Source organism: Phycodurus eques, chromosome 5 (genome assembly GCF_024500275.1).
Source record: "Phycodurus eques isolate BA_2022a chromosome 5, UOR_Pequ_1.1, whole genome shotgun sequence".
Classification (NCBI taxonomy): domain Eukaryota; kingdom Metazoa; phylum Chordata; class Actinopteri; order Syngnathiformes; family Syngnathidae; genus Phycodurus; species Phycodurus eques.
In genome coordinates this window covers 10,477,763-10,604,664 of record NC_084529.1, presented here as the reverse complement: position 1 = coordinate 10,604,664, position 126,902 = coordinate 10,477,763, and the positions used below count along the sequence as shown (strand labels likewise).

Genomic DNA, 126,902 nt, shown 5'->3' with positions numbered 1-126,902 from the left:
TTTTCATCAAACGTTTTAGCCAGGTGAATCTTGACTTTCTCGAACAAACTCTCAGCTCAATGTGATGAGAACCAGGGGAGCCAGAATAAGGAGTGAAAGCTTTTGCAGCTCAGATGACAGCTTATGGGGGTTAAATTAATTTGACTCTGGAAAGTTTTTGGGCAGTTTCTGCAGAAAGATAGTTAGAACATTACTTAATAAACTGAGATGGTATATTATAGACCACATCTACTGCACAAGCCTTACACACTCCAATAGCCTTTCATACTGTGATGTACAATATATAGTAATAGTCATAAAGGTGGCTAAATCTAGCCAATTATTTTGAGTATTTTACTAATAATGACATTCAGACAGAGCAAGGGCTTCGGTTGAAAATTACTATTCGTATTCAAACACTTGAATGGACATAAAAGTCTTGAAATGTTTATTTGTTTATAACCATTTGTTTTTGGTCAATCAAGGCTCTCTGGTAAGATCCATTATGTACTGTACTCTCTAAAAAGGTAGTTCTCACTTACTTCACCAGATCCATAATTTGTTTTAACTTCAGATATTTCTACACATTGCTATCATTATAAATCATTAAATTATTCTGTTTACTAAGAAGGTGCTTCACAAAACATGCTTTACTGTCTACTGTCTTCACTCATTGACAGGTTGGCAGCTGGGGAGCTTTGCAAAGCTGTCCTCACAAGGCCTCCGTCTCGAACAGAGAAACATAGACTGTATGGCCTGCCTTCTTGTTTGGAAACCAATTGTAGCCAATTTTAAATCTAATGGCCCAATCATATTTCATAGAATGCACTTATACAGGATGCTAATATGAAAACTACCAGTAACTGTGCTGTCAACGTATTCATGTCACCATAAAACAAGTTGTGTTTGCATTGGCAGTCAGAAAGAATGAAAGGTGTATATTCCACAGCTTAGTGTTTCCTGCTGGTGAAAATAAAAAATATTACATTCAATTAAATAAAAATAGCTTCATACACTGAGTTTCGTATAACCAGGGTTTTCCATTGACATTTAACTGATTTTTAACGTCTTAGATTAAGCAAAACATTTGGTGTCATTTTTTTTAGATGAAAAAGGAGCACAAATCACATACAGACAACATACCAGGAAAACAACAAAAGTACTTATTGGCTATTTGTTCTTTTGCTTTTTATTTCAAGTCTCTTCCAATGTCACTGTTAAAAATAGCACAGACAATGCAAATCAAATTGTGATTCAATAAAAAATGCAAAATCTTCTGACTACTAATCGCCAATTGCTCAGATTCTATTTCTTGGTCAACGTTCTTAGGTTCTCTGTTAACGCCAGTATGTCACGACACAACGTGCAGGCTGTTGGGCAAACAGTTTAGAAATTCTTTCCCACATCATACCGAAATTAACTGAAATACATTTCAGTAGGGTGGCACGGTGGCTGACTGGCTAGAGCGTCAGCCTCACAGTTCTGAGGAGCGCGGCTCAATCCCCGGCCCCACCTGTGTCGAGTTTGCATGTTCTCCCGTGCCTGCGTGGCTTTTCTCCGGGCACTCCGGTTTCCTCCCTCATCCCAAAAACATGCACGTTAATTGAAAACTCTAAATTGCCCGTAGATGTGAATGTGAGTGCAAATAGTTGTTTGTTTGTATGTGCCCTGCGATTGGCTGGCAACCAGTTCAGGGTGTACCCCGCCACCTGCCCGATGATAGCTGGGATAGGCTCCAGCACGCCCGCGACCCTAGTGTGGAGAAGCGGCTCAGAAAATGGATGGATGGATGGATGGACATTTCAGTAGTGCGTATGAGCGATTTTCAATCGTTTATGTAAGAGCATTTCACTAGCGTCTATAAGAGCATTTTACTGGTGTGTGTAAGTTCTGTCCCTGACAGCTCCTCATACTTGTCTAAGAATCTCAACTGAAGTAACAAACCATTAGCAGCTTTGTAAAAGCTGGCTCTTTGCACCACTCTTAGAATTTGAATACACTAAGTGCATGTAAATTGGGACTTCACAAAGTGTGGAACGACTACAGGGAACGAACTTAGTGACTCAATTAATCTTTGCATTTAAACTATTAACACTGGTGGCATTTTTGTGTGTTTTCAATTGTGTATTTGAGTTTCTGTCAATCAAACTGGAAAAACCTGCTATACATTGATGGGTGGTGAATTAATTTCTTCCCCTCTCACAGCAGAAAGTGTTTAAGAGCCATTGAAGACTTTTACCATGTAAAGTCACGGTCCTCCAGGAATAAACTTGCAACATAAGCAGGACGACCTGTTTCCAGTAAGTTGAGCCAGACTGTGTGACATGTTTGACTGTCCTCCCTAAAAGGAAGCCAGCAAATGCTCTGATGCAGGGACAAATCAGTGGTCCAATCAGAGAAGAGGATAGGTCAGGAGGCAGGCCAACAGAAGGTCAGAGCAGAGTATCGGCCCTCTGACTTAGTTAGATTTTGTAAACCCTGCTTAAAACAGCCATTGCTGTTACAGTGTGTTCTGGAAATAATTTTTTAATTTACTTGGATTTTGAACCTGTAACTCAGACTTGGACGTAAAACGCAGTTGCAGTACTGGTGTAATGGGTTGTCTGTTGGGTTAGTGATTAAAATGCAAACAGTACTATTTAACTTCCAAAAAAACCTCAGTTTCAACTATGGCTATGTATTACTGTTGCATATCTAGTCTCTTCCTGTGTTTTCTGTCCATCTGTGCTAAATCATGGCCTCTAAAATTAAATGAATTCAACACCTGTTCACAAGAAAACTAACTTTCTCCATGAATAGCTAAAAACATTTTTTTTTAAAACCCTCAGACATAGGCGAAAATCACTGGTCTGATTGTTTCCGACTTAAATTGATGACCTACTGGAGAGCATGCCTAGTTTAAAGTGAACATATAGTGCATTTTTTATCTGCTTTGCATGGTGAGGAGCTGTTATTTTTCTTCCGGCTTCAGTTCACCACAAGATTTACACATTGCAACTCACACTGTTGTCTGCACAGCATACTGTGAAAAGACGCGTAAGGGCAATTGAGTACGGTATATACTATTTTAAGAAGTTACTACTACTATGTTAAGAAGCGTGATGGGCTTTTAAGGTCAATAAAGTTAATGGTGTTAAGCTGTTAGGAATGTATGCTTGTTGTCATACTATGCATGGTTGTCATAGTAGAATCTAATATGTCCACACTGGACCTCTGTTTCCATGTGTCTCATTTGACCATTTATTGTCTGATCTTATTTCCCTGCACTCTGCAAATAAGCACAAAAAAGGCTTATTTCCATTGGAATTATTTTGTAACAGCAATGTGCAGAATTTTTCAGCTCTTGCTGACCAGAAAGGTTTCTAATGATACCATAAATAAGAAAATCCTAACTCGCATTATCTGAACAAACAGTCTCTGTGCACAACAGGTCACCAATCATTATTTAATAGAACACAAGGACATCAAGGAATGAAATGATACATGATAAGATGACATTTTCTGTGTAGTGTTAATTAGTACTTGAAATAGTGTTGGACAGCTGTTCACTTTGGTAATTATATTCTGCAGTTGCTAAGATTGCTTAATACTTCAGGAATTCACTTTCCTACACATGGCGCATAACTGCTACTACTACTATACTGCACAGTTATGGACACATTGTGTAGCAGTATATCTTTAACTAACACTATGAGTGCTGAGGGCTAAGATAGTTTTGTGTGCAGCAGTAACTCAAAATGGAAGGACAGGAGGGTCAAATGCTTGGACCTTCGAGCAACAAACATTCTATTGCATATTTATTCATATTTGAGGAGGGTCAAAAGATGAGATTAGCATTTTCAAGGTACAGACACTGATATTGCCTCTTACATTGTTGAACAAGATAATATAAATATAAGGTTGGATAACATTTTTAGGACTTGACTAATTACCGCAATTTCACGTGTATTAATGCGCACCCATGTATAATACGCACCCCCAAAGTTGACATCAAAATTCTGGAAAACCCTTCTCCATTTTTTTTTTTTCATTTTTTCAATGCATGATTTTACTTCTACCCATATGATCAAAACGTTAAGTATTATCTGTATTTTTTTTTTTTTTTAATTATTATTCTGAAGTTAAGCACTTTATTTGCACACTTTTTTTTATTTACTTGCCTTTATTTTGAAATTCACAGCCCTACTTTTATTTAGTAAATTAGAAAACACACAGTTGTGCTAATATGTTTGATTACCCAGGCAGAATTTGTAAGATGGGTTAAATTCTTTAAAGACTACATGAAGGACCAGGCAAAATTTTTATTTCAAATGGGATTCAAATTAAACGGTCAAGCATTTCAGAAAAGCATCATTAAGCAAAACATAACCATTAAGAAATGAGGGTTGTTCAATCAGTCATATTTAAAAAAACATTTCACAAATTCTGCCAGGTTATGTAAACTTATGAGCACAACTGCACATTTTTGCAGTTATATATACCTCTGTCATATTGGAATGAAAGTGTACAGCTTTTTCATAACCACTAGATGGCAGCATACATTTATAAAATGTGAAAGTTTTTTCCATTTGTTCCTATATCCATGTATAATGCGCACTATTGACTTGACAATTTTTTTTGTGCATTATACACGAGAAATTACGGTAACAAAGGTATTGGGGAATAAGTTTAGACATTTGTTGCCACTGCATTTGTGCAAAATCTGTGTGCGTGAGCTAACCCAAGACAAACCACTTAACTGTCAGGTTAGGCGATTAGCCATAAGAATCCGAAGCAACCTCAGGACACCATAATAGAAATGTAATTAAACAAGGGAGCACCCTAGAACATGAGTTAAATACAAATAAGGTAACAAAAAACTACAGACAGAAGGAATAAAAGAACATTACAAGCAAAGCACCAGGGTCTTCACAGGGACATTCAGGTGGACGGCCATGATGCCGAACCCAATCGCAATGCAGGGGACAGGCCGCTGGATGAGCGCCGCCGGAGCAAGGACGGGTGGCAGCCGCTCGACGAACGCCTGGTGCAGCTGCCGGGGAGCTGGAACGGGAGCCTGCAGTCGCTTCCTCAACCTACCACCATTGAGATTTGGGAGCAGAGGAAACTAGAAGGTGAAGGTAATATAGAGTTTCATGGTGCAACTGGTTTGGAGGGTAGACAAGGATGTTTATTGCAGTATAGCATAATGTAAATCAGATAAGGGTGTGGGTGTGTGATGCAAAGTCACTGATGGTGTAGTGGTGCACTCGCCTGACTTTGGTGCGGGCAGTGTGGGATCAGTTCCCACTCAGTGACGGTGTGAATGTGAGTGCGAATGGTTGTCTGTGTCTATATGTGCCCTGCGACTGACTGGCGACCAGTTCAGGGTGTAGTCCGCCTTTCGCCCGAAGTCAGCTGGGATAGGCTCCAGCGCCCCGCGACCCTAACCAGGATAAGCGGTGTTGACAATGGATGGATGGATGGGTGTGATGCATGAAAGCTCCCAGCAGGGTGGATACTGATCCAGCAGAGACCACATGTCAAGGAAGACAATGACTGCGGGGAACCACTATAAACATTAGACGCAAGACTGTGGGACGGCGTCTGGAGACGGCATCTGGAGCCAGCGGCAAATGGTCATCATTCTGCAGAGCAACGATGACGTCAGATGGGACCATGGACCAATCAGACGACAGCGATTCCATACTTCCTCTTTGAAACGTATTAGTCGTGGGCAAGAATAGAGAGCTTTGTTCAGTCTGCGCTGTCTTTGCTGAGGCAAGGATAAGCGTAGCTGCTGACCCAGAGCTCTGTAAAATGTATTGACTCCTCTGGCAGGAATAAATTGGTTGACTTTTAATACGTTGTTATAATTGTAGTTCTTCCACGAAAACGAACACGCATGGAACCTCGAGAGTAATAGGTGATTATAAAATACAAGGTTCCTTCAAAGGGTAGAGTGCACAGGAACTCGGGAAGGTGAACTTGGAAAAACGGGAGTAGTGAAGTTACGAGATGTGCCGAGTCTTCGAGGCTTGTCGAGTAATGGAGGGGGTGTTTCCGCAAAGCACGCATCGAGGCTTGCTTCATTCAAATTATGACATCTGAAGCCTCGCTGTATCACGTGACCGATTCGGGAAGTGCTTCAGGGTTTGCCGCGAGGTTTGACAGCACTCTAAACCCCTCATGCAGGCTCCATTCAAAATATGTGTGTGTGTGTGTGTGTTATATAGACTTGCGGTCAGTTCAGTTTGGATAAAGACTAGTTTTTATAGGCTGTAGACAGCAGTTTGGACATGGCTTGGACAGCACTCTTCACTCCTTGAAATCCTTGGAAAGAGGCTGCTGCCCGATAAACCAACACCCTGGTCTAATAAGCCCACCGGTTGGTGCACTCTACTCTCAACCTGGGGTATGGTGGTCGCCTGAGCTCAAACCCCATGCAGGACCGCACTGCATAAGGAAATATTGAGTCTTATCAATTATCTTTGTTTATCAAAAACTGCATTTTCCACCGATTCTTGATTCATGGGGAAAGTATATATTGTGTTCACATAAAGCAAGGTAAAATAAAACCTCACCATCTAGTGAGGATAAGCGGTGAAGAAAATGGATGGGAGAGGAGAAATTACTGTAACCCAATTTAAAAATCTTGCTCTTGAATGAGTCACTTAACACTAATATGATAAACCTTTCTAAATAAGCACTTTCAAAATTCTCTGCCCTCTTAAGCCCATGCCATTTTCCCAAAAGTGACAAAAAACAAAAAAAACAAAAAAACCTGCCATACCAGTGATGAACATTTTAAGAACACGGAATACGTTCAAAAATAATATATTTTACACTTTATGTTTGGAAATTACTTGGTCAAACATTTTGTAATACATAGTCACAAGAGCCAAAAAGACAAAAATGCAACGCAGCACATATTGTATGTGGTAAAGATACAGCTGCCTGTGATTATGCACATGGCCAGCAGGTGGTTTCGTGTGCAATGAAGCATCAAGAAATGAACCATTACTCGACCCAATGGCTGAAGTGTTACAATGCTTCATGAAGCTTCATCTCGCCATCACTAGGAACAAGGTGACTTGGGGGCAGGTTTAGATGGATGTGACTTAATTGGAGACGTGGAACAAGGTGTGGGAACTGGTGAAAAATTAAGTGACTTAGGAACAGGGGGGAAAAAACAGGAGGATAAAATGTGACTTTTACTTTGGCGCCTCAGTTGGCCACCACGCGGCGGTCCTGGATAGATGGCCAAACGGGTGCCCAAGTAAATGTCAGTGGGAAAGGACTTGGGCTTGGACTCACAGGGGTTGGAAAAGTCTCCAAAAATGATATTTAATTTAAAATAAAAAGGCAAACAATGTACATGGAAAAAGCAAACTAAACAAAGTCCCACAACAGATAGCCAAAGTAACAAAGAAACACTTGAATAAACCTAAAACTGGAAACAAACCATGATTGGGAACTAAGACGTGGCACAGACAGAGACAATGACACCTGACAATGACAATGAACCAACAATAACTGAACGAAACCAGGGAACTAAATACCAACAGATTGACAAGGCAATGAGGAACACCTGGACTAGACACAAGTGGCTGGAGGGAACTGATTGGTTGACATAAGGTAGAAGGTTGATGAGAACAGGTGGACAATAACTAAATGAACACACAAGACATGAAAAACATGGAACACAGGAAAACATGAAACAAAACCAAACACAACCCAAACCAAAACATAGACCATGATAGTAATATTTGTTCTACAATGCTTCTTCACCACAGTGTGCATTTACTGGACCACTTCTGCATCTAGTGAGGTCATATGTCAGATTTTGAAGAAGGCTTGCAATTGGTGTTTCTTTCGAGGACCACAGGCAGCCTGATTGAGCAGATGGCCCCCTGTCAGAAAAACGGTCCTGTTTGTATTACCGGTAAGAGAATTAAATTAACCCTGAAAAAGTACACTTGATATAGTCAGATTTATCCAAAATTGACATCACTCTGGTGCATAAAGAATACGACATGCAAATTAGGTATCATTTCCACATTTATTATGAAAACATTCATACTGTAGTAATTTCAAGGGAAACGTGTGATATTTTCTAATCTTGGTCTTGGGCAAGAATCATCTGACAAAAACTTATCTGGAGTATAGAAACTGACTGATATAATTCAAGAGATGGCAATACTGTTGTATACCAGCTCATGTTCCATATACAGTATTTATACATCATAAAACAATACTCTTATCTTTATCTCATTATAGTGGCAAAAAAAATTTGCTCTGATTTGTAACTAAGGCTGACTGTGGAATTTCTAAATTCCTTAATTGTTCGTTACAGTAAATAAAGCATTGTTATGCTAGAAATATGCTATGTAAAGAAATTTGAATTTCTTTAAAAGTGGCTTGCAATGTGCAGGACTGAAACCAGTGTATCTTTTTTAGACCTTGCCACTGTTTACTGCGACAGTAACATTGGTATGGGTTTATTTATGAGGCCATGGATTTGTTCACACAGAGCCACAGTTTGCCATACCAACATGTCAGCAGCTACTCACTGCGGATGACTAGGAACTGATCCAAGATTTTCTCCCTGTGCTGTGAATCTGTATCATCCTCACAACCTTGCATTTCGCCAAGCTGTAATGAAATCCTGAGGTCAGAATAGAGGTATTCAATATCAAATTATTTATTTTCTCAACACACTTACACATCCTGTTGACATATTATAAATGTCTCACTGAAATCAAATTTCCATTTGGCAGTTTTCCAGTGACACTCATCTCCTTTCTCAGCCTATCATATGTTAAGGCTCCAAAAATGCATTTTGTAAAGCTTTATCAGAGGATCTAGCTGCATGGTTTGTTAAATGTGTGTGTCTTTCAAGCTTAAAAAGTGTTGTTATTATGGAGAAGAATGCTGATAGTATAGCTCATCAGACATGAAAGAGGGGAAAGGGGGATTTGAGAGATTCAGTCATTTGAACACCGTTCATTAATATGGCTGTTGGATTTATCTTACCCAACATTATAAAAAATAGACACAAAAGGAATGAAGACGCTGGTTTATTTTTCTCATGAGGAGGGCGTATTGGAGATTGTTCAGGTTACAGCCTCTCAACACGCTCTAAACAATCTCCCCCGTCGCTCCTACATTTATTTGAAAATAGGAGGGTTTTACAAGACATAATGTTCTAAGCACTAAGACACAACATAAATCATGGGAAACTTACGGTCGAGGGTCCAAATGGCTCACTCGTTATTGGTTCGCCGATTATCACGTTGTTTTGTTAGCCCCTTTCGCAACAGTATCGTTGGGATTTATCATCTTGTGCCTTTCACACGGACACAACACAAAACATGGGACCAGACCAACACCTGTCACGTCCCCGACCACATCCGATCACGTCCTTGGTCAAGGGGCCATTCCATCGGATGATGCTGAGTCATCTTCTTGAAGGCGAGACATCTTTCTTTCTAAAAATTGTCCATAATACTAAAGCAAGCTTAACAAATAAATGATAACTTCAAAAATATATTTAACAATGGCTTAAGTGACTAAATGGAACAATCCTTAAATGGTTCAGGTCCTACCTGGAGGAAAGAAATTATTTCATAACCAATGGAAGTTTTCAATCTCATCGAATGGCAATAGGGTCCCTCGAGGGTCAGTTCTCCGAACCCTTCTGTTTAGCCTTTATATGCTACCCTTAGGTCAAACTCTTCAGAACCTCAATATTGACAAGCATAGCAATGCAGACGACACACAGTTATATCAAGCAGTGTCTCCAGATGATCTGTCTAAAACAGATAAATACTGGATGAACCAAAACTTCCTTCAATTAAACCACAACAAAATTGAGATAGTTGTTTTGGACAGTATAGAAAAGAGGTTTGCTGTTAATAAATACCTGGAGTCACTAGTTTTTAAAACCACAGACCAAGTCCACAACCTTTGTGTGCTGATAGATTCCGACCTGACTTTGAGCAGTCATACTGTATCAAATCAATCGCGAAAACAGCCTTCTACCTGCTGAAGAACATATCCAGAGTGAAGGCTCCGATTGCCTCCCACAACCCCAAAACATGCATGGTAGGTTAATTGAGGATTCTAAATTGCCCGCAGGTGTGAATGTGCATGTGAATGGTTATTTGTTTATATGTGCCCTGCGATTGGCTGGCGACCAGTTCAGGGTGTAACCAGCCTCTCGCCCAAAGATAGCTGGGATAGGCTCCAGCACTGCCGCGACCCTAGTGAGGATAAGTGGTACAGTAAATGAATGAATGAATGGTCTTTTTTGCACTGTACGTTTTTCAGAGTCCAAAGCAAACATGGTGAAGCAGTTTTTAGCTGCTATGCTTCACGCAAATGGAATAAATTGCCAATAGAATTGAAGTCAGTCCAAAGTGTCAATCTCTGTAAATCCAGCTTAACTTTTTGTCATGCTTTTTACAGCATTTCCACTTTTAAATGATCTTTCTTGCACTGTACAGTTTTTATTGTAATTTGTATTTTTGTCTCTTTGTTTTTAATTTTTTAAGATGTCTTTCTCTCTTTTTTAAATGCTTTCAATGCTTTCAATTATGTAAAGCACATTGAGTTACCTTGTGCATGAAATGCGCTATAAAATTAATTTGCTTTGCTTTGCTTTGCTTTGCTTTTGACTTTAGCCCACCTTCCACTGCACTTCTAAGATGCAAGACTACTGATTCACCACCAGGAAGTGCTCTTTACTGCACTTTTTTTCCTGCTTGTGGTATAGTTGGTTTGCAGTATGTTACAGTATTTACTGTGTAATCCTTAGTGGCACAGCGGGACGTGGTTCTACTGTGGAATGTAGATGCAGTACAATAACTCATTAATGAATAGTTCACGTAACAGTCATGATATTGTTGCCTCATAAAAAGCCCAAGCCATTTTGTCTTGAATGCTACGTTAGCTGGCCGCAATAAATATGTCGCCTGCTATGGAACTCAATATTATCTCAGCAGAGAGGATTTACATATGCGAGACAGAGTGTTTCATATTGAAACAAATATAATTTGTCTCACAACCCTCATTCGGAGTGTTGTGTCACTGCACACATTTAGCCTCGTTCAACATTTGTGCTCTGATACTGCCTCTTGCTGAGATCCTTGTTCATGTTGTTCTGATGACTTGTTTGTACTTCCTGCTTAACTGCTGCAACAAATAACGCAGTGGCATGGGCTTCCCACCACCCAAAGTGCAACAATGTTTTTGAGGAGCCTTGTCATATTATGCTGAACTGCTGTTCTTATGCAACAGCAATAATTCTGACCTCAAAGTGGAACTGGACAGTCACTCTTGGTGTGATGGGCTTTGCCTTTAATTTAATGTTGTGTTTTATTTTATACATGATATTCTTCATCTATATGCTCAATTCCCATATTAAGGGAAACAAACTACATACGCTGATTTGACATCAGCATTTGTTATAATACTAACAATGTTTAAAGTGTTTATGAAGTTCAGAGGTCTGCCCCCAGCAACTCTCCTGAAGTGATCTTTCTATGGGCCCAGGACTGAAAGGGGTATTGTATTATTAAAATTATAAGTGGATGGCCCAAGAATAAAATTTTTTAATGTTCAAATTTGTTTGAGATGCACGGATGCCATCCAACAATAGTTATGTTGTTTATTGTGGAAAGTTTGATGAAAGATATATATATATATATATATATATATATATATATATATATATATATATATATATATCTTATATATATATATATATATATATATATATATATATATATATATATATATATATCTTATATATATATATATATATATATATATATCTTATCTATATCTATATATATATATCTATATCTATATATATATATATATATATATATATATATATATATCTATATATATATATATATATATAGACGGCACGGTGGACGACTCGATAGCACATCTGCCTCACAGTTCTGAGGACCGGGGTTCAAATCCCAGCCCTGCCTGTGTGGAGTTTGCATGTTCTCCCCGTGCCTGCGTGGGTTTTCTCCGGGCACTCTGGTTTCCTCCCACATGCCAAAAACATGCATGGTAGGTTAATTGAAGACTCTAAATTGCTCGTAGGTGTGAATGTGAGTGTTTGTTTGTTTGTATGTGCCCTGCGATTGGCTGGTGACCAGTTCAGGGTGTACCCCGCCTCCCGCCCGAAAATAGCTGGGATAGGCTCCAGCACGCCTGCGACTAGTGAGAAGAAGCGGCAAAGAAAATGGATGGATATATATATTTTATTTGTATTAAATACTATTGCCACCTCATTTTGGTTAGGGGGTTTTGTGTTTCAGTGACCCTAACAGCTATACCAGCAGAAGCTTTGTCTTCAGGCTGGACAGGTCTTAGAGTAGAGGCCTGATGAAGTGCAATCCATTCATTTGGGGTTTGACACTGGTAAAAACCTAATCCGATGAAGAAAAAAGTTATGGTGCTATAAAAAAAGTATTTGCCCCTTTCTTTTTTTTTTGCCCCTTTCTTTCTATTTTGCATAAGTTCTCCACTTTAATCTTTAAGATCATCAAACAAATGTAAATATCAGACAAAGATAGCTCAAATAAAAATAAAATACAGTTTTTAAGTGGTGATTTTATTTATTAAGGGGGGGGGGGGACTATTTAAATGTACCTGGACCTTTGTGAAAAAGTAATTCAGTCATTCATTCATTCATCTTCCATTCCGCTTATCCTCACTAAGGTCGCGGGCGTGCTGGAGCCTATCCCAGCAATCTTCGGGTGAGAGGCAGGGTACATCCTGAATTGGTCGCCAGCCAATCATAGGGCACATAGAAACAAACGACCATTCGCACTTAAGGGCAATTTAGAGTCCTCAATCAACCTACCACGCATGTTTTTGGGATGTGGGAGGAAACCGGAGTGCCCGGAGAAAACCCTCGCATGCACGGGGAGAACATGCAAACTCCACACAGCCGGGGCCAGGATTTGAACTGAACTGTGAGGCAGATGTCTAACCAGTTGCTCTCCGTGCCGCCTGAAAAATTAATTGCCCCCTAAATCTATCAACTGGTTGGGCTACCCACAGCAGCAACAACTGAAATCAAGCGTTTTCTATAACTGGCAATGAGTCTTTTACATCTCTGTGGAGCTATTTTGTGCCACTCTTCGAGCGGAATTCTTTTAATCCAGCACCACAGGAGTGTTTTTGTATATGAACAGCCTTTTTAATGTCATGTCACAGCATTTTAATCGGCTTTACCTCCAGATTTGCTGGTGTGTTTTGTATCGTTGTCCTGCCGCAGGACCTATAAGTGCACTTCATCTTGAGGTCACAAAGTGATGGCCAAACATTGTCCTTCAGGATTTTCTGGTAAAGAGCAGAATCCATGGTTTCATCAATCGCAGCAAGTCATCCAGGTCCAGAAGCAACAAATCAGCTTGAGGTCATCACACTATCCATCCATGTTTGACTATTGGTATGATGTTCTTTTTCTAAAATGCTGTATACATTTACACCAGATGTAATGAGTGACACGCCTTTCAAACACATCAACTTTAGTCTTGTCAGCCTATAGAATATGTCCCAGAAGGTCTTGGGAATCATTTAGATATTTATTTTTTCCTTTGCAAAAGTAAGAAGAACCTTTATGTTCTTTTTTGGTCAGCACACCAGTTATTTTTGCCTTGGAAATCTGCCTTGGATGCCATTTATTGCCACTCTCTTCATTATTGTTGAGTCACGAACACTGACTTTAACTGAGGCAAGGGTGGCCTGCAGTTCTTGAGATGTTATATCCTGGGTTCCATTGTGACCTGGATGATTTGTCGCTCTGCTCTTGAGGCAATTTTAGTAGGCTGGCCACTCCTGGTAAGGTTCACCACTGTTCCATGTGTTTCTCACCTGCTCTTGATTTTTTTGGGATCGTAGCATTTTAGTTTTTTATTTTGTTCATTTGTTTGCTTTGTTTTGTTGTCTGGAGGAAATGGGACTTGGGTGGTGTCAGTGAAAATGAACTCAGCGTTCCAAACATTTTTTGATTAGCCGCAGTTAATTCATGATTTAACAAGAGGGGAGGGGGGGGGGGGCATTACTTTTACACACAGGGCCAGGTAGCTTTGAATAGTTTTTTTTCCCCCTCCCTTAAATAAAATCACCATTTAAAATTGCATTTTATGATTACTTGTTTTGTCTTTGTCTGATCTTTAAATTTGTTTGATAATCTTAAACATTAAAGTGGGGGGAACTATGCTATATATATATATATATATATATATATATATATATATATATATATATATATATATATATATAAAAGAATTTGATAAGGGGGCAAAGATATTTTCACACAAGAACAAAACATGCTACATGGTGTGTATGCGCCCTTCGATTTCTGCATGCCTATAGAACTGACCCTGGCAGGTAAACAAACTAGATGAAATGCACAGGTGAAGTCGGGTCTCAACTTCAATACTCCTTCCACTGTGCTGTGTGATGTGATCTAGTATGCCAAAACGCTAAAGCAGCTTTGAAACCAAGCGGATTTCACTTTTATTTTGACGGGTTTATTTGATTTACTTCCCGTAAGAGGCTGTGCAATTTCTCTTAACTTCGTGCAGCTCGTTGTGTAAAGGTGGGGGAAAGGAGTGTGCATTTCCTCTAAGGATGAATTAACGATGCAACTGCGCTTTTCGGGATACTGACGATAAACATGCCAGCAAATATATTTTAATGATATATATATATATATATTATTTTTTTAAACGACCACTATTTCCGCGCACAGCAACTAAAGAAATTGCCACTCGAAAAGCGCGGAGAAGTTTATTTATTTTCACCAAGGTAAGTGTGAATTTAGCTCTAACGTTGATTTGTATCAGAGCGGTGGTTCTTGTGAGCAGGACAGAAAGATGCCGACTGAGTGAAGATGAGCATTTACAGAAAACCTGCAATCGTTTAAATGTAAGGAAGCATGCTTATTGCGTGTATGCATGTGGGTGTACTGTTACATTCCATGTTGAAGTTGGAGGTTTATTAACGCCTTCATTGAACATGGCAGAGATTGCACATGGTATGAATTTGAGCTTGAGGAGCAATCTTCATGTTGTCTTGTTGCCCAGCTCGTCCTGTTATTGGCAGGTTGTGACTGCTCTTGCTCTGATGAGTGCAGGTGACTTTTAGGTGGGAATGTTTGACTGGAGGTGCATCTCCTCAACTTGAAAGAAGACATCATACACCTTTTGCAAAGGTGAAATGCACTCAAATACACAGTTCGACAGCTCCCACACATTGGTATAGATTTCCGATTTGACTTCTTGCATCCACGGGAAACAATCGGCTGTAGAAATAGAATATTAGTTGAAAGCATCCAATTTAAATGGAGAGGACATAAAAACAGTATATTTTCAGCCAGTGGTCTTGAATCTTCATTCTTTCCAGCCTTAAATGGCCAGTAAAACCCTGAATGAACTCTGTATAGAATGTTGTGTCCCTTTCAATTTCATCTTTTTGTGTGTGTTCGTATACTGCTGTTTAAAAGACTCTGTTTAATATTCCCTATCATGTATTGTGTAGCAGTTGAAACCCCTCACTCTAATTCAACATTGGGGTGTAGCAGGTGTTTTCTGAAAGGTGGATTTCTCCGTGCGTCTGCTTTTTCCATTACCACTAACAGTGTGACATCACAAGGGGAGGATCATGTTGGTGATGACACATTGTGTATCTTAGCAACAAACAGCATCCTTTTGGCATACCGTTCTGTGAACAAATCCACCCTTATGAACATTAGGTGTGAGGTTGTCTAGAAGCTGCACCAACATTGAGGAAAAAAAAATGACTTCAGTAAAGAGACCTTTTCTTCCTTATTGCGCTCAAAACTGTTAAGTCTTTACTACGTTATGACTTAAAGGGGATTTTCTATTCCGGAGGCTTTGGCAAGGCCATGATATGTTTCACAGCAGATCATGTAAAGTGGCTACGGGAAGTATTCAGACCCCCTTAAATTTGTCACTCTTTGTTATATTGCAGCCATTTGCAAAAATCGTTTAAGTTAACACACAGCACCTCATGTTGACAGAAAAAAACAGAATTGTTGAAATTTTTGCAGATTTATTGAAAAAGAAAAACTTAAATACCACACAGCCATAAGTATTCAGACCTTTTGCTCAGTATTTAGCAGAAGCACCCTTTTGAGCTAATACAGCCATGAGTCTTTTTGGGAATGAACCAACAAGTTTTTCACACCTGGATTTGGGGATCATCTGCCATTCCTCCTTGAAGATCCTCTCCAGTTCTGTCAGGTTGGATGGTAAATGTTTTCAATCCTCTCCAGAGATGCTCAATTGGGTTTAGGTCAGGGTTCTGGCTGGGCCATCTCCGGAGCTCAGCCACAGTGATCTTTGGGTTCTTCTTTACCTCTCTCACCAAGGCTCTTTTCCCCTGATTGCTCACTTATGCCAGACGGCCAGCTCTAGGAAAAATTCTGGTCGTCCCAAACGACTTCCATTTCAGGATTATGGAGGCCACTGTGCTCTTCGGTGCAGCATAATTTTTTTTTGCCACAATTCTGTCTCTGAGCTCTTCAGGCAGTTCCTTAGACCTCATGATTCTCATTTGCTCTGACATGCACTGTTAGCTGTAAGGTCTTATATAGACAGGTGTGTGGCTTTCCTAACAAAGTCCAATCAGTATAATCAAACACAGCCGGACTCCAATGAAGGTGTAGAACCATCTCAAGGATGAGCAGAATAAATGGACAGCACCCAAGTTAAATATATGAGTGTCACAGCAAAGGGTCTGTGTGATATTTGAGTTTTTCTTTTTTAATAAATCTGCAAAGATTTCCGTTTTTGTCTGTCAATATGGGTGCTGTGTGTACATTAATGAGGAAAAAAAAGAAATGATTTTAGCAAATGGCTGCAATATCACAAAGATTGAAACATTTAAGGGGGTCTGAATACTATCCGTACCCACTGTATGTGGCTTCATAATATTGTAAAAGATATTGTTTGAGTTTCTCGAGGGCAACAGTGACCTCCGCCAGGGTCATCCTGCATGCATGGCCATATCAGCTTTCTGCTTTTTCTCAGAAGGCATTTTTACATGAACAATTAAGTGAGGGTTGGCAAACGACATATTGCATTTGTGTTTTAGTGATTAGTTGTTTCTTGCATATAGTTATGGAAATAAAAACTACACATTGTGACCTTATCTTTCAATGACCTTTCTAAACCTCACTGATAACGCATTGTGATTCCAGCTGTAGTATTTGTCACAGACATTGCATGTATAGGTTAGTCACAATACAGGGATGTCACACATTTTCAACCAGGGCCACATGAGCTTTATGGTTGCACCCAGTGGGTAGGTTGTAACTGTAAGACTCGATCATACCTTGTCAATGAAAACTGTTTTGTATTTGACTTTTTTTGGCAGGAGCAATAAAAACGCCATTGTATAGCATAAAAATTAACAACTGTAATTTGATTTGGCACCAGAAGCATACAGTAGATAGATATACAGTATGTTGCAACAGCTATTGCTGTATGTTGTTAGAGTAAATGTTAATGTTTTGATATTGTGGAGCAGACTTCTTCATGGCTCTCTGCCTTTCAGCGTGTAACAATGTGCAGCAGGGTAAAGGGACGTGTCCACAAAGCTCACGGTTTCATCAAAGCAATGCATTTACATCTTGCATTCAAATCAATGTAATTCATCGTGTAATGACTAATTTTAGCCCATTGATTTTGACCTGTAAACATCAATCAGACTTAGATCACTGTCAATACCTTATTGTTAGTCATATGAACAAAACATTATGCTCATAGTCAAATGTTGTTGATACATTGTTCATTTGTACAAAGCGACTGACTTTCAAAATCATCATAAGGTTGATTTAGGGGATTTTCATTGGACAATATAAATGAATGATTACTGACACGAGATTACATATTGGCTCTGTACGTTACTATAAAGCAACAAAATAAATGAACGAATGAGTCACAAACCAAGGAACTAGACAATAGTCAGGTGAACAAAATTATAATTTTTTTTGTCACACAAATTCTTTACTTTTTGGTTCACTTTTTTTTTGTCATAGAAGACATAGCAGTTGTTTTCTCTTAAGATGAAAGGCATTGACTTTCCAGTCTCATTAAATTACCTTTCCTTTGTATCAGCTTTTGTTTTAATTATGTGGACCAGCATGACTAGCCCACATTTGTTTCTTGCGATAGTCCGGGAGGGTTGACAACCAGGGGAGCTTTCGACAACGTTTCTTTGGTTAATGAATTGATCAAGGAAATTAAGTTCAATTCAAAGTCAGTGATTAATTGATTATTATATGCATCCCTACTGGCCATGGCCAAGCTCACACACAAATGAAAGTTACTACTTTACCGAGTCAGGAGTAAGTCTCTACCTCATGCGTGAGCTCAGACTCCTTCCCCACATTAGAGTAACTTTCCATGCCCTAACCAGATTTTGGAGTCTAAAACTTTTCCTGCAAGTCACATGCCTTCAACTTGCAGGCCAGCCCCAAATTGATTTAAACTCCAGTGGTCCATTTAATTCAGTGGTTCTTAAAGTGTGAGAGACGGGAGACGTTACAGGTGGGATTGGAATGGAGTGGAATCTGTTTTCAACCCGTGCTCATTTTACCTGCTGATTTAGAAAATTGTTTGGGATTTTTATGTAATGGTACACAGGCAATGACGGCAAAGTAGGGAATGGTGGAAAACGAGAACCCCTTTCTTAATGGGTAATGGGTCACATGGTACTCATTTGAACAGACAAGCACACACTAGACCAGGGTGAAAAAACAAAATGGCTGTGGTGCAGTTCCTTGATTTTACTTTGAATTATTGACTTTAAATTGATAAATCATTCGCTATCACTACTACCTTTTCTTCTTTCTAGTGAGGGTGACTATTGGTGACGTCAGACGATGGCCTACACTTTGGGCTCAGCCATTGAGGGCCAGACACGTGGTGTAGGACCTCAGCACTGCGTCACACGGGTGGAGCTTTCTGTTACTGCTGCCAATCTTCTGGACCGCGATGTAGCCTCCAAGTCTGACCCGTTCTGTGTTCTCTTCCATGAAGTGGATGGGAACTGGGTGGAGGTAAGACAAAAGAGGGAGGTGTTAAACACTTAGTTTTACATTGAATGACAACATTTTGAAGATGGTAGCTCACAAAAGTGAGTATACCGCTCACATTTTTTCCAAATATTTTATTTGAGCTTTTAATGGGACAACACTCAAGAAATGACACACTGCTGCAATGTAAAGGAGTCAGTGTACAGTTAGTATGAGAGTATCAATTTACTTCTCATTATAACGCAACACAGCCGTAAATGTCAAAATAACTGGTAACAAAAGTGGTGAGTACACCACTAAGTGAAAATGTCTAAATTGTACCGAAAGTGTCAATATTTTTTTGTGGTCACCATTATTTTCCAGCTATGCTTTAACATTCTTGGCCAAGGAGTTCGACCGAGCTTCACAGTTTGCCACTGAAACCCTTTTCCATCCCTGTATGAAGACCTTGCACAGATGCTCAATAGGGGTTAGGTCTGGGGACATGTTTGGGAAGTCCATCACCTCTACCCTCAGTTTCTTTAGTGAGGCAGAGGTTGTCTTACAAGTATGCTAGAGGTCATTATCATGTTGGAATACTGCCTTTTGGCCAAGTTTCCGAAGTGAGGGGATCATGCTCTGCTTCTGTATTTCACAATACATGTTGGCATTCATGGTTCCCTCATTGAACTGTAGCTGTCCAATGCCGGCAGCCCTCATGCTGCCACAGACCATGACACTCCCACCACCACTTTTGACTGTAGGCAAGACACACTTGTCTTTGTACTCCCCACCTGGTTGGTGCCATTACACGCTTGACACCATGTTAACAATATAATTCAAATTTACCTTATTGGGCATTTTTTCCTCCCCTTCCATTTGCTGACATTGGACAAAAAACAGACTACACTCTAGATTGGTTGCCAGCCAATCACAGGGCACACACAGACGCAGACAACCATTAACACTCACATTCACAGCATCACTGAGTGGGAACTGAACCCACGCAGCCTGGACGGAAGTCAGACGAATAAACCACTACAACTACTATGCAAAACATACAGGTGATTATTGTGGTAAAAAAATAATGGGATTTTGCAGTTTTAAAACCACAAGCAAGATTTGAATATAGCCTGACCAAAGCTGCGGCACTCACTGATGTACACGAGCATGATTCTCAAACATAACGCACATTTATAATGGCATGCAATTATGAAAGTGGATAGCTAGGGGCAGGTAATGGTTAGCTTGCTTGTTTTCTACAACTTTTCCACAACAATTCCAATGAAGTTGGGATGAGAAAATAGTCCAACAGTTTAAGGACAATGTTCCTCAACGTACAATTGCAAGAAATTTTTAGATTTCATCATCTACGGTCCATATCATCATTAAAAGGTTCAGATAATCTGGAGAAAACACTGCATGTAAGCGGCAAGGCCGAAAACCAACATTGAATGCCCGTAACCTTCGATCCCTCAGGCGGCACTGCATCAAAAACCGACATGAATGTGTAAAGTATATCACCAAATGGGCTCAGGAAGACTTCAGAAAACCAATGTCAGTAAATACAGTTCGGCGCTACATCTGTAAGTGCAACTTGAAACTCTATTATGCTACTATGCTTTACTATGCAAAGCTTCTCTGGGCCCGAGCTCATCTAAGATGGACTGATGCAAAGTGGAGAAGTGTTCTGTGATCTGAAAGGTCCAGATTTCAAATTGTTTTTGGAAATTGTGGACGTCGTGTCCTCCGGGCCAAAGAGGAAAAGAACCATCCGGACTGTTATGGAGGCAAAGTTCAAAAGCCAGCATCTGTGATGGTATGGGACTGTGTTAGTGCCAATGGCATGGGTAGTGAAGGCACCATTAATGCTGAAAGTTACATACGGGTTTTGGAGAAACATATGCTGCCATCCAAGAAACATCTTTTTCATGGACACCCCTGCTTATTTCAGCAAGACAATGCCAAACCACATTCTGCACGTTACAACAGCGTGGCTTCGTAGTAAAAGAGTACTAGACTGGCCAGCCTGCAGTCCAGACCTGTCTCCCATTGAAAATGTGTGGCGCATTATGAAGCGTAAAACACGACAACGGAGACCCCGGACTGTTGAACAGCTGAAGCAAGAATGGGAAATAATTCCACCTACAACGCTGCAACAATTAGTGTCCTCAGTTCCCAAATGTTTTTTGAATGTTGTTAAAAGAAAAGGTGATGTAACACAGTGGCAAACATGACCATGTCCCAGCTTTTATGGAACGTGTTGCAGCCATAAAATTCCAAGTTAATGATTATTTGCTAAAAACAATAAAGTTTATCAGTTTGAATATCTTGTCTTTGTAGTGTATTCAATTAAATATAGGTCAAATCATTGTATTATGTTTTTATTTATGTTTAACACGTCCCAACTTCGTTGGAATTGGGGTTGTACATTCTGGGCTTTGCCTCTGCTAGTACAAGCAAGTAGCCAGGCGCCTAAACACTCACCGCCAAGCGAGCGGAAGATCAGACAGCTGCAACGCCGACAGGAAAGTGGTGGGAAGATCCAGTCCACTGGTTTTCATTCAAACGTGTCTTTTAAGACACATGGGAACTGTTGTTCCACTAAATTGTGGAAAAAAATGCATGATGTATTTAGAATGTTGTTGCACAAACCTTTTCGGCAATCACTGCAATCAAACAATTTCTGTAACTCACGACTGCGTGCTCTTTCCACAGATGTTCAACATGATTGATTTCAGGGCTCTTTATCTTTTAGCTGTTTGTTTTGGGTCATTATACTGTTGGCAAACCTATGACCTGAGACCAACCTTTCTTTCTCTTACTGCTCACTGGAAGTTCAGTATGGCACCTCATGGCAAAGTACTCTCTATCTTAAGAAAATAATAGTTGCTCTACATAAAGATGACAGAGGCTATACGAAGATTTACAGACCTGAAACTGAGCTGTAGCACTGTGGCAAAGTTCACACAGTGGTTTAACACGACAGGGTCCACTCAGACCAGGCCTCGCCATGGTCAACTGAACAAGTTGAGTGCACATGCACAGCGTCAATATCCGGAGGTTCTCTTTGGAAAATCGGGTGTAGTCTGCCTTTTGCCTGATATCAGTAAGGATGGACTCCAGCTGTCCACAACCCTAAACTGGATAGGCGGTATAAATAATGTATGTATGGATTCTTCTTTTGCATCGGTAGCACGGAGGAAGAGTGGTTTGCAAACCTACCTCATAGTTGAGAGGTCAGGCTCTCCTGTGTGAAATTCATGTTTTCCCTGTGCCCCGTACATACTATACATTATAATGAATTGTCCATAGGTGTGAATGTGAGTGTGAATGGTTGCTTCTCACCTAAGGTCAGCTGGGATAGGCTGACTGAAGGGGTAGGAAATTGATGGAAGAAATAAAATGCACACACTAACCATTGCCAGTTCTCTCAGAAAATCTTAAAGGTGGGAGAAAAAGAGAAAAAAAATTACTTTAAAAATATCACTTAAAGGTGAAACAAATCAAAGGCGTATTAAAAATCCAAACCAGGAGAGCTACCAATTACTTATTTCTAAAGGTACTAACACAGTTAACTGTGTTAAATTATCCATCCATCCATTTTCTGAGCCGCTTCTCCACACTAGGGTCGCGGGCGTGCTGGAGCCTATCCCAGCTATCATCGGGCAGGAGGCGGGGTACACCCTGAACTGGTTGCCAGCCAATCGCAGGGCACATATAAACAAACAACCATTCGCACTCACATTTACACCTACGGGCAATTTAGAGTGTTCAATTAACGTGCATGTTTTTGGGATGTGGGAGGAAACCCACGCAGGCACGGGGAAACATGCAAACTCCACACAGGCGGGGCCGGGGATTGAACCCCGCTTCTCAGAACTGTGAGGCTGACGCTCTAACCAGTCGTCCACCGTGCCGCCCACTCCAAATTATTATAAATGAGAAAACTCATTATTATAAATGACATTATTATAAATGACATTTACAGTATTTTCAATATGTACAAACTATTAATCTCCTTTTTCAAAAAATGACACAGCTTGTGATATTAGGTGTGTTGGGCATTTTTTCTTTTTTTTTTCTTTAAAGATTTCAATTATTATGTTTCCCTAACTGCGCCAACTGTTGTGTGTTGACACAAAAAATTCAATATTTTGAGAATGTCAGAGACAGTTACCGGGACAAGGAAATAAATCTTGTTTAAATGGAGTACAATGGTACATTTACTTATGTCTATCCATCCATTTTCTATACTTCTTATCCTCGTTAGGGTCACAACCTCGCGGGTGTGCTGGAGCCTAGCGCAGCTGACTTTGGGTGAGAGGTGGGGTACATCCTGGGCTGCTAGCCAACCAATCACAGGGCACATAGACAACCATATACAAACAACTATTCACTCACATCACACCTCATGACAATTTAGAGTCTTGAGTGAACCTAACATACATGTGCTTGGAATGTGGGAGAAATCTGGAGTACCTAGAGAAAACCCACGCAAGCACAGGGAGAACATGTAAACTCCACACCCAAAGGCCAGAGCCCAAATTCGAACCCGCAACCTCGGAACTGTGATGTGGTTGTGCTAACCACACGTCCACCTTGCCGCCATCGACTCATACTGTACGTGCATGTAAATGTTTCTCTGATGAAGTGGACTATTATAGCATAATATTGTTTATGATTTATATTAAATCTTGAATTGTAAAGTAGTTACCTGTTAATGAGTCGTAGGATGTTCATTATATGAGTTTTCTTCTATATTTATGGGAAAACCAAAATCCTTCTTTAGTGTTTGGGTTCCAATTTCAATTTGAGTCTTTTTTTGGGCCACATATACAAATCATTTTGAAGCATTATTTTTGCTGTATGATGTCTGCTACCTCAGGGATTCTTTTTTTTGCAGTAAACAACTGGCCAACAAGACACACTAGTGTTTGTCTCCTTGTGTGCCTGCTTGTGTGAAGGCAAGACCTTCGTAGCAGCTATCTTACGGTCAGCGGGGCATGTGGCTCTGATGTGAAATTGCCATCGGTTGCTATGGTAACAGAGCCAGGAACTAAATAAGCTCCTAAATTGTAGTCCAAACCTTCTCTCGGCTGTTATCCACAGCACTCACAGTTTAGCATATGCAGCATTTCACATCCCTTATCCCTCCAGTTACCTTTTGTTGTGTCTGATTCCTTTCTCCAATTGTTTTTTTTCCTCATTTGTCCCCCTTCGTATGTACAGTATTCATCTCTCTTTGTCCTGTGAGATGGAGGTGTGAGACTCAGCTGGATCCATTGGGGAAATGCAGAGGGCAGGAATGGCTAAAAGTGTGAGCGCAAGCCATAAAATAAGAAATTGTGAAGAGGTGACTGTGGGGAGACAGATGGAGCACACCAGAGCAGAGGCTTGCAAAGCTCAAAGTTACAAATTTGTGGTCACAAATGAACTGTGGTTCCATATTGGACAAAGTATTTCCCTTGAAAGGAAGGTGGAAGTAGACGCTGTGGCTGAAGACTGTAGTATGGTAAAATTTTCTTTTAAGTTGTAGATAAGCTACTGAGACATTCTGAAAAACCTAAGCCTCTTTACCCCTTTGAGGGGCATTGGGTGTCCACTCTCAATGAAACACACAAATCTTGATGTTTGAAGGTGGTCCACCTCACTTCCTCCATCCACAGCATAGCATTGCTTCCCTGCCCTAAATTACTTTATAATGTTTTACAGTATTTTTTTTTTAACAGTGTAAAGTGAGACACTAAACAATTAGGCATATCTTGTAGAACACCTGTGATCTCTACTGAATTGACTTAACTATTTTCATTAAAGGGAAAATGCACGAATGAAAAGTGCACAAGCGACTCTCTGAGAACAACAACACAACAGGCTCATTCTTACTTAATAGATATGATTTTTTTATCGCTCTTTAAATTATAAAGGAAATAATTCTACCAAACCTTCCCACACAAATACATGTACGGGAAGACACAACTCGTCTCACCACAATTCAATTTAAGATAGCTTGCACTTAAACAGTTTGTGATGATGTGTGTACAGGAGTGATCAAAGTTTCTGCATTAAACACTTCTATTGCTTGCCTTTTATGTACAAAGACAATAATGAATGAATGAATAATAATGAAAACCCAATAAAATGGAGCTAGTGTCAGATCAGCTTAGCAGAACATTGCTTCTCTGCCGTGGCTTCACCATGCATCAATAGGTGTTAATTACAATGAAAACCCTCTTACAAATGTGGTCCAAATACAAGTATAACACCTTTATGTAGTAGCTATGTGTGATTAGATGTGTCACTAGCTGACAGTCGCTAATTTCTCTAGCAGCTGGAGCACTGACTCGCCGAGCTACAGGACATGTCAGTTCACGTCAACGTGGATCATGGGACCAATGGTAGCGAGGTCATTTCATGTCTAAATTATTATTATGCTGTCACATTTTATTTTTGAAAGGCCACGTATTGGCTTTTACACACAAAGACACACGCACATGCACACTTATGTGCAGAACAACAGTGACAAGCAGGCATCACACTCTAAACCCAAATTTGTATTGAACTCAAAAAGACAAGTATTAAAAATTAAAATAATCTAATTTGTTGACGCCAGCACGGTGGGCGATTGGTTAGCACATCTGCCTCACAGTGTGGAGTTTGCATGTTCTCCCCGTGCCCGCGTGGGTTTTCTCCGGGTTTCTCCGGTTTCCTCCCACATCCCAAAAACGTGCGTGGTAGGTTGATTGAAGACTCTAAAGTTTTCTCATTTATAATAATTTGGAGTGGGCGGCACGGTGGACGACTGGTTAGAGCGTCAGCCTCACAGTTCTGAGAAGCGGGGTTCAATCCCCGGCCCCGCCTGTGTGGAGTTTGCATGTTTCCCCGTGCCTGCGTGGGTTTCCTCCCACATCCCAAAAACATGCACGTTAATTGAACACTCTAAATTGCCCCTAGGTGTAAATGTGAGTGCGAATGGTTGTTTGTTTATATGTGCCCTGCGATTGGCTGGCATCCAGTTCGGGGTGTACCCCGCCTCTCGCCTGAAGATAGCTGGGATAGGCTCCAGCACGCTCACGAACCAAATGAGGTACAGAAAATGGATGGATGGATGGATGGATAATTTGTGACAGTACTTCTTAATTCTGAAGAAACTGAACTTTTTTGTGAGCTTTCTTATTGGAATTGTGTTTTTAAGTCTAACCAATTGTTTTTACTCAAACCAACTGATTTTGGATGACAAATTTACCAATATGACTTGTGAAATTTGAGAAAGTTGAACTTTTTCATTGCTTATCTTACTGTAATTATGTGTTTGAGCTCAAATGATGCAGGTAACCTCGACCCCGCCCATGCACAGGTCTGCCAAGAATGTAGTGGAAGCCAGTTTTGACAGTATCCAAAAGAAAATGTATGTCTGTTGGTCCAAATAAATGCTAATACTAAACTTTAATGGTAACACAAAGAAGCCTGTAACACATCCAGATTCTCTTCTAGTACGGATTTCAAGATCAGCAAGGGTTATTAATTCAAATCGTTGTCATTATTTTCATTGTCATGACTTCTTTTTACATTTTTATCCATCCATCTTCACACTTAAAAAAAATTGAATTTAAAAAAAAAAGACACTGACCTTGTCTTATGGTGGTGCAGTTTGAATCAGTTGTGAGTGTAAAACCATTTGAGTGTTAGTCATGTAACCACTAGGGAAAATAACATTACTGTCGAAGGCAGCCACACACTTCTGTCTGTTTGGTGTCTGGACTGTATTTTGGGGCCTTCGGTACTTACTTGAAACCTGAGACAGTTGAAATCTGCTAATTGTCATTGTTAGAGTTAAACTGTGTTCATTAACCCCTTCCAACTAATGAGCACTGATACAGCGGCTGAAATAGATATTGAACACGTCACCATTTTTGTCAAATATATTTCCAAAGTTGCTATTGATCTGAAAATTTCACCAGATGTTGGGAACAACCTAAGTAATCCATACATACAAAGAAAGTAGAACAAATAATCTCAGAAATTAAGTTGTGTGTCATAATGTGAAATGCCTTAGGGAAAATGTATTAAACACGCCAACTGGTATTTATTTAATACTTTGTACAAAAGCCTTGGTTTGCAATGACAGCTTCAAGACGCCTCCTGTATTGAGAAACTAGTCGCATGCATTGCTCTGGTGTGATTTTGGCCCATTCCTCCACACAAGCAGTCTTCAAAGCTTGTAGGTTCCGTGGGTCTCTTTTACAGACCTTGAGTTTCAGTTCTTTACATAGATTTTCGATTGGATTCAAGTTAGGTGATTGGCTGGGCCATTCTAGCAGCTTTATTATTTTTATTTTCTTTGAAACTAATTGAGAGATTCCTTGGCAATATGTTTTGGATCATTATCATGCTGAAATGTCCACCCCCGTTTCATTTTCATCATCCGTGTAGATGGCAGCAGATTTTTATAAAGGATGTCTCAGTAAATTTGCCCATTCAATTGACCTTCAATAATGTGAATTTTACCAGTACCATTTGTTGAAAAGCAGCCCCACACCATCATATTCCCACCTCCGAACTTTGCTGTTGGTATGGTGTTTTTAAGGTGATGTACAGTGCCATTTCTCCTCCAAACGTGGTGTGCATTATGGCATCCAAAGAGTTCAATTTTGCTCTCATCAGAGTCCAAAGCAAACATGGTGAAGCAGCATTTGGCTATTATGCTGCACACAAATGGAATAAGTTGCCAACAGAAGTGACGTCAGCCCCAAGTGTGAATGTTTTTAAGTCCAGGTTAAAAACCCTTCTTTTTTTTCTCATGGTTTTTATAGGATTTCCACTTTTAAAATGTGATTTCTTGCACTGTATGCTGTTTTAATTGTACTTTTATTTATTTGTTTGTAAATGTTTATAAGCCGTTTCCCCCCCTTGATTTTAAATACTTTTAATCATGTAAAGCACATTGAGTTACCTTGTGTATGCTTTGCTTTGCTTTGACTCATACCTTGGCAATGAGACCTTTTTGTAGGCCATCAATTAGGACTGAACCAGCTGATATTCATTTGCACTGACAAGGGGCTGGATTGCTGTTTGATTATTGATATATTTTAGGTCTTGTCTTGGCTTTCCATACCTTTTTGCACCTTCCTCTCTTCATGTGTTCAATACTTTTTCCCTGTGTCAGTTCACATTTTTACACACAACTTAATTTCTGTGCTTATTTGTTCTACTTTCTTTGTATGTATGGAATACTTGGGTTGTTCCCAATATCTGAGGAAATCTTCAGGTCAATAGCACCTTTGGAAGTATATTTAGTGAGAAAAATGTTAAATACTTATTTCAGCCGCTGTATATTCAATGTTCTTCCTCCGGAAAAAAAAATTAGGTTAATTAAAAAAACAAAACGATTTTGAGCTTGATCCAACAGTATCAGTTTTATTCTTTGAATAATTGACAGTTGTTGTTTTTTTTTACCCCACTTATCTCTTCCTCTCTTAGAACTGTACTGCACAATAGAACTGTATCATATAGAATGCAAGACAACAGCAAAATAAATCGTTTCAACAATATACAAACATGGTAATAGAGTTGTTTTCTTGTTCATAGCATCAGTTATAATATTAGAAAGAGGACTGACATTTTTAACCTGGTTGCTCATGAATTAACCATAGTTATTACTGCATACTGTTGTTGATCATTTACTGTACAGATTCCACAAATTTATGTCCAGAGTTCCAAAAGGGTTGAAACTAAAAAATAATTCTGCCATCTTCATGTGTTTCAGCTTGGCCGGACTGAAACAGCTGTTAATAACTTAAACCCAGTTTTTGGAGTGAAGTTCCAGGTGGACTACCACTTTGAGGAGATCCAGAAGCTGCGCTTTGCCATGTTTGATGAAGACAAGTGTGCCACACAGCTCTATGAACATGATTTCTTGGGAGAATATGTTTGCACTCTTGGAGTTGTATGGAATGATTTCTCTTCACTAGTCATTACCAAACCTTATTTCGGACACCACATTAACACGTAATAATTTATGTCATGTGTCTCATATATTCTTTGCTAGATTGTGTCCAATAAGAAACTTCACCGGCCGTTGATCTTAGCTAACGGGAAACCAGCTGGCAAAGGATCCATCACTGTAAGAACTTGAATTTTGTTTTCATTTTTGTTGTCTTTCCTTTTAAGATGACAATTTTATTGATGTGATGTTATTATTTGGTATGTGCCTTCATCTTATGTTGTGATGTAATGTTCTAATAGATTACAGTCCAGGAGCTGTCTGACAACAGAATCATCACTTTGACCCTTAGTGGGCGTAAACTGGACAAGAAGGTAGGCGGTTCTTCCCACACAAATGCAAACACGCTCATATTCCGAGCATAATAGGACACAGACTTCAGCATTTACTAATGTTGATGCATGTTGAATGCATTGATGAAGGACTGACTGGTTACAGTTTTGAATCCTAGTTACAGTTGCAGTTTTAAATTCCCCAAGTAGACCATTTTTTTATCGACTGGTTGATGTAGGAATACCAGATTACCTTCTGAACACTGTTTTGGATTTCTAGACAAGGGTATCCAAATACTGCATGGAGTATGTACCAACATGGGATTGGTTAACATGGTTAACATAAACATTACCTACTGTATCTTCAAAAGGTGTTTGACAAAATGAGTCCTTGTTCTTTTGCAGGACTTCTTTGGGAAGTCAGACCCTTATCTGGAATTTCATAAACAGGGGGAAGATGACAAATGGATGCTGGTGCACAGGACAGAGGCAAGTTTATTATTCTTATTTCAGTTCACAAAGTTTGTCCGTCAATTTACATACTTACTGTAGTAAGAGATTAGCCGCTGCAGAAGCTATTTTCAAAACTGGCTTAATGTGTATGTTTCTATTGTGGGTGCTACTGGATCTTTTTTCTGGTGCTGTTTGATTTAATGAATTATCTGCTGCCTGTTTGTCTGTGTGACCACAGGTCATAAAGAACACTTTAGACCCCTCGTGGAAACAGTTTACTGTGCCTCTAGTTTCTCTCTGTAATGGAGATGTCGACAGAAACATCACGGTCAGTTTCATGTCTCACAAAGCTGAAGCTGAAAGGCTTTTCTCATTGAACTTTCACTACACTTCAATCACACACTTCGTGACTTGTTGGACTTGCTACAATGTAAGTTTAAATGTGGAAACCAAAACCTCAGCTGCAATGCATAGTTTTTGTAATACCTTCCACAGTACAAGTGACAAGTACGGATTTATTATGCGTTAAGTTTAAGTTTCTACATCAGCGTAATTGCAAGATACCTCTGCATGGATTAGAAACACTGTTGTTTACTTCTTCTACACACTAACAGGTCTTGTGTTATGACTATGACAATGATGGTGGCCATGACTTCATTGGAGAATTCCAAACGACAGTGGCCAAGATGAGTGAGGCGCAGAACTCAGTGGAGGTAATTTTTATTTTATTTTTTTAAGGTGACCAACTTCAGGAAAAAAAAAAAAAAAAAAAAAGTATATATATATATATATATATATATATATACATATATATATATATACAGTACTATCTCATCTCATCATAATGAAGTTTATATGAAAGGTGACATATTTTGGCTATTTAGACCTCCATAGAGTGACTCTCTAACATGAACGTGGTGTAAAAGTGTCAATTTCATTTAAAAAAAATACATTGGTTTTGTCATACGAGTGTCAAGAAAAGGCCCCTCTGACAGCTACTTCTGTTTGACCCAGTTTTGTGTCCGCTTTGTCCCTATTTGGCTAAGACCGCCCTCTTTCCTCTGATTCTGATTGGTTGCCTCCATGTAGAAGACCCACTTGTGAGAGCACACGTGTTTGTTATGTTGACAGCGCTGGAGAGAGGTAGGCGGAGATCTTTGCTCGTGAAGTAGATAAGCTGGAGAAATTCGAATGACCTGATTTTCAGGTCTCTCAGCAGACAAACATCGATGAAAACTGGTTTTCTCGAGTCCGGGAGGTTGAAGCACACAAAGTATGTTTATGCGGAACTCCAGGCAGACCTCCATGGGTGAATCATGTAAAGGAGATAAACAATTTCTGTATCGTGAAGTGGGCACTTGGAGACCGCTTGCGTAAGTTTAGACCAACTTTCTGCCACCAAATTGTCATGACACCGGGCACGTCTCCACCCAGCACACCCTCACTGCGCCAAAAAAACCCAGCTTGGCACAAATTGGCCAATTGGTAAAATGCGCAGCAAGCCTTGTGCTTCCATGAAAATGAAGCTACCACAGTTGTTGCGCTATCTACGATAATAGACCCTTACAATGCATTTTGATTTACCCAGACCTGCTAATTTTCGAAATAGAATTTCCATCCGTCCATCCATCCATTTTCTGAGCCGCTTCTCCTCACTAGGGTCGCGGGCGTGCTGGAGCCTATCCCAGCTGTCATCGGGCAGGAGGCGGGGACACCCTGAACTGGTTGGAAATAGAATTTAAATCTGTTAATTAATTCACTGGCTCATTCTGAACATGTTAAACAATAACAGAAAAATCTAGAAATTATTTTTTAGGGTTTTCTTTTTAAACAGAAGAACATGCAGTGGATCTCCTGCAATATTATTATTATTATTGAGCTCGTCAAACAAGATGATCAAACCACATTCCATTATGTGTATACACTCAATTCATTTTTATTTACAGTATTTATTGCAACAGACATGGTGTCAAGACCCTATACAAGTCGAGCAGGTGTAGCAGCATGCTCCTCAAACATTAGAACAAGAAGCATAAACCCTCGATGAAACAAGCAAGCAGCAAGGCAACAAAAACACATTTATCATAGAGAGTACACTCTCTCTGCTTTTACGAATTTATATATTTTTTTAAATCCACTCAAAGGACCAGGTAAATGGGAAACAGAGTGTGACAATATTGTACAGAAGCTATACGTCAAGGCAAAGCAGCGGTAAGAACTGAAAGGAGTCGTCCTATTCCCATGTATTTTTGTAAATTTGTCATGTTGATGATTCTCTTTATTCAACCTACGCGGTCTTCCAACTGTTTTACATGTAGTTTACAATAAATTAAATAGTGATTAAAATCTTGCATGAGTTGTTAAAATCCCACAATGCAGATAACAACAAATTGTCAGGGCCACAGAAACGTCCATACTCTATGGTGTGACCAGAGAAGCACATTTACAGTTTCAAAATAAAACTGACCCAACCACTTTTTTCCCCCCTTCCTCAGATTTGCTAATAAAGCAGTCGATGGTTGCCAGACACACAAGACTACACTCATTAAAGTCACTCCAGTTTCACACCAGCTCAAATGTTGATCCAGCTATCTCACACTACACATCATCATGGAAGAGTCTCCACCATCTGTCTCAATGTCTGTTGTATGCGCCCAACTTTTGTTCTTTATCACTTTTTTCCTCCTTTGCATCCACCATGTGTCCGCATAAAGCCTCTGAGGCTGTCTGATGTTTAGGTTGCCATGACTGACTGCTTTTAGGTTCGGAGGCAATTAGTGGGCTTGTGTTGAGGCATTCAGTGACAAATGTTGCTGATAGAAAGTATGGTACCCATTTAAATATTGTCCAATCATTCAGACAAATTAAACTAGATTAATTAAATGTAAACAGTGCAAATAATGCCAATACAATAAGCTGATGTTATTCAGTAAATCATTTTTATAACTTGACCCTGCAGTAATTTGTCCAAAGCCTTCTTCTGCGGCGTGTCATGCACTAAAGTGTAATCCATCCATCCATTTTCTGAACCGCTTCTCCTCACAAGGGTCGGGGGAGGGCTGGAGCCTATCCCAGCTATCATCGGGCAGGAGGCGGGATAAACCCTGAACTGGTTGCCAGCCAATCGCAGGGCACATACAAACAAACAACCATTCGCGATCACATTCACACCTATGGGCAATTTATAGTTGTCAATTAACCTACCATGCATGTTTTTGGGATGTGGGAGGAAACCGGAGTGCCCGGAGAAAACCCACGCAGGCACGGGGAGAACATGCAAACTCCACACAGGCGGGGCTGGGGATAGAACCCCGGTCCTCAGAACTGTGAGGCAGACACTCTAACCAGTCGTCCACTATGCCGGTCACTAAAGTGTAATTTCCATCTGAATTCAAAATAATGTGTGAAACTGGATTAAGAGGTATAGATACGCGTTATGCTCATGATTGGGTTTGAAGTCCATGCAGACTTCTTACACTGAAGAGTTTAGATTTTAACTTTTCGATTTTTAATTTTTTTTGTCTGCTGATACATTGTGCAGAAAATGGTGAATTCACCATCAGCTGTGTGTGTATCTGTTAGTGTTTGTGTGTGGAAAAGCAGCCACATGAGTTGTTCTCCCACTGAGTCTGTTCACATGTGCTGATGGTGTGTGTACAAAAAGAGCTCATGGAAAAAAAAGAGACTATGGGGGATGGAGAAGAATAAGAGGAGCTTTTGAGATGCAGTCTTTGGCTGAAACTTCCTGCCACATAACAGGGTATTAACTACCTACTTTTGGTTCACTGACATCCTCCAAGCATTTTGTGTTGGATACAAAAAAAAACAACTGTTCTATAAGTTACAATAAATTTTCAATTAATTTGTGCTCCATATCATCCATTCACATTGCTGTTTATCATTTCCATTTTGTCTCCAAATTTTTGCCAGGTGGAATTTGAGTGCATCAACCCAAAGAAACAAAAGAAGAAGAAGAATTATAAAAATTCTGGCGTTATTATCCTCAAATCATGTAAGGTAAGCATGAGTCATAGCTGATGATTTGTTACTGTCAGTAAAGCACAAGAAAGATGTGCAATCAACTGTGAACATTACAGCTCACTTGGATAGACGAGGAAGGTAAAAAACCTACCTTGTAAATATTTGGCCACAAAGCTTGAGTTCAGCTTTCACAATCTTAACTGTACTTTCATATTTTTCACTGTACAATATAACAAATTCAAGTGTTAGTGAGTCTTTTGGGATGACATTAATTCTGAAGAAGCATCGATTTAACAGAAAAAAAACTCAACTCCTATAGTGGATCATGACACCAATAGAAACATGTCGACTGTATATTCTTGCAACTCGACTGGAGATGATAAGACAAAACGATGATGCTATCCCTCACATTGTCTGTCTCGTGGCAGGAAAACATGGGTTGTACTGCTATTTTAGAACAAAAATGTAGAATGCATTATAATTTATATAATGTATGACGCTAATTTTTGTCTTTGATTCTTGTGTCTCCAGATTACAAGGGACTACACTTTCCTGGATTACATACTTGGAGGATGCCAGCTCATGTTTACTGTGAGTTTGATGGCAATACATTTGATGTATTGTAAAAAGAGTCGTCAATCAGAGTAGAGGCCACTGTTCGTACTGCAACTATAAATCACGACAGAGAAAAACAGATTTATTATTTGTTGAGTTTAGAAATGCTTTATTAGTAAGAAATTAGTAAAATGGTTAATTAGTTATCGAAAGACAGTTTTAATGAACACAATGTATGTAAGCATTTGCCAGTTGCATTAGCAACGAGGACTTTTAAATGTCCTCCCTCCTTAATCTTTTGATTTTTGTCACAGATGTGTTGCTCTTTCAGGGTTGCACTCATACTGTACGTATGCAGCCTGTATCCTACTTACCAAACCTTTTAACATGCACAGGGGAATTTATTGTGTCTTGCGCTCAACAAACAGCCTCTCTCTCTCAAAACTGTAAGCAATTTACGAACTTCCATCCCTCTGCTGACATACGTACTAATAGTTTGTTCCTTATACTGGCATTTAATCACACACATTTTCGAAACTGTGACGAGGACATGTATTAGATGCAGTCCCCATACAGGTTCAATATCTTCACACCTTTCCTGCCAAATCACACAGAGTTAGACACGCTGAGATTCATGCTGAATCTTATGATCACATCATCATAGAATATACACCCCATGTACAGTATATGCACAGATGTCACAAATGTACAAAGAGACAAAGTCATGCACGTGTAGACACACACATGCAGATTGAGCTGTTCTGTGGTGTTCAATCAGATTTAGAATGACTGTAATCCTAATCTCCAAGAAGGAAAGCTCTCCTCTCCTCACGGCTGCGGGGTTTTAGGGAACAGCAACATTTCTCGGTAACACTGCCAGCACAAAGAGGTTTGCCACTGCGGATGGGCTGTTTGCAACAGAAGCATTTGACTTTTAGTCATATCTTATGTTTGATATACTGTAATTTAGGCTACAAACCGATTAACTTTATTGTTTTTAGCAAATAATCATTACCTTAGAATTTATGGCTGCAACACGTTCCAAAAAAGCTGGGACAGGTGGCAAAAAAGACTGAGAAAGTTGAGGAATGCTCATTAAACACCTGTTTGGAACATCCCACAGGTGAACAGACTAATTGGGAACAGGTGGGTGCCATGATTGGGTATAAAAGGAGCTTCCCTGAATTGCTCAGTCATTCACAAGCAAAGATGGGGCGAGGTTCACCTCTTTGTGAACAAGTGCGTGAGAAAATAGTCGAACAGTTTAAGGAAAATGTTCCTCAACGTACAATTGCAAGGAATTTAGGGATTTCATCATCTACTGTCCATAATATCATCAAAAGGTTCAGAGAATCTGGAGTAATCACTGCATGTAAGCGGCAAGACCGAAAACCAACATTGAATGCCCGTGACCTTCGATCCCTCAGGCGGGACTGCATCAAAAACTGACATCGATGTGAAAAGGATATCACCGCATCGGCTCAGGAACACTTCACAAAATCAATGTCAGTAAAAACAGTTCGGCGCTACATCCGTAAGTGCAACTTGAAACTCTACTATGCAAAGCAAAAGCCATTTATCAGAATCAGAATCATCTTTATTTGCCAAGTATGTCCAAACCAGATTCTGCCCGTGTTACAACAGCGTGGCTTCGTAGTAAAAGAGTGTTGGTACTAGACTGGCCTGCCTGCAGTCCAGACCAGTCTCCCATTGAAAATGTGCGCCGCATTATGAAGCGTAAAATACGACAACGGAGACCCCGGACTGTTGAACAACTGAATCAGAATCAGAATCATCTTTATTTGCCAAGTATGTCCAAAACACACAAGGAATTTGTCTCCGGTAGTTGGAGCCGCTCTAGTACAACAGACAGTCAATTTACAGAACACTTTGGGGACATAAAGACATTGACAAAAAACAATTGTGCAAAAAGATGCAGAGTCCTCTAACACTTAGAGCAGTTCGAATGACTAATATTGCAATAGTCCGGTGCAATGATCATTGTGCAAAGGGCGCTGAGACTTCAAGGAGTGTATGCAGTTTAAAATGACGAGTAGTAGCTGTACATCAAGCAAGAATGGGAAAGAATTCCACCTACAAAGCTTAAAAAATTAGTGCCCTCAGTTCCCAAACGTTTATTGAATGTTCTTAAAAGAAAAGGTGATGTAACACATTGGCAAACATGACCCTGTCCCAGCTTTTTTGGAACGTGTTGCAGCCATAAAATTCAAAGTTAATGATTATTTGCTAAAAACAATAAAGTTTATCAGTTTGAACATTAAATATCTTGTCTTTGTAGTGTATTCAATTAAATATAGGTCGAACATGATTTGCAAATCTGGAACTGGGGTTGTACAATACAATACATTACACAACAACAATGTACATTTCTTGAAAACTGGTTGTACTACCACCATATTTATTGTATTTTTATTTATCTTTTATCCATTTAATTGTTGTTCTATATAAAATGGTTTTTATATGTAAATGGAGAAAAGATCCGAGAAAATTGTCATTTTAAGGAAAAATACTTTATCGGTATACGTATTGTTATAGAGTTATGAAATTACCTGAAACAGATAAGGAATCGGCTTGATAAGCAATATCAGTAATGGAATTCAATCGCTAAATTCTAATGAATTCCCGCCCCTAACGGTGAGTACATTAAGAAGGTCAGGAGAGGGAAAGTGACCTGGAAGCTACTGTCAGGTGTATAACCCACCGGTGCACAAAATATTAATTGACTTGGCAGTATGCAGTAACACCAATAATAAGAATGGCAAAGTAATATTTATTTTCAGTTTACCATCTTCCATCCAACAAACTTACTCAGATTATGTCTATGTTCTAGCAGTAATTTCTGAAGCAGGGAAATGATTTTTAATGTCCTGCAGGTGCAGCTTTTGGAATATACAGTAATTAGATCCAGTACTGCTTCCTGTTTTTCTATGCAGTTTCTTGTAGAAAGGCAGTGGTTGTCATGTTATGCTTTGTGTATTTTGTGTTAACAATTACAAATAGCTTGGGGCTAAAAACTGGTTGGAAATAAAATGGTCTCATCTCCCACTGTCACTGAATGTACAGTTATCAATGTAATAATTGACTAGCACCAGACATCACTGAAGGAAAATGCTATAATAGCTTGTGAAATGTGTATTAGTAACATCAAATTAATTCCTCAGATGGGATTGAAACGCACACTGGAAATATTGAAATACTATTTTGTATGGTGGTAAGCATCCAGGCATACGCCTAGACCATTGTTGTTCATTTGAGGTAATGTTCAATGGTTGAATTAATTTTTACACTTTTAACAGCCTTTGCATACATTTGTAAGAATCCCTTCATTAAGAAATTATGAATTAGAGGCTTTCCTGAATGGTAAATTGTATTTTTTTTGCCCTTATAAGAAAGCCCTTAATACATACTCAACAGAAATCTGAGCAAAAATAATTGACTATTAAATAATTATGTAATATGAGCGATTAGACTGGTTTTCTCCGGGTACTCCGGTTTCCTCCCACATCCCAAAAACATGCATGGTAGGTTAATTGAAAACTGTAAATTGTCCGTAGGTATGAATGTGAGTGCGAATGGTTGTTTGTTTATATGTGCCCTGCGATTGGCTGGCGACCTGTTCAGGGTGTACACCGGCTCTCGCCCGAAGATAGCTGGGATGGGCTCCAGCACGCCCGCGACCCTAGTGAGGACAAGCGGTACAGAAAATGGATGGATGGATAGATTAGACTGTCCAATGTGACATTGGGAATTGTGGTTAGGAGTTCCTATCAGCGCACAAACTGTTATTCAATGCCTGAGGGAAAAACTTGTCACTCTGCATCTCATCTTTAGGCATATTTGTGGACTGTGTGTGTGCGTATGTGTGTGTGAGGATGCGTGCGTGTTTCTTTGAATTCACATGTGACATGTGTTATCACATTGTCACTCTATTATCGTCTGTGTTGAAAATATCCTCTTGTGGTGTCAGGGCCATTCTTACACATGGCAGTTAGTGTTAGTATTTTTTATTTATCTTAGTTGAAATGTTTGTAAAAAAATCTGAAGAGCACGATTAATTTTACTCATTGTTAAGGCTGGATTTACACTACAAGGTTCATGTGACACAATTCTAATGATTTTGCTCTCAAGTCACAATTTAGACATGCATCATGGCAGCGTGACTAAAGTACAATAGCATGGAATGAGATAGTCCCACACCCCCCTCCGGGGTGATCCCCTGCAGACTGTGGAGCCTGTTGTTGGGTTTTCGTCCCTGCCTGGTTTGGGGGGGGGGGGGGGGGGGTCGTGGGTGCTGGCTGGAATGTGGGGGAAATCCCGGGGTCGGTGCTGCGGGGATGGGTAGGGCGGCCCTCTTTGTCTGTGGCTGTCCTGCCTGATGGGCCCAACCTGCAAGATCCATGCCTCTTAATCACTCACCTAGCACACACTCACACCACTCACTGTAAATATTTTTATCACTTGTCACATCTGGGCACACACACATATCCAGGGTTTCCCGGGTGACTGGTGTGGGATAGGGAGAGTGCGGGTGCCGGACCGGGTTTCAGTACGTTAGTGCTGTTTCCCGGTCCAGGCACCCTGCCCCTCTCCTCTCCAGGATTTTAATGCATCACACACACTCATCCCCATTTCTTTTAATGCACCACATACACGCATCTCTGGGGGCAGTGGGTCTTTGGTCGGGGGGATTTGGCTGTTAGGCAGCAGTGCTGCCCGGCTCAATGGCCTCTCCAGATTTTAATGCACCACACAACTCGGGGGGGGGGGGGGGGCACAGATGCATGGGGTAGGGCCAATGACTTCATGGCCGTGCTCCTAAGGCTGGCCCCCTAGGCTGGATGGGTACTTGGTGTTTGGGCTCCCCTCTCATGCCCTGCGGCTGCTCTATCTTCCCTTGTTGGGCACCCGTACCCGCCTTCCTTTCCAACAAACAAAGGACACCATCCCACCCTCAGGCTAGGCGGGGAGATGCTGCATCGTGGGCCCTGGAGGTTGTGGGGGCGTTTTACTCTCCTGGGTGTGGGGGTTGGCTGAGGGGGTGGCATTGGGTCCCTGCAGCCTCTTCCAGGTGGCCGGTTGTCGTGGCGCCTCGGTGAGGTCGGCGGACAGTCTTGTGTCCCTTGGTGTGGGACGTGTCCCGTCCGCCGGGCTGCTCTTTGGTGGATTCCTGGGCCCGATCCCACCTCCTGATTGATTGGTGGGGTCCTCAGCCTCCTCTCCTGTCCTATCTTGTCTTGTCCTTCCCTCACAGGGTGTAGCACTACAGCCCCATACAACACTCATATCTAATGTGTCATTGTTCTAGATGAGTGTTTCTTAACCTGGGTTCGATCGAACCCCAGGGGTTCGGTGAGGCAGTCGCAGGGATTCAACAGAGAACTCGACACACACTGTGTGTGCGTGCATGCAAGTGTGCGTAAAAGCCTTTTTACACTGCATTTTGAATGCAGTGTTCATGCCGTTCAAAACGCAACGCTGCGTCAAGGTGGGCGTTTACCATTGCGGCGCTGCGCCTCGAGTTGAAATGCTCTGTTCTTTTTTCTTTACTTAACAACATTTCAACGATACACTTGAGTTGAATAGCATTGCTGTGGTGCCAGACAGCGCATCAATAATAAATAAGAGCCCCCCAAAAAATCTACTCTTACTTATGAACCCTTATCGAGGATTGTGGAGATAACAAAGAAAAGGAACAGAATTCTTTGTGAATTTTCACAACGAAGTCCATTCCTCTGATATGAGAGTGGCACTTACCAAGGGGAATGGAAACAGCAAAATTCACATTCACTAACAATACATTTTCATTGAATTGAATTTTTTGTTTGCTTTTTGTGTGAAATTCATCTTTTGTTGGTTTTGTTCTTTTAACACAAGGATTTTGTGTGCAACTGATGCGTAGTTCATTTTGTGCATGACATGGATGGCTGAGAATCTACAGAGACAAAATATATACCTGTTTTTAATTTGAAATAAACAGTATTTTATTTTTCAAATTAGGAAGGGTTCCACGAACTCCAGATGAAACTTGCGGGGTTCCGTACCTCCAACAAGGTTAAGAACCACTGTGCTTTGTCTCGTCTTCTTTTCCTACTCTCTTCTAGAAACCTTGTTATGTTCAAGTGATCGACTCTGATTCTCAATAGATATCCATTATAATAATAAGAAACCAAAGGCGGCAGCTTAAAAACTCCACTGTGACACAGGAAAACTGTTCTGGCATAAAAGGGATACAGATCCTCCAGTCTGCTTGACCTAACAGCCGAAGAGGACCAAAAAAAAAAAAAAAAAAAAAAAGGGATAGTCCCGTACCATAAGGAGGGCTCTTACAAATGTGAATACAATATACATCTGATACGTAATGTACAGGCAGCACGGTGGACGACTTTTTAGAGCGTCAGCCTCACAGTTCTGTGGACCTGGGTTCAATCCCCGGCCCCGCCTGTGTGGAGTTTGCATGTTCTCCCCGTGCCTGCGTGGGTTTTCTCCGGGCACTCCGGTTTCCTCCCACATCCCAAAAACATGCATTAATTGGTGACTCTAAATTGCCCGTAGGTGTAACTGTGAGTGCGAATGGTTGTTTGTTTGTATGTGCCCTCCGTTTGGCTGGCAACCAGTCCTGGGTGTACCCCACCTTCTGCCCGATGACAGCTGGGATAGGCTCCAGCACGCCCGCGGCCCTAGTGAGGAGAAGCAGCTCAGAAAATGGATGGATGGATGGACGTAATGTACATCGGTCAATGAAAGAACAGCATAAATGCACGGAATGGATATACTATACCCATAAATACATACATACATAGTTCTCTCCTTGAGTGCAGAATCGTACGTCAACGCCATATTGGATGTCTCTAAGTGGAGCAATCGGTGAAGATGCCTCATTCATTTTTGTTAGGAAATATACCAAGCGTTGTACACTCAAAGCCAGATTGCAGAGGATTAAGACTGAACAATGACATTGTATTTGGCCACGAGAACATAATTTTGCAAATAGTATTTGCTGTCTGTGGGGGTAATACTGTACTATGAAGTGCTGTATGTGCATAATGCGGTGAATTCCCAGGATGTAACCAGCCTCTTCACAAAGAGTAATGACTGATTGTTTTTGGTTACCTAGCTAACTTTTATCATACTTCACAAGTTTCCCAAAGATAAATGACTGAGAAATCAGTGGCAAACAGCTGTCAGAAGGGTAGGCTTTTCTGCTAGTCCATATGTCCAGTAATGGGCAATATTTCCTGGAGGTGGTGCTCGATGGGGAGCACCTGGTGGGCACGCATGCACCAGTGGTACATTCCAAAGAGCAACCTTTCCATGGGCTCACTACCTGGAAGAGCGGCCAAGGGGGTTCGGTGCTTCAAGAGCTGCGTGGCGGCCGAAGGCGGGGACCTTGGTGGTCTCATCCCAGACTACAAAAACTGGCTCTTGGGACATGGAATGTCATGTCTCTGGCAGAGAAGCAGCCTGGGCATGTGTGCAAGATCAAGATGTTCGAGATAGTCGGGGTCGCCTTGACACACAGCCTGGGTTTAGGTACCACTCCTCGTGAGAGTGTTTAGATTCTCTTCCACTCTGGAGATGCCCCTGGTGTGAGGCGTAGAGCAGGCATGAGCATACAGTTGTGCTCATAAGTTTACATACCCTGGAAGAATTTCTGATTTCTTGACCATTTTTCAGAGAATATGAATGATAACACAAAAACGTTTCTTTCACTCATGGTTAGTGCTTGGGTGAAGCCATTTATTTTCAAACAACTGTGTTTACTCTTTTTAAATCATAATGACAACAAAGTACACAAATGACCCTGATCAAAAGTTTACATAACCCAGTTTTTAATACCGTGTATTGCCCCCTTTAACATCAATGACAGCTTGGAGTCTGTTGTGGTAGTTGTGGATGAGGCTATTTTCTCTGATGGTAAAGCTGCCCATTCTTCTTGGCAAAAGGCCTCCAGTTCTTGTAAATTCTTCGGCTGTCTTGTATGAACTGCACGCTTGAGATCTCCCCAGAATGGCTCAATGACATTGAGGTCAGGAGACTGAGATGGCCACTCCAGAAACTTCACTTTATTCTGCTGTAGCCAATGACAGGTCGACTTGGCTTTGTGTTTTTGGATAATTATCATGTGGGAATATCCAAGTACGTCCCATGCGCAGCTTCCGGGCTGATGAGTTTTCCTTTAGTATTTTTTGATAACATGCTGCATTCATCTTGCGGTTTCCCGTGCCTTTGTAGCTCACACATCCCCAAAACGTCAGTGATCCACCTCCATGTTTCACAGTAGGAATGGTGTACCTTTCATCATAGGCCTTGTTGAGTCCTCTCCAAATGTAACGTTTATGGTTGTGGCCAAAAAGCTAAATTTTGTTCTCATCACGCCAAATGATTTTGTTCCAGAGGTTTCGAGGCTTGTCTCTGTGCTGTTTGGCATATTGTATTTTATTTTTGTGTGGCATTGGTGTAGTCATGGCTTTCTTCTGGCAACTCGACCATGCAACCCGTTTTTCTTCAAGTACCTCCTTATTGTGCATCTTGAAACATCCACACGGAGTCCTGTATTTCAGGTGAAGTCATCTGTGGGTTTTTCTTTGGATCTCGAACAATCTTCCTGGCCGTTGTGGCAGAAATTTTTGTTGGTCGACCTGATCGTGGTTTGGTTTCAACAGAATCTCTCATTTTCCACTTCTTAATTAGAGTTTGAACACTGCTGATTGGCCTTCTCAGTTCCTTGGATATCTTCTTATATCCCTTTCCTGTTTTATACAGTTCAATTACCTTTTCTTGCAGATAGTTTGACAATTATTTTGCTTTACCCACGACTCAGAATCCAGAGATGTCAGTGCAAGTGTTTGTCAGGAGCATAGAAACTCATTGAACCTTTATACACAAACTGATTACAAGCAGACAGATGTTACCTTTAGTAGCCCATCCATCCATCCATTTTCTGAGCCGCTTCTCCACACTTGGGTCACGGGCGTGCTGGAGCCTATCCCAGCTATCATCAGGCAAGAGGCGTGGTACACCCTGAACTGGTTGCCAGCCAATCGCAGGGCACAAACAAACAAACATTCGCACTCACATTCACACCTACGGGCAATTTAGAGTTGTCAATTAACCTACCATGCATGTTTTTGGGATGTGGGAGGAAACTGGAGTGCCCGGAGAAAACCGACGCAGGCACGGGGAGAATATGCAAACTCTACACAGGCGGGGCCGGGGATTGAACCCCGGTCCTCAGAACTGTGAGGCAGACACTCTAACCAGTCGCTCACTGTCAGGCTCAGGCCCTTTAGTAGCCATTCAAACCCATTTGTGTCAAATTATGTGCATGTTATCAGGCCAAAATCTCAAGGGTATGTAAACTTTTGATCAGGGTCATTTGTGTAGTTTCTGTTGTCATTATGATTTAAAAAGAGTAAACACAGTTGTTTGATAATAAATGGCTTCACCCAAGCGCTAACCATGAGTGAAGGGTTTTGTGTTATCATTCTTACTCTCTGAAAAATGGCCAATAAATCATAAATTCTGCCAGGGTATGTAAACATATCAACACAATTGTACTTATTGCCCCCCAGCTGAACCCCAGTACGCCTGTACTGTGAGGTTCACCCCGGTTGATGAGATGGTAGCCTCCATACGAGTTGGGGAGGGATGTGTCCTGACTGTTGTTTATCCTATGCACCAAACAGCAGCTCAGAGTACTAGTACCTTTTGAGTCCTTAGAGTGGGCGCTGGAGAACACTCCCAGTGGGGACTCTCTTGTCCTGCTGGGGGTCTTCAATCCTCTCGTGGGCAATGACAGCGAGACCTGGAAGTGATTGAGAGGAATGGCCCCCCCTGACCTGTCCAGGTGGACCATGGTTTGTGCAGACCGGTGGCTGTGGCCGTAAGGTGGTCGCTGCCTGTCATGGCGGAAATCACTAAACCCACTGGTGGATACCAGCAGTGACAGATGCCATTAAGCTGAAGAAGAAGTCCCATATGGTCTTTTTGGCCTGTAGGAGTCCAAAGGCAACTGATGGGTGGAGAGGCAAAGCGGAATGCAGCTTGGGTGGTCGCTGAGGCAACAACCCAGGCATGGGAGGAGTTCAGTGAGGCTTTGAGAAGGTCTTCCCGATGGCTTTGAGGAAATTCTGGTCCACAAGCAGTGCACCAACACTTTGTGTAGTGGAGATTGAGTGCTGCTGACCTCAACTTGGTATGTTGTGAGTCGGTGGGAAGAAAACTTTGAAGACCTCCTCACTACACTGACGCACCTTCCTATGAGGCACCGAAGTCTAGGGACTCTGGAGGTAGACTCTCCTATCTTTGGGGTTGAGGTCACCGAGATGGTTAAAAAGCTCCTCGATGGCAGGGCCCCGGGAGTGGATGAGATCCGCCCGGGGTTCTTAAAGGCTCTGCATGTTGTGGTGCTGTCCTGGTTGACATGCCTCTGCAGAATCGCATGGACATTGGGGACAGTGCTTCTGGATTGGCAGACTGGGTAGTGGTCCCCATTTTTAAGGCATCATAGGGTGTGTTCCTCCTCGAGGGGGAGCGGCAGAGGAGGATCCATTGGGAAATTGAATCTTAGATTCAGGAGAAGCAGTGTGTTTTTCGTCTTGGCCGTGGAAAGGTAGACCAGCTCTATACCTTTAGAAGGGGTCCTCTAGTGTTCATGGGACTTCACCCAAGCAGTCTACATGTCTTTTGTGGACTTGGAGAAAGTGTTCAACAGTGTCCTTTAAAGAAATTCTGTGTGGGGTATTTCGGGAGTATGGGCTACCAGGTCCCTTGATAGAGGCTGTTCGGGCTTTGTACAACCGGTGTCATTAAGGCTGCCCTTTGTCACCGATTCTGTTCATAACATTTTACGATGTTCGATTTTCCCATGCACGATGGCGCCTATCCGGGTGGTCGCCTTGGTAATGCACTCTCTAGAATTGTCCGCGGTTTTTTTTCGTCTTTGGAGACATTACGAAACTTACACTAGGAAAGACTTGCTAAACATTAGGGAGTCTACTCCCAATCTTTTGCCAACTTACACAAAGCCACAGTTTTTTCTTGGATCTACTTGCCAGCGGAGTGGCTGCACTCTATGGCGCATGGAGGAAGGGCGAGGACCACGCCATAGAGGGAAGCATGCCGGAGTGCAAGTTAAGCTACGACAGCGAGGATTTCGAATGAAACTTCCGTCTCTCTCTACACGAACGACTGCACCTCAGCGAACCCGACTGTCAAACGGTCAGGCTGGGGGAGGCCACCTCATCCACACGCAGCATCAGCACTGGGGTACCCCAAGGTTGTGTCCTCTCTCCACTGCTCTTCTCTCTCTACACGAACGACTGCACCTCAGGAGCTTGACAGTCGGGTGACTGTCAAGCTCCTGAAGTTTGCAGTAGACACCACTGTCATCGGCCTCATCAAGGACGGTGACGAGTCTGCATATCGACAGGAAGCGGAGCGGCTGGAGCTGTGGTGCGGCCGACACAACCTGGAGCTGAACACGCTCAAGACTGTAGAGATGATCGTGGACTTCAGGAGGCTTCCTTCGCCACAGCTGCCACTCACGTTGTCCAGCTGCCTTGTGTCAACCGTCGAGACCTTCAAGTTCCTGGGAATTACAATCTCTCAGGACCTGAAGTGGGCGACCAACATCAACTCCGTCCTCAAAAAGGCCCAGCAGAGGATGTACTTCCTGCGGCTTCTGAGAAAGCACGGCCTGCCACCAGAGCTGCTGAGACAGTTCTACACAGCGGTCATCGAATCAGTCCTGTGTTCTTCCATCACAGTCTGGTTCGGTGCTGCTACAAAAAAAGGACAAACTCCAACTGCAACGGACAATCAAAACTGCTGAAAGGATTGTCGGTACCCCCCTACCCACCATTGAGGACATGCACGCTGCCAGAACTAAGAGAAGGGCGTGCAAAATCCTCTCGGACCCTCCGCACCAGCTCTTCCAGCTCCTTCCCTCAGGTAGGCGCTATCGATCAACGCAAACTAGAACTAGTAGACATTCCAACAGCTTCTTCCCTCTTGCGATCAACTTCTTCAACACCTAACCTATAATTCCATTACAACAAGCTGACAATTTTTTGACTTGAGTTCGTTGTCACATTTCTGTGGGGCCAATTATGTATTACTCGTGCACTCACTGTAGTTGTCTCGCCATGCTGCACTATTTGCACATACTGGCCACTCATGCCAGATTAGCATCTGCTCCATTTGCACACTGATTGAGGAGTATCTGCAACATTTTCACAACCAACATTGTCCCAGATGATCGCACTACTCGTCACTTTAAACCGCATACACTCCTTGAAGTCTCAGCGCCCTTTGCACAATGGTCATTGCACCGGACTATTGCAATATTAGTCATTTGAACTGCTCTAAGTGCTAGAGGACTCTGCATCTTTTTGCACAATTGTTTTTTGTCAATGTCTTTGTCTCCAAAGTGTTCTGTAAATTGACTGTCTGTTGTACTAGAGCGGCTCCAACTACTGGAGACAAATTCCTTGTGTGTTTTGGACATACTTGGCAAATAAAGATGATTCTGATTCTGATTCACCTCGCAAATCTGCACTGTCTTCCCAAGAAAATAGGTTTGAGCTTCATCTTCTCACAAAGACCAGTAAAGACTTTGCTCGTTCTGCCGTCCTCTGCTTCACGAAGACTTGGCTTTGTGAATGCATCCCCGACAGCGCCGTACTGTTGCCCAGCTTACAACTTCACTGAGCGTACCATGAAACGGAATTATTTGGGAAAACAATATGGCGGAATATGCTTCTATATCAAAGAAAAATCGTGTACTGATGTCGCAAAGCTCGGCACACACTGAAGCCCAGACTTGGAGTCACTGTTTTTTAACTGTAGGTCATTCTACTAATCGCGTGAGCTTGCGTCATTCATACTCGCCGGTGTTTTCATCCCCCCAGGCTAACACGAATGCCTGCAAAAGCTGCCCAACCAGTCAACTTGAAAAAAACGACTCAGATTCACCCTTCATTATTCTCGACAACAACCACAAACTCCCTAAATAAAGGCAGTACATTGACCGTCCCACAAGGGAAAACAACATTCTAGACCACACTGAAGGACTCGTACCATGCTGTTCCCCGTGCAGCTTTGGGCTTGTCTGATCACTGTTTAATTTACTTAATACCAGCATCCAGGCCCAAACTTAAATGTGCGAAGCCTGTTTTGAAAACAGTGCAGAAGTGGACCAATGAAGCAAAGATGGAACTTCAAGACTTTTAGACTACACAGATTGGAGTGTCTTTTAAACTTCCACTGGCAGCTCGGATGAATATACGGACAACATTACATCCTATATCAACTTCTGTGAAGATGTATGTGTACCAAAAAAGACATTTTGCATACTCAACAACAACAAGCCGTGGTTCACTGTTGAACATCGGCAACTTCACCAGGCTAAAGAGGACGCCTATCGGAGTGGGGACAGAGCCCTGTACAATCAGGCCAGAAACCACCTGACAAAAGAAACCAACATTGCAAAGAGAGCGCGGCATGGTGGACGACTGGTTAGAGCGTCAGCCTCACAGTTCTGAGGACCCGGGTTCAATCTCTGGTCCCACCTGTGTGGAGTTTGCATGTTCTCCCTGTGCCTGCGTGGGTTTTCTCCGGGCACTCCGGTTTCCTCCCACATCCCGAAAACATGCATTAATTGGAGACTTTAAATTGCCCATAGGTGTGAATGTGAGTGCAGATGTTTGTTTGTATGTGCCCTGCGATTGGCTGGCACCAGTTTAGGGTGTACCCCGCCTCCTGCCCGATGACAGCTGGGATAGGCTCCAGCACGCCCGCGACCCTCGTGAGGAGAAGCGGCTCAGAAAATGGATGGATGGATGGATGCGTCAGTTTGGTGAGGATTACAACTGCTAATCAACTACAAGCGATCATCCCACCACGCGAAAAACAATAAAGGAATGGCTGACAACTTGAATACCTTCTACTGCAGATTTGAAAGGGACACTTTCATAACCCACACCCACCCTGCCGCACACTGAAGACCACATCACTCTTCTGACTCGCCATTCTGCATTGACCATTCACAAACAGGACTGTGTCTTTAAACAACAAAAGATTAACAAAACGGCAGGCCCAGTGAGTGTGTCCCCCTCCTACCTTAAAGTTTGCGTGGACCAGCTCGCTCCAGTTTTCACACAGATTTTTAATAGATCTTAGGAACTGTGTGAAGTCCCATCCTGCCTCAAACGCTCCACCATCATCCTAGTCCACAAGAAACCTGTAATCTTGGGTCTAAATGGCTACAGACCTGTCGCCCTGACATCTGTGGTCATGAAGTCCTTTGAATGGCTCGTCCTGGACCACCTCCAAGCTCCTTCAGCTCAGCATCTCACTTGCCATCTGCCAGTGGATTTACAGCATCTTGATGGGCAGGACGCAGCAGCTGAGGCTGAAGGACGCCACCTGATCCACACGCACCAACATCCCCTGGAGGATGTGACCTCTTTCCTCTGCTCTTCTCTCTCTCCACGAACGACTACACCACAACGCACCCAGCTGTCAAACTCCTGAAGTTTGCAGACGACACCACAGTCATCAGCCTCATCAAAGACAGTGACGGGTCTGCATATTGACAGGAAGTGGAAAGGCTGGAGCTTTGGTGCAGCCAACACAACCTGGAGCTTAACACGCTTAAGATGGTAGAGAGTTGACCAATGTGCTAAATAAGGATGAAAAGGGCACCTGTCTTCACTTGAACAGTATGTGCATGTATGTGCGTGCCCCCTGTTGCAGGTGTCCACCGAGCAGGAAATGTTTGTTCCAAGGCTTCAATATTCTTTCTAATCCCTATGATAATCAGAATTATATATAATGTATCTTTCTGTGCTTCTGCATGTGCAAATGTGATGTAAGTTGATCGATTGTGACTTAACTCCAATTGGCATGGCTCAGATATTTTTTTTGTTGCTTTGGCCGGGTACGCAGGTCTCATGAATTTGGCGCTGATTTTGTGTATATGCTCAACTTGGGAGATATTTTCCCTCATGCTTAAGTCAGAAAAGGCGCACAGCTCCGCTCATTTCCCTCTGCCCCCATTCTGCTGTCCACTTAAGTCTATCACTTGCAAATCTTCTGGCCATGTGTGCACTTTAGGTGGGGAACCCTAAAATGTGGGCGTTCCCTCTCATATCTGGCCTTGTGCGTATTCTGTCCAAGACTTAAGTGGGTTTCCTCTAGCACCCCGGGAAAGCGAAACATCATATTGCTTGTTTTGATTCGCTCGCATGCTCCAAGCCTCCGATAGCTGCTGCTGGCAGCCCGGCAGCAGACTCAGCATACTGACGGAAACCTGGCCCATTGCCGAATGCACAACGGCCGCAATGTGTCCTGACCGGCGGAACATCAACATATCATGCCATATTCATTAATTAATTTTCATGCACGTGCTGGGCGCGGCATTTTTGTTTCAAACATCTTGCATGGTGGCTTTGGAGTTTGTCTGAAAGCGCCGCTTAAAACAACTGCAGTCATCTTGAGGGCATGATGGTGTGTTAGATATGGAATCAGTCTTGATGTTCCTTTAACCATCACAGAATTACATAACGCATTAAAAAATATGCAATTGGGACGAGTGCCGGACGGAATCTCCGTCAAATTCAAACATTTCTGGCCAATACTAGCGCCTCTATTTTTCAGAACATTCAAGGAGATAAACAATCAAGGAGACTCATTTGTACATTGGATAGCAACATTATACAACTCGCCAAAAGTGAGAGTCACCACAAATAGGATTACATCACAAAGTTTTACTTTACAAAGAGGACCCAGACAAGGCTGTACACTCTCACCAATGCTATTAAGATAGAACTTCAAAACTGTCGAGACTGCACAGACTCAGGGGTCTTGGAAAATTCAGCTGGCAGCCTGGATGAATATACGCACACTGTCACATCCTATATCAGTTTCTGTGAAGAGGTGTGTGTACCAACAAAGTCATTTTGCACATTCAGTAACAACAAACCGTGGTTCACTGCCAAACTTAAGCAACTTTGCCAGGCTAAAGAGGACGCATAGTGGGGATATGGCTCTGTATCATCACGCTAGAAACCAGCTGACTAAAGAAATTAACATTGCAAAGAAAAACTATGCATTAAAGTTAGAAAAACAGTTTACCGCTAACGACTCTAAATCAGTCTGGCATGCATTACAATCACTAACCAATTACAAGCGACCAACCCCCCAAGCTGACAACAATAAAAGACTAGCCAATGACTTGAACACCTTCTACTGCAGATTTGAAAAGGACACTTTTTTGGTGTCCCCCACACGCTGGGGGACACCACCTCATCTACATGCCACCACCAGAGGGGCGCCCCAAGGTTGTGTCCTCTCTCCACTGAAACTCCTGAGGTTTGCAGACGACACCACAGTCATCGGCCTCATCAAAACCGGTGAAGAGTCTGCATATCGACAGGAAGTTGAGCGGCTGGAGCTGTGGTGTGGCCGACACAACCTGAAGCTGAACACGCCCAAGACTAGAGATGATCATGGACTTCAGGAGGCATCCTTCGCCACAACTGCCCCTTACGCTGTCTAACTGCCCTGTGTCAACCATCAAGACCTTCAAGTTCCTGGGAATTACACTCTCTCAGGACCTGAAGTGGGAGATCGACATCAGCTCCATCCTCAAAAAGGCCCAGCAGAGGATGTACTTCCTGCAGCTTCTGAGGAAGCATGGCCTGCCACAGCAGCTGTGGCGCCAGTTCTACACAGCAGTCATCGAATCAGTCCTGTGTTCTTCCATCACAGTCTGGTTTGGTACTGCTACAAAAAAGGACAAACTCCGACTGCTACGGACAATGAAAACTGCTGAAAGGATTGTCAGTACCCCTCTACCCACCCTTGAGGACTTGCACGCTGCCAGAACTAAGACAAATACCAACAGTTGATAACGACTCAATCCATGTATGTTTACACTGTTACCCGGTAACCAATACCCGGAAGCAGTAGCCTCTATTGCTTCCCAGAACCGGAAGTCATGGCCTCCCTTAAGGCACAGCCCATTGGTAAATGTCTCCAGCTCGTGTGTTCACAAGACAGACCCATAAATGTGAAACAGAACATCAGCCCCACACAGAAAACTAAACATCTAACAGTCAATGCAGTTGGAAGGAGGGAAGTCCGGGGGTTTGTGTGAAGGCGGAGCTAGAAGGACAACCTCTCTGAGGGAGCTGGACCAGCTGAACTGGTACCCCAATATCCACACTCGCAGGCTTAAGCCGGTCTACAGCCACTTGCTCTGGCTTGCGCCCTAGTTACATACGACCCACCGTGAGGTCGACCGGTCGACCATCACCTTCCTGGACCACCACATCCCTCCTCAGGGGGCAGAGTATCACTCCCATCCAAGGTAGAGGCTGTCACTAGTTTCTCACACACCTCATAGCGGGCCTCCAACAGGGTCCGATGGCTGTCGTGGTGGATGAAAACATATTTAGCTGATGGCGGTTCCTTGGGGATGTAGAACTGGAGAAGGCAGTGGGTGTGATGTCTGAATGGGAATGTAATTGCCCACAATGCCCATAAACAGTTCATTGAGAGGTCGCTGACCAGGGAACTGCAGGTGTTGCAAGAAATTCCCTGAAGACACATAGAGACTGTCTGGACATGAGGTTAGCAGACAAGGCCAGGAGATCCTCCTTAGGGGTAAAGCGAAGGCCGAACATGGAAAGCCTTCAGCTCAGTCGCTGCCCGTGAGGCTAGCCACTTTGGAGACCAGGCCAAACTAATTTGGACCCCACCAGTTTAGTAGAGGCTTTAAAACCTGGGTGTGAGAGGCCATGGACAATGTCAAAAACCTGGCAGCTCCAGCCCACAGGTGACATAGGCCTGAATGGTGGAGTCCACAGCTTGGTACACTGCCATAAAAACACAGTCGAGGTCCAAGTGAAAAGGATCCAGCTATCACTCGGGAGAGACTGATATTGCAGAAAGCGTTCGCTGCTGTGGACCAGACAATGGCTCAGTGGTCTTAGTCATGGTGAAAGTCTATGGCTGATGGTCAACAAAGGCTATGACATTTGTCAGCCCTCCAACAGAAATCTGAAGTGTGGACTGGTGAGAAAAATGACAAATAGCTCCATGGCAAAGGTAATGTACTTTGTTGTTGTTTGGAGCTTCTTGCTGAAAATGTGAGTGGTTGCTAGGCACAGCGGACCCACTGTTCACAAATGTCTATTATGAAAGTAACTTTGGCAGTTTGAGATGGGTGGACCAGCACAGCAGTGTTATCCAAAGCATTCTTAGCAGTGGCAAAGGCCTCTGTCATCATCGGAGACCAGTCCACCGCCTCTGCAGCTCTCTTGCCATGCAAGGCGTTGTACATGAGGCATATTAAGGGGGCTACGTGGGGCAGGAAACTGTTGTAGAAGTTCCATTCCCAGGAACATCTGCAGGGACTTCATGTTGTGTGAGTGTGGGAAACTAGAAACGTCCTCTACCTTGTATTGGAGCGTGAGAGCCTCTTGCTGAGTGAAGTGTTAAGTGGTGGTCTAGGAAGGTGACATATGAGAACCCGAAAAAGCACTTAGCTAGGATGAGGCCAGAGACGCGCAAGAAGCGCCCGGTAAGTAGATTAGGTTCCACTTCAGCTTGCGTGTTTAATCAAGTTTGCGTCTGTTTTTGCAAACGCTAAGCTCTAGTAAATTAGGCTCAAAGATTGAATTATTTCACTTTTTTGGTTTTTCCATAGGTTGGTATAGACTTCACAGCATCCAACGGGAACCCGAGAGAGCCTTCTTCCCTCCATTACATTAACCCACTGGGAAGCAATGAGTATCTTGCTGCTATCTTAGCTGTTGGACAAATCATACAGGACTATGACACGTGAGTATATCATGAGGGCAGCTACAATATTAATTGCTTGATGGAATGTGGATCATGTTTTTATAATGGCCAAGATCAAATAAACTAGTAAACACTACTGGAACGATTGCATGAAATGGGCATCAAAGCCAACAGTTTTTTGGAATCAGAGTGTCTCCATAAACATCCAGGTGACACCTCAATGTTTTGTTATAATTATTTTTTTTAACCATTTATGATTTTCAACAATGACAGCCTGTTGTGTAATCTTCATGCATCATTGTGGGCTATGTAAAAGTATTAAAACAGTTTAATCCATTGCCTAATATCAAACTTAATTATCTCCACTAATGTAAGTGGCCTCCTTAAACCGCCACCATACCAAATGATCCTAGGTTGTCAGAGGCTGCATCCCCCCATAGGGTCAGCCACTGCAAACATGTCCTGGGTAAGAGAACAAACAAAGCACAGCTCTAAACCCCTTATGATGAAGGCAATATTTGGAACCTAGTTTCCCCTGCTCGGACACAGGGCACCGGGCCCCCCCGCCCTCTGGAGCAAGGCCTAAAGGTGGACCTCAATAGTGGGCCTGCCTGCAACCATGGGTCCTGGTCGGGCCCAGTCTGGAGAGAGAATGTTGGAGGGCCTATGTGAGGGCTAAGAGGGTTGGTTGAATAGAGAGCTGGGAAACAATGTGGGAGGGCCTATGTGAGGGCCAAGAGGGTTGGTTGAATAGAGAGCTGGGCGATGGATGGCTGATGGCGGGCCAATCCTCTGAGGATGTGAAATATTATTTTTAATAATATATATTATTACCTTTCTAGCAGGAAAGGAGACTGAGCTGGTGTGCAAGGTCGAGAAGTTCTGACGAGTTATAGTTCGGGTAGCCTCGACACATGGCTTGGGCCCACTCACCAGTCCTCTTGAAAGGGTTTGGACTTTCTGCCACACCGGAATTGCCCACTGTGAAAGGCGCAGAGCAGGCGTCGTCATACCTTATGCTCTCCAGCTCGGTGCCTGTATGGTGGGGTTTACCCTGGTTGATGAGAGCATAGCCTCCCAAAGTCTTTGTGTGGCGTGACGGGGTCCTGACTGTTGTTTGTTCACATGCACCAAACTCAAACTCAGAGTACCCACCATTTTTTGAGTCCCTGGAGAGTAATCCCACTGGGGATTCTCTTGTTCTGCTGGGGGACTTCAATGCCAACCAGTCTTTATGTGTTTTGTGGACTTGAAGAAGGCATTCGACCATCTTCCCCTGTGGAGGGTGCTCCGGGAATATGGGGTACTGGAACCCCAAATAAGGGCTGATTGGTCCTTACATGAACGGTGTCAGAGTTTGGTCCTCATTGTCGGCAATAAGTCAAATGTTTCCAGTGAGAGTTAGACTCCGCCAAGACAGCCCTTTGTCACCAATTCGGTTCATAACCTTTATGGGCAGAATTTGTAGGCGAGGTGTTGAGGGGGCCTCAGCATTGTCTCTCTGCTTTTTGCAGATGATGTGGTTCTGATAGCTTCATCAATCTGTGACCTTCAACTCTCGCTGGAGCGGTTTACAGCAGAATGTGAAGCGGCTGGGATGAAAATCAGCACCTCAAAATATGAGACAATGGTTCTCAGTCAGAAAAGGGTGGAGTGCCCTCTCCAGGTCGGAAGAGATCCTGCTCCCTCAAGTATATTGGAGTCTTGTTCACGAGAAAGGGAAGAATGAAGCGGGAGATCAACCGGCGGATCGGTGCAGCATCTGCAGTTTTGGGGAGTCTGTATTGGTCTGTCGTGGTGCAGAAAGAGCGGAGCCAAAAGGCAAAGCTCTCTATTTACCGGTTGATCTACGTCCCTACCCTCACCTATGGTCACGAGCTGTGGGTCGTGACTGAAAGAACAAGAACGCGGATACATGCGGCCAAAATGAGTTTCCTCCCTTAGAGATAGGCTGAGGAGCTTGGTCATCCGGGAGGGGCTCAGACTCGAGCCACTGAAAAAAATCATTGTTCAGTCTTAATCTCATCATTGTTCAGTCTTAATCTCATCATTGTTCAGTCTTAATCTCATGGGATTTGGCCTTGAGTGTAAAACAGTTGGTACATCTCTAACCAGCAAATGAATGCGGTATTTTACGGATCGCTCCAATTTGAAACATTTATAATAGTGGCGATGTTAACATACAATTCAGAAGATGAGGTCTCTGTATGGATTTATCTCTCTGGCATTCACGACAATGAAACAACAGATTTGGAGAAGGTGATATTCCACATCCATGGCCTTATTCACAAGAATGTTTTGATGTCAGCTACAAGAGTGAGTCATAGCAAATATGCCGTGTCTTGTGAAAACCTACCCAGTTCTTTTGGTTTTAAAAATTATCAGACTAATCCGAAAAAGCAAACAAACATACAGGTACACATACAGGTTTCAGTAGTTATCATTATGATTTTGTTGTTTTGTATTGCTGTTGCAGGACATTATCAGTATAGTGCTGATTACCCTATCTGAATTTAGCTTGCAGAAAAGTATCCAGTGATTTTCTTTTGTGTTACTTATATGATTGTATATAATCAACAGTAAAAATGAATATTCACTTTCCTATGCAAGCGCAGTGTATGTACTTCTTAAATTTTACTTAAATAAAACAGTTGAATATGTACTACTACTTTCACCAGAATCTTTTTTTCTAGTATCCGTACAATTATCAGAATATTCTACCAATTGGTCCAAATCAACAATACTCCCAATAACGACTAACTCATGGAATCCAGCGGACCAAAATCCAAACTTTCCTATTCCGACAGGGAATATCAAATATCTAGCCATTTTAATATCTCAGCAAAACTTGTAGAGCACATCACAAATCACGTACTTCTACTGGAAAAAATTGTGATGATTTAAAACTGAATCAACTAACTATCTCACTTGTAGGGCATATAGCTACAGTAAAAATGAAAATGTTACCTCAATCTAACTATTTGTTTTCAATAATCCAATTCAAAACCATGTTAAAGTGGTTCCAAATGCCAGACTCTGCCATTTTAGAATTTTACTCTAAAATAAGAAAAATAGATCTAGCCTAGCTACCCTCCAGAAAAGAAGGGGGACTTGACACACCCAACTTCAAACACTATTACTCAGCTAGCCAAATACAGTACCTCATTAAATGGTTACATCCAAATATTGAACAACAACCTTGGCTGGAATTAGAACAGATAGACTGCAATAGCACCAAACTTTCAGAGCTCACATTTATCCGCACAAGTCTGAAACGCCACAGTTGTTTTAAGAATATGACAACAATATGACAACAACCACAAGCCGTGGTTCACTGCTAAACTTAAGCAGCTTCGCCAAGCTAAGGAAGATGCATATCAGAGCGGGGACAGGGCCCTGTATAATCGAGCTAGAAACCAGCTTACTAAAGAAATTAACATTGTAAAGAGGATCTATGCAGCAAAGTTGGAAAAACAGTTTAGCGCGTACGACTCAAAATCAGTCTGGCGTGCATTCCAATCGCTGACTAATTACAAGCGACGATCCCCCCAAGCTGAGAACAATAGCACACTAGCCAACGACTTGAATACCTTCTATTGCAGATTTGAAAAGGACAGTTTCACTCCACACACCCACCCGGCCGCACCCGCGACCACAACCACACCTCTGACTTCTGCGTTAACCATCCATGAACAGGATGTGAGACGCATCTTCAAACAACAGAAGATTAACAAAGCGGCAGGAACGGACCATGTATCCCCATCCTGCCTCAAAGTCTGCACGGACCAGCTCGCTCCAGTCTTCACTCAGATCTTCAACAGATCTTTGGAAATGTGCGAAGTTCCATCCTGTTTCAAACGCTCCACCATCATTCCAGTCCCCAAGAAACCTGCAATCTCTGGTCTGAATGACTACAAGCCTGTCGCTTTGACATCTGTGGTCATGAAGTCCTTTGAACGTCTCGTGCTGGACCACCTCAAGAGTGTCACAGGTCCCCTGCTGGACCCCCTGCAGTTTGCCTACCAAGCGAACAGGTCTGCGGATGATGCAGTCAACATGGGACTGCACTTCATCCTAGAACACCTCGACAATGCAGGGACCTACGCGAGGATCCTGTTCGTGGACTTCAGCTCAGCGTTCAACACCATCATCCCTGAACTCCTTTCAACCAAGCTTCTCCAGCTCAGCGTCTCACCTGCCATCTGCCAGTGGATTTACAGCTTTCTGACGGGAAGGACACAGCAGGTCAGGCTGGGGGAGGCCACCTCATCCACACGCAGCATCAGCACTGGGGTGCCCCAAGGTTGTGTCCTCTCTCCGCTGCTCTTCTCTCTCTACACGAACGACTGCACCTCAGCAAACCCGACTGTCAAGCTCCTGAAGTTTGCAGATGACACCACTGTCATCGGCCTCATCAAGGACGGTGACGAGTCTGCATATCGACAGGAAGCAGAGCGGCTGGAGCTGTGGTGCGGCCGACACAACCTGGAGCTGAACACGCTCAAGACGGTAGAGATGATCGTGGACTTCAGGAGGCATCCTTCGCCACAGCTGCCCCTCACGTTGTCCAGCTGCATTGTGTCAACCGTCGAGACCTTCAAGTTCCTGGGAATTACAATCTCTCAGGACCTGAAGTGGGCGACCAACATCAACTCCGTCCTCAAAAAGGCCCAGCAGAGGATGTACTTCCTGCGGCTTCTGAGAAAGCACGGCCTGCCACCGGAGCTGCTGAGACAGTTCTACACAGCGGTCATCGAATCAGTCCTGTGTTCTTCCATCACAGTCTGGCTTGGTGCTGCTACAAAAAAGGACAAACTCCGACTGCAACGGACAATCAAAACTGCTGAAAGGATTGTCTGTACCCCCCTACCCACCATTGAGGACTTGCACGCTGCCAGAACTAAGACAAGGGCGTGCAAAATCCTCTCGGACCGTCTGCACCCCGGTCACCAGCTCTTCCAGCTCCTTCCCTCAGGTAGGCGCTACCGATCAACGCAAACTAGAACTAGTAGACATTCCAACAGCTTCTTCCCTCTTGCGATCAACTTCTTAAACACCTAACTTATAATTCCATTACAATAAGATGGCAGTTTTTGACTTGAGTTCGTTGTCACATTTCTGTGAGGCCAATTATGTATTACTCGTGCACTCACTGTAGTTGTCTCGCCATGCTGCACTATTTGCATATACTGGCCACTCATGCCAGAGTAGCATCTGCTCCATTTGCACACTGATTGAGAAGTATCTGTAACATTTGCACAACCAACATTGTCCCAGATGATCGCACTACTCGTCACTTTAAACCGCATACACTCCTTGAAGTCTCAGCGCCCTTTGCACAATGGTCATTGCACCGGACTATTGCAATATTAGTCATTCGAACTGCTCTAAGTGCTAGAGGACTCTGCATCTTTTTGCACAATTGTTTTTTGTCAATGTCTTTATGTCTCCAAAGTGTTCTGTAAATTGACTGTCTGTTGTACTAGAGCGGCTCCAACTACCGGAGACAAATTCCTTGTGTGTTTTGGACATACTTGGCAAATAAAGATGATTCTGATTCTGATTACTGCAGCCGCTTTATCATCTTGGTGGGAAAAATCTCAATCAGCACCGTATCATTCCTCCCCAATCTGGCACAATCCTGATTTTGAGATTAACAAAATACCCCTGTACTGCAGCACATGGGAACAAAGAGGAACTGATCACCTACATCACTTATTCAAAAATAATGCATTCATGTCATGTAAAAGTTTATTCCAAGAATTTCAAATTACAGGTGGAAGAACAGCCATCATAAAAAAGATTCCCAACACACGTGAATAATTTAGACCTACGTGTTTTTGTTCAGGAAATAGTGGAACTACTCCCACAAAACAAAAAAACTCCTTCCAAAAGTATACAAATTACTGGGCATTACTCTGCAGAAATACATACTCACTGTCAAACATTGTAATTTACAGCTTATCCAAGGGTGCCGGGTAGGTGCCCGCTGGCCCCACTCTGGGGGCCTCGTCCTGGTCTCCGGGTAGGGGGCTGGGACTGTGCTGCTGCACCCCAGGCCTGTGTCCTCCTTTTTCCCTTTCCCTGTGTGGGGAAGAATTAGCTCTAGAGTGGGGAGGGGCTGCCTCTATTTTCACTGTGGTCTTCCAGCCGGCTGGGCTGGGCTCGCAGAAGTCTAGCCTCTTACTTCACAGACTCTGCACATTTTTATTATTCACGCTATACAGATTTCGTACATTGGACAAATTCACATCTCATTCAGGGTCCCAAGGGGAGCTGGCACGAGGCATGATGAGGCGGACACCGGGCCGGGTCCTGTCACATCTGTGCTGGTCTCCAGTCTGGTCACCCCGCTTCTCTTCCCTGCCCGTCCTCCAGTTTTAATGCATCATACACCAGTCAGTGGCGGGAGGGCAGTGTCGTGTTGGGGAGGACACTTAGCCAGATGTTCCAGCACTCCGGCCTGCTCTCTGGCCGCCCATGCCTTTCCCCACAGATTTTTAATACACCACATACATTCGCACATCTTTTGGGGAGCTGGTTGGCCTGGGTGGGGGTGACAGTTGCGGGTCATAATTGCCCCATGATCATCTCGCCTCACCCCCACCTATCGCCCCAATTTTAATATACAGACACCACACACGTTCACAGTACAGGGATAATGGTTGCCAGTCGGGGACCTGGTAACCATAGTAATAGGGTGGGTGGTAGGTATTCACATTTCTCTTGGCTTGACTCCTGGGGCCTGGTAGCAGCTGGCACCTGCGTTGGGTCCTGTTGGTGGTTGGGATCCCCGTTCTCTCCAGTGGTGGCAGGGATGGTGGCAGCGGAGCGGCGCGCTGCCTTGCTGGGTCTGCCGCGGGATGGGCTCGCTGGCTTTGCCCCCCCGTTACGGGTGGAGGTGGCTGGGGTCACCCTTCCTTAATGTGCTGGCTCAGCAACTCCGTACACCAGTTGACCTAACATGCATGTGATATGGTGTTCTTTCACTAATAAGTTCCATAGATACGCTATAGGCTTTAACTGCTTGTGCTGGGACCACAAATAATAACACAGGTTACATTAAGACAGTGACTCCCAACCAGTGTGCTGGTGCACATTAGTGTGCCGTGAGCGCTCTTCAGGTGTGCCGTGGGAAATGATAACATTTTACTTAATTGCTCAAACAATTATTTATTTCCAAGAAATAATGTATTCATCTATTTATGCCAGTGAGGCATATTGACAGACAGAACAAATAAATATTTGCTATTAGATAGCAGGAAGTACATACAGTAATTAATGTATCCACTTTTTGTGACATTTTTGTTTGTTGTTGTGCCGTGAGATTTTTCAATTGTAAAATATGTGCCTTGGCTCCATAAAGGTTGGAAATCACTCCATTAAGATATCAACAAACAGGTTCTTCCAGGTGTTTAATTTAAACACACACAAAAAAAAAATCCCACCGCACCACTCAGGAGCATTGCCTTGCTCATTTCCCATATCCTGCCCTTTCCTTTTCTGTCCTCTCTAATCTTGTCCTATTGATTAGTTGTTCCATGTCCTCACTGGGTGTCCCCCTCCATCCACAAAAATAGAACATGATTTTGTAACGTTACATGTGGTCAAATATCTTGACTGTAACGATTGTTCTGCTGTGGTTCGCACGCCTATTCCCCTTGGCCGTTCTTTCCCTCAGTCTGTCCCCTTGTCCGGCTGTATTTCCAAATACAAAGTAGGCAGAGGGAGTATTTCAAACTCCCGTGTTGCACAGCAAAACTATTCCAGAAACAGATCCATCATTCTGCATGACACGACAGGTTTAAAAAAAAAAAAAAAAAAAAAAAAAAAAAAAAAGTATCTGTACTACATGAATAGAGGCTATTTTACAAAATGTGTTTTTATTTTTACTTTTTTGGGCAACCTGCTATTTGTTTATACATCAATGATAGCCTTTCTTTTTGAAACCGGTTATATAATTTCCACAGTTCTCTAAATATAGGGTGTGGAATTTAGATTTGAAAAAAACAACAACCCTAAAACTTTACTTTTATTTAATCTGTTGTCATGATTTCTTCATTAGGGACAAAATGTTTCCTGCTTTGGGATTTGGAGCCCAACTCCCACCGGACTGGAAGGTTGGTGCATCTGTTGGGCTTGGGTGTACATACAGATTGTGTGTGCAGTATAGATACGTTTGTTTTTAAATTAACACATTGTGCAATGTCATTATAGTATAACAGCAGTGTACGATAATGTGCAAACATAAAACTGTAAACATTATACTTGCATACTGAAATCATTGTGCAATTGTCAACCCATCGGAGAGATGAGCACACACTCTCACGCTCACATGCACACAGTGATACCGTGTGAGAAATTGAGCGAAGTTTTACAAAATAAAAATAGAAGAATACATTAACAGTGAATTTCAATATGAATCTGAGTTCGTCTTTCTTGAATCTGAGTTAGTCTTTCTTGTCTTTTTAGGTGTCACATGAATTTGCAATCAACTTTAACTCCACAAACCCTTTCTGTTCAGGTATTTATTGATGCAACAGATCCAGGCAATGCCCTTTCTCCAGCATTCTTGTAATATGTTCTATCTTGCAACTATTTAAGTGATATTTACACCAACCAATCACAACATTTTAACCACTTGTGCACACAATCTACTGTAATTAGAGCCAACACAAGTACTGTATAAAAAAAAACATTTTCTTTTGCAAGTAATGTCCAGTCCTAATTGGCATTGTCAGTCATGACTTTAACATGTTTATTAATGCCTGTGTCATTTGCAGTGGATCAGAATTGAGCTGCAACATACAGAGACCTGTCTAATGTTTTGATTCCATATGAAGCTTTGAGGTTACCAAAATATGAGAAACACTTCTCTGTATGATGCAGTGCAATTCCACACCACTGCAAACTTCAGTCACACATTGTTCACTTAAAACCTTCTCTCTCTTGTGGCCAGACGCTTAACCACACAAAATTAGCATTTTGAAAAATATATGATACATAATCCATATTTTGTAACATTACCTAACAGCATAAACCAACATGTTTGATCACCCCTAGATACAGGATATAGTAACTATTTAAAGACATGATTTTACATATTTAGTAACTCACAAGTGTTGCCTGGGTATGACTTATGAACATTCTTAATATTAACAACCATACCATGTGTGTGTGTGTGTGTGTATTTATTTAAATACCATATCAGACATGAACTGCAATGCCCTTACTGCCATCTTAACTCATTTACTCTCATTACAAAAACATATTTATTATTAAGGCTGATTTTTAAATTGCTATTCCCCATGAGAGCATCAGAAATTTGTGAGATGTAAATTTTGTTAACTGGCAAATCTAATCAACTTGAATATCAACTGCTGAGACATACAGTATAATGGAGTTGTGTAAGATTTCAATCAGTGTTGCCACAGTTACCTTGAAAAGGTCACTTCGTTACTTTGATTACTCGAGCTTAAAAGTAACTTAGTTACTTTACTGATTACTTGATTTCAAAAGTAACTAAGAAAAAAGTATCTTTTTATTTACTTTCAGCAGCTGCCAAGTGGTAGGTACAAAAAAAAGCATTAGCTTAACCGAACCCATTACTTGGTAATGTACGCCACACAAGTTACAGAATGATGTCATCAGCATGAACCAATAACTTAAATATTAGTGTAGTTGAAGCCACATTAAATCAGCAACTTAGTGCAGACTTGACATGCCAACACAGTACAGTAAGTACTATATGTAAATGTGAACAAGCACACCATTCTCAGTACAGTTATCTAAAATAAAAAAGCAACAACAATCAAATACTTTTTACTAAGGAAAATAACAAAAATAGTGTGGCGGCAGTGAAAACGTGCATTTATTTGCACTTTTATGGTACGGCACCGTCACTGTGTAATAAACAATCACTTCCCAATCGCTTCATCAATTTGTTTATAAAATGAGCGGTGTCGGTTAGATGCATTTACACACCTAGACTGCTCTTTGTTCAACTCACCAGCATCAAATTAGTGATTGGTGAGAGACAGTGTTGATGCAAAAGTAAAGTTTGTTGCTTTGAAGAAGTAACTGTCGTCTAATTACTTTCCCGGGAAAAGTAACGCATTACTTTGCTCGTTATTCAAAATGTATTTTGGAGTTGCGCATTACCGGCATTACTGATTTCAATGTGACAGAAACAGGACATTATCCAAATACGGACTTTATTTTTGTTATTCTTTCCAAATACCGTGCTTGTTTCTAAACATCAAACTACAGTATACAAGACACAATTATCTGCCAAATCCAAATTTGCAAAAAGCTTTAAGTTCTTCATACATGTTTTTGGTCTTTGAATAGGCAAAGCAACCTAGAGTGCATGTTGTGATGTCTAGGAGACTTTTGACAAGAACAAAATTGCAGTGAATTTTGCCTTGATGCAGCAATTCAAATTGATGAATTTCATAGGGTTTGGAAATCCATGTCTGTAGTTCGTGAAATCGTCATGTTTGTGAAAACCTCTTAAATTAAAGCTGGATGTCTGTTCATTAATTGCATCATCATTTTATTAATTTAAATCAACTGTGACAGAAGACAAACAAACAAAAACAAAGTTACTTTCCAAATATTTCTAGACCTAATATATTTTATAACAAGGTTGTAGATATGTATCAGTATGTTAATGCAAGAGTTTTGCATTTTTTTTTTCACTAGGTGTGGAGGGTATTGCACAGGCTTACTCTGCTTGTCTTCCCCACATCCGTTTTTACGGGCCAACAAACTTTGCTCCAATTATTAATCACGTAGCCCGTTTTGCAGCCCAGGCCCTGCAACAAGAAAAGGCGGCGGTAAGTGACAACAATCACATTTCACTTATATGTTTAGTAAATGTGCAACAGTAAAGGCTCCCTACGACAGTACAAAATGCTGAATCCTCGCAGGAATGCTGTGTTGGTTGTTACATAATTTTTATTTAATTTTTTAGAAATTTAAGAAGACTGTTGATTGTATTATTAAGTACCTACCTACCAAACACATTTTTGCTTACACATAGGTGAGGTTAGTAATGTAAAAAATGACACCTATATTAATAATTGTAATTACGTCATCAGATGGGGGTAAATACATGTGGAATTAAGGTACGTTTGAAAAAGAAACAATTGGGCAAAGGATTAAAAGGTAAAAATTTGGTACCAAAAATGGGGATGTTGCCATTTTCAGAAATAACTCGTAAAATAGAAATCAATACACCGGGCTCCCCCTGCTTGTTTCTTTGACTGGGATCATTTTGCCACAAACTCTGTTTTTGTAATTATTTTATATCAGTTTGGTAGAATCTAACAGAAAATGTTATGTGGCAGCCTGAGCACACCTGTGTGTTTGCATATGTAGCTGGGTCAGACTGCCAGGCACACACCGAGCAATGCGACTGAACTCCACAAACAAATTACAGCTGGCGACTGACTCTCGCAAACCTATCAACGATTCCGAATTCGCTGAAACAAAAAATGCTTTTCAATACTGCTTGAGTACCTCTTGGCACTACAGTCACACAAACATGGCCATGCCCATCATAATTTGATCAACTCTCTCGTCATTCGTCCAGTTTGCCATTTTTGTTTTAAATTATTAGATACAAGCAGGTAGCTTGATTGGCTGTAAACGTGCTGCTATATTGCATCATAGAAACTCAGCACACTATGTGATGCCATGAACTTATGATTCAATGTGAAATCGCTGCCAAAAACTATTCACACCTACGGAAAATTTGGTGTCTTCAATTAACACAAAGAAACATGTTTTCAGATTGTGGGAGGTAGCCGGAGTAGGCCGACTCACACAAGCGCAGGGAGAACATGTTAACTACTAAGAGGAAGGCCAGAGCCCAGACTCGAACCCCCAACCTCAGAACTTCGAGTCGGATGTGCTAAATCACTCGTTCACTGTGGTTCCCCAAAAAATACCAATAATAATAAAATGTATAGAAGATATCGTACATATTGTGTTAATGTGTTAAGATACATGTGTTGGCCAAGCTACTTGGAAAATGTAGTGACCTAAGACCCTTACCTCAGTGGCGTGGCGACAAGTTGGCGACCTGATGGTGACTCAAGTCTCCGCTGATTGTGGAAATGTCGCCGTGATGTCTCCTGGAGACTAGCCGGGTTTTCCAGGGAGTTGCAGTGAACTCGAACATGTTCGATTTCATTAGAAACCTTTTGGTGACTTCTCCATATGCTCACTCTCGAGAAAAACCTTAGCATAACTTAATATCACAAAACTGCAATCAACCGTCACCCAAATTTATTTACTTATGGCCTGGCCACTTCAAACTCTGAAAATATCAGAATGATCGCCCCAATATATTGAATTTTATGGATGTAAAGAGTTTTCCTCATATGGAAAAAGCTTAATGTCGCTTCATGTCAGAAAACTGAGCGCAATAGTCACTAAAATCTATCAAGGATATCTCTACCTATGCCCACTTCAACCTCTGAAAATATGGAAACGATAGCACCAATATTTTGGATTTTATGGACGTTGAAGCGTTTTCCTCACAGGACTCTACACGTGTCTGTCCTCCACTGGCTGAGCACAGCGCACGCGCAGCACGCACACACAAACACACACCGTAATATACTACGGTATATATTTACTTAATATATACAGTATACATACTTTATATAGGCCTTTATCAATGACTTCGGCTGAATTGTCACATTGTCTGGAGACTCCCAGATATCTTGGTGAGACCGCAAGCATTATTTTGGTCACCTGGTTCCCAGAGTTGCCACGACTGATCAATCTAGGCGGTCTTGGCAATGTCTCACCCAGTGAGATAGGCCCTTAAACTACAAACTATTCAACGTTAGATGTAGCTTCCGTACACTGCGAGAGAAGTGTAGCAAGCAAAGCTACAATAAATGAAAAAAGTAGCTCATCTACATCAAAGCTATTTCAGTTGTGTGGAGCCTCTTTAAAACCAGAACTACTTTTGAAAATGGTTAAATGTTACTGTTGGGGTACAAATGAACACTGAATTCTAAAATCTTTGGATTATCATGCTTCTTAGGCATTTTTTTATCCCTGTAATTACAAGGGACAGAAAGTTGGCTAGAGTCACTGATGGTGTAGTGGTGCACTCGCCTGACTTTGGTGCAGGCAGCGTGAGATCAGTTTCCACTCAGTGACGGTGTGAATGTGAGTGCGAATGGTTGTCCGTGTCTATATGTGCCCTGCGACTGACTGGCGACCAGTTCAGAGTGGAGTCGCCCGAAGTCAGTTGGGATAGGCTCCAGTGCCCCATGACCCTAACCAGGATAACCGGTGTTGAAAATGGAAGAAAGTCGGTTAAAGAAATCAGGTACAAACAAAAGTAGAGCTACAAACTTCGTGAGTATAAAATGTAAACCAAACAAATCATTGTCTACAGTTATCTCTGTAAAATTAGCTCTATTCAATATCAGGTCACTGGGTAACAAATCACTGTTGATTAATGATATCATTGCGACCTATGATTTAGACTTCTTACTCAATGAAATGTGGTTGACAGAATGTAGCTGTAACACCATTCTAAATGAGGCAATTCCAAAAAAAAATTGTTTCATAAACAAGTGTCGAAATAGGCTAGAAAAAGGCGGTGGAATTGCTGCTATTTTAAAATAATTATTTCAGTGTGAAGAAATTGCATTGTGTTATTTCAGCTCGTTTGAAGATTTGTTTTGTTTTTTAGTAAAGGGTGAACCAAAGGTAATTGTTTTAAAAATTTGTAAACCTCCAAGACACAACGGAAAATTTATGGAGGAATTTTCAGAACTGCTGTCAGTTATCTGTACTGACTACAGCTATTTTGTCATAACGGGAGACTTTAACATTCATGTTGACAATAGCACGGAAACAAATTCCAAAGAACAGTCTGCAATACTGGCACCTTTGACCTCTCTCAACATAAAGAGTCCAACTCACACTAAAGAGTCCAACTCACATCTTAGAACTGGTAATCTCCAAGGATGTTGAGATTTTATCAGTGGACATTAAGGAGTTGGTTATTTCTGATCTTTTTTTTTTTGGGAATTTCAAATTCTACCCCAAAAATTCAGGCAACCTCTGTCCCTATTAAAAAAAATAAAGTACATAAATGAGAGTACCAGTGTTAAGTTTATGGAGACCATAGCTGTGTCACCAATAGTGAATGCAGAGACAGCTGATGAATTTTTGGATAAATTCACCTGGAAAATCTCAAATGTCATAGATGCTGTTGCTCCTCTTCAAACTGAGACAACCTTGAGCTGACCTAAAACACCATGGAGGAGAACTATGATGGTAAAGGCCTGTCAATCCATGTGTAGGAAAGCAGAATGTAAATGGAGAAAAACTAAACTCCAAATTCACTACAACCTCTCCAGACAAAGTCTATGTAATTTTAATCAAGAGTTAGTTACTCTGAAATCGTTAGCAAGAACCTTAACAAATGCACACACTCTGCTGTGGTTGACAAGCTCACAATCCCCCCTTATCAGACACAGCGGCTGAAATAAGTGTTTAACACGTCACCATTTTTCCTCACTAAATATACTTCCAAAGGTGCTATTGACCTGAAGAATTCAACAGATGTTGGGAACAACCCAAGTAATCCATACATACAAAGAAAGTAGAACAAATAAGTTCCACAATTAAGTTGTGTGTAAAAATGGGAAATGACACAGGGGAAATGTATTGAGCACATGAAGGGAGGTGCAAAAAGGCATGGAAAGCCAAGACAAGACCTAAACTCTATTAATAATTTAAACAGCAATCCAGCCCCTTGTCAGTGCAAATGAATATCTGCTCGTTCAGTCCTAATTGATGGCCTACAAAAAGGACTCATTGCCAAGGTGTGATTCAAGACACGTCTCATGATGGCTAAGAGCAAAGAGCTGTCTCAAGACTATCGCAAAGTAATTGTTGCAAAACATATCGATGGCATTGGTTACAGGTGCATATCGATGGTTCTGAACATTCAAGTGAGCACAGTTGGGGCCATAATACATAAGTGGAAAGCCAATCATACCACCATAAATTTGCATAATGCACAGCACGTTTGGAGGAGAAATGGCACTGCATATCACTCTAAAAATACCATACCAACAGTGAAGTTCAGAGATGGGAACATGATGGTGTGGGGCTGCTTTTCACCAAATGGTACTGATAAACTTCAAATTATTGAAGGATGAATGGGCAAATGTACAGAGACATTCTTGACAAAAATCTGCTGCCATCTACGAGGATGATGAAAATGAAACGAGGGTCGACATTTCACCAGGATAATGATCCAAAACATGCTGCCAAGGAAACTCTCAATTGGTTTCAAAGAAAAAAATAATAAAGCTGCTAGAATAGCCCAGCCAGTCAGCTGACTAGAATCCAATCAAAAATCTATGGAATGAACTGAAATTCAAGGTCCATAAAAGAAGCCCACGAAACCTTCAAGATTTGAAGACTGCTTGTGTGAAGGAATGGGCCAAAATCACACCAGAGCAATGCATGCAACTAGTTTCTCCATACAGGAGGCATCTTGAAGCTGTCATTGCAAACAAAGGCTTTTGTAAGTAATAAATACCAGTTGGCGTGTTCAATACTTTTTCCCCTGTCATTTCACATTATTACACACAATATTTATATAATTTGTCAATACTTGTACTACCACACACACTCTCTCTGAACCTGGCATTTCAAGCAGTTTGCATGGCACAGTGTGTGAACGATCCTGGCTCTGCGTGACAATGATTCTTTAATCAGAGTTGCTGTTTGTCGAGATACAAGGTTCAGAACCCACTCTTGATGTGTAACATGAAACGTAACCGAGTTCAGTCAGCATCTGTCTTCATGACGTCTTTTCATACCATAAAATAGTTTCGTACGTTCACCTTACCCCACTACCAATTTTCTTCCTGAGAACAAGGTCATAGCTGATTTATTGCTGTTAGACTTGTTTTGGTTTTACTGCCATGAACTTAACTAATGGGTTTTTAACAGCAGCACGATCCAAATATCAAAATAGCAACAAACACATTATTGGAGCATACAGTAGTTTGAATCAGAATACAAGAGGAAGAAATGAGAATCAGAAAATAGATGATGTTATACGTTGGTACATTGGCAACACTGCAATTTAAATGATCATTCACTCTTTATGAACACAAAGATAGATTAAAAAAAAAATATTACCTTTGCATTCTCTGGATTTGCATTACCAGTCTACATCTAACGAAACTTTTGCACAAATATATATATTTTTTATGCAACTTTTGCTCCATATATACAATAAATATTAAATTTAATAGCCAGTTGCTACTGTAAACCTAAATAGGTGCCAAAATGAGGACATCTGGATGTCTGGTGGTGAAGCACACAGTCACATTTAAAAGAAAGGCGAATAAGATCTGGAATGAAATTTTTATGACATGTCAAACCAAGAGCAACATGTATTAGAATGATGGGAGGGGACTGAGTCAGTCCAGGCCAAGAAATGGTATGTAATGTTTAATCAGGGACATGGGGTCTCGGTCCAGGGAGACAGACCCACAACTGCATCATGAAGAGTAACAAAGAAACAGAAACACTACTTACCAATTGTAGTTCTCTGGTCTGTGCTTAGATTTTATTTTTCAATCCAATACTCTTCATCATTTCACTGGCAAAACTGCTTAATTTGCTTATTTATACTGTATATTGTGCAAGCAGAAGGTTGATACTGAAGCCACACCCCCATTTCTCCTGATTTCGCCTTAGTTTGTTTTCAGTCTCATTTAATACCACCATCTTCTTTCTTTCCAAGAACAGATGGTGTGGTCTGTGGTGTTAATGGAGCCCAATTTGCTGTAATACATAAGTGCTTTCACTTAATTTTTTATGTTTCCTCTTTACTGGATTTTTGTGTGACTCTCATCCTAATCAAATGTACAGTATTGTCTTCCAGACATTCACTCCAAACAGTGGGTACGGAAAGTATTCAGACCCCCTTAATTTTTACACTCTTTGTTATATTGCAGCCATTTGCTATAATCATTTAAGTATTTTTTTTTCCCACAATGTACATACAGTTCCCCATATTGACAGAAAAAAAGAAACGGAATTGTCGAAATCTTTGCATATTTATTAAACAAAAGAAAAACTGAAATATCACACAGCCATAAGTATTCAGACCCTTTGCTCAGTATTTAGTAGAAGCACACTTTTGAGCTAATACAGCCACGAGTCTTTTTGGGAATGATGCAACAAGTTTTTCACACCTGGATTTGGGGATCATCGGCCATTCCTCCTTGCAGATCCTCTCCAGTTCTGTCAGGTTGGATGGTGAACATTTGTGGGCAGCCATTTTCAGGTCTTTCCAGAGATGCTCAATTGGGTTTAAGTCAGGGCTCTGGCTGGGCCATTCAAAAACAGTCATGGAGTTGGTCTAAAGCCACTCCTTTGGTATTGTAGCTGTGTGCTGAGGGTCAGTCTTTTTTGAAGGTGTACCTTGGGTCCAGTCTGAGGTTCTGAGCACTCTGGAGAAGGTTTTCATCCAGGATATCCCTGTACTTTGCCGCATTAATCTTTTCTTCAATTGCAACCAGTCTCCCTGTCCCTGCAGCTGAAAAACACCCCCACAGCATGATGCTGCCACCACCATGCTTCACTGTTGGGACTGCATTGGACAGGTGATGAGCAGTACCTGGTTTTCTCCACACATGCCACTCAGAATTAAGGCCCACAATTTCTATCTTGGTCTCATCAGACCAGAGAATCTTATTTCTCACCATCTTGGAGTCCTTCATGTGTGTTTTAGCAAACTCCATGCGGGCTTTCATGTGTCTTGCACTGAGGAGAGGCTTCCGTCGGGCCACTCTGCCATAAAGCCCCGACTTGTGGAGGGCTGCAGTGATGGTTGACTTTCTAGAACTTTTGCCCATCTCCCGACTGCATCTCTGGTGCTCAGCCACAGTGATCTTTTGGTTCTTCTTTTCCTCTTTCACAAAGGCTCTTCTCCCCCGATTGCTCAGTTTGGCCGGACGGCCACCTTTAGGAAGGGTTCTGATCGTCCCAAACATCTTCCATTTCAGGATTATGGAGGCTACTGTGCTCTTAGGGAACCTTAAGTGCACCAGAATTATTTTTCGTAACCTTGGCCAGATCTGTGCCATGCCACAATTCTGTCTCTGACCTCTTCAGGCAATTCTGTCTCTGACCTCTTCAGACAGGGGTGTGGCTTTTCTAATCAAGTCCAATCAGTATAATCAAACACAGCTGGACTCCAATGAAGGTGGAGAACCATTTTAAGAATGATCCAAAAAAATGACAGCACCAGAGTTAAATATATATCACAGCAAAGAGTCTGAATACTTATGGCTGTGTGATTAGTCAGTTGTTGTTGTTTTTTTTAATAAATCAGCAAAAATTTTAACAATTAAGTTTTTTTTCTGTCAATATGGGGTGCTGTCTGTACATTAATGAGGAGAAAAATGATTTTAACAAATGGCTGTAATATAACAAAGAGTGAAACATTTAAGTGGGTCTGAAAACTTTCCATATCCACTGTACATACAGTATGTCAATCATCAGAAATCATCAGAATTGTAATTGACCATCTTAGTGAAGAACTTACAAAAGTCCAATTGAAAATCAAATTTGGGGATTTTCTCTCTCTCTCTTAAATCCTCCTCCTTCCACTACTCTCTCTGTGCAGCAGTACTTCACTCTCCTCATTATAACAGACGGCGTCATCAGTGACATGGATGAGACACGTCATTCCATCGTTGAGGCATCCAAGCTGCCCATGTCCATCATCATCATCGGTGTGGGCAATGCGGACTTTGCTGCCATGGAGTTTTTAGATGGAGACTCCAGTGTGTTGAGGTCCAACACAGGGGAGGAGGCTGTTCGAGACATTGTGCAGTTTGTTCCCTTTAGAGATTTTCGTAATGTGAGTATTCACTTCTGACTAAGGACTCAACAGTTTCATGGTCTATGCAACCATTTCCTGGCACCGGTTTACTGTGTCATGGGTTTTTGATCAATGCAAAACACATGGATGAAAAAGGAGATAATCGAAACTCAAGCCAATCAGTTCCACTCTCGATTTGTTCAGATTTCGAATGAATGTCCCAAGTGAGAAGTAAATTCTTCTTTTTTAAGGGTCAAACTTGCATCATAAAACTTTTAAATACTGTACAGTAATTCTTTTGCAGATAATCAAGAAATTTCCATTCGTGCATTTCTTTTTCCAAAACCTGTCTCCTCAAGAGGGTGAAAATTCCCCGTACACACGACAATGATTTACATTTCATGATGTCAATAGAAAACCAATTCACATACCATTTTTTAATAAATGCCGCCCTGTGTCGCCACACATATTGCATGTACCAAAAACCACTAGAGGTCTGGCTTCACCACTAGCTTTGTCATTTTATAAATTACCTTCACAACAGTATTTAGTAAAACAGAAGGACTGCTAAAGTTATCAGGATTCCACCAAAAAATGCAAAACCCAAGAAACCATTATAGTTCAGTGAGGATCTGGATTAAGGCGTGGATACAGGAATGTAGCTTTACTGGCTGTTACTATGGCACTGTAGGAATTGTTCACCTGCCAGAATCAAAATGGTAAGATCTGTTCATCATCACCCATGAACCAGTGAGTAGTCTACGAACCAACCGACAGATGGATGAATGCAAAATATGCTACACATATTTTTTTTGCCCCCACTTTTGACATTTCATCCATGATGATGGTCTGCACTCCACTGAGTGACATTCTACTAATACATTGTCATTAAATTTTTGTAAAAGAACAGACTTTCTGGTGCCCCAAGACTCCAATTAGTGTGATATTTTCAGAACTACCCCAGTAAGCCACATAAAAAGCTGGGCACTGACAGTTGGTTTAGTATGCAGGATGGAGACTGGAACTAAATGGTTCGAGATGTTCTCTAAAATGTTAATTAGTGGGTTAAAAAACTGCTATGTCCTTTGGGTTAGAGTAAAGCTGTTATGCTACACTTTGGCATACTTGGTTGGTAACGTGGCGCTTGAAAATTGAACAGAACCATGTGATTTTGATCTCAAAATTAAAGGTTATACACCAAATAAAGACATCCTTGGATCCATCCATGTATTTTATATTCCGCTTCACCTCACAAGGGTCGCAGGTGAGTTGGAGTCAAGCCCAGCTAACTTCAGGTAAGAGGTGGGATAGACCTGGACTAGTCGCCAGCCAATTACAGGGCACATGGAGACAAACAACAATTCAAACCCAAGGACAATTTAAAGTATTGGGTTAAACTAACATGCATGTTTTTCAAATGTGTGAATTTGTCAGAGAAAACTCTTGTAAGCACGAGGAGCACATCCAAACTCCACACAGGAAGATCAGAGCCCGGATTCGAACCCGTAACCTTTAAAACTGTGAAGCTAATGTACTAACCACTCGTTCACCGTGCCATCAATATTAAAGACATATCAGGATATATTATTGTTCTGCAGGAATGAATATGGTGAATCCATCCACAAATTAATTTTTACCTCATTAGGGTTGCGGGTGAGCTGGAGCTTATCTCAGCTGGTTTTGGGCGAGAGGTGTGGTAGACGCTGGACTGGTTGAAAAGTAATAACATTAAAAACATTCAACAGAGAAAGGTAAAAGGCATGTAATGTACTCGTTTTGTAAGGGTACATACAATATGAATTTCCCAGTGCCAACAATTATCAAATGAAAGCCTGATCAAAGATTGTCTCCACAAACTACCCACATAAAAAATAAATTTAAAATGTTTTTAAAAAAGTGAACCTATACTGTTCTCCGATCACTATGAAACTTAGCCACTTTTAAAAACAACATTTGAGTGTGTTTTACTGAGAATCAGTCATAAGTGAAATCCCACACTGTGTCAATCATACATTCGACAGTAGAAATGAAAGGGAAATTTGACATTAGCACACTTGGTACAAGTCTGAGAAGCTCCTGGACTCATAGGAGACTACAGTTGGCTCATGATTCCATCTTCCAAGCTCAATGGGCGTTGAGATATGAAAGGCATGGTTTAGAGGTTAGATAAAGTGCATGCTTGTAATCTGGCAACACTTCAAGGTTACTGTGAATGTTGCCATAACAACTGTTTTATTATAACTAGACATTTATACAGTAAAAGAAGCAAAAATAGCACTGAAGATTTCATGAACGACTTTGGATTTGACACCGCCTGACAGTCTTCATTCTACCTTTTAAATTATGACTTCAAAGAGTCTGCCATTTTGCCAACAGTTTCTATTAACACATGAATGTGTTAAACAGGAGGTCATTTTGAATTTATTTTACCTGCTCCATCCATCCATTTTCTACAGCACTTGTCCACTTTCACAAGTGAGCTGGACCCCATTCCATCTGACTTGGGCGAGAGGCACAGTAAACTTGGACCCAGATTGATTGGGGTTAAAGTTGTGTAAAGTCTAACTTGTGACATTGAGGGCTCTATTTTCCTGACTAGGCCAAATCAGACGCGGCGCGTGACGCATCTCTGTGAGGGGTGCTTTAGACTGGATTGTCGTATTTTCGCAGATGCACGGAGTGGTGTATTTTACCAGAGGGGCTGTCTGCGCCCATCGGCGGAAACACTGATGACTTTTTTTTTTTTTTTTCTCGTGGTTGTAGCTCATTTGTAGCGGGTGTGGGGGTGGTTACAGATCACAAATTTTGACTGACTGTTAACAGTCATATCCTATCCAGTTTGTCAACTGGGATGGCAGATGATGGCTGTCAACAGGGGGCCAGTGTTAGGCCCAAGCCCCCTCCCCCACACCCTTTAGACACCCCCCACTAGAACCGCCACTGTAACAAAGGCAGCTTAAAACCTCTCCAATCAAAGCGGCTTATTGCATACCCTTTAAAATAGTCTCGCATGTGGTGACATCATACACTATACTGCCAAAGTATTCGCTCACCCATCCAAATCAGAATCAGGTGTTCCAATCACTTCCATGGCCACAGGTACATAAAATCAAACACATAGGCATGCAGACTGTTTTTACAAACATTTGTGAAAGAGGAACTGAGTGAATTCCAGCGTGGATGCCACCTGTGCAACAAGTCCAATCGTGAAATTTCCTCGCTCCAAAATATTCCACAGTTGACCGTATTGTAAGAATGTGGAAGCGTTTGGGAACGACAGCAACTCAGCCACTAAGTGGTAGACCACGTAAAATGGCGCAGTGAGGTCAGCAGATGCTGAGGAGCATAGTGTGAAGAGGTCACCAACTTTCTGCCGAGTCAATCACTACAGACCTCGAAACTTCATGTGACCTTCAGATTAGCTCAAGAACATGCCTGAGCAGCTGCATCCAAGCCATACATTAAATGCTATGCAAAGAGTCGGATACAGTGGTAAAGCACGGCGTCACTCGACTCTAGAGCAGTGGAGACGCTTTCTTTGGAGTGACAAATCACGCTTCTCGATCTGGGAATCTGATGGACAAGTCTGGGTTTGGCGGTTGCCAGGAGAATGTTCAAATTAAAGAAACTCTCACAAATTCATATGTGAGTCACGGTAGGTGAGCGAATATTTTTGGCAATATAGTGTATATGCGGAAGAGGTCTCAGAGATCCATGCGAGGCTGGAGCAATGGACCTTAGCGGTATTCCTTTATTAAATACAGAATGAGCTGGTGAAAAATAGCTAGCAACTGAAATATGCCAGCGGACCTAAAATAATAATGCATTCAATGAATTGATCTCTTCAAAGATTAAGAAGTTTGGATGCCCACTTTTTAAATAAATCTGTCATCCACCACACACGTCCGACGACCTCGCATCTTTCTGCCTGCATGTACACTGATCAGATTCACCAAAGGCAGGGCACACCCTGCCCACCGGGTCTGCCAATGCGCAGCGAGTCTTGCGCTTGCACAAAAATTAAGATACATCACTGAAAATAGAACCCTCAGTCACCAAAATGTCACATGCTCCAGGCGGAAACCAAAGGACACACCCCAACTGCGCCGACACCGCCCAGCTGGGCACAGACCAATCTGCCAAATAGGGAAACACGTGCAGTGCACTGCCACAAATACCAAGATGCGCACAATTTGCGCTACAGCACACAATGCGCAGTCTATGAATATAGAACCCTAACAGTGGTAAAAATGACAGAATAAAAAAAAAAAGTCTCAATGTCTCTTGAGCGTGTGCGCAGCATTGAACTTTGATAGTTGCCCAAGTCCACGTGTAATAATGTGCTATTCTTCAGAGGTCACTGGTGATACTTCACCCTCAGTCCTACTTCGATGTTTGGACAAAACTACGTCCGCCTTATGTGTGCTTGTCTAGTTTGCACGTCTGCCTCTCAGTTCTGAGCTTCTGGGTTTGAATCTTGTATCCAGCCTGTGTGGAGTTTGTGTTCTCCCTTAAAATACGTAGCTTTTCTTTTGGTACTCTGGCATCCTCCCACATCCCAAAACCATGCATGTTAGTTAAACTGAAGACACTAAACTTCACATAGGTGTGAATGTGAGTGATAACCGTTTGTCTATCCAGTATGTGCCCTGTGGTTGACTCCAAGTAGTCCATACTGTTGTCTGCTTTTTGCCTAAAGTGAGCTGTGACAGGCTCCATCTGCTGACTTTTAGCCGAGAGGCATGGTACACCCTCGACTGGTTGCCAGCAATCAGAGTGCACATAAAGAAAGTCAACCTCTCACACTCCCATGTCACTGAGTGGGAACTGAAGCTACAATGTCTGGATGGAAGCCAGGGGAGTGAACCATTCCACCATCAATGACTGGTTAAAAGTCATTGTGTACTGTCCAAGCAAGGGCAATTTGATTTTCAAAAGAATAGTCTGGGTGTGTTATTCTGATGCAGTTGAAAGCAGACATTCTCTGGTGCATTTAAAAACATTGCATGTAATTCACAAATGAATTAAAGAGGAGAAAATTGACACAGTCCAGTTCTGTAAACAAAAAAACAAGTACAGTAGTTTTAATCCTCTCAGTCTCCTTCCAAAATTTTACATCCTATGTAAAGCAAAGTAACAGTTGTCTTTTGAACAATCGACAGCAATGTATAAGTTTGCCTATTCTCTCCTTCACGCAGGCCCCTAAGGAGACCCTCGCCAAGTCCGTCCTGGCAGAGCTGCCTCAGCAGGTCACTCAGTACTTTAAACAGCGGAACCTTCCACCCACCAACTCAGCACCGGAGTGAGATGAGTGAGAAAATGACTGCTCACACCCTGTAAAAAAAAGCTCGTTCACAAAGGCCAGTGCACATCGAAAGTGTGTGAATTAAACATCGGCAAATTCCTCGTATGTCGAACACGTCATTTCAGCATTTTTTTCTTTAAAAGAGAGATTCGTAGATATTTAAAATGAATCCATCAAAAGTGGTGGTTCTGTTTTACGTTTTCAAGACCAGTGATAAAAACGTATGTGAACCCCAGGTAAAACACTGCTCAATTTCAAGGGAGGAAAACTCTTATTGTTGCGGATGTCAGTGTTTTGCTTTTTGCACGAGTCTTGTGATTGATACCATGTGATTCTTACTTTGTGGTGTAATCTGCTTGGCGGAAATCAGTAACTGTCTGTACACAGCTTTTTCAGGTGGCAGTCATACAGAAGAAGGCTGATTTGTGGTGGACCCTACCCACTTGTTTCCCAATTTGTAGGTAGAGAAGTTATTCAATGTGAATGGGAGGAGGGTGAGGCTGCTGGGGTAGCAGCTGTAGCACTAAAATACATGACAGCTGTGGGATGCTGCTCTTCAATATGGGACGATTTTGCCAGCTCTGTGTTACAGCTTTGGATCATCCTGCATGTTACCAGTCACTGTTTACAAATGAACAAAGACCATATAACGCATGATGTTTTTGTGTGTGTGTTGCAGATTATGTAAATACTGTAATGAAACATGAGGGTTCGGTCACACTTTGATAGCATTATTTGAGAAAAAAATAATTCAGAATGTGCACAAGCAGTTTGTGATATACATACAGTATTAGATTGATTGTCTATTCATATGATGTAATATGTATTGATAAGCTACATATTTGTCAATGTTTTATGCTGTGCAGACTTGTGTAATTACACTTATTAAAATGTATATTGCTGTCTCTTTGATCTAAATGTGTTGCCCTCCATTTTGTAAAGTTGTCTGTCAGCACTCAGGTTAATAAATAAAACATCTGTTCTCAATTTCAGGTTGTTTCTCACTGAATTCATTGGTGCACCAGATTGTTTTTCTGTAAAGAATGCGTTTTGTTAACGTGCTGCAAAATGGTATCAAGACCCCTCAAAATTTGCTTAATAGCTCTTGAAAGGACAAAAAAGGCCCCAGAAATATTCACCAAACTACAAGACATTCAGTCAGCACATCTATAATGAGAAAAATAAACCATACCAACAACCAGTTGAAGCCCACCATTTTGTTTTAAAATTACAATTTCTTGGCAATATTGACAACTTTCAGGGCCCGCACAGGGCTTCAACAGGCCTGTCTCAAATATGGGTGAAAATTTCCCATTGTATCACATCAATGTGGATATATTAACAATAAACACACAGTAAACAATTAAAACAGAAAGTTCTTTATTCCTCTTTGGAGTCTGGGGCAGGAGTAAACAGATGAGCGTATTCCCTGAATTATGTGACCGTGGAACAAATGACACACACATTCCATTGTTCTCCAACATAATTCTGAATGCATGGACCTAAAGAAGAGCGTCGCCTGCCGCATTTCACTAATCTGTTGCTGGTAGCTACAAAGGTGCGAGTCATGTGATACGCGAGTCAAAGACAGAAGTCTTTTCCTTCCTCCACAGCTGTCAATCACTTTTCCCACAGCCAAAAGCACAGCTTGCCGTCACTGTGGCTTGGTTTGGGAGGGGGGTGCGGGGGGATCGGGACGTCGTCAGAGAAGGCAGTGCGGGATTGCTTGCTTGGTTAAACTGCATGAAACGTGATTGAGGGAAGGAAGTGTCATGTTTGAGTGCCACAATAGGAAAAGCACAAATACAGTTGCTACACAGATTGAGTCCAATTGAAATGGTTGGTTTTCATGTTGCAATTTTTTACGACTATTTATCTCAATTTTGTCACAGTGCAAAATCACAGGAAACACGGAAAGCAGGGATGCACGATAACTCGGACCGCTAATTATCACGCCATATGGGGGGGGAGGGGGGAGTCACACTGCTAGGTCCGATATGTGTATATTAAAAAAAACAAAAAACAAAAAACTAGATCAACAAGAGCATTTTTATTCAGCGTCGCGCTGCTTGCCAACACCCAGCCCAGTGGCTGCTTTTGCATTGGCTCCTGACAGTCTAGCACACAGATGTCAAACTCAAGGCCCGGTAGCCAAATCTGGCCCGCCAAGTCATTTTATGTGGCCAGCGAAAGCAAATAATCTGTGTCAACTTTCATGATTCTTGCTCAAATTCTCATATGTAATAAATAGCATCGTTGAGATATTGCAAGCATTTTCTGAACAATGTAATAAATAGTATCGTTGAGATATTGCAAGCATCTTCTGAACTATAGTTGAACAAATTATCATTGACTTCTGATTTCAAAACTAGGTATCCATCAATGTGTGTATGTAATAATAATATGCGGTGACTAAACATTTATATGATTTCACAGTCAATGGCCCTCTGAGGGATACCGTGACTACAATGTCGCCCGTGACTAAAATCGTTTGACAACTCGTCGAGCATGTGATCCCCAGCGCTTGCTGAAATCGCAATCATCCAGTGACTTTGAGTTTGGAACTACAACGCTTGCGACCGGTTCCGTTCTTCGGAGCGCAGCTCTCGGCAAGACCCAGCGGCCTACGTAGCAGCTGATAGTAGCTCACGCCAAGAGAGGAGCAAGCGGGGGCGGTTTGGCCCCATGCAAAAGCACGGCTGCCATGGTTGGCTAATAACTAAGGAAAAAGCTAACCCTGCAGAACGCCGCTCCTATCCATTTTCTCTCCAACATTGGCTCATTGAACAATAAATTAGATCTACACATGAAATTAACATCAAAACGCATAACAGCCCTCCTTCATTTGACGGGGCCAGTGCGAGCGCGCAGCCACTAATGACGTGTGCCTGGCGGCCTTGCTCAGCACCAACACTCCCCCCTGCCCCCGTCACACACTTCGCCCAGGCACAAATTCAAATGCCTTTAAATGAACACGAACATGAATGATCGTCCGTTCTTAGATTTTTTTTAAATATAAAAACATGAATATTAGAACCTGTGTATTATTTGAATTGTATTATAGTATTGATTGTACAACAGCAAGGTACATTTATACATGGTATCTCAACCTTAAATCAATAAATAGTGACAACAAGAAGGTTACAGAACCAGTTTAAGATAAAACTATATATTATATACATAAGAAGGGGGTCCACACTCCCGCTTTCCATTAGTGTGGGAGTCCTTGGTCTGGAAATTATTAAAGACCCTTGTTAAAAAACATTTTAAAAAATGATATTGGTTATCATTTTGGAGAAGCAGCAGGTATCGGTGGGAAAAAATATTATCGTGCATCCCTAACCAAAAAGGTTTGCTGCAGCCTGTTCTCATGATAATTTAGTGGGATTTGGTATGAAAGAAAGAAAATGCAGTTAGGAACAGGCCTTTGACTAAATTACCTTGATCGGTTATGAAGAAAATCTCCTAAATCAATTAATCAGTTATTTGTAATTGAAGAATGTCTTTCTAAATGTCCTAAATGTCTGTTATTACAGCAGAGTAGAGCTCCATGGTGGAGTTGTGCCATAGTGGACGTCCAGTCAGATGTATCTCAGGTTACCATATGTGACATGTTGACTTCTTTAAACAGCAAACAAGTTGAGTACTAGCTCTGTTGGTTGCACCCAAATAGTGCCCTCCAATTTGCCTCAAATTCTTTAAGAAAAAATTAATCAACACTTCCACACAAATGACAATATAACATTTTTAATTACCTATCAATTATTGGGCCCATCCCTAACAGCATTGTTATTGTTGCAGCTATTAGCAAAAGATTAAAGCTCAGAATGTTTGCGTAACGTTTTGCAGGAGTACTCACCATTGCACGACGAACAGTACCCATTCATTATGATTCACGACTAATTTCTTGTGATAACGTGAACCTACTATAAACTGTGTGGTCAGGTATACTTCTAAGAAACAATGTAGTCTTTTGTAAGAGTGTGTGCATGTGTCACATTAACAAATACATACAGTGTGTGTGAAACAGATTATCTATAGGCTCTGCTGTGCCTTGGATACGGCAACATGATTACGTCCACGCTACCTTCGCTGTCCGAGCTGCTGTCAGAGTCGCTGCTGCCAGAATAATCGCACAGGCCTGGCAGGACGCCGATGCACACCGCTGCCGAGGGCAGGTGAAGCACAGCTGGACCAGAATTAAGGGGGGGCGATGGGTTCTTGGGTGTCAGGCCTGGGACGGTTTGTGGATTTTCAGCTCCCCCTGATCTTTGTCCTCCTCCTCCCTCCTGTTCTGAACAACACAATTTACTGTCAAGACTGAGAGCTTCAGGTCAACATAGAACTCAGAAGACGGGTAGGCTGTTGAAGTGTGATTTGTCCCTTTAAAATCTCTCTAATAGTAACATGCAGACATTGTCTATGTTATTAGCCAATAGAAACAAAGAAAATTGTCTGCTTTATCTAGTGATTCACAACAAGAAAAAAAACTTGGAAAAAAACTTTCACATTTTATAAATATATGTCGCCATCTAATGGTTATGAAAAAGCTGTACACTTTCATTCCAAAATGCCACCGCCACCTAGTGGATATAAAAAAGGTGTAGCTTACACTTTCATTCCAAAATGACAGGGGTATGTATGACTGCATATATGTACAGTTGTGCTCATAAATGTACATACCATGGCAGAATTTGTGAAATATTGTTTTTTTTGTTTGTTTTTTAATTTTTTTTATATAAATACGACTGATGACTGAACAACAACCATCAATTTATTTATGGTTATGTTTGGTTTGATGATAATGCTTTTCTGAAATGCTTGACAGTTTAATTTGAATCCCATAAAATAAAATTGTGTTTCCCCTGGCCCTTCATGTTTTCTTTAAAGAATTGCACCCATCTTACAAATTCTGCCTGGGTAATTAAACATATATAAACATATATTTTCTCATTTACTACATAAAAAGTAGGGCTGTAAATTTCAAAAGAGCAATTAAATAAAAATAAAGTATTACATGTTCAAATAAAGTGCTTAACTTCCCCGGACATAGACTGCAGTCCGGCAATTAGTGATCTGTTTTAAAAGAGGTCGCCACGACCGAGCGAGCCAGAGCGAGCGGTTTAGCTCCTTTCGCCTTTAGGGTATTACGTTCGCTAGCCCAGGAGCTAAGGACCTAAAGCGCTCGCTCTGGCTCGCTCGATCGTGGCAACATTGTTTAAAACAGATCACTAACTGCCGGACTGCAGTCTGCGCCAGAAGCTCCATAGTAAAAAAATAAGTTGGGTAAAAGATTGAGAAAGATCATAAAAATGACCAATAAAGCAAGAAAACATTTGGAATAAAGGGTACTGAAAATGGAACGATCAGTGTCATTTTTGTTTGTACTTCTCAGTGGGACGTTCCCGCTGGGGGCACTTATTAAAAGTGGATATACAGTGACTGAAATAATTATTTAACACGTCAACATTTTCTCATTAAATATATTCTCTCATTGTGAAATGCAGCTCTACATTTATTCAGTAAATGAGAGAACCTTATACAGTTGTGCTCGTGTTTGATTACCAGGGCAAATTATATCATGCTCGAATATCATTATGTCAGTGGCATTAAAAACAAAATCAACAATACTATCCTTTATCATTTTTGGGAAAATAAATTGTCCTAAAAATATTTTATATTGCGGCAGGCCTCATCACAATAAATTGAGCAAGCCCAATGGATAAACACATTGTACAAACAGTATGAAAGTGTGACAACTGCAATACAAATATGCACGATAGCGGGACCGCTAAGCACGAACCATGATATAGCAGATGATTACTGTATCTGCATTCCGTGATGATAAATTGCAAGGACTCAATGTTCCAAGGGCTGGGGCTCATTGTTTCCATGACGTGCATCCCGGGACTCACATAGTCTCAAGTGTAAAATGATCTATGCATATAGATGTATCAATGGATAGAAAGTCATAGTTGCACATTACATACAGGAAGAAGGGGGTGCGCATTATACTCTGGTGCGTATTATACAGGAGAGAAATGGTTTCTGTTCATCCATCTCTGCCAGCATGTTTAGTGAAAAGGCAGCACAAATAAATGCTCTTCCATTAGGTGACATAAGGGTACAATATACTCGTGTATTCACCTGTTGCCACTCATAAAACCTAACTCAAGGCTTTCTGCTACGATTTTGCAGTGACGTCATTGATCGGATCAGCGAATGATGACAAAGCCGATCTGCATAAAATGCTAAATATCGACCGATACTGATCAGGCCGATCAGATCGGTGTAAAGTCTAGTACTTTTTGTGACAGTTTTATTTAGGGGTTTGCCATGAGTTTTTTTTTTCCATGTCAAATAGATAGCTTGGCTCAATAAAGGTTGGGAAACACTGCATTTATCTAACCTGTTATCGAACAACTGTAACCTCAAGCAGAGTTCCCACAAAATTGTTGGGACTGGTACACAAAGAGATATGAACACAGTTGTAGGCCTCACGCTGATGCCCACCTGTGTGACTGTCTCCATTTCCTGCTGCTGCACTTTCCACCTTCTGTTTCTTACTGCTGTCTGATGACTGGGAAGAACTGGTTGGGGGAAGAAAAGAGAGGTTTGGATGGAAAGCTTTCACTAGCCACCACTAAAAAAGTACAATCAAGCTTGTGTACTTCTACAGAGCTTTATGGTTCTTTTGTTATGAACATTGTAAACCTCAAAATCTCAAATGTACAGCTGTAAAATTAGGAATTAAATTCAACTTTTGAAGAAATTGCACATTTCATGAGATTTCAGGATGCCTCACTCAAGTATACTATTTAGGTTTCTTTGTATGACACAGCGTAGAAATGTCTAACTTACCTGACATGTTTCAGCAAACTCATGACCGACCCTCTGAGGAAAGCAACATACAAAGAAACCTACAAAGTATACTAAGACAGTATGAACATTATATACCTCACTAAATACAGCATCAAATTAAGATAGATTAACTTAAAATATATTGTAGTATGGTAAAGATAGTGTGCTATCGAGTTTGTTTTACAATGGTTAACTTTTATTTACAAAATAATGTGTTTTATTGCACGTCATTTGTCATTACCATTTAAGGTTGAAAAACTTTTATTCAAACCACAATTCCAATGAAGTTGGGACATTGTGTAAAACAAAGAACAGAATATAATGATTTGAAAATCTTTTTCAATCGATATTCAAGTGAATATATAACCCCAATTCCAATGAAGTTGGTATGTTGTGTTAAACAAATAAAAACAATGATTTGCAAATCATGTTCCACCTATATTTAATTGAATATACTACAAAGACAAGATATTTAAGATATGTTCAAACTGATAAACTTGATTGTTTTTAGCAAACAATCATTAACTTAGAATTTTATGGCTGCAACACGTTCCAAAAAAGCTGGGACAGGATCATGTTTACCACTGTGTTACATCAACTTTTCTTTCAACAACATTCAATAAATGCTTGGGAACTGAGGACACTGATTGTTGAAGCTTTGTAGGTGGAATTCTTTCCCATTCTTGCTTGATGTACAGCTTCAGCTGTTCAACAGTCCGGGGTCTCCATTGTCGTATTTTACGCTTCAGAATGCGCCATGCATTTTCAATGGGAGACAGGTCTGGACTGCAGGCAGGCCAGTCTAGTACCCGCCTTTTTTTCCACCTGTCCCAGCTTTTTTGGAACGTGTTGCAGCCATAAAATTCAAAGTTAATGATTATTTGCTAAAAACAAAGTTTATCAGTTTGAACATTAAATATCTTGTCTTTGCAGTGTATTCAATTAAATATAGGTTGAAAATGATTTGCAAATCATAGTATTCTGTTTTTATTTATGTTTAACACAACATCCCAACTTCATTGGAATTGGGGTTGTACTACAAAGACAAGATATTAAATTTTCAAACTGATACCGTTTTTTGCAAATATTCGTCCATCCATTTTCTGAACCGCTTTGTCCCACTCATTTTGAATTTGATGCCTGCAACATGTTACAAAAAAGCTGGGACAGGGACATGTTTAAAACTGTGTTATATCACCTCTCTTTTTAACAACACTCAGTAAGCATTCGGGAACTGATGACACTAATTTCTGAAGCTTTGCAGGTAGAATTCATTCCCATTCTTGTTTGATGTACAGCTTCAATTGCTCAACAGTCCGGGATCTCCGTTGTCATATTTTGCGCTTCATAATGCGCCACACATTTTCAATGGGAGACAGGTCTGCAGAGCTATAGAACCTACCTATAGAAATTCACTTCCAATTTGTCTGACTTTTCCATATTTTCAAAACTTTGTCAAGAACATTACCACAGGACAGCTATTGCAGTATATCATGTAACAGGACAAAAATAATTCTGCATACTGTGCAATTGCACAACATAATCATGATTCTATAATCGTAATAGTTCATAAATTGTGGCTTCAATATTTGTTATTTTAATGTTTTTATTGCATCAACCTTGTAATGGAAGATGCAGTTACAACCCTGAATCAAATTATGAGATTTCAACGTGCCATGATCAAAATTTACCTTCACTAATTGTTTTGAACAATGGTTAGAAGTCTTAAATCAGATCTCAAATGTCAAAATTAAAACTCAGCACTATTTTTCAAACAAACCAACATTGCTGATAGATTGAATTGGATAGTTTACAGTGGGTATGCAAAGTATTCAGACCCCCTTAGAATTTTCGATATTTGTTATATTGCAGCCATTTGCTAAAATTACTTATCTAATATTAATATTCCAATATATATATATATTTAATATTAATATTATATTTATCTCGCTGCCTCCTAGTCTTAGTAAAGCTGTGTTCGCCATCTGTCATCCATCGCTCCCACGCCGCTCACAACTTCACTTTGAACGCCCTGTTTACACGGACGTCCAGCGGTTTGTCAAGCCTCCCGAAATGATGGCAAGCTCAGAGTTATTGCACTCAGTCGAATGGTGACTGTAGAGACGCTTCTCCCGGCTGTTCTGTGTTCATTAATCCATTGCTCGAGTTGGTCTTCCAACTTGGGCCACCTCGCCTTGTTTCCGTGAAAACTCAGCTTCGTCTTCTTGACTTGGCGAAGCTCGTTTTCCTGCTTCCTCCACTTGCGAACCATGGATTCGTTGATCTTGAATTCTCTCGTGGCTGGTCGATTCCCATGTTCCTCCGTGTAACTAATAGCTTGCAGTTTAAACTGTGCTTCGTAAGCGGGTCTCTTCGTAGGTGCCATTTTCGGGGGTCCTTAGCCAAACCGATGCACATACTGGAACTATATACCTACTGGGGGCGTGTCTTTAAGCGTCCTCTGTCACGCGCACCCTTCCTCCTTTACGTCCGCATGCTGTCCTCAGTCACGTCCGCCTTCCTCTATATAAGCAGCGTGTCGGCAGGAAATGCTCCCAGTCAGTCAAGCGGAGCGCTCATTAACGTCACACAACATTTATAGATTTTGGAACTCCGTGCACACATAAGGCGCACCACATTATAACGTGCCCTGTCCATTTTGGAGAAAATTTGAGACTTTTAAGTGCGCCTTATGGTCGTGAAAATACAGCACACACAGAACCCCATATTGATTGACATTTTGCAGATTTATTAAAAAAGAAAAACTGAAATACCACACAGCCGTAAGTATTTCAGACCCTTTGCTGTGACACTCATATTTAACTCGGGTGATGTCCATTTCTTCTGATCATCCTTGACCTGGTTCTACACCTTCATTGGAGTCCAGCTGGGTTTAATTATACTGATTGGACTTGATTAGGAAAGCCACACACCTGTGTACATAAGACCTTACACCTCACAGTGCATGTCAGAGCGAATGAGAATCATGAGGTCAAAGGAACTGCCTGAATAGCTCAGAGACAGAATTGTGGGAAGGCACAGATCTGCCCAAGGTTACAAAAAAATTCAGCTACACTTAAGGTTCCTAAGAGCACAGTGGCCTACATAATCCTTAAAAGGAAGACGTTAGGGACGACCAGAACCCTTCCTAGAGGTGGCCGTCCGGCCAAACTGAGCAATTGGGGGAGAAGAGCCTTGGTGAGAGAGGTGAAGAAGAACCTAAAGATCACTGTGGCTGAGCTCCAGAGATGAAGTCGCCAGATGGGAGAAAGTTATAAAACGTATAAAGTCAACCATCACTGCAGCCCTCCACCAGAATCAGAATCAGAATAATCTTTATTTGCCAAGTATGTCCAAAACACACAAGGAATTTGTCTCCGGTAGTTGGAGCCGCTCTAGTACAACAGACAGTCAATTTACAGAACACTTTGGGGACATAAAGACATTGACAAAAAACAATTGTGCAAAAAGATGCAGAGTCCTCTAGCACTTAGAGCAGTTCGAATGACTAATATTGCAATAGTCCGGTGCAATGACCATTGTGCAAAGGGCGCTGACACTTCAAGGAGTGTATGCGGTTTAAAGTGACAAGTAGTGCGATCATCTGGGACAATGTTGGTTGTGCAAATGTTACAGATACTCCTCAATCAGTGTGCAAATGGAGCAGATGCTACTCTGGCATGAGTGGCCAGTATATGCAAATAGTGCAGCATGGCGAGACAACTAGAATGAGTGCACGAGTAATACATAATTGGCCCCACAGAAATGTGACAACGAACTCAAGTCAAAAAATTGCCAGCTTGTTGTAATGGAATTATAGGTTAGGTGTTTAAGAAGCTGTTGGAATGTCTACTAGTTCTAGTTTGCGTTGATCGGTAGCGCCTACCTGAGGGAAGGAGCTGGAAGAGCTGGTGACCGGGGTGCAGACGGTCCGAGAGGATTTTGCACGCCCTTGTCTTAGTTCTGGCAGCGTGCAAGTCCTCAATGGTGGGTAGGGGGGTACCGACAATCCTTTCAGCAGTTTTGATTGTCCGTTGCAGTCGGAGTTTGTCCTTTTTTGTAGCAGCACCAAACCAGACTGTGATGGAAGAACACAGGACTGATTCAATGACCGCTGTGTAGAACTGTCTCAGCAGCTCCGGTGGCAGGCCGTGCTTTCTCAGAAGCCGCAGGAAGTACATCCTCCGCTGGGCCTTTTTGAGGACGGAGTTGATGTTGTTCGCCCACTTCAGGTCCTGAGAGATTGTAATTCCCAGGAACTTGAAGGTCTCGACGGTTGACACAAGGCAGCTGGACAACGTGAGGGGCAGCTGTGGCGAAGGATGCCTCCTGAAGTCCACGACCATCTCTACCGTCTTGAGCGTGTTCAGCTCCAGGTTGTGTCGGCCGCACCACAGCTCCAGCCGCCCCGCTTCCTGTCGATATGCAGACTCGTCACCGTCCTTGATGAGGCCGATGACAGTGGTGTCATCTGCAAACTTCAGGAGCTTGACAGTCGGGTTCGCTGAGGTGCAGTCGTTCGTGTAGAGAGAGAGGAGCAGCGGAGAGAGGACACAACCTTGGGGTGCCCCAGTGCTGATGCTGCGTGTGGATGAGGTGGCCTCCCCCAGCCTGACCTGCTGTGTCCTGCCCGTCAGAAATCTGTAAATCCACTGGCAGATGGCAGGTGAGACGCTGAGCTGGAGAAGCTTGGTTGAAAGGAGTTCAGGGATGATGGTGTTAAACGCTGAGCTGAAGTCCACGAACAGGATCCTCGCGTAGGTCCCTGCATTGTCGAGGTGTTCTAGGATGAAGTGCAGTCCCATGTTGACTGCATCATCCGCAGACCTGTTCGCTTGGTAGGCAAACTGCAGGGGGTCCAGCAGGGGACCTGTGACACTCTTGAGGTGGTCCAGCACGAGACGTTCAAAGGACTTCATGACCACAGATGTCAAAGCGACAGGCCTGTAGTCATTCAGACCAGAGATTGCAGGTTTCTTGGGGACTGGAATGATGGTGGAGCGTTTGAAACAGGATGGAACTTCGCACATTTCCAAAGATCTGTTAAAGATCTGAGTGAAGACTGGAGCGAGCTGGTCCGCGCAGACCTTTGAGGCAGGATGGGGACACATGGTCCAGTCCTGTTGCTTTGTTAATCTTCTGTTGTTTGAAGATGCGTCTCACATCCTGTTCATGGATGGTTAACGCAGAAGTCAGAGGTGTGGTTGTGGTCGCGGGTGCGTGTGTGGAGTGAAACTGTCCTTTTCAAATCTGCAATAGAATGTATTCAAGTCGTTGGCTAGTGTGCTATTGTTCTCAGCTTGGGGGGGATCGTTGCTTGTAATTAGTCAGCGATTGGAATGCACGCCAGACTGATTTTGAGTCGTTCGCGCTAAACTGTTTTTCCAACTTTGCTGCATAGATCCTCTTTGCAATGTTAATTTCTTTAGTAAGCTGGTTTCTAGCTCGATTATACAGGGCCCTGTCCCCGCTCTGATATGCATCTTCCTTAGCTTGGCGAAGCTGCTTAAGTTTAGCAGTGAACCACGGCTTGTTGTTGTTGAATGTGCGAAATGATTTTGTTGGTACATAAACCTCTTCACAGAAACTGATATAGGATGTGACAGTGTCCGTATATCCATCCAGGCTGCCAGCTGAATTTTCAAAGACACTCCAGTCTGTGCAGTCTAAACAGCTTTGAAGTTCCATCTTTGCTTCATTGGTCCACTTTTTGACTGTTTTCACTGTAGGCTTCGCACCTTTAAGTTCTTGCTTGTAGGTTGGTATTAAGTGAATTAAGCAGTGAGCAGACGAGCCCAGGGCTGCACAAGGTATAGCACGGTATGCGTTTTTTACCGTAGTGTAGCTGTGGTCTAAAGTATTATTTTCCCTGGTAGGACAGTCGATGTGCTGCTTGTATTTAGGGAGTTCGTGGTTGAGTTTAGCTTTGTTAAAGTCCCCGAGAATAATGAGGGGTGAGTCAAGGTGTTTTCTTTCAATTTCGTTGACTTGTTCGGCGAGCTTTAGCAATGCGGCGTTCGTGTTAGCTTGCGGTGTAATATAGACTCCAGCCAATATAAACGATGCAAACTCACGTGGCGAGTAAAATGGTTTACAGTTCAAAAACAGCGACTCCAAATGCGGGCTGCAGTGTGTGCTGAGCACCGTGACGTCCGTACACCATTTTTCGTTTATATGGAGGCATATCCCGCCGCCCTTCGTTTTCCCCGATGAATGTTGAAGCCGGGAAGCATGACGGCGCCATCGGGTACAGCGTCGCAAAGCCAGGTCTCCGTGAAGCACATGGCCGCGGAATGTCCGAAGTCTTTACTGGTCTTTAACAGAAGATGAAGCTGGTCCATTTTGTTGGGTAGGGAGCGTACATTCGCGAGGTGGATCGACGGGAACGCCAATCTGTGTCCTCTCTTGCGGAGTTTCACCTGAATGCCGGCTCGTTTTCCTCTGTGGCGCCGCTTCCGCATCCATGCGCCGAAAACCGCGGACACCGCTCCGGTGAGTAACTCGGGGAAAAAACTGAGCGGATTTTCGAAAGTTGGTGACAGAAAGTCCGGAATAGCCTCCTTGATGGTTAGGTCTCCCCTTGTGTAAGTGAGTCGTATAAGGTCTCCAAAGACGGACGAAAAACACAAAAATAATACTAGAGAGCGCGTTACCGAGGCGACCACACTGGTAGGCGCCATCTTGGTCGGGGCTTTATGGCAGAGTGGCCCGACGGAAGCCTCTCCTCAGTGCAAGACACATGAAAGCCCGCATGGAGTTTGTGGGGGGAAAAAAAAAAAAAAAAAAAAAAAACACCTGAAGGACTCCAAGATGGTGAGAAATAAGATTCTCTTGCCTGATGCGACCAAGATATAATTTTTTGGCCTTAATTCTAAGTGGCATGTGTGGAGAAAACCAGGCACTGTTCATCACCTGTCCAATACAGCCCAAACAGTGAAGCATGGTGGTGGCAGCATCATGTTGTGGGGGTGTTTTTCAGCTGCAGGGATAGGGAGATCTGGTTGCAATATTGCCCCTAAACGTCCTCTGTCACCTGTGGAATGTTCCAAATGTGTTTATTTTAAGTATTCCTCAACTTTCCCAGTCTTTTATTGCCCAGTCTCAGCTTTTTTGGAATGTGATCTAGGAATCAAATTCAAAATGATTAAATATTTAGTCGTAACATTCATCATTTTGAAGATTACCTTGTCTTTGTAGTGTATTCAATTGAATAAAGGTTGAAAAGGACTTGCAAATAATAGAACTGTTTTTATTTACGTTTTACACTACACGTCTCAACTTCATTGGAATTGGGGTTTGTAGTTTTACCATATTACTGTAGTAAACTCACTCTTTCAATTGTATGACAGCTAAGAATGTGAACATTATTAAATTGTTCTCTGCAGAGTTAATAAATGACAGAAATCAGCAACACATTTCTATTTTTATTATTTCCTATGGTTTTGGAATCCGAACAAATTGGAAGTTGACCAGTGCAACAGAAAACATTCTATTAAACCTTAGTGATTCCAGCCTAGCTGTTTTTTAGTTCAGTTTTGCTCTTGAGAGGTTTCCAGTTCCAGCAGGTGTTTGCTTGTATGCAGCAGTAAACACTCATAAACATAGAGGCACAGTGGCCAGCAGTTGAAAATATTGGAGATCTTGGCATACAATTTAACTCAGTACATAGTGAGCTAAGCAGTGACACTTTTTTTCTATTTGCCACATTAACAAATATCCAACACACATCTACATGTGCCATGTCCACTGCATTGGGCAACTGTTTGTAAACAACAGGTTTAACAAGGTGCCTTCATGTCAAGGTTGTGTTATTGTGCTGCACTCAGATGACTGATACCAATACTGTAAGCAGTCAATGTTTGTGTTGGTGCATACCTGCGTCTTTTGACAGCACCAGCCAGTAAATGGGCCTGAGACAAGTGGCTGGTCCTTTGCTCCACCACTGATTGTTTAGCTGTTGCCTTCTTCTCAGACTCTGGGCGGCTGTCAGACGACACTTGCTTTGCTACAGCACTGTGACGGTACAGAGTTAAGCTCAATGAACCTTTGCGAAGTCTGAGGAGGGAGCAAGAAGTCACATTCTAACTGCTGACATCATACCATGTGGCAGCTCTGAAAGCCTACCAGCATTAGACTCCAATAAGTGGCACAGTTCTGGGAAGTGACCACAGGAAGCAACAAGTGACATAGATTAGGAGTCTAAAACAGGCAAAGCAGGAGGGCATAGCTCAGGGGATTCACATTTGGGTCTACACCATGAAATCACTCATACACACACATTTGGGTCTTGGGTGTATGACGTTTACATGAATTCTTGTGAGATGCCCATAGCAGCATGTCTGCTTGAAATGGCAACCTTAGCTACCACATGACGATGCAGTTTCCAGGACACCCCACTTTGTTGCCATCTACAGACAAACCTTCCTGTCACAGTGGATGTCTGCTGTTGAGATGGAAGAAAAGATAAAGAGCTCAGAGGGAAATTTACAAACCACAGAGCATGGTGGACATGCAGGACAGTCATATGGTGCAGCACATACACTTTGATATTACAGCAAGGAATTACAGCCCCTTTCCATTCTACCGATTCTAACCCCAACCAGCCTGGTTACGCCCTGTGTGGTCGCTTTTCCATTACACTTTTTCGAGGCTGGGCGGTGACAATGGCACCTTTCCTCAGAACCTCCTCCGACCTGGCTTTAAAATGCAGGCCGAGAAGGGCCGTGACGTCACTGCCATTTGATTGGCCAGTGGATGTTTGTGTTCTGAGTGTGGTTTTCATCCGGGAATAAAAAAATATTATCCCGCCCCAGTCCCTCCCACCTTTGATTGGTGCCCGTTGTAATGGAAAAGCAACGGCGGCCAAGCTAAGCGAGGCCAGGGCCGAGCGGGGCCATGCCGTTCTGGATCTTGTAATGGAAGAGCGCCATACGGGTATAAAATGTTTTGTTCTGGTACCATCATATTAATTGGCATGCTTCCTTTCTCTAGATTAAAAAAAAGAATCCTGGCTAATAGCCTGTTTGACTTGTAGCACTTCAAATGCAAAATAGATCTCAATGTGTAGCAATAGAACAAAGAAATACAGCGTGGGTCAAGATCACTTAGCTGAAACAAAAAGATTTTTAAAAAAAAGTCTCACCTTAGCTTTGTATTAATCTTATACAGTGGGACAAAAATGTATTTAGTGAGCCACCAATGGTGCAAGTTCTCCCACTTAAAAAGAAGAGGCCTGTAATTTTCATCATGGGTATACCTCACCTATGAGAGACAAAAATGAGGAAAAAAAACAAAGAAATCCAGAAAATCAGTCTGATTTTTAAAGACTTTATGAGCAAATTATGGTGGAAAATAAGTATTTGGTCACCTACAAACAAGCAAGATTTCTGGCTCTTATATACCTGTAATTCTTTAAGAAGCTCCTCTGTCCTCCACTCATTACCTGCATTAATGGCACCCCTTTGAACTTGTAATCAGTATAAAGGACACCTGTCACACTCCAAACTCCACTATGACCAAGACCAAAGAGCTGTCAAAGGACACCAGAAACAAAATTGTAGACCTGCACCAGGCTCGGGAGACTGAATCTGCAATAGGTAAGTAGCTTGGTGTGAAGAAATCAACTGTGGGAGCAATTAATAGAAAACGGAAGACATGAAAGACCACTGATAATTTCCCTCAATCTGGGGCTTCACGCAAGATCTCACCCCATGGGGTCAAAATTATCACAAGAACGGTGAGCAAAAATCCCAGAACCACACAGGGGATTTAGTGAATGACCTGCAGAGAGCTGGGATCAAAAAGTAATAAAAGATACCATCAGTAACGCACGACACCGCCAGGGACTCAAATTCTGCAGTACCAGAAGTGTCCCCATGGTTAAACCAGTACATGTCCAGGCCCATCTGAATTTTGCTAGAGAGCATTTGGATGATCCAGAAGAAGATTGGGAGAATGTCATATGGTCAGATGAAACCATTATACCTTACCTTTTGGTAAAAACTCAACTTGTCGTGTTTGGAGGAGAAAGAATGCCGAGTTGCATCCAAAGAACACCATACCTACTGTGAAGCATGGGGGTGGAAACATCATGCTTTGGGGCTGTTTTTCTGCAAAGGGACCAGGACGACCGATCTGTATAAAGGAAAGAATGAATGGGGCCATGTATCGTGAGATTTGATGAAACATGGCTGGGTCTTTCAGCGTGACAATGACCCCAAACCTACCGCCCGGGCTACGATGGAGTGGCTGCGTAAGAAGGATTTCAAGGTCCTGGAGTGGTCTAGCCAGTCTCCAGATCTCAACCCCACTGAAAATCTTTGGAGGGAGTTGAAAGTGTGTGTTGCCCAGCGACAGCGCCAATCTTGAGAAGACTTACAGAACACATTTGACCTCTGTCATTAGCAACAAAGGGTATATAACAAAGTATTGAGATGAACTTTGCTTATTGACCAAATACTTATTTTCCACCATAATTTGCTAATAAATTCCTTAAAAAAAAAAAAAAAAAAAAACTGACTAAATACTTTTTTGCCCCACTGTATGATTATGTGTGTCATTTGAGGTTTGGTACTACAGTAATGCAGTTGAACAGACATGTTTGAACACCCCACAAGTTGGACAATTTGGAGCTCAACAACTATGGAACAATATGCCTCAAAAGTAAAACAAAACTTTGTGTTCAATCATTTGCGAGACTTCATCTCATTAAAAGGAACTCTCTAAAGCTGTGAACATTGGCACTTATTCCATAGTTCTGGAGTGAAAACGTATGTCTGCAGAAAAAAATCCCCCAAAATAGACTCAGTAGTAATTTTAGGCTTTTTTTCTGATGACATATTTGCTTTTCAGCCAGATCTTGGCCCACCCACAATTAAGTCCAAACCTGCGTGAACCTGCTGATGTCGGCAGTAGAAGATGAGCACATTTCCTTATTAAACTAGTACCAGTATGTCTTTTGCAGCGTAATTGTCGTCAACAATGATAGTCTGGATGTGTTTTTTTTGGGTGGGACAATAATGAGTGGAAACAGTGAGTTTAGATACATTTGAGTAGGATTGCTTTGTAAAATAAATAGCTGAAATTCTTTGTTTCAGAAGGAAGGCTGCTGCATGAGGGAAGTCTTGTCTAGATTAAGTTCTGCCTATATACACAGGTTTTGTCTGCTCATCGTTATATTTATTGAATCACTCAAGACCTTTGAAAAAGAGTTTGGGAAAATGACATAACACAGGCGTTTGGTCATGTGAAGAGTTAAAAGCTTTTTGCACGGTGCGGGTGTCAGCGTGAACGCTGATGTCGATGTGCACAGCTGGACGCAGTGTGCGTACCATTTTAATGACAGTAAAAAATCTGCAATGTTTTAAAACATTCAATTAGAGATTGAATAAAATTTTGGGGTGCCGTTGTATTAATGTGAGTGTGCACATGGTATGCTGTATGATAGCAATATAAGGTATAATACCAACTTAAAGTGGTGTTTGGAAACTCAAGTGAGAGGGCATTTATTTATTTCCTGAAAAGTTGTCATTCTTGTGGTGAGGGGGATTCCTCCCGACAAAAGATATATAAAACAAATACCACTTCATAGTATAGTGCATTTCTTTGTCCACATGGCTATGCAGCGAAGTTGGTCACCAGTTCCGTCACTGATGTCACACCAAGACATGGCGGCGTTATCGATTTTGGCAATGAAAAAGGGGCATTCCGAGGGCAATGAGTTATTTACTAATTGCTCCGAAACCAATTTATATTATTGGAAATGACTATCAGCTTTATATTCTAGGTAAAAAAAAAAAAGTTGTTAATGAACTACAGAGTTGGCCATCTGGACACTATAGGTCCTTTAAGGATCTAAAGGAATAATCGATGACGCGCTTGTTTGCTTTTGCTTTGTCTTTTTGTGATGCTATAGTACAGTATCAGTGATGGCAAAAGGTGAAAGTTCAATGATAACCAGAAATTGAATTTGGCACCTCACAATACAGCAATCTGTACAAAACAACACTTGCCCGTTTGCCCCCATTACGTGCCCTTCAGGAGTCTACAAAAGCGTGAGCCATTTTACTTTATGGGGGTTTATTGAATGTTATGTTTACCTAAGAAGCAAAGGTTTCATTATGACGAAGTCAATATTTTTACTTAGGGATGCACAATTTATCGAAATTTAATCGTGACTGTAATTTTGGCTGCCATGATTAAATTAGCCTGAATGTTGGCAATTTTTGGCATTTAAAATGCAGGCACTGCTACATATGAAAAGTGCTTCATTTGCAGCAGTGTCCGCAACCTAGTCAGCCACACACCAGAGGGGCGAACGTATGGTTAAGGGTTCATTAAGCTCTGGCACTGCGCTTCAGTGCCACCTTCAAAATAAAAGCCTAAAAGAGCATTGATGTCCAATGTAGTAATTTATGAACGTTTTATTTTGAAGTTGGCCCTCTCAGCACGTTGGCGCAGAGGCGGTATGTCACAGTAAGACACTATTAACAATCGTTGTAGCGGCTGCCTTGACTTCAACTTTTCGGCTGCAATGAAAAAATGCCGGGAGTAAATAGTGAGTGGAATCACAACTTTCGGGTTCTTTGCAGTTTGTGACAGTCCACGACTGACCAATGGTGAAGCAGAAATACTGAGACGTACCCTCCTCCTCCATTCCCTATATTGACAGGGATTTTCAGATGAAAAGTCGGTGCTTGCAGTCTAATGGTATTGCATTTTATGCATTAACTGTATTTGCGTCCATTAAGTTGCAATCTGTGATTGCACTTTGTAATTCCCTATTTATTCAGTTAGTCAATTTTGGGGGGTACATTATTATTATTTTTTTTATTATGTATCATTTATTCTTATTTTTAGATTCATTTTGCACTGAAAACTGTTCCATATTGTTTGTTGAAAAGTAGTGCTATACTAAAGATTTTTCACGAAAAATGAGGAATAATCGTGATTAATCATCGCGATTACAATATTGGTCAAAATAATTGTGCAGCCTAAGTTGGCATGCATTCGCTTGGCATTCACTCCTAATTGGCCATGTGGCAACATCAGCGTGACAGCAACAGTTACTTTCAACACAAAGGAGTATGAGGCGTGAGTCTCGGGTGTTCACTTTACACTGCTTACACGATGGTGGCAATCCACCTCTGTTACTACCTGGGCAGATGGCAAATTCCCGGGTCACCTCAAAGCCCCATCTTGGATTGGTATCTTATACACAGAAGAGAGAGCAGGTAAAGGTGGAAAAAGTCATCTCAGATGACTTCTGTGTAAAGGGGCTAAAATAAGACTACCGAGTTAGCCATAATGACACTGATTAAATAAAATGTTGGCATGACCAAAAGGATATTCTGTATTCCAATAGTTCCTGTTTCTCTTCATCCCTGCGTTGCTTCTCCACCAGACTCTGTTGCCGGGAAACCTCATCCAGGAAGCTGGTCTCATCATCGTCCAATCCCCTCACCATGTTCTCTGTCGCCATGGAAACAAAGCTGCTCTAAGAACATTGCAGCAAAATCATGGCATTTTGTGGAAAAAAAAACAGCATTACAGTCTGTTCAAAAATATATTCGGGGACCTTCATGTAGTGAAAACCACAAAAAGATAATAGCTTGAAGATGCTCAAAGACATTTCAAGACTTTCACAATATTGACCTGTGTTTGCTGTAGAGAAATATATTTAAACTGGTACTATAAGAACAAACTCAGGCGTTAACAACTTTGCATAGCATTCATCATTTGCAATGCTATATCCAATGATATCATTTGTATCTTACATGAACCTCAGAATATATCATGTGCTTGTCTGTTTGTTCCCCTTTCATTGCATCCAACTTCATGGCTGCATTTGTTTTTTTTAAATTAACCTGACCTTGATTTGTCAGCATTACTATTAGGAATGCATCAATTTGAATGAAAAGTTGGATTGACTGACTGTATTGGTTTGCCTTGGCAGTGGCAGGCTGGATTGCTTTGTACCCAGAAACCTAATTTTTTTTGCAAAAGCGTATGCTGCAGCAAGGCAATTTTGATTGACATTTATGTCAGCGACATTGCAACACTGTTCATCTGCAATTCAAATTGCAGATCACACCAAAGCCTGTTGCCGACAGTCGGCCACTCATGAAAACTACTTGCAGAACCCCACACACTGCATGATAGTTCAGTCGTGTTTTGCCACATCTCTCAGTGTGTGGCAGGCCTTAGTTAAAGTGAAGGGAATTATTAACCATGATTCTAAATAAAATTTTGCAAAAACCCCCACACACCTCATTTTCTTCTTTAGAGGCAGAAGAGGAATTTCGCAACCATCCCAAGCATACATTTAAATCAACTAAAGAATGGCTTCACTAGAAGAATTGTATTAATTTATTTATGTAATTATTCTACTAAAAATCTTTGGGCTTATCATCTTGGAAAAGTCGCAGAGGGAAGACAAACGACAATCAATTGTAGAACATTTAAAAACTAGACATTGATACCCACTGAATTTGAATTGCTCCTCAAATTCTTCTTGCTTCTTGTCTCTCTGCTCCTGCAGACGCTCAAAGAGTGACCGTGAGTCATACTCTTCCTCTGGGGCCTCTGAGGAAGAAGAAATGTATAGAATTGATCCACAGGAGTCTTTTTGTTTGGAATTTTTGTGGGTGATCTTACGCTCTGGGTCATCGGGCTTCCGAACTTTCTCCCACTCCTCCTGTCTTTTTTTCCTCCTCTCATCAAGTTCTGCTTGCGAAACAAACTTCCTGGTGAGATCAACACCCGTCCCTCCTCCTGCCATTGAAACTCACCTGTAGAGAAGTAACATCACACACATAATTCAGCTTTTGCTCTGGCCTTGACCAAGTGGTGTCCAAGACTTTCAATATAGGGAAAAATTACCGTAATTGCTCGTGTATAATACGCACCTCTAAAGTTGACCTCAAAATTCTAGAAAACCCTTCGACCTATGTGTAATGCATTTTTTCAATGCATGATTTTTCTTCTACCCATATGATCAAAAAAGTATTATCTGTATTTTGTTAGTTTTGTTCAAAGAATTATTCTGAAGTTAAGAACTTTACATGTTTTTCTTAAATTTATTTGCTCTTATTTTGAAATTCACAGCCCTATTTTTAGTTCGTAAATTAGAAAACACACAGTTGTGCTCATATGTTTGATTACCCAGGCAGAATTTGTAAGATGGGTTCAATTCTTTAAAGAAAACAAAGGATCAGGCGAAAGTTTTATTTCAGTGGGATTCAAATTAAACGGTCAAGCATTTAAGAAAAGCATTATCATTAACAAAACATAATCATAAAGAAATTAATGATGTCAATGATGTTGTTGGTCAGTCAGTCATATTTAAAAAATAAAATAAAAATCATTTCACAAATTCTGCCAGGATATGTAAACTTATGAGCACAACTGTACATATATGCAGTCATACGTACCCCTGTCATATTGAAAATGAAGGCTACACTTTTTTATAACCACTAGGTGGCGATGGCATTTTTGAATTAAAGTTTACAGCTTTTTCATAAGCACTAGATGGCAGCATACATTTATAAAATGTGACAGTTTTTTCCATTTTCCTCTGTACCCATGTATATTGCGCACTATTGACTTATGACGATTTCTTTGGGTAAAAAATGCGCATTATACATGAGAAATTACAGTATACCGCAGAATACACAGTTCAGTAGTTCAATGAGGAAACGTCATCACCTCCTGTACCTGACATGTGAGGCCGTGACAGGCTGGGGGCAACAATCTGGCTGAAAATTTATTATTTTATCAGAAAACAATCCTAAAATTACCAGCACCGAGTCTGTTTTGGGGGCTTTTTTTCTGCAGTCATAAATAGTAAGTACAGAACTATGGAATAAGTGCCAACGTTCACAGCATCACAGTGTCCCTTTGAGGTCCATGCATGAGTACACTCTTGAGCCACACAAGGACAGCTTTGCAATACTAGTAGGGAAAGTGCATGTTACTAGTGAGGCAAAACTGCAGTAGTTGACAGCTGCATGCTACTATTACTACTACTAGTGACAAAGTTTTACTAGTTAAATGATATCAAATAAATGCTCAAATTGCTTTATTTGACATTCAGTCCAATGTCCATGTAGTAGTAGGCTTGTATGTACTATCACAACTAGGGCACACAAGCAGAATTACTTAAGTACTAAATGCCTTCCACTAATGTACGACATTTCTGCAAACTAGTAGGACATCTTTGGCATACCAGTAGGATGACCACGTTACTAGGGAGGCAAAACTACTAGTGGTGGGCAATTGGGTGCTACTAGAAGCCTAGTGAATATCATGGATATCAAATACTGTAAATGGTTAAAGGGCATTTATCATTAACAAACTATTTATGAAAAACACTTCTGTAACATTTCATAACACAACCAAATGGGAGCAACTATGGGAACTGAGTGTGCCTTTTTGTGATGCGTGATGACGTGTTCTATATAGCGATGGGACAAACAACACTGGTGCGTCAGCACTGTGCCGAGCGCACAGGAGTGAAACCCGGTATTGGTGCGTGTAATGCTTTAAGGGGGGGGGGGGAAATAAATAAATAAAATAAATACACAAATTTTTTTTTTTTTTTAAATCACGTGACCGATACAAAAAGTGTCATTTGGATATGCCGCGCCAAATTATCATAAGGAAACTAACTGTGTCGACATGTTGCGGATTTGTTGGATGCAGTTTTGCTGTTGCATTTGGGATTTTTGCTTGCCGTCACCTTGTTCGACAAACTTCATGGATCGTTCCAAGCAGTTTTCCCCAGTCTGGAATAATTTTGATCTTTTGACGCCAAATAAGGTAAATCTTTTTCTCCTTTGGGCATTGTTGGCTGCTTTTTAATTACATACGTTTGTACTATTTTCTGGTAAGAGGTTTGAATTGTTTTCAAACAAATTTTTATTTTCTTGTAGGTGAAGTGTCAGCTCTGCTCCACAGAGCTATCTTACATCATTAAGAGCACTTCATCAATGCTGAGGCAGTATTGAGCTCGAAATGGCAGATACGCGTGTGAGTACCCCACGTATGTTGAAATTCTCACATAAAATTAGAATTTTCAAAAATAGTTTATTACACAGAATATGCTTTGTGTGACTCTATAATAATGATTATAAAAAATTATAGTCCTTTAATAAGATTTGAACAAAATATTTCCTTTTGGCTTGCAGTTCCCAACAAGCAAGCAGTGGATGAGGCTGCGGTTTTCAGCACATTTTAAACTCTTCTCATAAAAAAAAAATAAAAAATTGAGCAAATGAAATTATACAATGATGAGATTATATTTTAAGTAAAGGACTAGCGATTAAATATTTCACAGGCTGATGTTGGCTTTGCAGCATGTAAGCTTTTCAATCTTATTTTCATTTTGTTTACCTGCAATGATTTTAGAACTACTGCAGGGGTCACTATATAGTGACCAACACAGTGGCAATACAGTGCCGTCAGTTTGTGTAATGTATCAATACACTCCATGAGGCATCATCATCCCATCACTAGTTCTATAACCGCTGCGAGCCGTTCGAAACCACGTATCAGTTTATCAGTTTTTATGGCAATTGGCTTGAACCGTACTGCTTACAGCTTTGGCTCCACCGAGCGGACATCTTTTGCCCCTACACATTATACCTTAAATACAATTTGGTGATTGCATTCGCAAAAACGAGTTACGAAAATCTTTCAGGAATCATAACCGAAATTTAAATCAAGGCAGTGGGATTTTCACTCCTTTATTTGATTTCGTTTTGACTTTCAAGGCCTTATGATATAAAACAGCATTAGCTGGTAAATAAGCTTTTTTTTCTAAAAGCGGAGGCAAGTAAACGTTCACTGTCTGAAACCACATTGAGGCAATCTAAACCAAACTATTTGCAAGTTAATTCAAATTGTTTATGACTACAAGCTGCGAACATACAGTCGTTTTACGTGCAGCTATATAGCTAGTTAGCTTCTGTAGCAATCAGACAAGGTGTTGTCACTTTAAGCCAAAAATAAAGCGTGTCATATCGAGTCATGCTGGTGCAACGTAAACATGACACTTATTTAATGCGTGTCGCCGACCACATAAAACTAGTAGGTAATTTTACATCCATTAAACTTACCAAACAAGGTCTGACGATAATATGAGCAAATGACGTCTGTGTGTCACGGTGAAGTTGGCTCGTTGCAACCGTCAACATGTGACTATAGTTCCGACCTAATTAGTGCCAATAAAGCCGATCGTTGTAATACAATTTCAAAATAAATTTTTTGAATAAGATTAATAAAAATAAAAAATAAGATTTTAAAGGACACATTAGGAAATATTTCAAATATTTAAAAAAATGTTTCATTGATATAATTATTGAGAACATCGTACTAAACGTAAATGTAAACGTTATATTTGCACTGTTCGCCATAAATACTATTAGTATTTATACTACTAGTACTTCATCCTTTATGTAGTTTCTTTTTTTACATCCAAGGTTAGATTTTTGTGCCATCCAAGCAGTCCTTAAGTCCAAGTTGCATTATTTGAATGTTGTTTGGCAATGTTGTTTGGTGGCAATGAAGGAGTTTTATCTTTATATGTTATCTTAATGTATGATATTAATTTGCGTGAGTGGGGCGTCGAACTCGGAGAGAAAAGGGGCAATTGTCCCAGGGCGCTGAACATTTGGAAAGGTCCAGGCCATCCAGCAGGGGGCCCAACATTTAATACATTTTGTAGAAAGGTTTTTTTGTTTGTTTTACAAAGGGTGGTGGGGGGGTGTACTACTAAGTCAGACCACCAAATGATCACCATTGGGTTCTTTACTATAAGGGTGAGCACTATTCAATAAACCACAAGTGCAGTAAGTGTTTGCAACAATGGATATTTTTTGGTTGGTTATAGTACACAAATAGCTCTTAGAAATATGCTTTGACGGTCGCCGCTCGGCCACACAACCGTCCAGAGATTTGGGGGTCCTTGTGGAAAAGGACAGCTCAGGAGCGACAACAAGCAGTCCAAAAGTCTTTTCTGCATCCTCCTATCCACCACACACCTAAGGTCACTCCTGGAAGAAAAGAAAGAAAACAGGCAGCAATCTACTACAATGACACCACATGAGGCTCTTTGTCTGGAAACAGTGACACATTCTAGGAGGCACTAGATTGGTTTGTGAAACTCACAACTTTAAGGAGAAATTCCAAGCATTCATATCCTACAGCTTCTCATACAACACAGTCTGCAGTCTGGTGAGGAGCCATCTCTTCCTGCAAGGTAAAGGGCCTCTGGCAACAACTTCAATCCATTGTTTGATTAATTTATAGAAGCAGAGTGAGGGACCCTTGCCTCCGTAATTTTCAGCCAGTGTGGCTCGCCTGCACCACTTGATTGGCCAAAAACCTCAACCTTGGTTTCTCTGAACCATAACAATATCTCCCTAACACATCTGGGAAAACATGTCACTGTCCAGTAAAACCAAGGTTGATCTATTTGGCCATATTTTCAAAAGGTATGTTTGCTGCAAACACAACACTGCTCATTGTCAAATTAACACCACATATACAGTGACGCACGGTGGCATCATACTTTGGGGCTGTTTATCTTCAGCGGAAACCGGGACCTTAGTGAAGGTGGAAGGAATTACGAACAAATAGCACTCAGTGTTAGGCCACCCAAAAACGTTCAGGCTTCTGCTAGATGTGAGTACAAAAGTGTTAGGAAATGCAAACCAGAACATCTGAGCTTCATTTGGGCCTGCAGGTGTGTGAGGACCCCATTGAACGTCAGTTTGAATGTGATTCTGAAGTCACATCCCATTTATATGGGAGTGTGCACACTTGTGCGACCACATCATTTCAGGTTGTTTTTTTTTAACTTCCCCTTGAAAATAATGTTGTTTTAAATTGAGTTGTACATGTTATAGGTTATTAATGATGGAAAAAGTTTTTAAATTCTTTATCTTGGGTCTCATTTTTGTAAATAACAAAAACCTGGCATTTGAACAGGGGTATAGACTTTTATATCCACTGTAGTTCTTCACCCTCCCCTTTTACTCAGAAAACCAAAGTACACGATGACAAAGGGCAGGTCGAAGAGTTGCGCAAACGTTTTAAACCATTGGAGTTGTTTAGGTCTGTCCACGCTTCTCAAACATGTTGACCATAATCCTCCTACCACTTTGTCTTTTCTTTATCCTTTTTAGTTTCATGTGCCGAAGGCCGAAGAATTTTCCACCAGGACCCACTATCCTGCCAATCCTGGGGAACCTCTTGAGCCTGAGCTTGGAGAACCCCTTGCAAGACTTTGAGCGGGTACGGAAAAACAGGAATACTTTAAATTGTCATTTATGCAATACATTTTATTATATTTGAAAACATATAATTGTTCAATTCTTAAGAACGCATTGCAATATAAAACCATTAAGCTTGACAAATTTAGTTTATTTTTATCTTTTTCATCACTACATGTGCAGTCATTATATACAATAAAATAAGAACAAGTATTTTTTTAGTTTCACACAACTCTGCTGTTTTCATATGGTTGCAGAACGATAGACTGCTATTTTCTGTACATAGTTGAAAGCCGTACCCTTTAACCACACTAATAGAAGCCAAGGCTACACTTTGGCCTTGACCTGAATTGTTCACACACCTGTCATGACTAAAGAAAAAAATAGACAAGAGGAAATGAAGCTACAACACAGAAATTATATAATACTTTTTAAACGATCAACAAAAATACCTAAATGATCATAATTCCACAACATCAAAGCCCACCGTGGCTAAATATTTTGTATTTAACTATCAGATTTAGTAGATTGTATTTACATGTTTTCGAGTCAATAACTTTGCCAGTGATGTTATCCAGTTTATTTAGCAAGTACATTTATTGGCAAATATCATAAATTGTTGATACAGTATATTTCTTACACACGATGTAACTTGAGTAGAGGGAGACCCTATTAAACTGTTGGACCGATTTGTATTACAATACATGCTGAAACAAACACACAAGGAATATGTGGCCGGTAAGTCGTGAACTACAGTAACAACAAAAAGAAAAACACGATTACAAAATGTACAGGACCCTTTCCAAATACATTTGAATATCATGGAAAATTATATTATTTATTTCCATAATTTCATTTAAAAAATTAAACCACAATTTAAATACTTTCAACTATTTATTGTTCATTTTACATAATTTGGGCTTCCAGCTCATAAAATCCACAAAATCAGGCATTCAAAAAAATTAAAATTAAAATTAAAAAAAAATTGAATACTGAATGAAGAAATCAGCCCATATTTTGCAGGCTATAAATGTTTTAAAGTGAGTGTCACACACTAATCATCTACTAAACTCAAAGCACCTGCACAGGTTTTCCCAGGTGTCATTAAATTGCTTCAATTTGGTTCAATTGTCTCAGTTGGGTTCAATATGGGGAAGACTGCAGACTTGACAGCTGGCCAGAAGACCATCATTGATACCCTCCATGGGATGGGTAAGCCACAGAAGTTCATAGCTAAGGAGGCTGGCTGTTCACAGAGTGCTGTGTCCAAGCATATCAATGGAAGGTTTCGTGGAAGGACAAAATGTGGCAGGAGAAGATGCACCAGCAAAAGAGATGTCTGTGAGCTCCAGCGGATTATCAAACAGAGAAGATTCAAGAGTGGAATGAGGTGGGAGTCACAGCTTCAAAAACCACCACATTCAGACGCATCTGGGAGATGGGCGACAACTATTAGGTTCCTCAGGTCAAGCCACTTCTGAGCCTGAGCCAACGTAGGAAGCGTCTCAACTAGGCAAAGGAGAACTGGACTGTCGTCCAGTGGTTCGAGGTCCTCTTTTCCGAGGAAAGTAAAGTGTGCCATTCATTCGGGAATCAAGGTCCAAGGGTTTGGATGAAGACGGGTGAAGAACAGAACCAAAGTTGCATGAGGTCCAGTGTGAAATATCCACAGTCAGCCATGATTTGGGGTGCAATGTCCAGTGCAGGTGTTGGTAAACTCTGCTGTCTTAAATCCAAGCTCACCGCAACAGTCTACCAGCAGGTTTTAGAGGACTACATGATTCCATCTGCTGAGGATCTGTATGGAGATGCAGATTTCATCTTCCCACAGGACCTAGCCCCTGCCCATACTGCCAGAAGCACCAAAACCTTGTTTGATGCTCATGCTAGCACAGTGCTTGACTGGCCAGCCATCTCTCCGGATCTAAACCCCACTGAGAATCGATGGGGTATTATCAAGAGGAAAATGAGGGGGACCAGACACAAAAACAAAGAAGAACTGCTACCAAGCATAAAGGAAATCTGGGCTTCCATAACGCCCAGGCAATGCCACAGGCTGATTGCTTCAATGCCACGGCGCATCGAGGCAGTGATTAAAGCAAAGGGATTCCCAACCAAGTCATCATCATCATCAGCGATTTTCTATCCACTACAGGATGAAGGCCTCTTCTTCACATTTCCAACTACTACGGCAGTTTGCACAACCCCAATTCCAATGACGTTGGGATGTTGTGTTAAACATGAATAAAAACAGAATACAATGATTTGGAAATCATGTTCAACCTATATTTAATTTAATAAACTACAAAGAAAAGATATTTAATGTTCAAACTGATCAAATTTATTGTTTTTAGCAAATAATCATTAACTTAGAATTTTATGGCTGCAACACGTTCCAAAAAAGCTGGGACAGGGTCATGTTTACCACTGTGTTACATCACCTTTTCTTTTAACAACATTCAATAAACGTTTGGGAACTGAGGACACTAATTGTTGAAGCTTTGTAGGTGGAATTATTTCCCATTCTTGCTTGATGTACAGCTTCAGCTGTTCAACAGTCTGTGGTCTCCATTCTCGTATTTTACGCTTCATAATGCGCCACGCATTTTCAATGGGAGACAGGTCTGGACTGCAGGCAGGACAGTCTAGTAACCGTACTCTTTTACTACGAAGCCACGCTGTTGTAACACGTAGCCTTTGTATAACTTTGGCATTCGTAGTCCAAGTTTCACTACCATAAGTAAGGACTGGTAAAATACACTGATCGGAAACTTTTCTTTTCAAGCAAATGGGAAGATTGTTCTTGAATATAACACTAAGCCTTCCATAAGCCTGCCAGGCAAGCTTTTATGCGGTGTCCAACTTCAGTGCTTGTATTTCCATCCATTATTACAAGTTGGCCTAAATAGATGTAGTCTAGGACATAGTCGTCCATTTTGACATCTTTTTTTGGAGAGTAACGATTGTTGAACATGACCTTAGTTTTGTTTTTGTTCATTTTGAGACCTGAGCGACGGCTTTCTATGTCTAATTCCTGAATACGATGCTGTAGTTGTTCAGCATCATAGGAGAATGAAATGATGTCTGCAAAACGAAGATGGCTCAAATAAGTGCCGTTAATTTTTAGTCCTTCTTTTTCCCAATTGAGCTTTTTAAATATTTATTCAAGGCAAGCTGTAAATAACTTTGGAGACAGTGTGTCGCCTTGCCTGACGCCTTTTCCTGGACTTATTTGCACTCTTTCATCATAAATTTGTATTGAACCAGAAGAATCGTTGTAGACTGATTGTAGAATGTGGATATATATATCTATCCCTTGATTTACCAGCGCCTGTAGTATCGAAGTGGTGGTGACTGAGTCAAATGCTTTTTCGTAGTCGATGAAGGCTCCACATAGAGGCATTTCGTACTCATTGTGTCGTCCGATTATTTGTTGACCTGTCCGTATGTGGTCCATAGTATTAAAAACGCTACGAAAACCCGCTTGTTCTATCGGCTGTGCTTCATTAAATTTGATTCCAATTTGTTTGTCCAAAATCTTTGCAGCGATTATAAATCATTGAGAGCGGGCTTATTGGGCGATAATTTCTCAGGTCCATTTTATTGCCTGATTTATGTAGCAAAATGATTTCTGCGTCTTTCCATGTCGTCGGTACTTCTTGCAAGTCCAACCAGTGTTGAAATAGTTTTACAAGGATCTTATTAATTCTGTTGCCTCCTGCTTTAAGCATTTCATCTGAAATTTCATCCTGACCACAAGCTTTCGGGCCTTAAGTGAACGAATAGCTTTTTCAACCACTTCATTCAGGATACATGGAACTGGGTCTGCTTCAAGCTTTCCAGTAATCATTCGTTGAGGGTCATTGTATAGGTTTGTATAAAATTCTTTAACTCGTTATATGATTTCTTGGCGTCTGTAACATATCGTTTCATCTTCCATTTTCAAAATTTTTCAAACCAAAAATAAATTTGTTATAAATAATAAAAAATATTTTATTATTTATTTGGTATAAATAATAAAAAATTATTTTTTGGTTTTTTTTTTTCACATTTTCTTGTGGCGAATTAATGCGCGTTTAATGTTTTTTATTCCATTTCCAGCTTCAAGCGGTTTCTGAACAAACCCAGCATTGTAAGTTCTCAATTTTTCTCGTATCTTTTTCCGAATCGTCTTGCACAATTCAACATACTCTATTTTGTTGATAAGGCTGCCCCTTTTCTTCATTTTTCATCTCTTTTTCATTAAGTCGAAAGTAGCTTTAGATATTCTGGATGTTGTCGTCTTTCTCGTTGATGGTGCGACTTTGTGTGCAGTTTGAGCAATGCCGTTTACAATTTCGTCGTTGTATATTGACAAATCTGTGTCTTCCAGCATTAGAAGAGCTTTAAAGCAATTAGCCGAACATATTTGAAAGTCATCGCTTCTTTCTTGAATTAAGTTTGGATTGGTAAGCTTGCTCTTTAGAACTTTCTTTCGTTCAAGTTGGGAGTTGATTTGCACTTTGACCCGAACCAATCACTTCCAGTGTCAAATTTGTTTAGGGCAGTGCAATCCGTAAATACCCCTTTGTCATTAGACAGGAAGTAGTCTATGATGCTAGCGTTACCTTTAGGGCTTTTCCATGTCCACTTTCTGTTCCATTTCTTGTTAAAGAAGGAAATGATAAAGTATAAGCCTTCTTGTTCAGCAAATTCTTTTAAGCGTTCTCCTCTTTCGTCTCTTGATCAAATTCCGTGGGATCCAGTTGATTTCTTCCCCGGGTAGAGGCCAATCCTGGCGGTAAAGTCACCTATGACTATTTGAAATTTGTGCTTTGATTGACTATAAAGACGGGATAAATCTTCGTAAAACGCTTCCACCTCATCGTCGTTGTGGCTGATGGTTGGCGCATATATTTGTATCAATTGAAGCGAGTAACGCTTTCTAATAGAGATGGTACATGTGGCGATTCTGTCGGAAATACTTTTGACGCAGGTAACGTAATTGGTGATACGTTTGTTAATAATGAAACCAACTCCACCTTTGCGTCCGCTTTCTGATCCTCTGTAATAAAATAGATGGCCATTATCGAGTGTCAACATAGCTTCATCTTTCTGACGTGTTTCACAAAGTCCAATTATATTCCATTTGATGGCTTCTAGCTCATATTGGAGCTCTTCTAGTCGAGAATCGTCCTTTAGCGTTTTTGGGATGCTCAACGTGCATCCTAAATAAGATTTTGTGCGTTATGTCTTTTCTTGCTACTTCTAAAGATAGGCCTTTGGTTTGACCTAAAATGTTTGTAGGAGTCTAGCATAGCCAAGTCTGTTGTCCGTAAGCAGCCATATTTAGCCCAGCGATTCTTCACACCCACTGCCGCCAAGTCTGCCCGCTGCCGTAGGCAGAGGCTGTTTGGGGCCATGTTTTTTGTTGTACTGCCGTGAAGAAGGAATAGGCCCTAATCTGCCACGCTGGCCCAATACGTGTTGGCATATTTCCCAAATTTAGTCCCGTAGTTTTACCTACAGTTAAAGCCCTAAGTGACGACAACGCGTTGGGCATTTAGGGGTCCAACCAAGTATTGAAGATTAACACATCGTTTTGAAAGTACCATATTTTGATTGATTTAATGTGACACTAATTTCCTTCCTCTTTTCATCCATCCATTCATCCATCCATCAATTTTCCGAGCCGCTTCTCCTCACAAGGGTCGCGGGCGTGCTGGAGCCTATCCCAGCTATCATCGGGCATGAGGCGGGGTACACCCTGAACTGGTTGCCAGCCAATCGCAGGGCACATACAAACAGACAACCATTCGCACTCACATTCACACCTACAGGCAATTTAGAGTCTCCAATTAATGCATGTTTTTGGGATGTGGGAGGGAACCAGAGTGCCCGGAGAAAACCCACGCAGGCACGGGGAGAACATGCAAACGCCACATGGACGTAAATGGTGAGTTCTTCACAGTATTCTATTTTTTTGAATTCCTGATTTTGTGGGGTTTTTTGAGCTGGAAACCCAAATTATGTAAAAATAAACATAGTTTATGAAATAGTTTAAATTGTGGGCTCTGAATCGATACTCTACGAATGTTTAACTTTTTGACTGGAATTATGGCGCCTTCAACCTGCGGGGCGTCGTTGGAAATTCAGCTACAGCTACAGTGGGTCGAAGTCAAAGAAGAAGAAGAAGTGGAAAGCGAGTTCTTCGGCAGAAAGAGAAGAGGAAAGCACAGAGCCTAGAACTGAATGTGGGGATTTTGAATGTTGGGACTGTGACAGGAAAATCTCGGCAGTTGGTTGACATTATGATTAGGAGAAAGGTTGATATATTGTGTGTCCAGGAGACCAGGTGGAAAGGCAGTAAGGCTAGAAGTTTAGGGGCAGGGTTTAAATTATTTTACCATGGTGTAGATGGGGAGAGAAATGGAGTCGGGGTTATTTTAAAAGAAGATTTGGCTAAGAATGTCTTGGAGGTGAAAAGAGTATCAGATCGAGTGAAGAGGCTGAAACTTGAAATTGAGGGTGTTATGTGTAATGTGGCTATGCCCCACAGGAAGGATGCGACCTAGAGGTGAAATAGAAATTCTGGAAGGAGCTCGACGAAGTAGTTCTGAGCATCCCAGACAGAGAGAGAGTCGTAATTGGTGCAGATTGTAATGGACATGTTGGTGAAGGTAATAGGGGTGATGAAGAAGTGATGGGTAAGTACGGCATCCAGGAAAGGAACTTGGAGGGACAGATGGTGGTAGACTTTGCAACAAGGATGCAAATGGCTCTCGTGAACACTTTTTTCCAGAAGAGGCATGAACATAGGGTGACCTACAAGAGCGGAGGTAGAAGCACGCAGGTGGATTACATCTTGTGCAGACGATGTAATCTGAAGGAGGTTACCAACTGTAAAGTAGTGGTAGAGGAGAGTGTGGCTAGACAGCATAGGATGGTGGTGTGTAAAATGACTCTGGTGGTGGGGAGGAAGATTAGGAAGACAAAGGCAGAGAAGAGAACCATGTGGTGGAACCTGAGACAGGACGAGTGTTGTGCAGCTTTTCGGGAAGAAGTGATACAGGCTCTGGGTGGACGGGAGGAGCTTCCAGAAGACTGGACCACTGCAGCCAAGGTGATTAGAGAGGCAGGCAGGAGAGTACTTGGTGTATCTTCTGGCAGGAAAGGAGAGAAGGAGACTTGGTGGTGGAACCTCACAGTACAGGAAATCATACAAGGAAAAGGGTTAGCTAAGAAGTGGGACACTGAGAGGACCGAGGAGAGGCGAAAGGAATACATTGGGATGCGACACATGGCAAAAGTAGAGGTGGCAAAGGCCAAACAAGAGGCATATGATGACATGTATGGCAGGTTGGACACTAAAGAAGGAGAAAAGGATCTATACAGGCTGGCCAGACAGAGGGATAGAGATGGGAAGGATGTGCAGCAGGTTAGGGTGATTAAGGATAGAGATGGAAATATGTTGACTGGTGCCAGCAGTTTGCTAGCTAGATGGAAATAATACTTTGAGGAGTTGATGAATGAGGAAAATGAGAGAGAATGTAGAGTAGAAGAGGCAAGTGTGTTGGACCAGGATGTGACAATGATTAGTAAAGGGGAAGTTAGAAAGGCATTAAAGAGGATGAAAAATGGAAAGGCAGTTGGTCCTGATGACATTCCTGTGGAGGTATGGAAGCATCTAGGAGAGGTGGCTGTGGAGTTTTTGACCAACTTGTTCAATAGAATTCTAGTGCGTGAGAAGATGCCTGAGGAATGGAGGAAAAGTGTACTGGTGCCCATTTTTAAGAACAAAGGTGATGTGCAGAGCTGTGGGAACTATAGAGGAATAAAGTTGATGAGCCACACAATGAAGTTATGGGAAAGAGTAGTGGAGGCTAGACTCAGGACAGAAGTGAGTATTTGCGAGCAACAGTATGGTTTCATGCCTAGAAAGAGTACCACAGATGCATTATTTGCCTTGAGGATGTTGATGGAAAAGTACAGAGAAGGTCAGAAGGAGCTACATTGTGTCTTTGTAGATCTAGAGAAAGCCTATGACAGAGTACCCAGAGAGGAACTGTGGTACTGCATGCGGACGTCTGGAGTGGCAGAGAAGTATGTTAGAATAATACAGGACATGTACGAGGGCAGCAGATCAGCGGTGAGGTGTGCTGTCGGTGTGACAGATGAATTTAAGGTGGATGTGGGACTGCATCAGGGATCACCCCTGAGCCCCTTCCTTTTTGCAGTGGTGATGGATAGGCTGACAGATGAGGTTAGACTGGAATCTCCGTGGACCATGATGTTTGCAGATGACATTGTGATCTGCAGTGAAAGCAGGGAGCAGCTGGAGGAACAGTTTGAAAAATGGAGGCATGCACTGGAAAGGAGAGGAATGAAGATTAGCCGAAGTAAGACAGAATATATGTGCATGAATGAGAGGGGTAGTGGGGGAAGAATGAGGCTCCAGGGAGAAGAGATAGCAATGGTGGAGGACTTTAAATACTTGAGGTCAGCCTTCCAGAGCAATGGTGAGTGTGGTCAGGAAGTGAAGAAACGGGTCCAAGCAGGTTGGAACGGCTGGAGGAAGGTGTCAGGCGTCAGGTGTGTTATGACAGAAGAGTCTCTGCTAGGATGAAGGGCAAAGTTTATAAAACAGTGGTGAGGCCAGCCATGATGTACGGATTAGAGACAGTGGCACTGAAGAGACAACAGGAAGCAGAGTTGGAGGTGGCGGAAATGAAGATGTTGAGGTTCGCTCTCGGAGTGACCAGGTTGGATAAAATTAGAAATGAGCTCATCAGAGGGACAGCCAAGGTTCAATGTTTTGGAGACAAAGTTAGAGAGAGCAGACTTCGATGGTTTGGACACGTCCAGAGGAGAAATAGTGAGTATATTGGTAGAAGGATGATGAGATTGGAGCTGCCAGGCAAGAGAGCTAGAGGAAGACCAAAGAGAAGGTTGATGGATGTCATGAGGGAAGACATGATGGTAGTTGGTGTTCGAGAGGAGGATGCAGGAGATAGGCTTACATGGGAAAGTCGCTGTGGCGACCCCTAACGGGACAAGCCGAAAGGAAAAGAAGAAGATGGAAATAAATAAACGTTTCCATGATATTCCAAATTTTTGGGAAAGCGTCTGTATGGTGATAGTGACAGCATCATGCTTGGTTGCTGTTTTTCTTTAGATGGAACTGGGGCCTTAAACAAGGTGGAAGGAATTATGAACATTTCCAAGTACCAGTCAGTGTTATCACAAAACCTTCAGGCTTTTGCTAGATAGTAAAATAAATGTCAGGAAAGGTCTAGTTGAACATCTGAACTTTATTTGGGGTTAATCAGAGGCACTTTAAACGGTGAGGCGTGTGCTGACCCCATCTTTTTGAGTTTGAATGTGATTGGTTTATTCCGAACACAGCCACATTCCCAGTTATACTGTAAGCGGTTGGGCATACTTGTGTAATATTATTACAGTTTATTAGTTTTACTTCCCCTCTCAAAAATATGTATATTTTTCCCAACAGCGTTATCCAGGATAGCGGTCACATTTATGCTGGAAAGGTTTTGAAATGATATATCTTGGTCTCATTTTTTACATTCATCACAAAAACCTGCCATTTGAATTGGGAGACTAGACTTTTATATCCACTCTCTGTGTAGTATATTTTTGAGGATCTTGTTTCGGTCATTGATGTATTTACCTTAAAGATCACACTCATCCAAATCATATAAACATGACCAATTACATACTCTTATGGAATGATGCCTCATTTCGGATCCTCTTCAAATATTCGTCTGTCTGTTTTTCTAAAGCAGTGGTTCCTCCTTGTTGGAGGTACGGAACCCCGCCAGTTTCATCTGGAGTTCACAGAACCCTTCCTAATTTCCATCCATCCATTTTCTGAGCCGCTTATCCTCACTAGGGTCGCGGGCGTGCTGGAGCCTATCCCAGCTGTCATCAGGTAGGAGGTGGGGTACACCCTGAACTAGTTGCCAGCCAATCGCAGGGCACATACAAACAGACAACCATTCACACTCACAGTCACACCTACGGGCAATTTAGAGTCTCCAATTAATGCATGTTTTTGGGATGTGGGGGAAAAAAAACATGCATGGTAGGTTAATTGAAGACTCTAAATTGTCCATAGGTGTGAATGTGAGTGTGAATGGCTGTTTGTTCCCATGTGCCCTGTGATTGGCTGGCGACCAGTTCAGGGTGTAACCAGCCTCTCGCCCGAAGATAGCTGGGATAGGCTCCAGCATGCCCCAGACCCAAGTGAGGATTAGCGGTACAGAAAATGGATGGATGGATGGAAAATATCATTGATTTCAAACTCAAAACAGGTATATATTTTATTGTCTGTGTTGATTCTCAGTCATCCAGGTCATGCACAAAATGAACTACGCATCAGTTGCACACAGTCATTGTGTTAAAAGAACAAAACCAACAAAACTTGACTTTCACACAAAAAAACTAGCCAAAAATTCATCCGTCCGTCCACTTTCTGTACCATTTATCCTCACTAGGGTTGCGGGCGTGCTGGAGACGATACCATCTATCGTCGGACGACAGGTGGGGTACACCCTGAACCGGTCGCCAGCCAATCGCAGGGCACATACAAACAAACAACCATTCGCACTCACATTCACACCGACGGGCAATTTAGAGTCTTTGGTCAACCTCCCATGCATGCTTTTGGGATGTGGGAGGAAACCGGAGCCGGGATTTCAATTCGATCAAAATTTACTCTAAGTGAATGTGAATTTTACTGTTGCCATTCGCCTTGGTAAGTGCCACTCTCATGTCAGAGGAACAGACTTCGTTGTGAAAATTCACAACAAAATGTGTTCCTTTTCTTTATGTTATTTCTACAATCCTCGAAAAGGGTTCATAGGTAAGAGTACATTTTTGGGGCTCTTTTTTTAATTATTGGATGCGCTGTCTGACGCCACGACAATGCTACTCAACTCAAGTGTATCGTTGAAATTTTGTTAAATAAAAATAGTTTAAAAAGAACAAAGCATTTCAACTCGAGACGCAGCGCCGCAATGGTGAACGCCCACCTTGAAGCACGGCATGAACACGGCATTGAAAAAAAAAACGGTGTGCGTCAAGTCCTCCATTGAACCCCAGCGACTGCCTCACCGAACCCCTGGGCTTCGATCAAACCCGGGTTAAGAACCACTGTTCTAAAGTATACAAACAGAGAAGACGAGAGTTGTGGACCTGGTTTACAGCAGTTGAGCTCTTTAAGTCAAGTTAATAGTTAAGTTAATATTAGTTGATATACTGTATTTTTGTATTTAACTAACATTCTATCTTGTGTTCTTGTTTTCTTAGCTGAGGAAGGCATATGGAAATGTCTACAGCTTGTACCTGGGTCCTAAACCTGCTGTTATTGTTAATGGATTACACGCCATGAAAGAGGCTTTAGTGTCCAAAGCGATTGACTTCGCTGGACGACCCCAAGACCTTTACGTTAATGATACCACAGACAGAAAAGGTAAAGAAACTTTTGTTATTGTTTTTAGTAGTAGCAGTAGTAGCAGTAATTGTAGTTGTTGTAGCGTTGACCCCCTGGTCTTGAGGGAGAGTCAATAACGATAAGTTAACTATCAGTGAGATCAAATCTGCTCGTTGCTCATTTTTAAGTGGCTTCAGTCTATAACACACTCCCTGTTGCTCCAATTAATTTAGTAATGGGACAGTACAATAAGGGATCCAATCCTGAAGTTAAAATGTTTACTTGTTTTGGGATTATGAACTAATGGCTCATGAACTGGTAGAGTATTAGCTCTTGACAGTTATAGTACCGCCGTATTAACCACACGTGTTGCAGGAGTCATCCTGGCTGACTATGGTTCTTCTTGGAAGGAACATCGTCGATTTGCTCTTATGACTTTGAGGAATTTTGGTCTCGGGAAGCAGTCAATGGAGAAGAGGATTCTGGGAGAAATTGAATTCATCATGAAAACACTGGAAAAGTGCATAGGTGTGTGGATCATACATTTTCAATGAACACTTGATTTTATGTTTTTTAAACTATGAAAATAATACATTCCATTTCATTTCTTTGTCTTTGTTGCCAGTCTGGATTTCTTTGTGAAAGATTTCATTTCTCTGTAGCATTATTTTTCACTTCTAATCTTCTACAGGCAGTACCTTGAGTCCCCAATTTATGTTCCATAATGCATCCTCTAACATAATCTGCCAGATTCTGTTTGGTAAACGCTACGATTATAATGACGACTTCATCAAAGTGATTGTTCAATGTTTCACTGAGAATGCCAAGTTGGCAAATGGACCCTGGGCTATGGTGAGTCAATAGTTTCTATGGCAATAATGCTCAGAAACAAATATACAACATTGTATACAATTATAAATAAATACTTCTTTTACCAATTTGATAAAATGATACAGTTTTCCATGTAATTCATCCATCCATCCATCCATTTTCTGAGCCGCTTATCCTCACTAGGGTCGCAGGCGTGCTGGAGCCTATCCCAGCTGTCATCAGGCAGGAGGCAGGGTACACCCTGAACTGGTTGCCAGCCAATCGCAGGGCACATACACACAAACAACCATTCGCACTCACATGCACACCTACGGGCAATTTAGAGTCTCCAATTTATGCATGTTTTTGGGATGTGGGAGGAAACCGGAGTGCCCGGAGAAAACCCACGCAGGCACGGGGAGAACATGCAAACTCCACACAGTCGGGGATTGAACCCGGGTTCTCAGAACTGTGAGGCTGACGCTCTAACCAGTCGGCCACCGTGCCGCCCCATTTAATTCATTGTTTACAAATTTGTATTGAATATTTTCCAACTAAGCCAATTAATTATTTAAACAGGATACAATATATTTGGTGTATATATGTGTATATTGGGAGACAGTGAGCGGCACGGTGGACGACTGGTTAGAGCGTCAGCCTCACAGTTCTGAGGACCTGGGTTCAATCCCCGGTCCCGCCTGTGTGGAGTTTGCATGTTCTCCCCGTGCCTGTGTGGGTTTTCTCCGGGCACTCTGGTTTCCTCCCACATCCCAAAAACATGCATTCATTGGAGACTCTAAATTTCCCGTAGGTGTGAATGTGAGTGCGAATGGTTGTTTGTTTGTATGTGCCCTGCGATTGGCTGGCAACCAGTTCAGGGTGTACCCCGCCTCCTGCCCGATGACAGCTGGGATAGGCTCCAGCACGCTCGCGATCCTAGTGAAGAGTAGCGGCTCAGAAAATGGATGGATGGATGGATGGATGGGAGACAGTGGTTACAAATGAATATTTTCTGATTTATCCTTATTACAGCTGTATGACTCCTTGCCGATGATTCGTGGTCTTCCATTGCCCTTCATGAAGTCTTTTGAGAATGTCAAGGTATGGTATATGGCTTTGTATGTAATGTTAAAGATAAGGATAAGTGGTTCAGATCAGAATCAGAATCATCTTTATTTGCCAAGTATGTCCAAAACACTCAAGGAATTTGTCTCCGGTAGTTGGAGCCGCTCTAGTACAACAGACAGTCAATTTACAGAACACTTTGGGGACATAAAGACATTGACATAAAACAATTGTGCAAAAAGATGCAGAGTCCTCTAGCACTTAGAGCAGTTCGAATGACTAATATTGCAATAGTCCAGTGCAATGAGCATTGTGCAAGGGGCGCTGAGACTTCAAGGAGTGTATGCGGTTTAAAGTGACGAGTAGTGCGATAATCTGGGACAATGTTGGTTGTGCAAATGTTACAGATACTCCTCAATCAGTGTGCAAATGGAGCAGATGCTACTCTGGCATGAGTGGCCAGTATATGCAAATAGTGAAGCATGGTGAGACAACTACAGTGAGTGCACGAGTAATACATAATTGGCCCCACAGAAATGTGACAACGAACTCAAGTCAAAAAATTGCCAGCTTGTTGTAATGGAATTATAGGTTAGGTGTTTAAGAAGTTGATCGCAAGAGGGAAGAAGCTGTTGGAATGTGTACTAGTTCTAGTTTGCATTGATCGGTAGCGCCTACCTGAGGGAAGGAGCTGGAAGAGCTGGTGACCGGGGTGCAGACGGTCCGAGAGGATTTTGCACGCCCTTGTCTTAGTTCTGGCAGCATGCAAGTCCTCAATGGTGGGTAGGGGGGTACCGACAATCCTTTGAGCAGTTTTGATTGTCCGTTGCAGTCAGAGTTTCATCATGGATGGATTGATTTTAGTGGGGTTTTTTTTGTGTTTTTTTACAGCATATTAATCCTTGTTTTTAGTGAAAATACAATGAATACATTTGCTTTCTAATCTTATTCTTTAGATATGTCAAAAACTTGCAAAGGGTTTGTTGGCTGAGCACAAGAGGACCAGAGTCCCTGGAGAACCACGAGACTTTCTTGACTGCTATCTGGATGAACTGGATAAGGTGTTAATGACTATTAGATAATGAGCATGGTGAATTGTTTCTTAAAGATAGTGTTGTTTTTTAATCTTGTATGGATTTTTTGGTTCCCCCCCCCTTTTTAATAAAAACAGTCATTCTCTTTTTTAGAGACGTGATGATGATGGTTCCCCATTTTCAGAGGAACAGCTAACAATGTACGCGCTAGATATTCACTTTGCTGGGACAGACACCACCTCCAACACCCTTCTGACTGCTTTCCTTTATCTTATGACTCATCCACACGTACAAGGTATGTTTGCTCGTAATTATATGGTATTTCTATAGTATTATTCCTGTAAGGGAATTAAACTTAGTGGTGCATATTACTGAAGCAGATACGGCACCTACATCTGAGAAGGTTCATTCACAATTTATCTTTAGAAGAAGCCCATTATGGATAACTTTCAAATGCTCTCACACAATAGAATCTGACTACCATCTTCTTCTTTTCCTTTCGGCTTGTCCCGTTAGGGGTCGTCACAGTGTGTCATCCCTTTCCATGTAAGCCTATCTCCTGCATCCTCCTCTCGAACACCAACTGCCCTCAAGTCTTCCCTCACGACATCTATCAACCTTCTCTTTGGTCTTCATCTAGCTCTCTTGCCTGGCAGCTCCATCCTCATCACCATTCTACCAATATACTCACTCTCTCTCCCCTGGGCGTGTCCAAACCATTGAAGTCTGCTCTCTCTAACTTTGTCTCCAAAACATCGAACCTTGGCTGTCCCTCTGATGAGCTAATTTCTAATTTTATCCAACCTGGTCACTCCGAGACCGAACCTCAACATCTTCATTTCCGCCACCTCCAGATCTGCTTCCTGTTGTCTCTTCAGTGCCACTGTCTCTAATCCGTACATCATGGCTGGCCTCACCACTGTTTTATAAACTTTGCCCATCATCCTAGCAGAGACTCTTCTGTCACATAACACACCTGACACCTTCCTCCACCCGTTCCAACCTGCTTGGACCCATTTCTTCACTTCCTTACCACACTCACCGTTGCTCTGGACTGTTGACCCCAAGTATTTAAAGTCCTCCACCCTTGCTATCTCTTCTCCCTGTAGCCTCACTCTTCCCCATTTATCCCTCTCATTCATGCACATATATTCTTTTTTACTTCAGCAAATCTTCATTCCTCTCCTTTCCAGTGCATGCCTCCATCTTTCTAACTGTTCCTCTACCTGCTCCTGCTTTCACTGCAGATCACAATGTCATCTGCAAACATCATGGTCCACGGGGATTCCAGTCAAACCTCACCTGTCAGACTATCCATCACCACTGCGAACAGGAAGGGGCTCAGGGCTGATCCCTGATGCAGTCCCACCTCCACCTTAAATTCATCTGTCACACCTATAGCACACCTCACCACTGTTCTGCTGCCCTCATCCATCCATCCATTTATCAATTTTCAACACTGCTTATCCTGGTTAGGGTCGTGGGGTGCTGGAGCCTATCCCAGCTGACTTCGGGCGAAAGGCGGACGACACCCTGAACTGGTCGCCGGTCAGTCACAGGGCACATATAGACACGAACAACCATTCACACTCACATTCACTGAGTGGTAACTGAACCTACGCTGCCCGCACCAAAGTCAGGCGAGTGTACCACTACACCTTTTTATTATTAACATTTTCTTCTACTCATAAAAATCTGATGGTACAAAATCATCATAAAAGGACCAAATACTAATAAATCTGTTACAAAAAATAAGCTGTAACTTGTTTTACCTTTTATTTTTAAAAGACAGCAGGACCTGTTGGGTTATGTTAGGTTAATTGAAGACGAGTGTGAGTGGTTGTCTGTCCATGTGTCAGTCCTGTGATTGACTAGTGATTAGCAACCTTTCCCAAGTCAGCCAGGATAAACTTACCTTGTCTAGATTATTGTTGATATTGAAAACAATATCAATGGACCATCAGTAGCTCATCCGCATTGACTTGCGCTTTGAAACCAGAGGGTCACGAATCCCGCTGTGGACAAAATCAATTCTGTTGCAGAGATCAAGGTGCACTTGAACAAGGCAGACAATCTCAGCTCAGGGGTGCACTGAATTGCATGCCTGCATGTGTACGTGTGATCTGTTTCTCTACATATCTGCTGTGAAATCCCTTCAAGTATTAGAATTTGTACAATAAATACAATAATGATTAAAACAAGGATTCATGGATTACAAATCATTGTTTTCTCTCACTCCTCCTTGAGCCGTCACCTTGTCGTGGTGGAGGGGTTTGTGTGTCCCAGTGATCCTAAGAGCTAAGTTGTCTGGGGCTTTATGCCCCTGGCAGGGTCACCCATGACAAACAGGTCCTAGGTGAGGGACCAGACAAAGCACGGTTCAAAGACCCCTAAGGATGACGACAAACAATGGACTCCGTTTTCCCATGCCCGGACGCGGGTCACCGGGGCCCCCCACTGGAGCCAGGCCTGGTGGTAGGGCTCGAAGGCGAGCGCCTGGTGGCCGGGCCTGCACTCATGGGGCCCGGCCGGGCACAGCCTGAAAGGGTAACGTGCGTCCCCCTTCCCATGGGCTCACCACCTGTGGGAGGGGCCATAGGGGTCGGGTGCAGTGTGAGCTGGGCGGTGGCCGAAGGCGGGGACCTTGGCGATCCAATCCCCGGCTACAGAAGCTGGCTCTAGGGACGTGGAATATCACCTCTCTGGCAGGGAAGGAGCCCGAGCTGGTGTGTGAGGTTGAGAAGTTCCGACTCGATATAGTCGGACTCGCCTCCACACACAGCTTGGGCTCTGGTACCAGTCCTCTCGAGAGGGGTTGGACTCTCTTCCACTCTGGAGTTGCCCACGGTGAGAGGCGCCCAGCAGGTGTGGATATACTTATTGCCCCCCGGCTTGGCGCCTGTACGTTGGGGTTCACCCCGATGGACGAGAGGGTAGTCTCCCTCCACCTTCGGGTGGGGGGGTGGGTCCTGACTGTTGTTTGTGCCTATGCACCAAACAGCAGTTCAGAGTACCCACCCTTTTTGGAGTCCTTGGAAGGGGTGCTGGAGAGCGCTCCCGCTGGGGACTCCATCGTTCTGCTGGGGGACTTCAATGCTCACGTGGGCAATGACAGTGAGACCTGCAAGGGCGTGATTGGGAGGAACGGCCCCCCCCGATCAGAACCCGAGCGGTGTTCTGTTATTGGACACCATGTTCAAGCATAAGGGTGTCCACACGTGCACTTGGCACCAGGACACCCTAGGTCGCAGTTCGATGATCGACTTTGTGGTCGTGTCATCGGACTTTGCGGCTGCATGTCTCGGACACTCGGGTGAAGAGAGGGGTGGAGCTGTCAACTGATCACCACCTGGTAGTGAGTTGGCTCCGATGGTGGGGTAAGATGCCAGTCCGACATGGCAGGCCCAAACGTATTGTGAGGGTCTGCTGGGAACGTCTGGCAGAATCCCCTGTCAGAAGGAGTTTCAACTCCCACCTCTGAGAGAACTTTGCTCATGTTCCGGGGGAGGCAGGGGACATCGAGTCCAAGTGGACCATGTTCCACGCCTCCATTGCTGAGGCGGCCGACCGGTGCCTGTCGTGGCGGCAATCCCCGAACCCGTTGGTGGACACCAAGGGTGAGGGATGCCGTCAAGCTGAAGGACTCCTATCGGGCCTTTTTGGCCTGTGGGACTCCTGAGGCAGATGATGGGTACTGGCTGGCCAAGCGGAATGCAGCTCTGGTGGTCGCTGAAGCAAAAACTCGGGTATGGGAGGAGTTCAGTGAGGCCATGGAGAAAGACTTCCGGACGGCTTCGAGGAAATTCTGGTCCATCATCCGGCGTCTCAGGAGAGGAAAGCAGTGCACCACCAACGCTGTGTATAGTGGGGATGGGGCGCTGCTGACCTCGACTCGGGATGTTGTGAGTCGGTGGAGAGAATACTTCGAAGACCTCCTCAATTCGACACCAACACACCTTCCCATGAGCAAGCAGAGTGTGGGTTCTCTGAGGCGGGGTCTCCTATCTCTGGGTTTGAGGTCACCGAGGTAGTTAAAAAGCTCCTCGGTGGCAGGGCCCCGGGGGTGGATGAGATTCGTCTGGAGTTCCTAAAGGCTCTGGATGTTGTAGGGCTGTCCTGGTTGACACGCCTCTGCAACATCGCGTGGACATCGGGGACAGTGCCTCTGGATTGGCAGACTGGGGTGGTGGTCCTCCTTTTTAAGAAGGGGGACCGGAGGTTGTGTTCCAACTACAGGGGGATCACACTCCTCAGCTTCCCTGGTAAGGTCTATTCAGGGGTGCTAGAGTGGAGGGTCCATCGGGAAGTCGAATCTCAGATTCAGGAGGAGCGGTGTGGTTTTCGTCCTGGCCGTGGAAGAGTGGACCACCTCTACACCCTCGGTAGGGTCCTCGAGGGTGCATGGGAGTTCGCCCAACCAGTCTACATGTGTTTTGTGGACTTGGAGAAGGCGTTCGACCGTGTCCCTTGGGGAGTCCTGTGTCCTTGGGGAGAACCCCCTGATACGGGCTGTTCGGTCCCTGTACGACCGGAGTCAGAGTTTGGTCCGCATATCCGGCAGTAAGTCGGACTCGTTCCTGGTGAGGGTTGGACTCCGCCAAGGCTGCTCTTTGTCACCGATTCTGTTCATAACTTTTATGAACAGAATTTCTAGGCGCAGCCAAGGCTTAGAGGGGGCCCGGTTTGGTGGCCTCAGTATTGCATCTCTGCTTTTTGCAGTTGATGTGGTTCTGTTGGCTTCATCAAGCCGTGACCTCTAACTCTCACTGGAGCAGTTCACAGCCGAGTGTGAAGCGGCTGGGATGAGAATCAGCACCTCCAAATCTAAGATCATTATCCTCAGTCAGAAAAGGGTGGCATGCCCTCTCCAGGTCGGGGATGAGATCCTGCCCCAAGTGGAGGAGTTCAAGTATCTTGGGGTCACGTTCATGAGTGAGGGAAGAATGGAACAGGAGATCGACAGGCGGATCGGTGCAGCTTCTGCAGTGATGCGGACTTCGTATCGATCCGTTGTGGTAAAGAAGGAGCTAAGCCGAAAGGCGAAACTCTCAATTTTCTTTCTGATCTACGTTCCTACCCTCACCTATGGTCACAAGCTGTGGGTCGTGACCAAAAGAACAAGATCCCGAATACAAGTGGCCGAAATGAGTTTCCTCCGCAGGGTGTCCGTGCTCTCCCTTAGAGATAGGGTGAGAAGCTCGGTCATCCGGGAGGATCTCAGAGTAGAGTCGCTGCTCCAGCACGCCCGCGACCCTAGTGAGGAGAAGCGGCTCAGAAAATGGATGGATGGATGCAACTGAACAGAAAACCTTGAACGTATGGTAGGCTGTAACCTTTTTTTCACTTCCCAGCGTCCTCATTTTACCACACACTCAATCCCATTCATGTTTTTTGTGATGGAATTGTTTTTCAGGTGCATTTAGTGAACTTTCACTTTTTACAATTTTTTCTCTCCACTCACACCTGTTTTTCTGCTATATCTGTTAGAGCGTTGCCAACAGGAGATTGATGAGGTGTTAAAAGGGAAGGATAAAGTGTCTTTTGATGACAGAAACAATATGCCATACGTGCAGGTAAATTTTTCCATAATAACAACATCAGTAAAAAAAAGTTCTTTATATGCAATAATGATACAAATGATTTTAACTTTTATTTATCCAAGTTATGGTAGTATGACGTCTGCCTCTAAAACAGGCCTAGCAAAATATAATAATCGAAAAAGCAGAGCCAAGGCACACAGAAAATTCAATGCAGCGTTTATCACAGACTATACATCGTGTAAAATTTTAGCCTTTGAGTCTTCTTTTTTTGCTCTCCTCTTTATAGTTTGAGAAAATGTACATATGTACTGTATATATATATATATATATATATATATATATATATGTACATAAACATATGTGTGTGTGTGTATATACTGTATATATAACTTTTTTTTTTTTTTTTTTTACAGGCTGTAATCCATGAAGTTCAGAGAGTAGCGAACACTGTGCCACTGAGTGTCTTTCACTGTACTACAAAAAACACAGAGCTGATGGGATATTCTATTCCTAAGGTAAGAGACAGGACACCACAAAGTGACTGTTTAACTTCATGAGCGCAGACCTCCACTGGGTGAACTGTGAACAAAAGGGGACAATATCTTGAAGCACCACAATTGTTTGGATTTGTTTGGCCATATATAAGGAGATCACTTCCTGGTACACATCGGAAGATGTTAGATGAAAAGTGCAACAAATTGAAAAAGTGTTGTATAGTTTTTGTTTGCCAATTCATTTCGTATAAGGTTACTTTCAGGTCCACAGTACAATGCTGTCTTTATCATGTGCAGCCCTTCTGCAAAGTTTCATGAAGTCATGACTGTGTGCATGATGTTTGGACCACTGATTTTGTACCATTTGAATTATGGGGTAAGGAGCAACTACCCAATGACCCAAAAGGACAAAAAGTAATAAATAAATTTCTGTATCAACACCTTTATTTAAAGACTCCACCACAAAGTTTCATGAAGTTGTGGTTGATACATTGAAGTGGAAATTATTTCATGAAAAATAACAACGTGACTGTACTATTTAAGGTCTAGGGCATTTATTATTATAGTAATTCTTAAATTATTTTGATGTGACTTTGTTTCTTGAGTAATTCTTATTATCTGTAGCCATCCATCTTCTATACCGCTTATTCGTCACATGATTTGGTTTCTTTTGTTTCCCAGGGTACAATTATCATCCCAAACCTGACCTCGGTGCTCCATGAGGAAGGCCAGTGGAAATTTCCTCATAAATTCAATCCTGAAAACTTCCTCAATGACCAGGGCGAGTTTGTCAAGCCAGAGGCCTTTATGCCTTTTTCTGCAGGTATGTAGTCACATATTGCACATGGTGAGTACACTGAAACTGCTGTGAATCATTTCTCCAATATTTACTCTACAGGTCCTCGCATGTGTCTTGGTGAGGGTTTGGCTCGTATGGAGCTCTTCATCATCACGGTGACTCTGCTCAGAAGGTTTATGTTCATCTGGCCTGATGACGCAGGAGAGCCAGACTTCACCCCAGTCTATGGGGTCACTCTCACTCCCAAACCTTATCGCATGAAAATTCAACAAAGAGCAATGCAGTCAAGCTGAGCGCAGACCTAAAAATTAAAGGAGCATAACATCATTTATTTGCTATTGTAGCATAGATAACTGGTATGCCTCGGCATGGTGCATACCTCAATTCTTTTTCTAACACGATGGAGTGGAAGACTGAGCCTGTTTTACCTCAAACTACGGGACTAATAGACCATTAGACACTAACCGTTCACTCTTCCATTTTGATGGCCAAATTCCAGAAGAGACAAAGAAAGTGTTAATCTAAGCATGGCATTGATTTGTCTTTTGTTTTAATTGTGTGTGAACGCTCAAGTAAAGGAATATAATAACACACACAATCGATCACACATCAGTGCCTATCAATCAATGTGTTGGTGCGTCACTGTTTATTTCTTATCATTTCAATCATTAATTTGGTATTAAACTCGAGTTCTTAAATGGAAATTCGCTCTGTTCAGAATCTACGTGCAGCTCAGATTACAGAGGGAATGAATATGTCAAAATTATGTAGGGGAGAATAAACCATCAAAAGCCAAAGTTAAATGAAGGAATGTGGGATTGACGATGTGAGATGGAGGACACAATTTTACCACCCAGTGTCCGACATTAAGCCAATTTAGGTTGTGGCCAGGAAGGGCCATGATGAGCCAAGTTGTGGTGGCTCTATCAGAACCTCCAGTGGCCCCATATATTCACCATACCACACATTAAGTTTTAGTGACTATTTCGTTATTCGCGTCTCTATACTGTATTATTTAAGCCCCTTTTAAGAAATTATTAGTACAACTGCATTCATGGCTGCGACTGTGTACTAACCTCACTAAAATCAAGGCGTTGCAATAATGCTTCAAAGAATAAAATGATTACAAAATTATTAAAATACTGTGCTTTGATGTTGTGTACACCATGTTTACTGTATGTATTAATGTATATGTGCGTGCATATTATGAAATATTGGCTGGTCGGTGGGAGGCTCTGCTTAGGGATGTCACGGTTTGTACCAA

At 42.0% G+C, this 126,902-nt stretch overlaps 3 protein-coding genes across 5 annotated transcripts; 2 read left to right on the top strand and 1 right to left on the bottom strand.

Annotated features, from left to right (window-relative positions):
- The first annotated feature begins 14,733 nt into the window (after positions 1-14,733).
- On the top strand, positions 14,734-78,224 carry cpne2 (copine II). The gene is made up of 18 exons (XM_061676490.1): positions 14,734-14,802; positions 14,862-14,922; positions 15,131-15,208; positions 18,881-19,081; positions 28,803-28,982; positions 29,085-29,159; positions 29,282-29,353; positions 29,717-29,800; positions 30,003-30,092; positions 30,379-30,477; positions 33,695-33,781; positions 34,277-34,336; positions 53,037-53,170; positions 61,197-61,251; positions 61,604-61,655; positions 63,836-63,969; positions 71,829-72,065; positions 77,225-78,224. The coding sequence occupies exons 4-18, from the start codon at positions 18,905-18,907 to the stop codon at positions 77,330-77,332; spliced, it is 1,644 nt and encodes a 547-aa protein (XP_061532474.1). The 5' UTR covers positions 14,734-14,802; positions 14,862-14,922; positions 15,131-15,208; positions 18,881-18,904; the 3' UTR covers positions 77,333-78,224.
- A 470-nt stretch (positions 78,225-78,694) lies between these two features.
- Positions 78,695-102,384, bottom strand: psme3ip1 (proteasome activator subunit 3 interacting protein 1). 3 transcript variants are annotated; one of them, XM_061677465.1, is made up of 8 exons: positions 102,309-102,384; positions 98,848-98,981; positions 98,677-98,775; positions 97,541-97,662; positions 92,068-92,207; positions 83,845-83,921; positions 81,419-81,625; positions 78,695-79,070 (listed from the first exon to the last, which is right to left on the bottom strand). In XM_061677465.1, exons 2-8 carry the CDS (start codon positions 98,969-98,971, stop codon positions 79,066-79,068), a joined length of 774 nt encoding a protein of 257 aa, XP_061533449.1. In that variant the 5' UTR covers positions 98,972-98,981; positions 102,309-102,384; the 3' UTR covers positions 78,695-79,065. The 3 variants fall into 3 exon arrangements, with proteins under 3 accessions (XP_061533449.1, XP_061533446.1, XP_061533447.1); XM_061677462.1 differs by lacking the exons at positions 97,541-97,662; positions 98,677-98,775; positions 98,848-98,981; positions 102,309-102,384 and adding an exon at positions 92,499-97,498 and having other exon boundaries at positions 92,068-92,247; XM_061677463.1 differs by lacking the exons at positions 97,541-97,662; positions 98,677-98,775; positions 98,848-98,981; positions 102,309-102,384 and adding an exon at positions 92,499-97,498 and having other exon boundaries at positions 92,068-92,205.
- A 1,944-nt stretch (positions 102,385-104,328) lies between these two features.
- LOC133402559 (cytochrome P450 2F2-like) lies at positions 104,329-125,931 on the top strand. Its single transcript, XM_061676465.1, has 11 exons — positions 104,329-104,487; positions 115,773-115,935; positions 116,272-116,424; positions 116,588-116,748; positions 117,739-117,807; positions 118,728-118,832; positions 118,959-119,100; positions 124,293-124,378; positions 124,759-124,860; positions 125,521-125,662; positions 125,738-125,931. The coding sequence occupies exons 1-11, from the start codon at positions 104,329-104,331 to the stop codon at positions 125,929-125,931; spliced, it is 1,476 nt and encodes a 491-aa protein (XP_061532449.1).
- Positions 125,932-126,902: the final 971 nt, after the last annotated feature.

Excerpts from the sequence above, each read along its gene's own strand:
- cpne2 (XM_061676490.1), top strand. The coding sequence starts at position 18,905 with ATGGCCTACACTTTGGGCTCAGCCATTGAGGGCCAGACACGTGGTGTA. Across the intron at positions 61,252-61,603 it reads AACTCCCACCGGACTGGAAG|GTGTCACATGAATTTGCAAT; the intron begins GTTGGTGCATCT and ends TTGTCTTTTTAG. Across the intron at positions 61,656-63,835 it reads CACAAACCCTTTCTGTTCAG|GTGTGGAGGGTATTGCACAG; the intron begins GTATTTATTGAT and ends TTTTTTCACTAG.
- psme3ip1 (XM_061677465.1), bottom strand. The coding sequence starts at position 98,971 with ATGGCAGGAGGAGGGACGGGTGTTGATCTCACCAGGAAGTTTGTTTCG. Across the intron at positions 97,663-98,676 it reads TGAGGAGCAATTCAAATTCA|AGAACATGGTGAGGGGATTG; the intron begins GTGGGTATCAAT and ends CCATGGCGACAG. Across the intron at positions 81,626-83,844 it reads AAATGGAGACAGTCACACAG|AACAGGAGGGAGGAGGAGGA; the intron begins GTGGGCATCAGC and ends TGTGTTGTTCAG.
- LOC133402559 (XM_061676465.1), top strand. The coding sequence starts at position 104,329 with ATGTTGACCATAATCCTCCTACCACTTTGTCTTTTCTTTATCCTTTTT. Across the intron at positions 115,936-116,271 it reads TGATACCACAGACAGAAAAG|GAGTCATCCTGGCTGACTAT; the intron begins GTAAAGAAACTT and ends CACGTGTTGCAG. Across the intron at positions 116,749-117,738 it reads CAAATGGACCCTGGGCTATG|CTGTATGACTCCTTGCCGAT; the intron begins GTGAGTCAATAG and ends TCCTTATTACAG.